The 120989-nt window shown below is 44.9% G+C and overlaps 4 protein-coding genes across 6 annotated transcripts; 1 reads left to right on the forward strand and 3 right to left on the reverse strand.

The window, feature by feature from the left end:
• Positions 1-6941: 6941 nt before the first annotated feature.
• SNIP1 (Smad nuclear interacting protein 1) lies at positions 6942-21531 on the reverse strand. Its single transcript, XM_064281741.1, has 4 exons — positions 21248-21531; positions 19374-19476; positions 11120-11718; positions 6942-10178 (listed from the first exon to the last, which is right to left on the reverse strand). The coding sequence occupies exons 1-4, from the start codon at positions 21466-21468 to the stop codon at positions 9914-9916; spliced, it is 1188 nt and encodes a 395-aa protein (XP_064137811.1). The 5' UTR covers positions 21469-21531; the 3' UTR covers positions 6942-9913.
• A 584-nt stretch (positions 21532-22115) lies between these two features.
• DNALI1 (dynein axonemal light intermediate chain 1) lies at positions 22116-37721 on the forward strand. Its single transcript, XM_010595221.3, has 6 exons — positions 22116-22720; positions 23434-23579; positions 30394-30563; positions 35007-35185; positions 35539-35703; positions 37610-37721. Exons 1-6 carry the CDS (start codon positions 22640-22642, stop codon positions 37643-37645), a joined length of 777 nt encoding a protein of 258 aa, XP_010593523.3. The 5' UTR covers positions 22116-22639; the 3' UTR covers positions 37646-37721.
• A 270-nt stretch (positions 37722-37991) lies between these two features.
• GNL2 (G protein nucleolar 2) lies at positions 37992-65464 on the reverse strand. The gene is made up of 16 exons (XM_003415502.4): positions 65267-65464; positions 63109-63193; positions 62036-62130; positions 60115-60254; positions 55863-56047; positions 53926-53992; positions 52852-53010; positions 52171-52284; positions 48481-48609; positions 47600-47704; positions 46655-46813; positions 46316-46429; positions 40129-40583; positions 39213-39277; positions 38810-38895; positions 37992-38147 (listed from the first exon to the last, which is right to left on the reverse strand). The coding sequence occupies exons 1-16, from the start codon at positions 65328-65330 to the stop codon at positions 37992-37994; spliced, it is 2178 nt and encodes a 725-aa protein (XP_003415550.1). The 5' UTR covers positions 65331-65464.
• A 13679-nt stretch (positions 65465-79143) lies between these two features.
• Positions 79144-109559, reverse strand: RSPO1 (R-spondin 1). 3 transcript variants are annotated; one of them, XM_064281742.1, is made up of 6 exons: positions 109263-109559; positions 104387-104765; positions 86481-86672; positions 84296-84445; positions 83623-83811; positions 79144-82829 (listed from the first exon to the last, which is right to left on the reverse strand). In XM_064281742.1, exons 2-6 carry the CDS (start codon positions 104478-104480, stop codon positions 82663-82665), a joined length of 792 nt encoding a protein of 263 aa, XP_064137812.1. In that variant the 5' UTR covers positions 104481-104765; positions 109263-109559; the 3' UTR covers positions 79144-82662. The 3 variants fall into 3 exon arrangements, with proteins under 3 accessions (XP_064137812.1, XP_003415551.1, XP_064137813.1); XM_064281743.1 differs by lacking the exon at positions 79144-82829 and adding an exon at positions 82836-83022; XM_003415503.3 differs by lacking the exon at positions 109263-109559 and having other exon boundaries at positions 104387-105035.
• Positions 109560-120989: the final 11430 nt, after the last annotated feature.

A 120989-nucleotide genomic window follows, 5' to 3' on the forward strand; every position in this document is an offset into this window, starting at 1 on the left:
TCAACTCTCTCCATTTTCCAATATCCTACAAGTTCACCACGATGAATATAAGTGGGATTACTTTTTTTTTTCCTTGTTTGGGATCTTTAGTTTTTTAGAATCTGTTGACTTGTACCCTTCATCAGTTCTGGGAAATTTTCAGTCATTTTTCTTCACACATGCCTTAGCCTGATTTTCTCTTTCTAGAATTCAAATTAAACATAAGAATTATTTTTTACTCTTAGCAAAATAGGAATAGAAGGAAAAGTCCTCAACATAATAATGGGCATTTATACAAAGCCAACAGGCCAAGATCATCCTAAATGGAGAGAGTCTGAAAGCATTCCCTTTGAAATCGGGAACCAGACAAGGATGCCCTTATCACCACTCTTATTCAACATTGTGCTGGAGGTCCTAGCCAGAGCAATTAGGCTAGATAAAGAAGTAAAGGGCATCCAGATTGGCAAGGAAGAAGTCAAAGTATCTCTATTTGCAGATGACATGATCTTATACACAGAAAACCCTAAAGAACCCTCAAGAAAACTACTGAAACTAATAAAAGAGTTCACCAGAGTATCAGGATACAAGATTAACATACAAAAATCAGTTGGATTCCTCTACACCAACAAAAAGAACATCGAAGAGGAAATCACTAAATCCATACCATTTACAGTAGCCCCCAAGAAGGTAAAATACTTAAGAATAAATCTTACCAGAGACTTAAAAGACCTAGACAAGGAAAACTACAAGACACTACTGCAAGAAACCAAAAGAGACCTACATAAATGGAAAAACATACCTTGCTTATGGATAGGAAGACTTAACATTGTAAAAATGTCTATTCTACCAGAAGCAATCTATATACACAATGCAATTCCGATCCAAACTCCAACGACATTTTTTTTAATGAGCTGGAGAAACAAATCCCCAACTTCATATGTAAGGGAAAGAGGCCCCGGATAAGTAAAGCATAACTGAAAAAGAAGAACAAAGCAGGAGGTCTCACTCTACCTGATTTTAGAACCTATTATACCGCCAGAGTAGTCAAAACAACGTGGTACTGGTACAACAACAGATACATAGACCAATGGAACAGAACTGAGAATCCAGACATAAGTCCATCCACATATGAACAGCTGATATTTGACAAAGGCCCCAAAACAGTTAAATGGGGAAAAGACAGTCTCTTTAACAAATGGTGCTGGCATAACTGGATATCCATTGGCAAAAAAATGAAACAAGACCCATACCTCACACCATGCACAAAAACTCACTCAAAATGGATCAAAGACCTAAATATAAAATCTGAAACGATAAAGATCATGGAAGAAAAAATAGGGACAATGCTAGGAGCCCTAATACATGGCATAAACAGTATAGAAAACATTACTAACAATGCAGAAACACCAGAAGAGAAATTAGACAAGTCGGAGCTCCTAAAAATCAAATACCTATGCTCATCCAAAGACTTCACCAAAAGAGTAAAAAGATTACCTACAGACTGGGAAAAAGTTTTTAGCTATGATATTTCTGATCAGCATCTGATCTCTAAAATCTACATGATACTGCAGAAATTCAACCACAAAAAGACAACCCAATTTAAAAAATGGGCAAAGGATATGAACAGGCACTTCATTGAAGAAGACATTCGGGTAGCTAACAGATACATGAGGAAATGCTCACGATCATTAGCCGTTAGAGAAATGCAAATCAAAACTACAATGAGATTGCATCTCACTCCAACGAGGCTGGCATTAATCCAAAAAACACAAAATCATAAATGTTGGAGAGGTTGTAGAGAGACTGGAATACTTATATACTGCTGGTGGGAATGTAAAATGGTACAACCACTTCGGAAATCGATTTGGCGCTTCCTTAAAAAACTAGAAATAGAACTACCATACTATCCAGCAATCTCACTCCTTGGAATATATCCTAGAGAAATAAGAGCCTTTACATGAACAGATATATGCACACCCATGTTCATTGCAGCACTGTTTACAATAGCAAAAAGATGGAACCAACCAAGGTGCCCATCAACGGATGCATGGATAAATAAATTATGGTATGTTCACATGATGGAATACTATGCCTCAATAAAGAACAATGATGAATCTGTGGAACATTTCATAACATGCAGGAATCTGGAAGGCATTATGCTGAGTGAAATTAGTCAGTTGCAAAAGGACAAACATTGTGTGAGACCACTATTACAAGAACTCAAGAAGTAGTTTAAACAGAGAAGAGTTATGAGAGTGGGGAGGTAGGGAGGGAGAGGGGTATTCACCAATTAGATAGTAGACAAGAAATATTTTAGGTGAAGGGAAAGACAACACACAACACAGGAGAGGTCAGCACAACTGGTCTAAACCAAAAGCACAGAAGTCTCCTGAATGAACTGAATGTTTTGAAGGCTTGCATAGCAGGGGCCGGGACTTCAGGGGACATCTAGGTTAATTGCCATAATCTATGAAGAAAATATTCTGCATCCCGCTTTGGAGAGTGGCACCTGGGGTCTTAAACGCTAGCAAGTGGCCATCTAAGATGCATCAGTTGGTCTCAACCCATCTGGACCAAAGGAGAACGAAGAACACCAAAGACACAAGGTAATTATGAGCCCAAGAGACAGAAAGGGCCACATAAACCAGAGACTACATCAGCCTGAGACCAGAAGAATTAGATGGTGTCTGGCTACAAATGATGACTGCCCTGGCAGGGAACATGACAGAGAACCCTTGAGGGAGCAGGAGAACAGTGGGATGCAGACCTCAAATCCTTGTAAAAAGACCAGACTTAATGGTCTGACTGAGACTAGAAGGACCCTGGAGGTCATGGTCCCCAGACCTTCTGTTAGCCCAAGAGAGGAACCATTCCCAAAGCCAACTCTTCATACAGGAATTGGACTGGACTATGGGATAGAAAATGATAGTGGTGAAGAGTGAGCTTCTTGGATCAAGTAGACACATCAATCTATGTAGGCATCTCCTGTCTGGAGGGGAGATGAGAGGGCAGAGAGGGTCAGAAGCTGGCTGAATGGACACAAAAATAGAGTGGAGAGGAGCGTGCTGTCTCACTTAGGGGGAGAGCAACTAGGAGTATATGGCAAGGTGTGTATAAATTTTTGTATGAGAGACTTGGTTTGTAAACTTTCACTTAAAGCACAATTAAAAAAAAAAAAAACCCAGTGCCATCGAGTCAATTCCGACTCATAGTGACCCTGTAAGACAGAGTAGAACTGCCCCATAGAGTTTCCAAGGAGCACCTGGCGGATTCAAACTGCTGACCCTTTGGTTAGCAGCCGTAGCACTTAAGCATTACGCCACCAGGGTTTCCAATAAAAAAAAGAGAAAAAAAAAATATTTTTTACTCACTGTATTTTTTTTCTCTCTCTCTCTGTGCTATATTCTGGATAATTTCCTTTGTTGATTTTGTGTCTTGCGACCTTTCTAAGCTCCCTTATTAAGTCTAGGGAGTATTTCATAATTCCTTTGGATTTTTTAATGTAATCATGTCATCTGTTAACAGGGACAGTTTTATTTATCCCTTTCTAATCCGTATGCTTTTTATTTCCTTTCCAGGTTTTTTTTTTTTTTTTTTTGCCTTATTGTGCTGGCTGAGACTTCTTTCTAGTACTATGTTGAATAAGAGTGGTAAAAGTAGACACCTGTTTTTGTTTTTGTTTTTGTTTTGTCCTTCTTCCCAATCTGAAGGGGAAAGCATTCAGGCTTTAACCATTATGATGTTATGTTCTTTGTAGACACGCTTTATCAAATTGAGGTTTCCCTATATTCTTAGTTTGCTGAGAGTTTTTATCATGAATGGGTGTTGTGAAGTGTAGGAGTAGTTGTCCCATCAGAACCGTCTAACTTCAGGGGTGAAAATGACCAGGGTCGAGATCAGCCTGATTCCCATGAGGTAGAGGTCAAACACACCTCCGCTCTCCAACCTTTTTACCAATTCTGACACCAGGCATCCCACCTGCACCACCCTCTATGTCTCTTCTGGGTTCAGTGACAGTCTACTGGTTAAGTGGTTTATTAAGGAAGTAACAGGGTACAACTCAGCACAAGGATCAATAGGCTAAATCTCAGAATCAGGGCCAGGAAGCAACATCTTCCTTCTTCAGGGCAGGACAGCTCTCTTTGCTCTTCTGGGCTATGCAAGCAAGCAGGCCCTTCTCTCTGCTCTTAGTCCTCTGGGCTGTGCAGCCCTCCTCTCAGCCCTCTGAGGACAGGCTCCTCTTGACCCTGCTGTCTGTCACCACTTACTCTGCTACAGAGCACTTCCCGGGCCTGTCACTCTTCAGTGTTATGGTCCTTGTTAGGAGGTTCCTTGCCTCTTCTCTCTTCCTTCTTCCTTCTGCTTCTGTCTGCCTCCTCTCTGAAAAGCCTGTGGGATTGGCTACATATATACACAAACTCCTCATCAATTTCAAGGCATGGCCCTCCCATCAGGGCCACGAACTGACCAATCCCCTCTCAGTAGACCGCAGACACTTCATTTGCATAGTAGGCTGTATTTTCATCTGCACGATCTATAGTCATTTCATTTGCATAGTATATTGGCCAATCCCCGCAAGGTGCATACCAATCGCAGGGCAGACAGCAGCCCACGACCAAACAAAAAGTATCAAATCACAGGTTGTTTAGGGCTTATCAGAAAACATAATAAACCCTCTAGGGTAGAAAACTAGGGCAAAGGTAACTCCTCAGGGCTTTGGGGAAAAAAATCTCTCAAGCTGTTTTTCCAAAGAAGCAAGGCAAAAGGCCACATAAAGGAACTCATTTCACCACAGTTGTTGAATTTTGTCAAATGTTTTTTCTGTATCAGTTGACATGATCATGTGATTTTTTTTAAGTCTATTGATTTTGATGGATTACATAGATTCATTTTCAAGTATTGAACCAGCTTTGCATACTTGGAATAAACCCATTCGGGCATGTTGTATAATTATTTTTACATATTATTGGATTTGATTTGCTAATAATTTGTTGAAGATTTTTGAATCTATATTCACAAACAATACTGGTCTGTAGTTTTTTTGTGTGTGTGCTGTCCTCGTCTGGTTTTGGTTATCAAAGTAATACTGGCCTCATAAAATGAATTGGGAAGTGTTCTCTGCTTTTTTATAGAATTTCTATAGAATCGGCGCTAATTCTTAAAATGTTTGGTATAATTCTCCAGTAAAACCATTTGGGCCTGAGAATTTCTTTTGGAAAGCTTTTTAATTACAAATGCCATTTCTTTTAATAGTATAGAGCTATTCAGATGATCTTTTTCATATCAGGTGATTTTTGAGGAATTGGTTCATTTTATCATGTTGTTAAATTTATGTGCGTGGATAGTTTCTTTTGATCTATCTTCCTGTTCACTAATTCTCCCTGAAGGTGTATCTAAAATGCTTTTAAACTTGTCCATTGATGGGTTTACAATTATTTTTCATTTCTAAAAGTTCTAGTTGACCTTTTAAATAATTTCCCATTTTACTTGTTCCATTTTTTGCTCCCTGTGGGTATTTTTAAGTTTGTCATTATTTCTTTGTAAATAGTAACCATGAACATTTCATAGTGTTTGTCTTATAATTCTAGTATCTAAAGTCTTTGAGAAGCAGTTTCTGTTATTTTTTATTGGTTCTGACCTATGGTACATTGTTTTGTGTGCTTTGACTACTAACCTAAAGGTGGGCGGTTTGAACCCACCCAGCAACACCACAGAAGAAAGGCCTAGTGGTCTGCTTCCATAAAGATTACAGCTAAGAAAATCCTATGGAACAGTTCTATTCTAATATTTGGGGCTGACACACATCATGAGAAAAGACTGAAGCTGTCGAGGATTTCATTTTACTTGTATCCACAATCAACACCCATGGAAGCAGCAGTCGAGGAATCAAAAGACACATTGCATTGGGCAAATCTTCTGCAAAGGACTTTATAAAGTATTGAATAGCAAAGATGTCACCTTGAAGACTAAGGTGCACCTGACACAAGCCATGTTATTTTCAATCACATCACATGCATGTGAAAGCTGGACAATGAATAAGGAAGACCAAATGAGAATTGACACCTTTGAATTGTGGTGTTGTCGAAGAATATTGAATATACCATGGACTGCCAAAAGAACGAACAAATCTGTCTTGGAAGAAGTACAGCCAGAATGCTCCTTAGAAACAAGGATGGCGAGAATGCGTCTTACATACTTTGGACATGTTGTCAGGAAGGATCAGTCTCTGGAGGACATCATGCTTGGTAAAGTACAGAGTCAGCAAAAAAGAGGAAGACCCTCAACGAGATGGATCGACACAGTGACTGCAATGATGGGCTCACGCGTAACAACGATTACAGGGATGGCACAGGACCAGGCGGTGTTTCATTCTATGGTATACAGGGTCACTATGAGTCGGAACCAACTGGATGGCACCTAACACCATAGCAAGTCAGAATCAACTCGCTGGCAACAGGTTTAGCATACTAAGCTGACGGAGTAGAACTGCTCCATGGGGTTTTCTTGGCTATAATCTTTCTCCTGCGGAGCCGCTCGGTGGGTTCAAACCACCAACCTTTAGATGAGTGGTCAAACGCGTAACCATTTGCACCACCAGGGCTCCTTTTATGAATGGTAGAGGTAGGATTTTTAAAAAAGTTTTATTGAAATATAACTCACATACCATACGATTCACTCATTTAAGTGCACTAAATTATTTTTAGTATATTCACAGGGTTGTGCAACCATCACCACCATCTAATTTTAGAACATTTTTATTCTCACTAAAAGGAACCCTGTACCCAACAGCAGTCAATCACCAAACACGAGCAAATATGCTCAAACACATGTTGTGCATCTTTTTAGAGGCAGGGTTTTGAACCAGGTAGTTCTGGCTTGTGTTCTTCAGAGTAAATGTGAATAATCAATATCTTAATTAAGAGTTTAATAGATACACTGGAAACTTTACCCAAGAGACTAAATGAAGTTTTAAATTCCAAAACTTTAATTGAAATTGAATAGCTTTTCCACTTGATATAAACTCACATACCCAGGAACACTGTGGACTCAGGACATTATTTCATAAGCAGGCATTTCTGGTATGTTGTTTGTCACATTTACGCTCTGATTAACATATCACTTCATTCTTCAGATCCAGAACTAATTTCCACAAAGGGTAGGATGTTAAAAAATATAACCATCTGTGCACCATATCAAACGATAATCAACTAGAAGTATAAATAAGTCCTAAGCTTTTTAAAGCCATGTTATATCCTATACTGGCATACATATTACAAATTAAAGAAAAAATCTTATCTGAACTATTTTCTGCTTTCACTTTAGTATCACCAGGATACGGTAAAAGTATGTGAAAGTTACATCCCTCATTGGACCTAATGAGCTGCCCTTTGTCAACGTCAGAAAGAGGAACTAGAAGATGACTACGAGGCTTACTCGGAAAATCTGAAGATTCTGTCCCGTATCTCAACAGACCCGCGGACTACCAAAGACTTGGCAGAGGGGAGCATAGGAAAGGGCTGTTTTGCAGTTCGCTTGGTTTTAACAGTGACGATTTGCAAATAAGCCAGCCAGGGTAGACAGAAGGTGTAGAAGGAAGAAGTCGCAAATAGCTAGATGAACAAGAGTTTCTAAACAGAATGAAGCCTTAGGATTGTGTCACCTTCAAATGGGAAATCTGCTGGTAATATCTCCCTTTGGAGATGGGTGGTGTCTTATCTTTGACCCTCTTCTTCTTCCAAAAAGGGAGGGGGGAGGGAGGGAAACACCTTTCTAGATGTTTGTCATGAAGAATCTTTTAATCCAGGACGATATTCCTCCACTAAAGCAAAAGCTGATTATGCAATTGGGAACTTTTATTGAAAAATGTAGAGTGGTCATATATCACAGTACCCACCAGGATGGTGGTTGACGCCAAGTCCCAGGCCACCAGGAAGCAGTTGTAATAGCACAAACTGAACAAGGATGCCCTGGAGGGAGATGTTAGATAGAAAGAGTTCATCAAAACTGTATCCACTTTTTGGATATGCACCTGTGTAATATGTGATCTATGGCACACACAGCAGTTATAGTGGTCAACACAGAGCAAAATGGGAGGGGAAAGGCTAATCATCCTTACGTTTTTGCACCTTCCCTTCATCTTACCTTACATCTAATTGACCTTATTAGTGTTTGCTCTTCAAAGGGGACCTTTTAAGTTCATCTATTAGTCTGCTGTCCCCTTCCACACTAATCAATATGTAGCCATGAGTACATGTGGGCATATGAGACCATAATGTAAAAACAATGAAGACAATCTATAGTATCATAAGTTTCAACCACTGAAGAATAATTAGTTGCAGCACTGACTGAGTTACATCATCTCTTCTTTCTCCTCCTCTCTCCCACCACCTGAGGGTGAAATGGAAGGGACAAGGATAAAGTGGTATGAGGCCAACCATGTACCTCTGCTCCAAGCTCTGACTCTTCCGGGAAGGAAAAAGGCTTCATTGCCAATTCAGAACGCACTGCTGCTTCAACATGACCAACACTCACTCACCTAGATAGAAAAATCTGGACTTCAGTGTAGGTGCCAGTTCTAGCTTCACTATTCCTGGTCTCTCCTCATGATATCCTATATCATCACCTATTTTTACCTCAAAAATATTGATACGAAGACTCCTTTAGCAGCAAAGAGATCTATTAACACAAGGTCCTGTATGCTAGGAAAGTATTACCCTTGAAATGGGGCTATATTTACAAATTTTATTATTTTTTCCCAAAAATACATATAAATGAAAACCTGCTCTTCAAACGCAGGGAGGCCTTGGCCTATAATGTAGTATTACATTTACATCACAAAACATTCTCATATGAAAAACAGTATGCAGCTCTTTCATACAAATTTATATGCAGACACACACAATACATATGTAAGTAGATAATACTTTTCTACTTACACATACTCCTCTGGTAGAAAAGTAGGAAACTGGGCAACTGCCCTGCTTTCCAGCCTCGGGAAGATAAATACAACCTCTCTGAACATTTTTTCCAAAGATGAAACATGTAAAATACACGACCTCTTTTGGACATATACACATGTTGTTAGAATTGAGCAAGGACCCTGTCAGATAAGTGACACTGTACTTCTCAAAGAAAAAAAGATTAACATTTGAATAAAAATGTAAAGTTGAAGAACAAATAAGATGATCAAACTGTTTATGTACATGCTCCACAGAGGATCAGGAGTCCTCGCCCAGGAACAGGTCCATGAACCATTTCAGCCTCTCGTGACATTAAATCAGCACCTGCTGGCAGTAGTCATGATCTTCCTGTCCAGTCATATGCTTAAGCTGGCTCCATAAAGCAACTTTTTATCAGTCTGTATGAGGTCGTGTGGTAAATTCCCATCTCCCCCCCAAAAATTAAGTGCAAAATCAACTTCTATGACTCAAGAGCTCAACCAGGTCAAAGCTTTGGTATATACTGGAGGCTGTCTGGGCAATAACCAAAGCTTCAGGAGTTTGCTCCCAAAACAAAGCAGAACAAAAACAAAACCTGGTCCACAAAGCTTAACCAACTATATAAATAAAGTAACTGTACAAAGAGAACAAGCCACAACTCCCCCTTTAACCAAGGGTTTAGTTTCCTAGGCTGCAGTTTTAAAAGCACCAACTAAAACCACAACGCTTCTACTAAAACACGATGTGTTGTAATTGGTGAGACTGTTCCGAAAAAAAATGCCCACAGGCATGGATGTGGCTGACACGCCACAGAAAAAAGCTGAACCAAACCTAAGTCGGTTTTCTTAAATTGGAACACAAGCTGGTCAGCAACAGAGGAAAGACTTAAGGCAATAAGAGGCATTACAGAGAGCACCAAGGTGCTCTCTGAATCAATCCCAAAGTCTTCCAAGAAGGAAAAGGTCTCTCAATAGTTTGAGTCATTTCTTAGTTTGCTAGCTGTCGGACACTTCCTCTTCCTCCTCGTCATCTTCGTCTTCTTTCCTGTCTACTTCAGAAGTGTCAGAGGACTCATGAAGCAAGACATACTCTCTGCTACTGAACCCAAATTTAAGCACATCCTTTTCTTTCAGTTCATAGTAACGCTGTGGCTCAATGCGCTTGTTGTTTAAGAAGGTTCCATTGCCTGAGCCAAGGTCAATGATGTAGGGCTTCACCCTTCGGCCAACTGTCCCATCAGCACGGGTATACTCCACCAGCCTAGCAGAGATAAAGGAAAGCATGTAAGCAAAATCCTGTCTCAGATCACCCAGCCTCTCTAAAGTTCTTTGCTAACACAGCCTAAATGGTATAATAAGCTGGCCTGAACACAATTCAAGTTAAAATTCTAGGAAATCAAGGCAAAAGAACACCCTTGGATCAGGAAGCCAGAAGGGAGTTTAGATATTCTTAGCAGAAAAAGTTAGACCTGGCCACTGAGGGAAAAAATCCATTGCAGATCAAAAGTTTGAAATGCAGAATTAAAACCAGACCCCGGAGTTCTGATCTGAAGCCAAGGCTTCTTGCCATGGTTAAGAAAATACACTTTTTATGTTGCTTAAAATCAATTTTCATCTATACCTCAATATATTTTAGGTCCTGTTCAAATAAGAGAATACAGTACACTTGGACTTTTGAGTCAAGGGAGCTGGACTTGAGCCACAGTTCTACTATGGTGATCAATTATTAGGCAAGTCACTTGTCTTTACTGAGTTTCAGTTTTCTCATCTATCAAATGGGTATATTAACACCTGTCCTATCCACTTCACGGGACTGCTGTGAGGACCAAATAACGGTTGTACTATGCAAACTATCAAGATTCAGATTCAGCTAACACATACGCCAGGTGTTTTCAGTTACATTCCCATTTAACCCCCATAACAACCCTGTGAGGTAGGTGGAAACTGAGGCCCAGAGAGGGGCCTGCCCAAGGTCAAATACCTGCTAAGTGGCAGTGGCAGGAGTTAAAATCTGAGCTTCTAAAAGCAAGTCTAATGCTCTTATACAAATGTAAGGGATTATTCAAAGAAAAGTCAATTAGGTTAGTAGTACTCGATGAATATCAGATAGGTGGGATCTGGGATTCTCAGCATGTAGATGTACACAAATCCTAGTAATCCTAACCGAGACATTTCAGCTTCTTTCTGCACATATATACTTACCGATACTGAAATACTGCATGCTGCTTAGAACAAGAGGGATGGTCAATAGGAATGTCTGCGATCCGGCGGTGCCGACCCAGGAGGTAGGCGCTCTGTCGATGGATGTACATGACTGGAAGCACCTCATCATTCTTAAAGGGGTAGAGACGCCACCGTTTCTTTGGGATACGGGCTTCTGGGGGTTCGCTATATTTAATGACTACACCCCGGAAGGTGTTGGTGTCCTCAAGAAGTGCCCCAGAGAGTTCAAAGCTTGGCTTTTCTTTAACGGGAGCCTCTTTTTCTTTATTGTTGCTGCTAGGTCGAGGAACCAACTCCTGAGACTCATTATCATTGCCACTAACTTCATTCTTCTGGCGATGTTCCCGCCGTCTAGCATTATAAAATTCCCTCTCTGCTTCCTGAGCCTGCAAATTCTGAATGTCTCGATCCCGTCCCTGAGCCTGGCCACTCCCAGGCCTTTCATTAGAGGTCCTCCTCTGGTGGGAATGGCCTCGGTGTCTCTCTCGGTCACTATTCCTAGCTCGCCTGTGTTCCTGTTCTGATGGTTCCCGATGCTGCCGATCCTCCCGTCCTTTCCGGGGGTGATCTTCTCGTTCCTAAAATTCCAAAGAACTCAGTCAGTCAGAGGCAGCCCACCGCCTATCCACACGTTACACCCAAAGCTTCATTTGTGATTTGGACTTTGGCACTGAAAACAAATTTCCTCACAGGAATAGGGTTATCTGTGGTGGTTATGTTCCTTTGCCAGGCCACAAAGACTGTGTAATCAACAATGCTATTTAACTGTAGCTCTAACAGTACAAGCCCATGTTCAGAGTGCTAAAACAAGGGATTATCTGCTACAGAAAAGAGAAAGAAAAAAATTAATCCTTTCCCTTTCAGAACAAAGGCAGCTTTAGGCACACTTAAGGGGAAGACTACACAGAAAACAGAACTAACAGAGGGAGCTAAGTAGTCATGTATATTATAAACACAGAAAGGGGGGAAATCTAGCTTTCCTGTATGCCAACAATGAAAACATAATAATTTTAAAAGATCCCACTTCAACAGCAACAAAAATTATTCAATACCTAGGAATAAGAAATACAAAAAACATTTAAGAAAACTGTAAAAATTTTACTAATAGACTTTTTTTAAAGACTTAAAGACATGGAGGAATGCTTACCCTCACTAACAACCAAAGCATCAATTTTAAAAGAAATATAAATTTTCTCTTCTCAAAGTAACAAAATTTAAAAAAGATCAATAATATACAGTAGCAAAAAAGGTACAGGAAGATGGATATTCTCAGCCACTGCTGGTACAGGTGTAAATTGGTACAGCCTATTTGGGGCAATTTGGCAATATTTAATAAAAATTTAATGAATCAGTAATCCCACTTATAGGAGTCTAGCCTACAAATATACTGGCAAAATTCAGAAAGACGTGTGTACAATATGATGTTTACTAGAATCCTGTTTGTAATAACAAAATTGCAAACAACCTAAGGTCTCTTAATAGTAGAATGGTTAAATAAGTTATTGTACATTTATACAAAGAGATACTTTGTTAAAAAGAATGCGATAACAACATAAAAAGTTACCCAAAATAAACTTTCACTTAAAACACAATAAAAATTAAAAAAAGAACTTATTAAAAACAAAAATAAAAAAAATAAAGTTATCCAAAATAAGTTGTTAAGTGGAGAGAGGAAAGTAGAGGGGGGCAAGTTTCACAATACATACAAAAATTTCTACCTTTACCATTAAGGCAAACCAGATACTCTGAGGGGTCCCCCTGCTATAATTCAACTAAATAAAACAAATCTCTAAGGGGAAAAAAAGATAAACTAAACATATGCTCATTAAAGCTCACTAGACACGTAAGAAAACAAGCCACTGTGAATCAGAGGCAGCAGACACAGCTCTTTTAGATTTAGACTCCCAAGGGCTTCTTCAGACATTGGGTCTTAGATACAGAATAAGGACATCTGTATATAAAAATGTTTAGATATAAAGGTTAAAAATTTGACAACATGCAACAGGCGATGACAAATAACCAGATGCTATATGACCGGGAGACAGACAACCTGACAAAGTACACATCATCATCTATGCTTATGCTTGGAGGGAACAAAAAACAAAAAAAAACCTGAATCTGACCAAGACTCTAGATCTATCAATTTATAGGAAATACAAGGGCCACAGGAATACGTTAAATGATTCCACAGGGATGCAAGTTATGAATATTATAAGGAAAAAGAAACGGGAATCTATCTACAGACAAAAAGATTTAAGAGAAGCATCAACCAATCACAATTTGTAAACCTTATTTTGATCCTGACTTGAAAAGATAAATTTATATAAAAATTATAAGCTGATCACAGAAATTAGGTATTTAATGATGTTAGGGAATCATTATTAAAAAATTTAGGTGGGATAATGGATTTGTGGCTATGTTTTAAAAAATAATCCTTAAGATCCCACTTCAACAGCAACAAAAATTAACCCCTCCCTCTTCTTCCTGCCATACACAGGGGTTAAGAGGGGGGCTGCTTACTCAGAGTAAGACCCAATTTCTCTGGACTTTCTTACCTCAAAGACTACAGTGTTATCAAGAGGGAATCTCAGACATCCAACCCTCCCTACCCCAAAACATTTTCAAGCTTGCCACCACTATCTGCCTTGAGTTCACCAGGACTAATCTCATTATGCCCTTTATTCCCGATTAAATGAGTCATCACAAGAAGCCAGACTCCAGGTCATCACCCCCACCTCTCTGTACTCTCATCCTCATAAGGCTCTGTACATCCACTATTCTGTCCCTATCCTTCTTCAACTGCTGAAAGCATTTTACCATGCTCTCTGAAGTGGAAAGTTCAAAATATACACTCTCAGCCTTTCCCCTGATCGTTTCCTCAACTTTTGTACCAACAAAACCCTCACTCTGCCCTGATGACACTGCTTCCTTGAAGCACTCTGAAATGGTGGCTGTTTTTCCCCACAGCTCCCCCACTCCCATCCTTGGTCCTGGACATGAGGCAGGTACCCTCCCTGGTTCTCATACCCAATTCTAAAATGCTCTCCAAGCCTTCCCTGTTCCCTAAAAAGCCCTACTTTTGAATTCATATAAGACCACCATCACCCACTACTCTCATTAATGCTGTTATCTAACAACCCTAAAATCATCTGCCCTCATTTCTTGCCAATTTTACTTCTAACTCAAGCTGCTCTCTCCACCATTACTCTTGGTAATTTCAGTAGCACCCAGGAAGTCCTTCCAACATGCTGGCCTCTCTATCTTTTTGAGTTCCTCTCTCCCAAACATCTTATCTGTACTCCTTTCACCTCATCTACCCACTCTCACGGTTTTGCATACGTAAACCTTTTCATGACCAATAACTGTAACTCCTCAATTTCAATCGACCCTCTTTCTGATCACCATTTATCTTCCAGTTCACATTTTACTTCAATTTCTACAATTCTTCTAACTCCAGTAAGACATTCAGTCCTTTGCACAGTCCCTCAGTCTCTTAATGGTCTCTCTTCCCTTCTCGTGTAACTCGAATTCCATGGTCAAGCAGTGTGATCATCCCTCTGCACACACATTCGAATCCCGTGCCCCTCCGTCATTCTGTTGTACTTGCTTGGCAAAACCACAACCTGCAATAAGCAGCTGAACGTAGCTGGAGAAAAGCACCAGACATTCTTACTGGTCCGACCTTAAGTGGATGCCCGTAAGTCTCCTTAATGGTGCCCAGCAATCACCCTGCATTCACTCGCCCACTCCCCCAGATAACTGTTTCAACATTCTCTCTCCTCAAACCTCCAACAAGTTCATCCCCCTCCTCCTTAACTCAGTCAGAGGGTCTTCCACATCTACCCACCTACGAACATCTGCACCAATATACTCTGCCTTTCCTTCCCGTGACCATAAAAGAACTATCTGTGCTTTTGCCTAAAGCTAGTTTTCACACCTGGGAACTTGATTCCATACCCTCACTGAGAATACTAATCTAGCCAATTCTCCCCTCTCCCCTGAACAATCTACCTCCCCCTCTCTACTGGGTCACTCCCATCAGCACAGGAACACACTCTTCTCTAGATTCCACTTCCCATGCCAGCTTCTATCACGTCTTTACTCTCCTTTGCAGTAAAACTCCTCAAAAAAGTTTTTGTTTTTTTTTTAAATCATTGTCTCCAATTCCTCTCCTCCCCCTCTTCTCCTTCCCTTCTCATCAGGTTTTCACCCCTATTGCTGTTATCTGCCATCAAGTTGATTCCAACCCTTGGAAACCCCATGTGTGCAGAGTAGAACTACTCCATAGGGTTTCCAAGGCCTTTCATAAGCAGATCGCCAGGCCTCTGAGTAGGTTTGAACTGCCAACCTTTTGGCTAGTAGGTAAACTTAAACATTTGAGAAGCCCAGAGAGACCCCTATACTCCATTAAAATTGCTGGTCAAGGTCACCAATGATCTCCACATTGCTAAATCCAATGACAAATTCTCAGTCTTCATTTTACTTGACCGGCAGGGGCATCTGACAGAGTCAATCATTCTGTCCTCAACACACTTCCTTCTCTTGGCTTTCAAGTCACCAGACTCTTGCTTTTCCCCAGTCTTTTTTATTGACTGCCCCTCTTCTCCCTGATTTCTTTACACTAGCTTGCCCCTGGGTTCAGTCCTAGTTCTGCTCACCTTTTATTTATACTCTTTTCCTTTGTAACTTACCTAATCCTTATGCTTTAAATATATCTAAATATAGAAAAGACCCAGATGTCTCTCCCGAATGCCACAGCCCCCTCAATATTTCCACTTGGATATCTAATAGACATCTCAAACGTAGCATGCCCGGAACAGCTTTAAAAAAAAATCAATTTTATGGGGGTATAAGTTATATACAATAAAGTGTACCCATTTCAGGTGTACATTTTGATGAGTTCTGACAAATTTATATACCCAGAGAACTACAACCACATCAAGATATAGAACATTTCCATCACCCAGAACTAAAACTGAGTTTTTAAACATCCCCTAGAACCTATTCTTCCCACATACTTTCCCATTTCAGTTAAAGGCAACTCCACCTGTCCAGATGCTCAGGCCCAAAACCTTGGAGACAACCCTTTCGTTTTATCCCTATATCCAAATTCTAAACTTACAAGTATTCACCCTGCAAAATTAATAAACTATAGGTAGAAAATTACATAACCAGATAACCCAAAATAATCAAAACTTCAATCCGTGCCCTGGGTTTTGTCTGAGTTAAGCAGTCCAGGGTATATAATACCATCCCTTTTTAAATTAAAAACTTCTGCATGGAACACACACACGCACACACACAAAATACCAAAACATCAAGAAAAAAAGTGAACGTTAAGTGTAAAAGAAGCTTGTAGTATAAACATCAAGTTATTGTAGTAGTTACCCTGGGGAAGGAGGTTTTTTTGGGGGGAAAGGAGGGGGTGTGCAATTTTGGGGATAATGAAAAGAACAACCATATACTTCATACACCATATTCTCATTTTTTTAAATTTTACATACTTCTATGTTATTACAATGGGCACTTGAGTCATTTCCAAGTTTCCAGCTGATTAACACACAGAAAGTAGCTTTTTAAGAGAACTTGTAGTAGAGAGGAAAGCTAAAATAAACAAGACATCCCAAAGTAATAACAACAGAAAAGTTCCATGCTGAAAGACCCAGGATTTATTATAAAATGCTGCTTCAGAAGCCAAAGGTAAAGAGTTGCAAGTTACCCGTTAGAAAAACTGAAGTGGTTTGAGAGGCTCAGTCTGGGCGCTGTGAATTCTGAGGAGGACAAAGTCCCTGACCAACCCATATGGCAGAATATCAAGACTGTCCTCCTGCTTTACATCTTCAGGATGCTAGAAAGCTGGCCTGTAGTCTCTCAAATTCAAAGGAAAATCCATTTTCTTAATGCCAGTATCTCTACTCAAACTCTGTAATATAGGGTTTCTTTAAAAAGAAGGCTGAATACTCTCTCCCCCTCAGATTAAGAACAAGGCAAGGTGTCTGCTCATGGCTCTTATTCAGCATTGTGCCAGAAGTTTTAGCCTGTGCAATAAGGCAAGAAAAGGGGGGAAAAGTGGCATACGGATAGAAACGATGAAATAAAACTGTCCCTATTTGCAGATGTCATGATTGTCTAAGTGGAAATCCCTTGTAACCTACAAAAAAACTCCTAGACATAAAAAACAATATTTCTATATACTAACAGTGAGCAGACACTAAAATTAAAAATACAATACCATTTATAATCACTCAAAAAAAAATCTTAGGTACAAATCTAACAAAAAACATGTATAGGACTTAAATGCTGAAAGCTATAAATGCTGATGAAAGATGAAAAAAGACCTAATAAATGGAAAGACACTATATTCACGGACAGGAAGGCTCAACATAGTAAAAATGTCAATATGCCCCAAATTGATACACAAGGTTTAACACAATTTCTATCAAAATCTCAGCAAGATTTTTTTAAATATATATAAACAAGATTGTTCTAAAATGTGGAAAGGCAAAGGAATCAGAATAGTTAAAACTCTTGAAAAAAAATAAAATGAAAGGAATCAGTTTAACCAATTTCAAGACTTATAATATCATTACAGTAATCAAGAGTGTGTAGAACTGGTGAAAAGACAGACACAAAGATCAATGAAATAGAGAGTGCAGAGATAAACTCACACAAATACGCCGAGTAGATATTTGACAAAGCAGCAAAAGCAATTCAACAGGGGAAAGACAGCCTTTTCAACAAATGCTGCTAGAGCAAGTGGATATCCATTGGAAAAACAAAAAAAAACCTTGCCTAGTTCCACACCTTATATAAAAATGAACTGAAAATGGATCATGGACTTGAATGTAAAATGTAAAGCTATAAAGATTATGGAAATGAACACAGGAGAAAAACATTTGGGACTTAGGGCTGGCAAAAATTTTAGACATGACACCAAAAGCACAACCCACAAAAGGAAAAATGGAATAAGCTGGGCTTCATCAAAATTAAAACCTTTCGCTCTGCGAAGGACTCTGTTAAGAGAATGAAAAAGCAAGATACAGACTGGGAGAAGAAATCTGCAAACTACATACCCAACAAAGGACTAGTATGCAGAATATACAAAGAACTCTCAAAATTCAATAGTCAAAAAAAAAAAAAAAAACAAAACATACACGACCCACTTAGAAAATGGACAAAAAACACGAAGAGATATCGTACCAAAAAGATATACAGACTGCAAATAAGCACATGAAAAGTTGTTCAACACGATTAGCCATTAGGGAAATGCAAATTAAAATCACAATGAGACATCACTACACACCTACCAGAACAGCTAAAATAAAACCCAGTGACAACACCAAATGCTGGCAAGGATGCAGTGAAACAGGATTACTCATACGCTGTTAAATGGTACAACCATTCTAGAAACATCTGGCGGCTTCTTAAAAAATTAAACATACAAGTACCATATGACCCAGCAATTACACTCCTGTATCCGAATGTGGGTACAGTAACTTTATTCATAATAATCAAACACTGGTTAAACTGTGATAAATCCAAAACAGAATACTGCTTAGCAATAAAAAGGAATGAACCACTGACAGACGTTAACACCTGGAATCTCCAAGGAATTTTGCTGAATTAAAAAAGCCAATGCCACAATATCATATACTGTATGATTCCATTTATATACCATTCTTGAAATGACAAAATTATAGAAATGAAGAACAAATTAGAGGTGGCAAAGTGGTTAAGAGGTACGTCTGCTAACCAAAAGGTCAGCAGTTCGAATCCACCAGGTGCTCCTTGGAAACCCTATGGGGCAGTTCTACTGTCCTACAGGGTTGCTATGAGTTGGAATCGACTGTCCAGCAATGGGTTTGGTTTTCTCAGGGGCAAGGAGGGAGGGGAAGTACATGTGGCTACAAAAGGTAACACAAGGATTTTTGTGGTGATAGAAATGTTCTCTATCTTGGCTTTATCAATATTTTGGCTATAATGTACTATACTTCTGCAGGATGTTACACTGCGAGGAAACAGGGTAAAGAGTACACCTCTCTGTATTATTTCTTACAAATACATGTGGATCTACGGTTATCTCAAAATAAAAAGATTAAAAAAAAAAGAAGATTCTCCTTTCCCCCAGTTTTTAGAAAAGCTCTTTGCAGCTGCAGGTGAACATACACTTTAACTATGATGAGAAAAGGCTAAAGATTTGGACCTAGTACCAAAACACCCCGATCCAACTTACCTGCTTCACTTTGACTGTTGAGTGGTGAGGACTTCGGTTTCTCTTACCCCGTGGAGACTTGCTTCTTCTCCCTGAGGACTTGCTTTTCTTTTTGGCTGGGGACCTTTTCAGAGCATGGTACACTCAGGATTTTATCTCAACATCCCTTCCCCCATATAAATTAGCTTCAAGTATCGGACTTGCCTACCAACAGAAACACCACACCTGTGACAGAAACTAGGCGTCAGAGGCTTTACTTTCCTAGGAATAACATCTCCCTTGAGTTCCAGACCAACATACGTAATGGCCTACCGAGCTTTATCAATTATGTAACAAAACTCTTTAACTCCCAACCCCCCAACCTTCCTCTCCCAGTCTTTGTCATCTTCGTAACTAGTAGTATCCAGCCTCTTCCACAAACCAAAAACCTAAAAGTCACCCTTCATTCTTTATTCCCTCACCACTAACACCTCCCCTCACCACCACTATACACACGCAATTACATTCAATCCATCAGCAAGTCCTGTGGCTCTATCTCCTCTCTCCCTCGCCACATTCCTACCCCTCTCTATTGATCACTACACTCCATCATCACTGGCCTTTTTTCCATGTCTAAAACAATCATTGCACGTATTGTTTCTTCTGCCTGGATCATTCTCATCATTCAGGTCTGGGCTCAAATGGCATCTCTTCAGAGAAGCCTTCTCCCACTTTTCCCCAAACTCTCACTATCATATTACTGTACTGTTTTAACCTATCCCTAATACTTATTACTAACTAAAACTATTTTATTTATTTGCTTGTTATTGTCTGTTCCTCAGTTAGAAGACATCAATTCCATCAGGATAAAGACCATTCTTCCTGTTCACCCTTGTGGTCCCAATAGCTAGAACAGTCTTTGGCACATGAACAACAACCTGTTGCTGGAGAGTCGATTCTGACTAGTGGCAACCCTACAGGACAGAGCACAACCGCCCCATAGAATTTTCAAGGCTGTAATCTTTACGGAAGCAGGCTGCCACATCTTTCTCCCACGGAGCAGCTGGTGAGTTCAAACTGCTGGCCTTTCTGTTAGCAGCCCACCTCTTAACCACCGTCCCACCAGGGCTCCTTCTTTGGCACAGGTTGTTGTTAGGTGTCACTGAGTTGGTTCTGACTCACAGCGACCCTATGTACAAAAGAACAAAACACTACCATCCTCACAATTATTTCTATGCTTGAGCCCCTCATCGAGGGTCTTCCTTTTTTTCTGCTGACCCTCTACTTTACCAAGCATAATGTCCTTCTCCAGGGACTGGTTCCTCCTGATAACATACCCGAAGTATGTGAGACAAATTTCTCGCCATCCTCGCTTCCAAGGAGCACTCTGGCAGTACTTTTTCCAAGACAGACAGCAGTCCAAGACAGTTTTGGTTTGAGGAAGAGGGCGGATAGTGCCAATTACGAAGATGACACACAGTTAAGTGCTAAACAAGGTTGAACGAATGAGTAAATGAGTCTACCAAAAGGCAATATTTTTTCAGTTTCTATCAGTTAGACTTCCTAGATCCTCCTTGGGGAAACCTTTTGGAAAGAGAACGCCCATACCTGGCTTGGCAACCAGACGGGAAAAATCTTTCATTTTAATTGAACAAACAACGCTATCTACTAGGCCATACTCTGCTAGGTGTTGGGAACAGAGATGAAAGGGCGGAGCTCTGTCCACTACGTGCTTAACGCTCAGCTATTATGCCATCGGAGGTGCAGGAGTAAACCTTTAACGCAGTCACTCCCATCGCTTCCAGGGTTAAGTTCAAGTTGCTGAGTCCAGCACCCAAGGTCTGTTTCTGACACTAGCCCGTATTTCTATCTCAATGAACAGACCTAAGGTCAACCTCAAGCTGCTCCCCACTTACCGGCTGCCTCCGCGGGCTCGGTTACCGCGGTGACTAGGGCGGCTGGGCTCGCCGGCCGGCGAGGACTGGCTGTGGCCAGAGTCAGGGCGGCGGTGGGCGGGAGGGACGGTTTCCGGGCTGAGGCGCTCCTGCTTCACCACCACCGTCGCCGCCGCCACCATGTCCCCGTCTCGGTGCCTTCGCCGGCTTCCCCGTTCCCGCTCGCTTTTCACCTCCTTCATCCCGCGATCCTGGCTGAGGAAAAGAACAAGTCCGTTGAGCTCCGCTCACTGAAGGAAATGACGTACTTGACCCGTTGACTTCCGTTTCCGGGTTACGTGCTCTCCCAGAAACCCTCGCGGCGGAGGCCCTGAGCACGTGACAGCTGCTCTCTAGGGGGCGGAACCGTAGCGACTGGCTCAGACGGCGGGAGTTTTAAGTTTCAAAAACAAATAGCTGGAAAAAGCTACACTCTTAAGGCTGTTGCCACGTTATTAGTAATTAAAAACACAGATACAACCTAAATGTCCAGCAGTATGGAATTGTTTAGCCAACTGATGGCATGTTACGTCGCCATTAGCAGTGTTATTTACAAACTGTATGGCAAATGGAGCCCTGGTGGTGCAGTGGTTAAGAACTCGGCTACTAACCAAAAGGGAGCCGTTGGAATCCACCAGCGGCAATTTGGAAACCCTATGGTGCAAAATTTTTTTTTTTTTTTTTATGGTGCAGTTCTAGTCTGTCCTATGAGTCTAGTCTAGTCGCCATGAGAGGAATGACTCCACGGCAACTTTTTTTTTTAATATGGCAACTGGGAAAAAAAAACAGTCTTGTTTAAACGAAAAAAAGCAGGATACAAAATTGTGCGTGAACTGATTACATTTACGTTTAGAAACGTGAAGAAAAAAAAGGAAATGTAGTCGTAGTTGACCGTGAGCAAATCACTATTTTTCCTTTATTTCCGGAGTTTTCTGCAATACTGTCATTTCTCAGTTTAATTTAAAAAAACTAGGTAAAAAACTAGGAATCTTCACAGGCTTTCCTTTGGGAATCATCCTCAACCCTTCAATGAGGAGTCAGGAATGACTTCCATTTTGCAGGTGACAAAACTGAGGCTCAGCGAAGGTGACATGCCCATTCAAATCGCGAGCAAGGAGCGGCGCAGGGACTCGAACCCACACTTTTCCTGCTTCCAAGAGACCCGGAGCGACCTGCTGAACAGAAGACCCAAAAAGCCAAGCGCTAAGAGAGCCTTTCTTGAACGCTGCGCGGGGTAGAAAACTGGCCCTCCGCTGGCCCCGCCCCCCGAAGCCCCGCCCAGAACATGCAGCTGGCCGAGGAGGTTTCCATGGTGACGGGAAACAAGGCCCAGACAAGAGGGCCAATTCTGGGCTACTACCCCCCGCGGCCGCCATGATTCCCCCCGCAGACTCGCTGCTCAAATACGACACCCCGGTGTTGGTGAGCCGGAACACAGAGAAACGGAGCCCCAAAGTAAGGACGGGTCTCGGGGCGGGGCAGGGGGGGGTGGGCGGGGAAGAGAAGGGAAGGGGAAGCTCCGATGGGGAAGGACAGGTCCCTGCTTTGAGGGTTGAGAAACCGGAGGGACAGGGGATTGGGATGGGGGGGGAGGAAGGGAGAGGGCACAAGAAGCCCAGATGTTAGGGGTGACCCTAAAGGGCAGATTTAGGGTGAGGAAGGAAGTCACAAGGACATGGATGGAGCTCACTCTTTCATGGTAGCTGGGTCCAAGCAGAGATGAAGTAGTGATTTCCCCATCACTGGAGGTATGAAGGAAATTCTGGTGGTGCAGTGGTTAAGTGCAATGGTTGCTAACCAAAAGGTCGGCAGTTTGAATCCACTAGGCGCTCCTTGGAAACTCTATGGGGCAATTCTCTGTCCTGTAAGGTCGCTATGAGTTGGAATCTACTCCACAGCAACAGGTTTGGTTTTGGTTTTAGAGGTATGAAAACAGGACTGAGCACCATTGCCAGAAACGTTGTTCAGGAGAACACAAGCATTTGGTTGGGGTGGGACCAGAAGCTTTTCATGGCCTCCTTCAGCTCTGAGACATGACTTCTGCTAAGACAAGGTGAAAGTGAGCTGGGAGTAGGGAAGCAATGAGCAGGAGACACAATCCAGGGGGCTGGTACATGTGGATCTGAGTGCCTAACTCACTGGCGCCCTAACCTGCTACTTCTTCTCAGGCTCGGCCACTAAAAGTCAGCCCCCAGCAGCCTGGACCTTCGGGTCCAGTCCCACAGCCACCAAAGACCAAGGTTCCTTCAACTTCCTGTGTCCCAGACCCTACAAAGCAGGCAGAAGAAATCTTGAATGCCATCCTGCCCCCAAGGTAAAAAAAAAGTGGGAGCAGGGGCTGGAGAAGACCTAGGTTTTTGGATCCCAGAACTTGGGAATGTGCAGAGATGCACCATACCTCTGTTCCTGGGTAGGGGTCCCCCCTACCACCCCACCAGCATTCCAGAGCTCCTCCAGCTTGCAGGTGACTGGGTCCTGGGAGGGTGAAGGGAGACCTCTTCTCTGTCTACCCTCACTCTGAGTGTTCTCACTCAGTCTTATGGTTTTAAATACCATCTATATGGTGATGAATGGTGGTGCAGTGGTTAAGCGCTCGGCCGCTAACCTAAAGATTGGCAGTTTGAACCCACCAGCCACTCTTTGGAAGATATGGCAATCTGCTTCTGTAAAGATTTACAGCCTCTGTCCTGTAGGGTCCCTGTGAGTCGACCTACTTGACGGCAGTGGGCTTTTGGTTTGGTTATATGCTGATGAGGAGTCCTTGGGTGGTCCAAGGGGTTAATGGCCTTGGCTGCTAACCAAAAGGTTGGAGGTTGAGTCTACCCAGAGGGACTGCAGAAGAAAGGCCTGATGATCTACTTCTGAAAGACCAGCTATTGAAAACCCTGTGGAGCACAGCTGTACTCTGATACATAGGGGGTCGCCTTGGGTCAGGTTAACTCAACAGCAACTGGTGGAGGCAGTGGATGTGCTGGTAAGGCCTTGGTGGTTCAGTGGTGGAATTCTCACCTCCCACGTGGGAGACCTGGGTTCGGTTCCCAGCCAGTGCACCTCGTGTGCAACCACCACCCATCTGTCAGTGGTGTCTTGTGTGTGGCTATGATGCTGAACAGGTTTCAGTGAAGCTTCCAGACCATGATGGACTAGGAAGAAAGATCTGATGATCTACTTCCGGAAAGCAGCCAGCGAAACCCCGTGGATCACAACGGTCCAGTCTGCAGCTGATCATGCGGATGGTATAGGACCAGGCAGCGTTTAGTTCTGCTGTGCACGGAGTTGCCATGAGTTGGGGGGTGACTCCACGGCAGCCTACGACAACAGCAATATGCCGAGGACTCCCACATGTGTATTTCCAGCCCTGTTTTCCCCTTAAACTTCAGACCCACATATTCTGCTACTTCCTCATTATCTTCACGAAGATGTCCAATAGACATCTCAAACTCAACACGTTTGAATTAAGTCGCAATTTCTCCCTCCCTCTACTTGCTCATCCCCAGTTTTCTCCTTCTCAGTGAACTGTAACTCCTTTACTACCCGCTCAGGCCACCTTTCATTCCTCTTCTTCTCTCACACTGCATGTCTGGTCCTTCATCAAATTCTTTGGCTCCACCTTCAAATTATATCCCAAATCCAACCACTTTCACTACCTCTGCCTCCACCATTTTGTTCCAAGTCACTGTTTCTCACCTGTGGTAGCACATTGGCCTCCTAACTGGAAACCTTGCTTCCACTCTCTGCCCTTACAGTCTGTTCTCCATCCTTAAATCATAAGTCAGATCAGGCCAGTCTTCTGTCAGAAGCCCCCTAATGTCACTTAGACTAAAATCCAAAGTCCTTACCATGGCCTTGCCACGGCTTGAAAGACCTGGCATGATCTGGCCCATGATACATCAACCTTATCTTATTGTTCACTGTGCTCAAGCCACATGGCCTCCACTTGCTGTTTCTTTGTGTCTTTTTTTGGTGGCAATATAACAATCAAACATATATCCATTCAGTTTCTACATGTATAGTTCAATGATATTGGTTACATATTTCACATTGTATCACAGTTCTCACTGTCTCTACCCATATTATTTTATCACCGTTAATTTAGACTCCCTGCCTCTTCCAAGTTCTCATCTGTACTTTACATCAACATATCAACTTGAACACTTGCAGATACTTCTTTATAAGAGGACAGTGCTCAAGGCAATCATTCTTTATTAACTGAGCTGAGCGGTTGTTTAGTTTAATGATGGCTTCATGGGATAGTTTTAGTTCAAGGTTTAAAGATTACTTCCAGGCAATAGATTTAGGGCAGTCTCAACGGATTCAGTAAATCTGGTTTCCATATGAATTAAAAGTTCTCTTCCATGCTTGTCTTCCTTTTGATTAGGATCCACTTATTGGATCCTTGATCAAAATGTTCAGTGATGGTAGCTGGGCACCACCCATTTTTTTCTGGTCTCATGGGAAAGAGGTAGTAGTAGTTCACGGAGGCAACTGGACCTGTAGTCCAATTACTTCACTGATTTCTGGATCTCCTTCTTCCCTTGCTGCTCCAGGCGAATAGAGACCAATTGTGTGGCCACTTGCACTCCACTTAATGTTTCTGAAACACCTCCATCACTCTCCCACCTCAGGGCCTTGCCTTACATTGCTATTCTCACTCCCATGGATGCTCTTCTTCTGATATCCCCACAATTCCCTCCATTTCTTTACTTGGGTCTTGCTCAAATGTCATTTCCTTAATGAGGCCTTCCTTGAGTAATTCTGTATAAAAGAGCACCCCCCGCCAACATGATCTCTTACCCTGCTTTATTCTTCTGCAGCCATATTTATCACCACCTGACATACAACCATTGGTTCATGGTCTGTCCCTCCTTCCCCCACTGCTAGAATATAAGCTCCATGAGAACAGAGATTTGGCTATATCCTTAGTGCATGCAAAGTCAGCATTCAGAAAATATTTGTTGAATGAAAGAATAAACTTGGGACCCTTAGCACACCAGAAGGCAAGCCATTTCAATCGTAGGTGTCATTTCCTTCAACGTATTTCCTGCAAAAACAATCACCTTTGGCTTGAGAAAGATGAACCTCAGCAAATCTCTTCTAGTGATAATTGCTAATAGATAAAGCATCTCTGAATTTTTTCAGAAGTTTCTGGAAAAGTTTGATTCCCCCTATAGAAGTTAGGTTTACAAGCCACTTGCTGGGTCAGGTGTTCACATCCACCCAGAGCTCTTCCATGATCACCAAGACATGAGATGAGGCAGAGAGATGAGTACCAGCAATTAAGTGCTTCCATCCACAAGTGACACACAACACTTCTGCTTCACCTTTTGTTGGCGAAATCAAATCACACGGCCATGTCAGACCTCAGGGGGGATGTATAGTCATCCTGTGTCCTGGAAGAAGAGAAGAACTAGACATCACCAAACACTAGTATTGTGTGCCATAGTTAAAGAGGCAGCACTGGACTCCAAGTCCAAATCTCTTTGAGTTCAAAATCCATGTCCTCATCCCATGAGGCAGATCTGGAAGCCTACATGTATCCTTTTTAGGCATACAGATTTTGGACCCCTGCAGTGGGCTTCTATCTTTGCAGGTGGAGTGCTCTAGTTTGGGAATAAATATCAACTTTTTTGTTTTATTATGCTGTGTCCTCTCTCAATTCAGTACATGAGCTATTCATTGCTTACCATAAGCCAGACATTACGCTACGTATGTGCTAAGGAATTAGTCAATATTCAACCATTTCAAGAGGTGGCATATGATCAGGAACTGATGGTACTGAAGGAAGAAGTCCAAGCTGCTCTGAAGGCACTGACGAAAAACAAGGCTCCAGGAATTAATGGAATATCAATTGAGATGTTTCAACAAACAGATGCAGCGCTGGAGGTCTCACTCGTCTATGCCAAGAAATATGGAAGACAGCTTCCTGGCTAACTGACTGGAAGAGATCCATATTTATGCCTATTCCAAAGAAAGGTGATCCAACTGAATGTGGAAATTATAGAAAAATATCATTAATATCACAGGCAAGCGAAATTTTGCTGAAGATCATTCAAAAACGGCTGCAGCAGTATATCGACAGGAACTGCCAGAAATTCGGGCTGGTTTCAGAAGAGGACATGGAACCAGGGATATCATTGCTGATGTCAGATGGATCCTGGCTGAAAGCAGAGAATACCAGAAGGATGTATACCTGTGTTTTATTGACTATGCAAAGGCATTCGCCTGTGTGGATCATAACAAATTATGGATAACATTGCGAAGAACGGGAATTCCAGAACACTTAATTGTGCTCATGAGGAACCTTTACATAGATCAAGAGGCAGAACAACAGGATACTGATTGGTTTAAAGTCAGGAAAGGTGTGCATCAGGGTTGTATTCTTTCACCATACCTATTTAATCTGTATGCTGAACAAATAATACGAGAAGCTGAACTATATGAAGAAGAACAGGGCATCAGGATTGGAGGAAGACTCATTAACAACCTGCGTTATGCAGATGACACAACCTTGCTTGCTGAAAGTGAAGAGGATTTGAAGCACTTACTAATGAAGATCAAAGACCACAGCCTTCAGTATGGATTACACCTCAACATAAAGAAAACAAAAGTCCTCACTACTGGGCCAATGAGTGACATCATGATAAACAGAGAAAAGATTGAAGTTGTCAAGGATTTCATTTTACTTGGATCCACAATCAACAGCCATGGAAGCAGCAGTCAAGAAATCAAATGACGCATTGCATTGGGCAAATCTGCTGCAAAGGACCTCTTCAAAGTGTTGAAGAGCAAAGATGTCACCCTGAAGACTAAGGTGCGCCTGACCCAAGCCATGGTATTTTCAATCACATCATATGCATGTGAAAGCTGGACAATGAATAAGGAAGACCGAAGAAGAGTTGACGCCTTTGAATTGTGGCGTTGGTGAAGAATATTAAATATACCATGGACTGCCAAAAGAACGAACAAATCTGGCTTGGAAGAAGTGCGGCCAGAATGCTCCTTACAGGCAAGGATGGCGAGACTGCGTCTTACGTACTTTGGACATGTTGTCAGGAGGGATCAGTCCCTGGAGAAGGACATCATGCTTGGCAGAGTGCAGGGTCAGCGGAAAAGAGAAAGACACTCAACGAGGTGGATTGACACAGTGGCTGCAACAATGAGCTCAAGTATAACAACAATTTTAAGGATGGCGCAGGACCGGGCAGTGTTTTGTTCTGTTGTGCATAGGGTCGCTGTGAGTCAGAACTGACTCGACGGCACCTAACAACAACAGCAATGTGCTAGGGATAAAAAAAAAAAAAAAAAACTAATTAAGACAAAACCTTATCCTCAAGTTGCTCAGAGTCTGACAGGACAGACAGACAAGTAATGGTCCTACAGGAGAGCTTGGCAGGAGTCTCCTGGAAGTCGCCTAGGGTAACGTGATGCACAGGGAAGAGCTGGTTGTGAAGCAGGGAAAGGCGTTTATCAGGCAGTGAGGGAGGGGAGAACATTCCAGGCACAGGGAACAGCATATGCAAGGCGAATAGGAAGGGCGAGAGGGTGTGATAAGAACTGAGACTGAAGAGACGAGCGGGGACTTCAACTGCAAAAGGCACCTGTGGGCCCATTTGTTCACTAAAATTGTGGTAGAGAACCAGTCCCAGCATTTACAAAAAAGGAATAGGACAGAATAGGACAGAACAATATAGAAAACGACAGGGTGGCCTTTGTTTCCTGAAGCCTGTTTCAGGGGTGTGTGTGCATGTGCGTGTGTGTGTGTGTGTGTGTGTGTGTGTGTGCACATGCATTTGTGTGTATACAGGATCATGAAGTAACCTTTAATTTTTACTGTAGATCACAGTCAAAAGGTCTGAAAGCTACGGCTGTGGCCACAGGGAACCCTTGAAGAGATTTCATCAAGAGAGGGTCCCCATCCAATCTGTACTCTGGAAAGGGCACTTTAGTACGGAGTGGCTGGAGGGAGGACTATCAGTCAGGTCCAGAGGGGATGAGGTTTTGAGCAGTACTGGAGCAAGGCCACCCAAATTTGGGGGACTCATTCAGCCCATGCTGATGAGGGCCCCTCTGGCTCACAGAGGTCAGCAAGGTGGCCAGGCCACTGCCACGCAGTCTGAGCTTTCCGATGAGACTGATACCCAGGCAGCCAAAGGCATGCCCAGAGTGAGGCCAGCATACATGTGAAGTGTGACTGGGGTGAGGCAGGCCGAGCCGTCTGAGCGCGACCTTCAAACACTGTGCCTTTTCAACTCTTTTTAAGGTAATATGTCGATGGCACAGTTTTTAAGGCCGTGATGAAAAGCTGCTGTTGGTGTTGTCAGTTGCTGTGGAGTTGATTCTGACTCATGGTGACCCCATGTGTGGTTAGTACACCTGCTCCATGGGGCTTTAAGGCTGTGACCTTTCAGAAGCAGATCATCAGGCCTGTCTTCCAAGGGGCCTCTGGGTGGGTTCACACCACCAACTTTTCAGCTAGGAGTCAAGTGCTAGCTGTCAAGTGACTGATGAAGAGGAGAAACAGTAAAAGAGAGCCTGTGATCTCCTCAGAGGCCAAAGGAGGGGGTGATTTTCCAGTTGATTTCCTTCCATCAGTGGCACGGAAGTCCTCTCCCCATGGTGGGTTCACTCGCAGGCTCTCCTGATTCCAGAGTCTGGCCATGCCTCTGGCACAAGGCTCATTGTGGGGGACCTCATGCAGGCACACACCTTCAAGCACCGCCCACCCCTGCTCCCCCAGTACTCACGTTTGCCCCTCCTGGTTTGCACAGTGTCTGTGGTGTCCTGAATCTCTCACCTCACAAGCCAGTGCGAATTCCCACTGAGCCTCCTGTTCACATCAAGCAACAGTGCCCATAAATGTGTCCTCAGCACGAGGAGGGTATGATCTGGAAGAGTGGCTGAGGATTTCATGGAGAGGCCTTGAGAAATGGAGATTGGCCACCCACCCAGCCAGTGTGGGGCAGCAGCATAATGGGTGTGGCTTTGGAGCTACACACCCTCCAAGGGAGATCCTGGTGGGTCCCCTCCCTCCTGTGCAGGCACACTGCTCAAAGGGCCTCTCTGCTCTTGTCCCGAGGGCCCCCTCAGGTCAGCGGGTTTCACTCAGCCAGGCTGTGTCTGTGCCGCAGGGAGTGGGTGGAAGACACTCAGCTATGGATCCAGCAAGTGTCCAGCACCCCCAGCACCAGGATGGATGTGGTGCATCTCCAGGAGCAGCTGGACCTGAAGCTGCAACAGCGGCAGGCCCGGGAGACAGGCATCTGCCCTGTCCGCAGGGAGCTCTACTCACAGTGCTTTGGTGAGTGGACTGGGCAGGGGGCGGGGCGGGTGCCCTCCACACCTTACTGCCTCCTTGCCTTCTGCTTCAGCACAGATCTAAACTGAGTATCCATGTGCTGAAGCCTTCCCCTCTTGGAATCATCTCTTCCTCCTGTGTCTGACCCACTCAGGAACTGCTAAATGTGCCCTCTTCCCCTTCCCAGCCCCACCTCTGCTATCAGTTCCCTGCCTGCCAGTTACTGTCTTCTGGAAACCTGGGTTCTTCACCCCTTAGCAGATTTTGGAGTAAGATCTTTTGGGTGGAAAAACATATACATACACTCCATTTTAAATCTTTGTTTTTTTCAAAGTTCTTATAATAAGCATGTGTTAATGTCTTAATCAGAAAAATAAAGGTTCTGTATTACATACATTTGGCCCTCAGTCCAGAAAAATATTGCAGGATAATTTGTTGTTAACAGACAAAGTGATTTAAGATCTACCTTCTCAAGGGCTGGCATCAGTGGCTGTCCCCCAGCCCAGTCTCACAGGCCTGTGGCCTCTGCCCTGCAATCTACCTCCCAAGCCACAGGCATTTAGTCAGTTGGCTTCCCTGAGTCTGACTATGGCTGGCCCTATAGGTCAGTATTTACGGACGAGAAGGGTGGGCAAGCTATGTTGTTGGTAGTGGTTGCCGTCAACTTGATTCTGATTCATGGCAACCCCACGTGTACAGAGTAGAACTGCACTCCATAGGATTTTCAAGGCTGTGACCTTTCAGAAGTAGATTGCCAGGTGTGTCTTCCAAGGTGCCTCTAGGTGGGTTTGAACCTTCAACCTTTTGGCTAGTAGTCAAGCACTTACCCATTTGCACTACTCAGGGACTCCTGAGGGCAAGCTCTTGTTGTTAGGTGCCATCGAACCAGTTCTGACTCATAGTGACCCTGTGTACAACAGAATGAAACATACAATGGTTGCTATGTTTGAGCTCATTGTTGCAGCCACTGTGTCAGTCCATCTCATTGAGGGTATTTCTTTTTCACTGATCCTCTGCTTTACCAAGCATGCTGTCCTTCTCCAGAGACTGGTCCCGCCTGATAACATGTCCAAAGTACGTGAGACGAAGTCTAGCCACCCTCACTTCTAAGGAGCATTCTGACTGTACTTCTTCCAAAACAAACTTGTTCATTCTTTGGGTAGTCCATAGTGTATACTCAGTATTCTTCGCCAACACTATAATTCAAATGCATCAGTTCTTCTTCAGTCTTCCTTACTCATTGTTCAGCTTTCACATACATATGAGGTGATTGAAAATACCATGGCTTGGGTCCGACCGTAGTCCTCAAAGTGCTTCTTTGCTTTTTAACACTTTAAAGAGGTTTTTTTGCAGCAGATTTGTCCAGTGCAGTACATCGTTTAATGTCTTGACTGCTGCTTCCATGGGCATTGATTGTGGATCCAAGTAAAATGAAATCCTTAACAGCTTCAATATTTTCTCTATTTACCATGAGGTAGCTTATTGGTTCAGTTGTGATGTTTTTTGTTTTATATTGAGGTGTAATCCACACTGAAAACTGTGATCTTTGATCTTCATCAGTAAGTGTTTTAAGTGCTCTTCACTTTCAGCAAGCAAAATTGTGTCATTTGCATATCACAGGTTGTTAATGAGTCTTCTTCCAGTCCTGATGCCTTGTTGTTCATATAGTCCAGCTTCTCACGTTATTTGCTCAGCACACAAACTGAGTAAGTCTGGTGAAAGGATACAACCCTGACACACACCTTTCCTGATTTTGAACCACACAGTATTCCACTGTTCTATTCCAACAACTACCTCTTAATCTATGTGCAGGTTCTGCATGTGCACAATTAAGTGTCTGGAATTTCCATTCTTTGCAATGTTATCCATAATTTGTTATGATCTACACAGTTGAATGCCTTTGCATATTCAATAAAACACAGGTAAACATCTTTCTGGTATTCTGTTTTCAGCCAGGATCCATCTGACATCAGCAATGATATCCCTTGTTCCACATCCTCTTCTGAATCTGGCTTGAATTTCTGGCAGTTCCCTGTCGATATACTGCTACAACCATCTTTGAATGCCCTTCAGCAAAATTTTACTTGCGTGTGGTATTAATGATATTGTTCGATAATTTCCACATTCTGTTGGATCACCTTTCTTTGGAATGGGCACAAATACAGATAGCTGTCCTCCAAATTTCTTGGCATAGACAAGTGAGCAGTTCCAGCATTGCATCTATTCATTGCAACATCTCAATTGGTATTCCATCAGTTCCTGGAGTCTTGTTTTTCACCCATGCCTTCACTATCATCAGGTCTTCATGCTACCTCCTGAAACGCTTGAATGTTGACCAGTTCATTCTGGTGCAGTGACTCTGTGTATTCCTTCCATCTTCTTTTGATGCTTCCTGCATCGTTCAGTATTTTGCCCATAAAAACAAAAACCCATTTTGCCCATAGAATCCTTCAATATTGCATCTTGAGGCTCAAATTTTTTCTTCTCTTCTTTCAGCTTGAGAAATGCTGTGTGTGTTCTTCCCTTTTGATTTTCTAACTCCAGATCTTTGCACGTTTCATTGTAACACTTTATCTTTTTGAGCCGCCCCCAAAATCTTCTGTTCGGCTCTTTTACTTCATTATTTCTTCCATTCGCTTTGGCTACTCTACATTCAAGAGCAGGTTTGAGAGTCTCTTCTGACATCCATTTTGGTCCTTTCTTTCTTTCCTGTCTTTTTAATTACCATTTTCTCTCTTCATGTATGATGTCCTTGGTGTTGTATCACATCTTGTCTGGTCTTTGGTCATTAGTGTTCAATGTGTCAAATCTATTCTTGAGATGGTCTCCAAATTCAGGTGGGATATACTCAAGGTCGTACTTTGGCTCTCATGGACTCGTTTTAATTTTCTTTGGCTTCGACTTGAACGTGCATATGAGCAATTGATGGTCGGTTCTGTAGTCAGTCCTTAGCCTTGTTCTGACTAATGATACTGAACTTCTCTGTCGTCTCTTTCTACAGATGTAGTCGATTTGATTCCAGTATATTTCATCCAGTGATGTCCTTGTGTATAGTCACCATTTACATTGTTGAAAAGGGTGTTTCCAATGAATATGTCATTGGTTTTGCAAAATTCTATCATGTGATCTCTGGCGTCTTTTCTGTCACCAAGACCACATACTCCAGCTACTCTGATCCTCCTTCATTTCTAACTTTTGCATGCCATTCACCAGTAATTATCAATGCATCTCGATTGCATGTTTGATCAATTTTAGACTGTAGGAGTTGATAAAAACTTCAATTTCTTCATCTTTGGCATTAGTGGTTGGTACGTAAATTTGAATAATAGTCATATTAACTGGTCTTTCTTGTAGGCATACAGATATTATCCTATCACTGACAGCATTGTACTTCAGGATAGATCTTGAAATGTTCTTTTTGACAATGAATGCAATGCCATTCCCTTTCAGTTTGTCATTCCCAGCATAATAGACCATATAATTGTGTGATTCAGAATGTCCAATACCAGTCCATTTAAGCTCACTAATGCCTGTGATATTGATCTTCAAGCGTTTCATTTCATTTTTGATGACTTTCAATTTTCCCGGATTCATACTTTGTGCATTCCATGTTCAGATTATTAATGGATGTTTGCAGTTGTTTCTTGTCATTTTAAATCCTGCCACATCAGCAAATGAAGGTCCCAAAAGCTTTACTCTATCCACGTCATTAAGGTCGACTCTACTTTGAGGAGGCAGCTCTTTCCCAGTCATATTTTGAGTGCCTTCCAACTTGAGGAGCTCATCTTCTGGCACTACATCTGACAATGTTTTGCTGCTATTCGGGTAAGGTTTTCACTGGCAGATGTTTTTCAACTTAGATCACCTTAGTCTGGAAGCTCCGATGAAACCTGTCCACCTGAGTGACCCTGCTCTTATTTGAAATACTAGTGGCCTAGCTTCCAGAATCTCAGCAACACTGAAGCCACCACAGTACAACAAACTGACAGACAAGTGGTGGGGGCAAATTCTCTAGACCTGCTTTGTCCAGCCCTAGACCAGTCTAGTCAGGGGCACCTAGGATTTCCCAGATGATTTGGAAGAGCCACCGTCTTCAAACCAAAAAAAGGCAAATTTCTCTGAATAGCACCCAGTTTCTGCCTGAGGGTGGAAGGGGAGGGGCCCACTGCTGCAAACAAACCTGGGGCTCCTGTCTCCCTCTGCCCTGGCCAAACTGGGCTGGCTCACAGCTGCTCCCAAGGGCCAAGTGCAGAGGAGTGGCTGCATGGCTCAGCTCCTTGGGCCACTGAAGGCACCCTCCCTGAGGACCTTTCCTGAAATGTTATCTTCAAGTGAAGAGGACACACCCTCCATAAAGTCCCTCCCAGTAGAAAGGTGGCCTGCAGTAGATGTGGTGTAGTTCCCTCTTGCCTAGCTGCTCTGATCTGGCTGTGTTTGCATTGGAAGATGAGCTGATCCGCGAGGTCACCATTAACTGTGCTGAGCGGGGACTGCTGCTGCTGCGAGTCAGGGACGAGATCCGCATGACCATTGCTGCCTACCAGACCTTGTACGAGAGCAGCGTGGCGTTCGGCATGAGGAAGGCGCTGCAGGCTGAGCAGGGGAAGTCAGACATGGAGAGGAAAGTGAGTGGGATTCACCAGGAGCCCTTGGCCCTCTGTGACATCAATTTCAGGGCCACATGGTAGTCATCCCAGTCCTAAATTCTGTCCTAGGGTGCTCTCTTGACATTCATGACCCTTGGACCTGCGTCAGCTCAGGGAGGGCCCCTTGGTGTAATATAATGGCCACCATAGTCATAGCAGCTGCATCTTCCATCGGCGTTCCATGCTGGTCACTGATGTCCCACTGGGTGGCAGTACAGACCCTGGCAACATCTTGGTTTGGACATCTGTGCCCCAAGTCCCCTCACCCGGTTACTCACGCCACCCTGTCCACTTGGCAGCATCCCAGGATGACTAGGGCCTTCTGTCCTCAGATTGCAGAATTAGAAACTGAAAAGAGAGATTTGGAGAGGCAAGTGAACGAGCAGAAGGCAAAATGTGAGGCCATCGAGAAGCGGGAGAATGAGAGGCGACAGGTGGAGGAGAAGAAGCACAATGAGGAGATTCAATTCCTAAAGCGGACGAATCAGCAGCTGAAGGTAATCAATGCTCAGGCCCAGGTGAAAAGTGCTCCTTTCCGCTTCCTCCCTAACCCCCTCCCCCGTGCAGGCCAAGCCGTGGATTCCTTCTCCCACTTACGGCTTTTAAACATTTGTCCACATGTGCTGCCGAGGAGTAAAGGAAGTTTTTTTGAGGCAAGGGAGGTTAGGATTCATTACCCAGCTTTTCCAATCATCTGGCTCTGGGTGGAGGCTCTAGTGTCACTCTGAATCCCCACGGTACCTCACTTTAGCTCTCCAGCATAGGACTTTTTCCTTGGGAAGAAAGTCGCCCATTCTCAAGACAAAAAAGTGGCTCTTCTTCCCCATCACGGCTGGTCTTTTGGAGTCTTCCTCGAGTGGGCTGGATCTCCCCAGCGGGCTTTCGTGGAAGTGCCTTCCTGCTGACGGTCCCTCAGAGGCAGTGTGTTTGAGGCATAAAAAAAAAAAAGCTGGGAGAAATAAAAAATTGTTGGGCAGGCAGGGAAGGCCCTTTGACAGGGAGGAACCCTTTCAAGTCAGAAACCCCCAGGTGTGTGTGTGGTCAGAGGAACCTTATTGCCAGCAGCGTAATTTGATTCAACTGAGGTGATGGGAGGGAGGGGGATTGGTGAAAAGGGCTGGGCAGGAAACCAGGCCATAGGCCCCTACAACTCCAGCCTGTCTGGTTCAAAGGCTCTCAAAAGATGAGTCCCAGACCAGCATCCTCCTCATCACTTGGCAACTTTTAGCAAAAACGTTCTTGAGCCCACACCAAGAATTCAGAAATGTTGGGTTTGGGGCCCAGCAATCTGTTTTAACAAGGCTTTAGGTGATTCCATGCTCACTAAAGCTCGAGGATCACTGTTCTAGATAGGAACTCCATGGACATTCAGTGGTTTCCCCATGGCCCCGGCCAGGAGCCCCTGGATGTCTCTCCTGCCCCTCACTGCCAAAGACCCAGGCCTATGGGAAGCTTACATTCTTGATATTGGCAGGCTTTTTGGTTCTAAAACCAAGAAGGCAGAGCATTTGAGATAAAGGGTTTGTATTAACTGCTAGATGACAGGTTTTTTGTTGCTGAGAAGTTAAAACTTTCACAGCCAGATGCAAATCTGTTTACTTAGCAGCCTCTGAAGCTGCTTCCCTTACCTGTCATAGTTCTTTATCATAAGCCCCAGAGTTCCTGCTCTAGTATTAGCGGCAACAGCAAAGCAGACTACCTTAGCATCTTTCTAACATTTACAAGTAGGCTTGTAATCCCCAGGATAAAGGATTCTTTAGAAGTGAGCTATTTTTATTGGATCAAAGCTGCACTGCAAATAAAGCAGTGTTTGCAGTCCCCAGGACAGACCTACTTAAAGATACATCTACTCACTAGGATAGTAAATTATTTTCCTGGCTGCCAGAGGAACAGTCAATAACTCCCAAGTGTCTTAAGCTTTACATACAAGATGGACAGTTCCCTACTCACTGGTAGCAATTTTCTCTAATTGGGTGTCAGGTTGTCTCACTGACTGAAAATCTGCTGTTTCTCAAACCTCTTGTCCCAGCAGAGCTCCCAGGATCCCAAACCAAACAGCAGACATATTCAGGCCTGAAATCTGAGCCATGAAAAACCACTATTTCAGCGACTTTTATTCAATTTCCTTTTCAGTGCTTTATATTATACACTGAGCTGTTATTGTATGGAAACCAGGGCAGCTCTGGTTTCTCCTAATGTAGCAAGACGGTACGCCAAGCCAGAAACCAGCTAATCTAGAAAATATGGAGTGGGGAATGAAGGGGGAGAAGAAAAAAAAAAAAAAAAACCCTTGGAGTGGCAGCATTTGGATTATCCTTCCCCAAGATTTTATCACCTCTCAGCTATTTGTGTTAGTTAGGCTGCAAGTTTCAAATATTAACGGAGTTTGTTTTCGTTTTTCAGGCCCAACTGGAAGGCATTATTGCTCCAAAGAAGTGATAATTTCCATATGGGTCTCACCATCATAAGCCTTTTGTAATAAAAAGCTGGTTTCATGAGTGAACAAGCCATACCCACCCCCGCTCACCACCCCGTTTCTGTCAGACACTTACATGATAGGGTTACATTTTTGAGGAACTGAGAGGGCTAATTCAAGTGTCTATGTGCCAATGGACTCCCGGGGGCGAGGCAGCTCTACCTTCCCTTTCACTAGCACTGGTGAATGGCTGCAGCTGTCAAACCTCAGAACAAATGCATTATGGTCTTAGAAATGCCAAGTGTTATAAAGGAACACAATTCTCTTCTTGCATATTTTTGTATAATTTAATAAACAACTTTTTGAATGTTACTGCTTGTTATGCTTGAATTTTCTGTGTTTATGTTTCTGTCCCTCTGAGTCACTGGTCTTCTTTTTGTTCCTGTTCCTATTTTTCACGTTGTGTGTTTCATAGTAGCGTACACCAACTTTTCTGGAGTGCTGCTGCCGTGCTGCTCGCCTCCGCTGTGAAAAAAATGGCAAAAAACAAAGCCGGTCAAACACTGCAGGTCGTGAACAGGCCCCTTATTTCTCTTCCCTGTGCTTCGCTTCTCATGCTGTGTCCACGGCTATTTGAAGCAGTGCAAACACCTCCCCGACCTAAGTTTACCTTTCAGTAAACTCCAAGTTACAGATGTCATTTGGTCCAACCCTCATCCAATGCTTGAATGCTTTCTACAACATTCCTGACAAGTGCTCCTCTGGGCTAAGGCTGAACACTTCCATTAACAAACCACTTCCTCTGAGGGCCCACCCCAGCTCTGAACTTGAGCTCCAGCTACCAAGCTGTTCTTCATAAATCAGTGATCTGTCTGCCTATATATTTCTTTCCATTTGGGTGTCATTTCCCTGGGCCCACACAAACCAGACTGACTCTTGTAGATGATGGGCCACATATTTGAAGACTGTGATCATGAGCTCTGAAAACGTAAGACATGAGCTCAAGGACCTTCCCTCGAAGCCAGCCACCTCTTGATCCTCGTTTAAAAGATGAGTTAAGTCACTTGGGACTCGGGCTTCTGGGATTCAGCTCTTTAGACCAGTAGCTTCAGAAAGAGTAGGTCTTGAGAACCGGGTTTCTCTCTGCTTTCTATACCTGGGTGGAGAGTAAGATGGAAAACACTTACTTCCTTAGACGTAAGCATCCGGCGAGTTTTATTTGAATGTTCCTCTTCTCTCTGTGCCTTTCTCTTCTTTCCCTTCTTGGTAGGTGCTAGAAACAAATACAAACAGAAAGGAAACAGGAGTTTTCAGTTCAAAATTTATCTGCAGATCCACCCTGGGGTTGTAAGGTTAATAATGGTATCTCTTTTAAGAGGAAATGTCCTTGAATTGACAATTTAATCCCAAGAAATATACAGGATGGGAAGTGGACAATCCAATTTGTATTATACATAGTATGTGGAATGAGGGTAATCTGCCAATATGATAAATATCCGCATGGATACCGATAGTAAAAAAGATAATACGAAGATTAAACTCAGATTTTCCAAAGTTCTAAAGACGCACAGTGATTTAAATGAATGCTACCTTTATCTTCCACATCTTGTTCTTCAGATTTTGCAAAGACCTTTTCACTTAGGCCCTTGGATATTCTGCAACAGAAAGGCAAAGTAACGGAGGTGTCCAACATTCCCCTCAACTGCCCAAAGCACAAGCTGCTGTGGAGATAGCAACAACCCGGCTGGTTAAAGAACCCCCACTCCTCTTTATCACGGTGATCCCCCACCGGCAGAAGTCAATGCCCCACAGCGTCTGCAGCTCCAAGGGCATTTATAAAAACTGAGCAGCTAAGCTTACCGTACTTCAGGAAGCTGCATGTCACAAACCTTACAGACTACAGGCAGTCCCTGGGTTATGAACGTCTGACTTAAACAACTCATACTTGCCTTTTAATGTTCTATAAATTGGTTCTCACTTTGAAATAACTGAACCAACCCCTACTCGCAACAAATTCATCACAGTCACCTTCACCTGCTGCACCTGCAGCTTTTAAAGCATTGAAAAGCTTCGAGCCTTGTCTTGCACTAATGTAAGGCTAAATAAGAATTGTATGCACCTGTTCCAACTTGCCTACAATTTTTTAAAGACACTTAGGAATGGGTCTCATTTGTAACCCAGGGACTGCCTATACTGTCTTTTCAGAAGGCAATAACCCCCCTGTAAATGCAGGAGCCCTGGTGGTGCAATGGTCAAGTGCTCAGCTGCTAACTAAAAGGTCTGCACTTCGAACCCACCAGTGGCTCTGCAGGAGAAAAGATCTGCTCCCGCAAAGCTTACAGCCTAGGAAAACCTACGGGGCAGTTCTGCTCTGTCCTATAGGGTCGTTAAGAGTCGGAATCGACTCGGCGGCACTCAGCAACAACAAATACTGCTCCAATACTCATGTCAGCTTTCTGGGAAAGGAAGGAACAAACTGCAATTCATGAAAAAATTAAAACACTACCTGACTGCTGAAAACTTTTTAGCTTTGGCTTTGTTTAAAAACTTCTGATACTTAGCAATCTTTTCATCCAGGGCTTTAATAACTGCTTTGGTGTCGTTTTCCACATGTTCTTCCTGGGACTCCTGGCAAGACTCTTCCTCCTGGTCCCCTTGCTGCTCCTGCTCCTCCCCCTCTTCTGCAGAAAAGCTCTCAGGTTCTTCATCAGTATCTGACATCTCCAAAGGAACCAGGTCGTCCCCAGAAAACTGGGGTGCAACGTTGATTTTGCCAAAGTTCTGCCGAACCCGTGCAAGGATCTGCTGCATTTCCAAGTTAGCGCCACAGGGATCGTTCTCTCCTTTTTCCTTCTCAGTGACAGATTCTGACTTTTCAACCTCAGAGCCCGTGTTTTCCTCTTCTGGGTTGTTCTGGGTTGTTTCTGTGGTAACTTCCAAAGATGAGGAGAAGGATGGAAGCTATTAAGGCCAAAAAGAAGGGAAGAGAAGGGAGAAAAGGAATCAGAAAATAAAGACTCAACTTCTAAACTCCTATCTTGCTCTCAAATGAAGCATTCCTCTTCTTAGGACTAAGGGAAAGTACAGAAAATACCCACCTTCGAGTTGTATCATCAAACTATTCTAAGTCAATGTGCATTAAATTCAGTATTAAGGATCGAGGAATATATCTACAGTTTCAAAGGATGAGCCAACTATAATAGTACTTGACTATTAAAAACCATTAAAAGCAATCAACTGTTTCATGTAGATAGTAAGATTCCCTGCACCTTCGTTTACTATTGTAAGGAATAGGGGGAGAGTATAATTCAGTTGTTAAAATAAGCACATGTAAAGTTAGCACTTGCAACTACATAGAAATGAAAGTCAAGTTGAATGGCAGGAATTAAAACAGCACTAGTATAGAAAATGAAAAGGACCAAGGTTAGTGTTCAAGGAGGCATCTTGTGGGAAGGGTATAATGTAAAAGGAGAGGGACTTCTTGAGAGAGGAGACAGAACGAGCACTCTGAAAAGACCAGCTATTTTAGATAATGGTGCGAAGACAAGCACGTGCCAAGCTTTACACTGGTGCTTCACAGGTATAAACAGCATTTCATCCTTGCAACGGACTCACAGACCTTAAGTCATTTTCCAAAATCAAGAGTGACAGGCAAAGTGCTAAATAAACCAAGCATCCATAAAATTCAGGGAATTGTCCAGAGAATTTATGAGTACATTTGAACATTTTCCTGGTGAGGCAATCTTTGGCTTTTAGAGTCTCAAAGGGGTATCTAACCCTCCCTCAAAAAAGATGAGAATCACAGAGAGGGGTACACAATAGTTCTCAAGAATCATCTGAATTAATTATCTAAACTTAATTACTAGATATGGAGGAAGGGTTAAAAATAACTCCACCGTTGCCATACAGGGTCATAAGAGAGCAGTGACAGGCTCCCAGATAAGATCTTTTCATATCATATTAGTACATCAGACCTAGATGCTTGGGAACTCAAAACCCTCCAATGGCTTCCCACTGCACCACGTTTCCCCTTGTCTGTCACATTCCAGCCCCGGTGGCTTCCTTCCGGTACTCTGAACACATCAAGCACAGTTCCGCCCCAGGTGCTCCGGGTGTGCTCTTCCTTCGCCTGGAATGCTCTCACCTGAGGACGTCCACATGGTCCTGCCTCACATCCTGAACGTTCTCCTCAAATGTCACTTCTCCAGGGGCCTTCCCTGACCAGCCCAAAAGTACTGCACTGTCTCCCTCAAACCCTTAACCTGATTTCCTCACAGCACTCAATACTTCCTGACATTCTATATTTATGTTTACTGTCCGTCTCCGCCACTGGAATGTAAGTCCACAAGGGTAGGGACTTGTCTGCTTTGCTCGCTGCAGTGCCTTCAGGACCTAGAAGAGTACCTGGCACGTAGGAGATGCTCATTACATTTTTACTGAATGAATGAAGCACTGAATGAGTGACTTAACACAGAAGGTGGGAGAGGAGATTTTTTGTTTGGTGGTTTGAGGTGGTTTGGGAGGCAATGGGAAAAAATTGATTGTCAATTTCAAGTATGCTGATTCTGAAATGCTGGACAAAATATTCATCTGGAAATATCTAGCTGACAACCAAAGCTCTAGGAACGAAAGCTCAGGAAGAGGAAGCCAGAGCCATATAAAACCAAAAGATATTAGCATAGAAGTGAAACCAGAAGCCATCTCTTCAAAAGAACAGAAAAGCAAAGTGCTAAAGATAAGTCCTTTTGGAAGTCCACTGCTAGGGTAAGTTGAACAGAACAAGAAGCTTCTCAACTCTGCCTAGAAACCCCAAATCTAAAACTCCTTTCCCTGAGTATCGACTGCATTGAATTACAAGGTTTTTTTTTTTTTTGCCTTTTCTTGTCTTTTCATGTAAGTGAAGTCATATAATACTTGTCTTTTTGTGATTGGCTTATTTGGCTCAGCACGATGTCTTTGAGCTCCACCCATATGTAGCATGTATCCAGACTTCATTTCTCCTACTGGCTGAGTAGTATTCCATTGTATGTATGTACCTCATTTTGTTTATCCATTCATCTGTTGATGGGCATTTAGGCCGTTTCCATTTTATAGCTACTGTGAACAGTGCTGCAACGAACACTGGTATAGGTCTCTTTTTTTTTAGAGTCTCTGCTTTCAAATCTTCTGGGTGAATACCTAAGAGTAGAATTCCTAGGTCACATGGTAGTTCTATTTTTAGTTTTTTGAGGAACTGTCACAGTTTTCCACAATGGCTGTACAATTTTGCAGTCCCACCAGCAATGGATAAGGGTTCCAATTTCCCCACATCGTCACCAACATTTGTCTTATTATTTTTTTAATCTTAACCATCCTAAACCAAGCCAAACTTGTTGTCGTTGAGTTGATTCCAACTCATAGTGACTCTACAGGATAAAGCAGAACTGCCCCATACTGTTTCCAAGGGCTGCCTGATGGATTCAAACTGCTGACCTTTTGGTTAGCAGCTGTAGCTCTTAACCACTATGCCATCAGGGTGTAGCTATCCTAGAGGGAGTGAAATGGTGTATCATTGTGGTTTTGATTTGCACTTCTCTGATGGCTAATGATGCTGAGCATCTTGTCATGTGTTTGGTGGCCATTTGAATGTCCTCTCTGATGAAATGTCTATTCTCAAGTCCTTTGCCCGTTTTATGACTAGGTTGTCTTTTTGTTGTTGTCGAAGTTTTATATATATTTTGATTAGGTTCTTGTTGGATACATGGTTTCTGAAGATATTTGTCCAACTGACAGCTTGTCTATTCACTTTTTTGGTAGTCTTTTGATGAACAAGTTTTTAATTTTCATGAGGTTCCATTTATTTATTTTGACTTTTGCTGTTTGTGATTTTGTTTTATATTAGACAATCCACTGTTGAAAGCTAAGCCTGACAGCGTTGCCCCTGCTTGTTCTTCTAAGAATTTTATGGTTTTAGTTTGCACATTGAGGTCCTTAATTCATTTTGAATGTTTTTGTGTATGGTGTGAGGCATGGATCCTGTTTCATTTTTCTACATGTGGAAATTCAATTTTCCCAGCACCATTTATTGAAGAGACTCTTCTTCCCCCACCAAATGGACTGAGCACCTCTGTCAAAAGTCAGTTGACCATAAGTGTATGGGTTTATTTCAGGACCCTCAATTCAGTTCCATTGTTCTAGGTCTATCGTTATACCAGTACCAGGCTGTTTGGATTACTGTAGCTATCTATGTTTTTAAATCAGGATGTGTGAGTCCTCCTACTTTGTTCTTCTCTTTCAATGTTGTTTTAGTTATTTGGGGCCTCTTGCCATTCTATATAAAGTTGAGGATTGGTTTTTCTGTTTCTGTAGAGAAGGCTGTTGGAATTTGATTGGGATTGCATTAAATTTACAGATCACTGTGGATAATATTGACATCTTAACAATAATAAGTCTTCCACTCTATGAACATGGAACACTTTCCATTTATTTAAGTCTTCTTTAATCTCTTTCTGGGGAGAAACATGTGGCAGGCTGCTTTCCTAGAGATTCATACCTTGGAAGCCGTATGGGATTGCTAGGAGTCTAAATCAGCTCTACGGCAGCAGGTTTTGGGTTTAATCTCTTTCAGCAGTGTTTCACAGTTTTCATCGCGTAAGTCCTTCACGTCCCTGGTTAGATTTATTCCTAGGTATTTTATTTTCTTAGATGCTATTGTAAATTGTCTCCCTAATTTCTCTTTCAGATTTCTCATTGCTAGTTCTTGTTTGTTGATCTTGTACCCTGCAACTTTGCTAAATTCTTCTATTAGCTCTAGTTTTCGCATGTACCCTGAGATTTCTACATATAGGATCTATTATCCACAAATAGAGATTCTTCTTTTCCAATCTGGATATCTTTTCTTTTTCTTGACTTATTGCTACGGCTAGGACCACTAATACTGAATAGAAGTGGTGAGAGCAGGCACCCTTGTCTTGTTCCTGATTTCAAGGGGAAAGCTATCAGTCTTTCTCCATTAAGTATAATGTTAGCTATTGGCTTTTCACATATGCCCTGAATCATACTTGGAATTTTCTTTCTATTCCAATCTTCTGCAGGGTTTTCATCAAGAAAAAGTATTGGATTTTATCCAATGCTTTTTCTGCATCCAGAGATGATCATGTGGACCTTTTCCTTTGTTCTACTGATGTAGTATATTATGTTGACTGATTTTTTAGTACAGAACCATCCCTACATTCCTGTAATAAATCCCACTTGGTGGTGACATATGAGTCTTATAACATGCTGTTGGATTTTGTACACTAGTATTTTGTTGAGGATTTCTCCATCTATATTCATAAGAGATATTGGCCTGGAGTTTTCTTGTGGTGTCTTTGTCAGTTTGGTATCAGGGTTATGTTTGCTTCATAAAACGAATTTGGGAGTATTCCTTCTTTAGCTATCTTTTGGAAGAGTTTAAACAGTACTGGTTTCAATTCTTCTCTAAGTTTTTGGTACAAGTCCCCATTGAGGCCACCTGGCCTAGGACTTTATTTTTTGGGAGGTTTTTGATCACAGATCTGACCTCTTAACTTGTTACAGGTCTTTTGAGACTTTCTATTTCCTCTTGAGTCAGTTTGGGTAGGCTGTGTGCTTCTAAGATTATTGCTGTAACTTTCCCTCTGAGTACTACTGTTTTCACTGCATCCCTGAGTTTTGGTATGTTGTGCTCTCATTTTCATTTGACTCTAAGAAATTTGTGATTTCTTCTTTGACCCATTGGTCGTTTAATAGTGTGTTGTTTCATTTCCATGTTTGTGTCTTTTCCAGGTTTTTTTCTTTTACTACTGATTTCTAGCTTCACTCTGTTGTGGTCAGAGAAAGTATTTTGAATGATTTCAATCTTTTTAAATTTATCAAGACTTGCTTTGTGACCTAAATTGTGGCCTATCCTAGAGAATGATCCGTGTGCACTGGAATAGAATGTATACTGTGGTGTTTTGAGGTGGAGTGTTCTATACATAGGGGAAGTCCTGGTGGTGCAGTGGTTAAAGTGCTCAGCTGCTAATCTAAAGATCTGCGGTTCAAGCCCACCAGCTGAAAGATGTGGTAGTCTGCTTCCGTAAAGATTTACATCCTTGGAAACCCTACGGGACAGTTCTACTCTGTCCTACAGGGTCGTTATGAGATGGAATTTACTTGATGGCAGTGGGTTTGGTTTTGGTTCTATATATGTTTACTGAGGCTAGTTGGTTCATAGAGTCATTCAGATCCTGTTTCCTTGTTGACCTTCTTTCTAGATATTCTGTTGAACACAAGCTTCTTGAAGGCAAGAGTTATGTTTTTCATTTCTCTCTTCCCTGTGCCTGGCACACAGTTGATTCTAATAATGTCTGTTAAACAAAAGAATCTTGGGAAGGCTTGCTTTTTAAGCATAAAACAAGTGACATAGGTAGCAGAAGAGCATTTACGTTTAATGAGCCTTCTTTTTCTAAGTCCCCAAAGACTGGTATTAATGCTTGGAGTTCTAGCATACATCTATTTATTAGTCTCCACCTCCCAAAAAGGTCATGGCAATGGCACCTGGAATGAGAGACACTACAGCTGAAATTCCTTCAATCATGGACGAAGGTGTTCCATAAAGGGAGGCAATCAAAGGACACTACCTCTAGGTCAGTAACCATGTTTCCCAAGAGATGGGTCCACTCTCTGCCAGTCATTGAGGATCATCTTCTTACCTGCGGGGCTGCCGAGGCCTCTGCATTGGGTGGCTTGACAAAGAAAGGAATCCGGCCCCTCTGCCAGTCATTGAGGACCATCTTACTCACAGTCTGCAAGTCTGGCTCGCCACCCTGCAATGCCATAGAAATGCTCCAAATTAAAGTCAAAGAACAAAATCATCTCCCGGTTTGAAAGCATTTCAGTTTTCCCAGCTATTCCTCATTGCCTGCTAGACAATTTCATACTGCATACAGAGTACATACAGAAAAGGTCCACACCACATACACACTGCCTGCAAGAAGCCACTCTTAACAGCATGTACGTGACAGTTTAAATTCTCACAGATCCTGGCGCACCTTTAATAGCTTCCCGGTCCGGAAAGCTAGCTTCTCAAGGAAGTCCTCGGCATTCTCCCAAGAATCAATCTTATATGTCTTGCTGATATATTCTGGCTTTGCTCGTTCAAGTACAGCACCAATGTGGTCTTCGGGAGTCTTAATTTTTTCAACTTGAACCTAGATATTAACAGGAAATTTCTTGCTTGCAAACTTTATTATGGAAGCAGTGACGTTCCCAGTGTTTTTTGTAACCACATTTGAAAATTGATTTCAACACCACAGGGCAAGTGGAGCCTGGCGGGAACCATCTCTGAGGTGGCTAGACGTGGTCAGTTGAAAGGAGCACCACCAAGAGTCAACTATAGCAGTGGGAGCCCAGAACTCAGCTTTAATCCCAGTTCACCACGAACTAACTGTGGCTTTCACAAACAGTTTAAGTTTGGAATGCTTCATGTTACTCACTTGCAGAAATGGTTAAAAGCCTGCCAATGCCAGGACACAAACAGAATCGAATAGTTTAAGAAAAAAGGGGAGGAATGTGCACAGGACGTATAGCCAGAAGCACTGGTTAAAGTTAAGTGGAACCATTTAAAGTTTTCGGTCGTATTCAGAAACAAGTGAGGAAATGACTGGGTTCCAAAATGACTCAACCCATAAACCCACGAAGATGAATTATCACTAAACATAAACAGGCCCTGCTTCCCTCTGGACCCTGTGTGTAAACTAAAAACTCTTTTGTGGGATGATATTGACCAGATATGCCCATGGTTTCACGAACTCCTCAAACAGGACTACGTGAAATGGAACGGCTGCCCTGTTCAGCATCATATTCCTAAAGTTTGGTCAGACAGGCTGACCCCAAGCTGCCTTCTGAATGAGTAAAAAGCAAAGGTAGCCAGGATTCCCCGCAGTACACTTCCCCCAAAAGGCAAACAAAGGACCTATCAGAATCGTAATACTCACAACTCCCTTCAGCACAATGTCTGTCTCTGAGTCCTCGGAGGGGTAAACCACACCTGGACAATCAATTAGGAATATCCGACGCATCAAGGTAATATACTGCCAGACCTGAAGACAGAAAAATGTCAAAGACTTCCCTTTGTCAAGTACTGAGAGTCTAAGTTCACAACCCCCGATGCTCCTGCATGTATCTAGAAAGGAGAGGAGGTGAGAGTCACAGAAAAGTAACCTGCTGAGTAACTGAGCTATTAACCCTCTCTTCTATTTGCACCAGCATGAGACACTTCCACTAAGTAAAAAATACAGTTTCCATTGGCTAAGAGTCTAAAAATAACGCAGAAGCACGATTCCAACTAGCATTGTGCAACAATGCCTAGTAAACCTTTCTCTGGTTTTTAAAAGTACTCTTGGAAGCTTAGTACTCAATTTGGCCTCTCTTCTTCCAAGCAGAACCATGCTGCTCCCCAAACACTCTGTGTTCCAGGGTATGACCCCCAATGGTCAGAATCTACTCTAAGGTTGAGTTTTCCTTCTAAACCCAGGCATCAAATATCCCTGTGTTAGTTTTGTTTGATAAACAAGTAAAAAGTAACAACAATTTGTGACAACAATTTAAAACGGACTTAAATACGAATTTTTTGTTTTTTTTAAATACGAACAGCCTTTACTAAGTCATACCAAATCCACACTGGCATACACAGTACTCTTAGTCTCATCAAAGTGGGCAGACACAGTTCTGGTACATTCCAAACTACTACGTGGAAACCTAAACTCTCAATGGTGGTCTTCGATCAAGAGAAGAAGGTGTAAATCTTCATGTGCTAAACAATCACCCTCCCTGAAAATAAAATATGCAGAATAAGGCCCCCTGAAGCCAGACATACCTTGGTTTCACCTGCAATGGGGGCTACGTTGCAAACTTTCTTGGAGCGCAACGTGTTTATCACAGAGCTCTTGCCAACATTTGGATAGCCAATGAACCCAACGCTGATTTGTTTTTTGTCCGTGTGCAACTGTTCAAAAAAAGAATACACAGCATACGTGCAGTCACGAACAGCCCCTCAGACAAACAGGTTGTGTTACTTTGTTAATAAAGAATACAGTGCAAAACTGAGACCACAATTTGATTTGAAGCCTAGACACATGCCACCTACATCGTCTGAGTAAGCTGGATACATATCATCATTAATAAAGCAGAGGTGAGTTATTTCCTTGGTCATCATGTGAAATTACCTTTGAATGTTTTAAGGTTGAAAGTATGTAAGTCGAGAAACAAAGAAACAGCTTGTTAGTCATCAATTCAGAAGAACACCATCCACTGATAAAACGTCTTCAGGGAAGAAAACCTTACAGATTCAACAACTGACAATCCCATGACCTACTCCAATGACTCCCTTTCTTTGCACAATACATTTTGTATTTTCATTGCCAAAAATAAACAACAAAGGAAAAAAAAAAACTCAGAAGTTAAGACTGCTGGGTGAAAGTCTCAAGGAGGCAGAGCTCAGTTTGTTATCAAGAGGAGAATCTATAAATAAATGAATGGGCCCTTCCGATTAAAGATGGTCTATTGAACATATATGCTTACCTCACCCCCTCCCCAAGCTCCACTAGAATGACAGCAGTGAGGGTTAACACATATAAACCCACAGGTCAAAGAACAAGTTGGAAATGAGACAGCAAGACTTAACCTGTGATGCTAACAAAATACTAGAAGCTAAAAAGTAGTATCTGGCTTGGCCCACGATAAAATATGAAAGCTAAGTGGCTGCAAAGGTAGAAATACTGAAAACTAAAATAAATAAATAAATAAATAAATAAAAATAACGCCAAACAATCACAAAAAGCCTCAGGACTTGGTGGTACCAGATACCTGTGAGGGCAGGGCTGAAAACCAGAGGGCTGGCTGCAAGTCCCGGTAAACAGCCACACGTCTACCCTCTCTCCTTTAGCATGGGCACACAACTTCCCTACCCAGAAGGAGAGCAGAGCCTTGGGTCCCCTCCCCTCCTCTTATATGGCTCACTCATTACTTTTGATGAAATGTATCTTCTCAAATCCTCCCAATAAATGGATCTGGGAGATAATGTTCTTTAAAACGCTGCATGTTTCAAAAGGAACCCAAGATTTAGAATAGTAGCTGCTGAACGCAGTTGTTCTCAGAGTGATTAAGTGGAAGTGTAAATAGTGAACTGTAAGGGCCCCAGCCCCTTACTCCCACTGAGTTCCCAGAGGTCTGGTAGCTGGGCTTAGGTGCCGCCAGAGGCTAGAGGCTGGAAGAGTCCTTTCTGGGGAGAATCACAGGCCCAAGAGAAAAGACAGACAGATGCTGTTATCTAGAGTGTTCGCCAACAAAATAGTTGGGTCCCTATCCAATCACCCTACAGTGAAGTCTATCAGTCAACAAGCCCATCCCCATGCATAAAACTTTTACCAGCTTTTCAGTGCCTCACCCTTAAATATGAATGGAGAGCCAAGAACAGCCAGACATTTGAGTGTGACTCGAAAAGAAAAATAGAAAAACAAACAAAGAAAGTTGGAGGAAACAAAGTCAATGTCAGGGGAGAGGAAAATTTCGAAATATCACTCTCAATAACATTCTCGGAGAGACAGAGAGAATACTGCATCCACGAAACAAGAACAGAATGTGAGGAGGGGTGGGACAACTCAGAGTAAAAGAAAGGGCTTCCAGAAATTAAAAGTGATAGGCAAAATAAATTGTGTGACAGAACAGCTGGAAGATCAAGTCAAGGAAATTGCCCAGAAAGTAGAGCAAAGTGTCGTATATATACTAAAAAGAAAACAAAGGAGGTAAAGTCCAATTCCTGAAAGACAACAGAGATAAAAGAAAAAAAAAAAAAAATCCATTGCCATCGAGTCAATTCAGACTCACAGCAACCCTACAGGACAGAGCAGAGCTGCCCCATACAGTTTCTAAGGAGCGCCTGGTGGATTTGACCTGCTGGCCTTTTGGTTAGCAGCTGTAGCTCTTAACCACTACACCACCAGGGAGATGATGGTAGGGAGGAGGAAATTTCAAAGAGATAATCTGAGACAGTATCACAATAAAAGTCCCATCGGAGGCCTAGTTCACTGAACAATAAAAGACCCACCTCAAGGTACATCACTGTGAAATTTCAAAACAGGGATTAAAACCAAAAAAAAAAAGGTCACAGCCAAAAAAGCTGAGGAATCAGGAAGGCCTCAGACTGCTCAACAGCAACGTCAGAAGCCAGAAGACGATGCAGTGGTGCCTTCAACATTCTGAGGAAAAATGATTTTCAACCCAAAGTTCTACATTTGGCCAAGCATCACCAAGTGTGAAGGCAGAATAAAGATGTTTTCAGAATGCAAGTTCTAGAAAAATGTTCCTTTCAAGCACCCCTTCTCAGGAAACTTCTGGAAAGTATGTCTCACGAAAAGGAAGGAGTAAACCAAGAAAGAGGAAGAAAAGAGACCCAATAAAGAAGGATCCAACACAGGAAAGCAGCCACGGGCATCCCAAGATGCTGGGGAACGGGAGTTCCTAAAAGGTGACTCTGCAGCAGGCCTTGAGAGCCGCCCATCCAGACGGGAAGTAGAGGACGACGGGCTCATCACTGAAGCGGACTGACCGCCTGATGTGTCTGAACATTCTGTGAGTTCCCACACTGCCAGAGAATTTGGGGATACATCAGTGATAGGTACAAATTAAACAAAACCAATTAATGCCTCAGAAAAGAGAAGATTTGATGAGAAAGGAATTATAATCCTAGCACACTGTGTGGACGGGATGTGAGTAGTATTTTACTCAGTCATAATATAAACACTGAATGAACAATAATTTAACTAAAGATTGTTATATGATGATACAAGGAGAACAGATGGAGTGGGAAGAACATGTGGAGGAAGAGTGGCTTGTAAGAAAGGTACCTCTTCATTTGCCATAGCAGGAACTTAACAAATACCCAAAACTGGGGGGAAAAAATCAGAAGATAAAATCGTAAGCATGCATTTAAACTACGGAGGAAATAACAGAAGTAACAGTGAAAAGCTGAAAGTGTTTGCTTCTGGGAAGTAGGGAAGGATGGGGCAAGGAACATGTGCCTTTTGTTAGAAGCCAGGTAGAATTTATCAAATAAGGACACAAATTCCAAATTACAGGTACAGGACGGGAAGCTCTGAGAACACTTAATAGGGTGATCTGGTCTCAGAGCTTCCCTGAGGAACTGACACCTGACCAGGGATCTGGAGCTTGAGTCTTGGCAGGGCACTCCCCAGGCAGAGGGGATGGGAACTGCACAGGCCCTGAGGGAGGAGGAACCACGGCAGGCCTTGGAAACACAAAGGACTGGGGGGGTGCGGCGAATACCGCAGAATGGGAAGCAATGGGTAAACGTGGAGCTATAAAACGTTTCAGAACCCTTTCTAATCCTGACACACTCTGAGTTTTTACATCTCTACAGCACATTTTTCAATACCAAGAAGATCTGGGGGGTGAAGTTGGTACCTTTCCGACACACAGTGGGAAGAGGAATTCTCACACAAAGCCACAGCCACACAACCCCCAGGAGGAACAGATCGAGTCTGAATACCTTTCCAAACTGCCGTAAGAGCTGAATAAATGCTCCTTTGCCAAAGGGGTTAGTAAGACTTGCATGGAAAGCAAGTGTCGGATAATCCTGGGAGAGGACAGCAACCCAACGTTTCTAAAGACAAAAAAGAAAAGATGCCGGTAAATGGCAACTTGTTTATTTACAATACAGAGAAGCATTGAAGCTTGAATTACAGAACTGCTTTGCAAATACACAGTTGTCTAAGGAAAATGTTAGCTATCATTCTCTGAGATGTTTTTCCAAGTATGACAGTTAATGCTTTGTCTTTGTTTTATAAATGCAAAACAATATTCCAAAAATGCCTTCATTGCTAGCTAAATGCAATTATCTTGACATAATGTAAAACAGACCAGTGGCTGTGGCAGCTGTCTCCTTCTGAAGGGGCACACCATCACTCATCCTCTGGGGGCACTGCAGCTGTCCCATTAGAAACCGTCAACAGATAAAAAGTGCCTCTCTCTCCCCAGCATCAACAAAGCACACTTTGATTTTGTTTTCAATGAGAACACTCCAATGACTCAAAACAATCTCAAGAGTGCAGCACTGTGACTAATGCCCCGAATCCTAGAAACCATGAAACTGATTTATGAACTAATAATTCAAAGTCAACACTAGCTGACTGGCCTCAGTTGTCTGTTTGGGATTAGGAGCTATACTTACTGTTGCCCAGGTTGGAACAAGGTCACATTTGTTAAGAACAAAAATAAGGTGTTTCCAGGGTTTTTCCTTTTTCAAGTAAGCCTCGATGTGAGGGGAACGGGTACCCACTGGATCTCTAGCATCAAGAACTTGAACTACAACATCTGAGGAATCTATCACCTGCAAATTCAAAGAGGCAAAAATGGTTTGCTCTAGAATAAAAACAAAATGAAAAGAGGGATGACATTTAAGGGAACCTGGGAAAAATATCTAGAGACGACTTCAAAAGTCTTCTGAGTAGAGTAGCTTGTGGCCAATCTCATGGCCCAGTGATCAGAATTCACGGGTTTTTCAACCTGTGGGTATTTAAAACATGCCACATTTCAAATAGGAAAACTAGCTTAGAGGAAACCCATCTTACTTCATGACTGCTATGCTTTATCGAACGGAATCATTTACTTCTTAAACTTCTAAGAGTTTCTACCGTTACAGGCTGTGTATTTTACAGAAAACTAATTTAGTTTGCCTTCATGATACTAGTTTCCTTTATTATGTTACTGTTTAATTATGTGACTTGCTTGAATGTCTTTGTTCCCAAGAATATTACTAGCCTGTGAACCTAAAATCTAGGTAGTTAAAGATCACTGGATGAGAACTCAGGATAACAAAGCCTCTTCCACTAACAAGCAAGGCGAGCTTGGGTAAGGTATTCAACCTTTCTAGACAGGCTTTCTCATCTTTAAAATTAGAGGGCTGGAGTCAGTAACTTAAACGTTTTCATGAGGTTTTAACTATGTATACATCTAAATAGGAATATCATTTTAGCAGGTAATCTAAAGAAACATTGACAGAAAATGTGAGTATATAGAAGGTTGTTGTTATTATACAAGGTATCTTTACAACGCAGTTACCTAGCACATTAGTAGTATGCACGCAGCTACATCAGCCCTGGTTTCTTTCGGGGGGCCGGGATGGGATGGGCAGGGGAGTCTGTACTCTACCTGACAGAGCTTCAATAAATCCCAATCAGTTTTCTCAGACAAGACCATGAAAGCCAAAGGCACCACTCAATGAGAGAGAATTTAAGAGTCTTACCTTGTAGAGCTCACCCCATATTCTTTTGGATTGTCCCTTTTTATATATCTCTTCTTGGGCTTCATTTCTAAATAAGAAAGCACCCAAATGAGTAAGTGAAGTACTATAAAAATTAAAACAATGCTTTAGGGAAAAGTCAACCATGTACCAAAAGGGGGAAAAAAAAAACCCATTGCCATCAAGTCGATTCTGACTCAGAGTGACCCTATAGGACAGCGTAGAACTACCCCATAGGGTTTCGAAGGAGCGCCTGGTGGATTCGAACCGCTGACCCTTTGGTTAGCAACTGTAGTTTTTATCCACCAAAAGAAAGGGGTATCAAAAACACAGAGGGACTGAAAACAAACTGAATTTAAAGAGTAAATGTGATTAGACAATACAACAGAGAAATGTGAAATGGAATTGGCAGGACCTGAACAATAACCTAGGTTCTTGGTGGCACAAAGTTTGTGCTCAACTACTAACCTAAAGGTTGGTCGTTTCAACCCACCCAGCAACGCTGCGCAAGAAAGGCCTGACAATATGCTTTCTCCCATTACTTACCACACCTTTTGGAGGAGTAAAAAATTCAAATCAGCAGAAGGTTGAAAAGGCAACTAGAAAGTCCAAATAATTCTAAGAATAAATGAACTGACTCCTTTTTTGCTTGGCCTCAGATGGCTTGACATTGTCTCTGAGGACCAAAGCTTGAGAGGGGCAGACAACCTCAAGGAAGTAATACAGCTGCAGTCAGTGGACGATGCCTCTTTACTGAGATGGCAAAACTCTGGTTCATTGAAAAGACCAGTGAGGGATAATGGGACTCTCTAGGACTGCTAGGGGGAAACGAAATTGGCTAAGCCCTACTGCAGACAACGTGCAGTTACATATCAAAGGGCATGTATATCCTTCAACACTGTAACTTCCCCTCAGGACGTTTCACCCTCACGCTGTTTATCTATACACAGCATAAATGGCCAATAATGGACTGGCTACAACAAAATATTAAACATTATATTGTTATTGGTTATTTACTGACATGGAAATATATTCTTAATAATTTAAGAAAATGTATTGAAGTAAAAGGCAAGTTAAAATTCTTAAGGTATTATATTTGTAGAACAAAATAAGCATAAGGAAGACTTAGAAGGATATATACCAGGGACTGATTCTTAACCTTCTTGTGGGTTTGGACCCCTATGAGAATATGTTAAGGTTATCCTTTCTCTACCCAGCCCCCTGGATGCAATTCAAAACAAAAATAAAAACAACGACCAATACCCACCACCTTTATGCATATACATAAACTTCTCAGATTCTCTTCAGGGGGTCACAGAAACCTCAAATCCAAGAGCCACCTACTGGTACAGAGACTTCCAGTTAAGGACACCATGATATTCCCAGGGTGTTAATGATGCCCTTAATTAACACGGGTAGTAGGATTATGAGTTTTTACTTTCTTTCTGTTGCATTTTCCAATTTCACTATATTTTCTAATTCATCTATAATATAATACAACTTGTTGCCATCGAGATGACTCTGACTCATAGGAACCCTATAGGACAGAGAAGAACTGCCCCACAGGATTTCCAAGGAGCAGCTGGTAGATTCAAATTGCCGACCTTTTGGTTAGCAGCTGTAGCTCTTAACCACTGCGCCACCAGGGCTCCATATAATGGAATGCTGTTACAATGAAGAAGAAACTGTTATTATTTTTTATTTGGGCTATGAAGAGACAGAGCTATAAAAGGCCTACTATAAAAACACATGGCAAACCAACCACCTGAAATCCTTTTCGGTCTGGGCCAATGTTATCAGCGCTTCTGGTCGGTCTAAGGAAGCAGGATCACTATCTATGAGTTCAATCACTGAGCTTCACGCAGGCAAAATAAGTTTAAAGAAAATATTTTGTTGTGGGACAGTAAACGAGGAGCTGTGCATAAACTTTAAAACCGCACCTCACACCAGTGTCCTCAGCCACCAAGTCACGATCCTTGCCCTGGTCATAGCTCTCCGTGGACGTTTCAGCATTTTCCATAAGAGACTGCATATCACTCGCAAATAAATTTGGTCGCTTCCTCTGTGACTTAGGGCCAAATGTCGTCTCAAAACTTTCAGTGTCAAGAATGTGCACTTTTGAATTCTAAAGAGAAAGTAGAATTACAGGTAATGTTAAGGGAGGCAGCGTTGGGAATAAAACAGGAAGTTAAAAAACTACTTTTAGTTTTCCAAAGTTCAACCCATACCAAAATCTATAAAAACAGGGACTTAGCCTAGTTTCAATTCAGAAACACTTACTGAAATGGCGTAAGCACTTGTTCCCCTATTCTGAAGTTCTGTTAGCGTCCTTGGGCGAACACAAAAGTAATGCAAATAATCAAAGCAAACATGAATAGCTGTGTACGACTTGCCAAAAACTCTATTTTATTTCAGTCATCATAAACTTTAGTCAAATGTAATTAAGGCTACAATGATGAAAATTAACTTATCTTTTCTGATCACTTTTTTGAGCTTTCAAACAAGTGCATAAAATTCGCCAAATTCACAGATTGTGTCAAGGACAGTCATACTCAAATTTATGTTTTGTTTTTTTTTTAACCAACTGTAAATGCCAACTTTTTCTTGGAAGTTAATTTCTTTCATGGCTAAAAGGACTTGCTTGTTTTGTAAGATGCGTTTTAGTTTCAGATAACATTTTCTCTAATTTAGGTAACGTTTTTATTAAATGCACATGGAAAGTCTTCAGATGAAAAACATCTAGCAAAAGTCCAAAGTAATAGTTGAGATGTGATAAAAGGAATCTGATACTAACTAGAACTTGATGTGCCTATAATGGAGTTACGGGCATAGGAATTTTTGAAGCAGGATTAAAGTCAAAGTCTGAGTTAGGATCTATCACGTAACAGAATGTTAACAGCCGGCAGAGACTATCCTCAAAAAAAAGCACTCTTGGCCCCTCAGAACAAGTTCCTTTGTAAGCACCAGCTACTAATACTAAACAGAATGATGGAGCGCCACTGTGGCTTCTGATCTTAACAGAGACCCCCCCTTCGCATATCTAAAGGTCCTGAAGTTAACACTGTCTCCTCAGGTTCTCTCGCTACCCATCGTCAAGGGACTGTCCCCAAACAGAGTTGCATTTTACATGGGAATTAGGTTCTAATGTCACTGGATAAAATCAAACATGATCAAAATTATCCTTGAAAACCCCTTAAATAAAGTACAGTATACATGGTTGTGTGTATATAATCCTATACACTGATACATATAAGGCAGTAATACCCAGTATATAACAAAGTACATATACAAAATGTTACAGGATTTTTACTCTATCGCCATAGAAGTATAGTAACTATAATATGCATTTAGCTGAATGTGCAAAAGTTAAAAGCATGTCTGATTTGATTCCACTGCACAGAGCAATCTCAGAATTCGAATTTATAACGACTGGGAGATATCACACTACAATAAAACAGGTTAAGGTTTTTATCAAGGCCAAAACAGAAAACTTGCCAATTACCCTGAATACCTTTCTGCATCACAATACAAGCTGACTGCTGCAACTGCAGATGCTGCATGTGACATCAGAGATTTAAGCACTGGATTTTATAAGCAATGAACAACTCCGAGGGGCAACAAAGCAATAAATCCGTAATAGAACCTCTCTGTTCTTCCCATAAACAGGATTCAATAGTTTGTTAAAAGATGGCTTTAGGGAGAACAGACAAAGAGAACAAGGGAAATAAGCAGCTTGTCTGTGGTTCATGAATTACACTCATGTGTTTCCCTGAAAGAAAACAGTCATTCCACTAATAGGTGCCATTCTTCCAGTCCATCATAAAACAAAGCATAATTGACAAAGCCTGAGGCAATAACCAGGCATTAGTTTTTATTCCGTTCTTCAAGTAAACACTTTTCTTTGAACTGTTTAGTACATGTATGCTTCTCAATGTTCTCTTGCCCTCCTTATGCTGGAACTAAAGCTCATGTCCTCACTACATTTCTGGGAATTATTATTCAATGCAAGTAAAATCATGCGCACAAACATTAGACCATTTTTTTGGTTCTGTGTGAACCTCACTCCACTCAAGTCAGATTCAGTTCTTACTATACTTCAAACTTCAACAATCTACAATCAGTCTGAATAGCACCCTTCCCTTCAGCTAAAAAGAAATTTCCAAGGCCTCACAAAAGCTGAAAAGTACACCCTCTCCTCACTTAACATGGTTAGGCTCTAAATAACAGGTTGTTACGTGAAATCGGCGTTACGTGAAAATGGATGATGGACGACCACGTCAGCTGACAAAATGGAGGATGACTACACCATTACACAACGGCCAAATTACATCATTACATAACTGCCAAACCACTGAGAACCATGGCTGAGCCAAGCTGACACATAACCTTAACCATCACAGTCAGCATTTCTCTCACCTCGCACCTCAGTGTTCATTACTGCCAGATGTATGCTGTTAACACACAAAACAGTCCGGTAGTAGATTTTTCACTATTGTCGTAAATGCAAAATGTTGAACAAAGCGATAGTTGGTAAGTGAGGAGAAGGTGTATGCAACACCAAAGGTCTCCTACCCACGCAATCCTAATTCTACGTTCTTCCAAAGTTTGATGAATTACCACTTAAGGAAACAAGTTCTCCTACCAAAAACTAAAAATGAAAAATATATTACCAATAACTTTATCTATTTAAGGAGCCCTGGTGGCACAGTGGTTACAAAGCGTTCAGCTGCTAATAAAAAGGTTGGCGGTTCAAAACTACCAACTGCTCTGCAGGAGAAAATGTGTCGGTAAGCTTCTGTAAAGATTTACAGCCCTAGAAATCCTATGGGGGCAGTTCTATTCTGTTCTATAGGGTCACTACGAGTTGGAATTGACTCAATGGCAGTGGGTTTGATTTTGGTTTGGTGGTGCAATGGTTAAGCGGTTGGCTGCTAACCAAAAGGCTGGCAGTCCGAACGCACCCAGCCTCTCTGAGGGAGGAAGACCTGGCAATCTGCTCCTATAAAGACTGTAGCCTAGAAAACCCTATAGGGTAGTCCTACTCTGTCACATGGGGTTGCTATGAGCTGAAAATCCACTCAACAGCATCTAATAACGACAACAGTATTACCTATTTGGCCCCTGGGTGTTGAGAAAAGTTTGTTTTTTTTTTTTTAATTTCATTGTGCTTTAGGTGAAAGTTTATAGCTCAAGTTAATCTCTCATTCAAAAATTTATACACATATTGCTTTGTGACATTAGTTGCAATCCCCAAAATGTAACAGCATGGCCCTCTTTCCCCCGCCCAGGTTCCTTGTGACCACTCATCCAATGTCTGCCCCTTCCTGCCTTCTCATCATTTTTGGACAGGATTTACCCGTTTGGTCTTGTATATTTCATTAAACTAAGAAGCTTGTTCCTCATGTGTGTTATTTTTTTTATTTATAGGCCTATCTAATCTTTGTCGAAAAAGTGGGCTTCAGGAATGATTTCAATTCTGGGTTAGCAGAGTGTCTGGGGGCCGTAGTCTCAGGGGTTGCTCCAGGCCAGTAAGTCTGGTCTTTCTTCGTGCATTTGCATTCTGTTCTACCTTTTTCTCCTGTTCTGTCTGGGACTCAGTAGTGGTGGCTGGGTACCATCTAGTTCTGGTTGTTGAGAACAGTTTGTGCTCGACTACTAACCGTAAGGTTGGCAATCAGGACTCACCCAGGGTACCACGAAGGAAACACTTGGCAATCTACTTTCATAAAGATTACAGCCAAGAAAACCCTCAGTTCTACTCTGTAACACACGGAGTCACATCAACTCGATGGCAATGGGTTTATTATCTATTTAGCTCTTACTATGTGGCATACTATGTGCTCACTTCATGCCAACCGCTTCACAGACATTTAATCCATGTCAAATCACCCCATGAGGTGCGTTACCTCCGCTTTACAGTTGGGGAAATTAAGGCTCACAGAGAAACCTAACAAGCTACAGGAAGGGATGGAGCAAAACTCCCGCTTTATCCACGATGCTACTGTACCTTCGACAAAATGAGATCCACGCTAAAGGTAAGACCCCTTAACAAAGGTTCAAAAGAGAAGTCTCAGAAAGTTATTCAACAACTGCACTAAAGCCACTATTCTCTAAGAAAAGACAAAAGAAAAATATGTTAGGGAGGGAAGTGTGACCAAGAAATTCCACCACCAGGGGCACCCTACATCTTACATGAGGCCGGATTCGATCATGGAGAAGAGACATTGGTAACTTGCTTTGCTTCATGACAACTTTGTAGGGATCCCTCATAACTGTATCCATTTCCTCTTGAAATTTTTGTAACGATGACTGCTTAATCACACGCGTGTTTCCTGTTTTACAAATAAAGGATGCTGTCATTTAGTAAGTAACTCATTTTTACTTGTCTATCCATGTTCACAATGACATGGTGAAAGGTAGATTTCAAATCACTCTCACTCCCCCAAACACCTGATCATTCATCCCTTATAGACATTTTCAAACTTAAAAGAGACAGAGGAGGGGGGGGAACTGCCTCTCCCACACTCGTACAGTATGGCCTAATCCAGCAACCCAGACACACAAAAGGTTTCAATAGTTTTCCAAGCCCAATTTCCTGACTGGATGAAACTGAAAAATAAACATCCTTGAATAGAACTGAGATTTGACAAATGTCCTACTTCCTGTTAGATCTGGCAGAGAAATATGCAGCCAATCACTGCTCATCAGTAGTATGGACAGAGAATCCTGAAGCGCAGTAACTCTGTTCAACAGTTACACTATTTTCAGGGTTAAGGGGGCTTGAAGGAACTATTCAATTAACCAAAAACCCAAGCAAAGGAGCAAAATAAAGCCCTTATAACACTACCCAGGGGATACCATTTAAGTTCGAGATCCTGAAGGATGCATTCAGTTAAATAGCACATTGTAGCGAACGTCAGGGGGAAGAAGAAGAGGAGGAGGAGGGGTGTGTGGTGGTGGTGATGATGGTGATGATGATAGCAGCTAATGCTTACAGTGCACTCACTATTTGCTAGGCACTATTCTAAGTACTTTACATATATTAACTCATTTAATTACTATAATAGTCCTGTGAGATAAGTACTATTTTCTTCCTCATTTTAGAAATGAGGAACCTGATGAACAGACAGACTTTTAATAACTTGCCTGTGACCGCACAAATGGCAGAACTAGGATTCAAATCCAGGCAGTCTGGATCTGGAGTCAGAGCTCCTAGCCACCATTATAAATGCTTCTCTAAAGAATTTTCTTTGGCACTTTTCTGTGATGCAGTATCCTAGGGAGTATCACACTCATGAAAAGATGCAAAAGATATTCAAAAGGAGTTGCCATTTGTCTCCAAGATCAAAGGTCAGCAGCAGGTAAACAACGGAGTCTGACCATCTGAAGAGCCCAAGCACCTAGCAGTGGCTAAGGGAAAGGTCAAAAGCCAAGACTGAAATAAAGGTTGAGTTTCTAAAGGAACAAGTGATGACCCCCTGTGATTCTGGAGACAGTCTATTCATTTGTGAGAAGGACCCACAATGAGGCCTTTAATTGTCACTCAGTTCAAACACAACCCAATTAAGAAAAAGGTTTGAGAAACTTCAGGCTAATGAATTTACTCTGCTAGGTAAGGGCACAAGCTCACCTGCAACGCCGCCTCTCAAACAGCAATCTCTCCAGGCAAGCAGAAATTAAGAGATTACAGTCCCATGGCCTGTTAATGCTAGTCACTAAGGATGCTCTCATCTTGTTAAGAGGGTTCACTTAAGATCAACCACCATGAGCTCGCTTCAAAAAAGAGATTACCTATGAAGTCCATCACTACTAGTTTTCTAAACACTTCGCACAGCTACTTTTCTCAAATAATCCTTGTGAGTTCTACTCACCAAAAACTGCCCTTAAAAAAAGCCAAAAAACTCCTGTCTCTCAGACACCTGAGCACTCTATCCTTTCCCATGGTGCGCACATTTTGTAAAGCAACAATAACAGGGCGCTAGTTGTTTAATGAGAAACTATTTGCTCTGTAAACCTTCATCTAAAGTACAAAACATATCTATATATACACATGCACACACACATATATATAAATAAAAAAGGAAAAAAATAAATAACAGGACACGATACTCACCAAACCACTTGATATTTGGCTCCACTCTGGCCACTGTGCCAGAAGCCACTGTTGATTGGTATTGCAGGGGCTTAATCACTTTACCACGACTGTTTCTAAATCGAGGAAATAACAGATTTTGGTTGACGACAGAAGACTGGCAACAGGAAAGTTTGGTTTACAGAGTACCCTTTCCATCAAAAGGACCTCTTCTTTTCTTTTTTGGTTTTAAATGATCGTGCAATAGATTTCAGTAAACAAAAAATACTTCTACATTTGAAACAGATTGCCCAAAAGCCATTTAACCTCTTGCAACAGAGCACATAATGGTTTCTGCTAGATGAATAGCAAGCAATGCTGATGTTTAAAAATCTGTTTACTGTTTGTTTGCTTTAAAAAAATAAAATCACGTCCTTGAGTTTTTTTTGGTAATGATTTGAAGGCTGGTTTAAATAAATTTTAAGTAGAGGGTAATTTATGCTGGAACTCAAAATTCTAAATCAAACTGCAAAGTAGGTGACAAAGGCAGATTCAGTTCATTGGCGCTTGTGTTTTAGACACATCTTTTAGAATGGATGAAGAATCTAATTGCCAGACAAATTAAGACCAGCTAATAAAACGCCACACTCAGCTAGTTCCTGTGGTAGAGGCTGCCTCAGCAGAACCCAGAGATGTGATGAATTTCTAAGTGCCAGAATGCTGTGATCTAAAGTTTGGCATTAAAAGAACAAATCTTCTGGCTGCCTTTGTACCTACAGTCCTATATATTCATTGTTAAAGAAAACCCAATTTCTATCCGAAGGCTATCTAACTCAGACTGTGGCACTGGTGGAGGCTGAGGCTGTGAGAATGAAACATCTAACTGTTGTGGAGTATTTCGACACAATCACTATTTCACCAGCCACTCCCATGGCCTTAATCTTAAATGAACAGTTTATGATAACAATACCTATAGAAAAATTTTATGGTAGATATTTGAAAACATCCTACTTCTATTTGGGAAAAGTGCGGGTGGGAATATCAAAGGGTTAATAGGTCTCAGTTACAAGTGAAGAGCATGAAGGAAAGAGAAGATGGCGGTGTCTGGTGCTCACCTGCGCTCCTTTTGCCTGTACATATTCAGGCGCCGGATTGTGGCCCGGTCCCTCATGTTTTGACCTCCTGCTCCCTGTACTCGATCTAGGAGGCAAAAGCAGACAACACACTATTTGACAACCACCAATTTTAAGTATGGTCACTGCTCAAAACACACAAACCAGCTCACTCAAACTAGGCAAGCTGCTACCTTACCACAAAAATCTCTATTTCCTCCTTATTCTGCTCCAACAAAATTATTATTATTTGAAGCTACATGGTCAAACAAAGCTATCTCCATCTTTGATGTTCGTTCAATGGGATTGTGTTTGATAATGATAACAGCTGATATTTTTTGAGCACTAATTATGGCACCATGTTGCCCACATTATAGACATTGTCTTATTTAATCTATACAATAATCTTATAAAGAGAGATACACTATCCCCATTCTTCAGACTCAAAAACCGAGGCACTGCAGTCGGGTAACTTGCCCAAGTTCGCACAGCTACTAAGTGACAGAGCCAGAATTTGAACCCCACCAGTCGGTCACCATCTGTGCTCTTAACCACTAAGTCACATACTTGTGTCTCAGTTTATCAAATACTGAGGGCCTAGTACATGCAATGCACCATGTAGACTACAACTTTGTGGTACATAAGTGTAGGCAACGTTTCATTTTGGTTTAATCAATTGTAAGATAGGTAGTAATTCTTGCTTTATATCTGAGAGAGAGAGACCAAACTAAACCCGTTGCCGTCGATTCCAACTCACAGCGACCCTACGTGACAGAGCAGAACTGCCCTGTAGGGTTTCCAAGGAGCAGCTGGTGGATATGAACTGCCGGACTTTGGTTAGCAGCCTGAGCTCTTAACCACTGTGTGACCAGGGCTCCCAGAAAGAGAGTGGAAGACTAACAAACAAGGTAATATTAACCTAGCTTCTTATTTTGGGAGCCCTTCAAATCCCATCTACCCCTGAAGTGGTATAGTTCAGCAGGCTGAAATGACAGGAAGACTAGTGGCTCTACGACTCACCAACTGTGTCAACTGCAACAAGACACTTCCCCTCTTTTGGCTCAGTCTCCTCAGCTATAAAATTATGATCTCTAAGAGCCTTTCAAAGGGACTCCCTGGGTGGTGTAAATGGTGAAGCACTCAACTACTAGCAGAAAGGGCAGTCTGAACCAGCCAGAGCCACTGCTGAGGACAGGCATGGCCATCTGCTTCTGAATGGTCACAGCCTTGAAAACCCTATGGACCAGTTCTACTCTGGAGGGCAACTAACAACAACAACAACGGCTTTTTAAGGTTTAACAGTCTAAGATTCCACTCTACGAAAATTGAATAATTTGTTAACAACCAGGGAAAACACTCAACATGCATTAAAGTCGTCAAAAACCTTTAAATCACATTTTAAATGAAAGTTTTATTGACTAAACCCAAATGGAAGGGACTCCCCACGAAGGCCATCTTGCTCATCCTCTAGGTGGAATCTCACCAAAGCGGATACACATTCCCAAACACATCTTTATTGAAATGACCGTATTTATTCTACGGTTTTCTGTGCATTTTACTAGATGGGATGATTCCAAGGGCCAAATCTGTAATTCCTTTCTCATTTAAATGATCAAAACTAAGGTGGCAGGTGACGTGGTGACCAGTGTAAAAGGCTCGCTGCGTCGGCCCACACCACTTTGAAGCTGACCTTATCTAATTTACGTAGCACATTCTTCAAGGGGAAAGCTGGAATAATATAAGACCGAAATCTGTTGTGGGCGGGGGGGGGGGGCCTTCAACACCTGACCTAACTAACACAGAAACACAGGAGGGCAAGTTTAACTGCGCCTTTGCCTTTCAACTCAGAACTTCCTAGTCTTTGGCTCTCTTAACTCGAGAGGCCCTAAGGCTGCCGGGCCTGGGTGTTCACTTTCCCCCTTCAGACCAGGTGCCTGGGCCTTGCCCTCCAGGCGAAAAAGATGTCAGCCTCCTCACTGCCGCCGGGTGAAGGAACTACCCCAAATGTCGCACTCCTTTCCCTTCTCATCGTCAACAGCCACTCAGTTCAAGATTCCTCCAAGCAACGCCAGCAGGTTCCCCTCCTCCCCCTCGGTCCCCTCAGAGTCCTCCCTCCAGGCTTCCTTCAAGCTCCACCCTCGGCGAGCCCCGCCGTCTGTACCGGGGTTTGTGCTGGCCTTGGAGGGGTTGATGGTGCTCCGTCCTTTGTACTTGGGCTTCACCATCTTGCCGGCGGAATCTGGGCCGGAGCCGGGTCTAAGCGCTACGTCTGCCTAACGTCGGGTAAAAGAGATCAGAACTTCCCAGGATGGGCCGAAGCGACCCGCGTGAACCACTCCAGACCACGTGTCCCCGGGCTACGTCACTTCCGCTCGCGCCATTCCCCTTCTTTGCGCGACAACCTGCAAACGCGCAACGCGCGCCGCCGCACTCCTGGCTCCGCCCCCGCCTCACGCGCACAGCGTAGAGCCGCGGCCCTTCTCCCTCCCTAGCAACCGCCAAGCTGCCCCTCCATAGCAACCGCGTAGTTACCCTGGACGCGCGGCCATGAGCTCCTAGTTAGGTCCACCCCGCAACAAAGAAGCTTCTTCCCAGGTCAATGGCGAAGCTTAAGCTTAATTATCTTCCAGAAGTGACGACTACACAGCAGCCAAATAACAATCAGATCGTGCCACCCTTCTTGAAACTCCAATAGTCTATCACCATTCAGAATTACGAAGGAAAGAGAGAGAGAGGAAGGGAGGGAGAAAGGAAGAAATGTAAACTCTTTGTCATCCCTACAAGATTCTGCATGATTCGGCCCTGCCGATTTATCTGACCTCATTTGTACCTCTCTGTCTCTGGCTATTCTGACATTTACACTTGATGTTGCCTCTGTCTCAATCACTGTTCGCCTGAATCTTTGCATAGCTGGTTGCTTCTGGTCATTCAGTTCTCAGCTTAAATGTCACCTACTGGTAGAGTTGCCAGATATAGCAAATAAAAATATAAAATGCCCAGTTAAATTTGAATTTCAGATAAACAACAATTTTTTTAGTATAAGTATGTCCTAAATATTGCAGGGGACATACTTATACTTAAAAAAAAAATTGTTGTTTATCTGAAATTCACATTTAATTGGGAATCCTGTATTTTATCTAGCAACCTACTCCTAAAAGTCTTTCCTGCCTAATCTGTTTAGTCAGCCACCCCTCCCCCATCCTCCTGCAGTTATTCTTTGACATTGTTCTGTTTTATTTACTTCGTGGCACTGATCACTAGCTGAGATGAGTTATTTTATTTACAAGTTTATAGGCTGCTTCTCCCAAGCTAGAATATACGTCCTTTGAGAGCAGGACCTTGTAAGCTTGTTCACCAGGCTGTGTCCCCAGGTCTTAGAACAGCACCTGAAACATAGTAAGAATTCAATAAATATTTATTGAATGAAGGAATGAATAAATGGAAATGCCCCTTGCCCTAAAGGCGAAGGGCGCAGTAAAACCAGTGGTTTCTACTTGCCAAAATAAAGTCTCTAGATGCCAGTGTTTCAACCAAGAATCCCTGCCTTCTTTTTTGGTACCACAGGTTGTCAGGAAATAGCCAACGCTGTGCCCTGAGGGTAGGCCAAAGAAGAGACGGTTAGGCAGGAGGAAGGGTGGATTCAGGCCTGTGGTGTAGCTCATTCCTTAAAAATAAACAACTCGTTATAAAGTGAGGGAGGAATGATTGAGTCTTTATTTCTCTGAGTTTGAAACAAACAAACCCAAAATCACTCTTTTTAGAGCAAAAACAGGCCACATCCTAGACATGAGCTGGAAATGCCTTCTTTGCCTTGAGCCTCACTTTTATTGCCCCAAGGGCAAGTATCACGGGATTAAGCACAATTTTGCTAGGAAGCCCCTGACCCTGACATGGTGTCCTAGGGAATCTTCATGAACGGGTTGGAAACAACTTCATGCTCTGTGAGGATCCCAAGATACCCCCTTCAGCCTCACACTGTCATGTTGGTCCCCCAAAACAAGGGTACAATAACCCACTCCCAGAGAGACGAATAGGTTAATGTATTTCTGATGCCTCGACTTGGTGCAAACCAGAATAAACACAAATGGTAAAAATCAGTCCATGAGCTCATTCAGGCTTTGATCAGAGACATAATTTCATTATGAAATTTTGAATCAGGCTGTTGTGAAGTCTTGCCAAGGAGTTTCATTTTCCCAGATGATATGGTGGGTTGTTTCTCTCCTGTTTTCATACTCTGCTTGCATCTATCATACAACCTTCCCATCTATTTTTATAATCTGAGCTATCAATTCTTTTATAGCAGCATTTGACGATCCCTGCAATGAACCTCAGTTCTACCAGCAGATAATAAGCCTGGTCAAGGTAGGTAAAGTTAAAGTTATTGGTTTGGTCTGCCTGTGCTGCTTACCTCAACTGTGATACGGTGACTATTTTCACTCTCCTTCCTGATGTCATGGTGACCAGAAGAGGCAAGACATCTCCCCCAGCCTAATTCCTCAGCTTTAAAACAGACACAATAATCTGACTACCCTGAAAGACTGCAGGAGTGGTCACATGAATTATGGTATATGAAAACATTGCAGACATGGTATGCACATGCAGATGGAAGTTATTCTTTCCCTTCAGACCCATGGTTAGTTCTCCAGAATCTTGCTTCTAGTAACCACAGGGGTATATGAATTCAAAGACAGGCTGGGAAGGCCACCTTTCTGAAACAGCCTTGAGCCATGTTCATATGGCAAAGAATTGACTGGTGCTTTCATGGGAAGGAGAGAATTTTTTTTTATATATAATTTTTATTGTGCTTTAAGTGAAAGTTTACAAATCAAGTCAGTCTCTCACACAAAAACTTATATACACCTTGCTACATACTCCCAATTACTCTCCCCGTAATGATACAGCCTACTCCCTCCCTCCATTCTTTTTGTATCCATTTTGCCAGCTTCTAACCCCCTCTACCCTCTCATCTCCCCTCTACGCAGGAGATACCAACATAGTCTCAAGTGTCCACCTGATCGAAGAAGCTCACTCCTCACCAGCATCGCTCTCCAGCCCATTGTCCAGTCCAATCCATGTCTGAAGAGTTGGCTTTGGGAATGGTTCCTGTCCTGGGCCAACAGAAGGTCTGGGGACCATGACCACTGGGGTCCCTCTAATCTCAGTCCGACCATTAAGTCTGGTCTTGTTATGAGAATTTGGGGTCTGCATCCCACTGCTCTCCTGCTCCCTCAGGGGTTCTCTGTTGTGTTCCCTGTCAGGACAGTCATCGGTTGTAGCCGGGCACCATCTAGTTCTTCTGGCCTCAGGATGATGTAGTCTCTGGTTCATGTGGCCCTTTCTGTCTCACGGGCTCGTAATTACATTGTGTCCTTGGTGTTCTTCATTCTCAGGAAGGAGAGAATTTTGACCTCGCTTCAATCTTCATTCTGTAAAACCTTTGTCACTGGAGTCTAATGGGCAAGCAGCAGCATTTTTCAAGGTGTGGTCTGAGGACCACCACCAGCATCAGAGTCACCTGGGGAGCTTGTTAACAATACAGACTCCTGGGCTGTACCCCTGAGCTACCAAAATCAGACCCTCTGGGAGTGATGCCCAGAGAAGCTACATTTTAACAAGTTCCTCCAAGTGATTCTTACATACACAAACGTTTGAGATTTTCGGAAAAACAAAGCCTTTTCCAAATGTCATCCTGAGGCTGGCTGATGAGCGGGCCAGAAAGGCAGCGCTAGAAGATCCAGCTGCTTTCCCACCTATTTTAAATCCTCTTGTTTTTCTCAGCAGACCCGGGGTGAGGGAGGCTGCGACAGTATCTACTGCACTTTGAAAATATATGTCTTGGCTCTGCCCCAAATGCCTTGATATTTATGCTGCAGCTGGAGGGTCATTATCGTTTGCCGAAGCTCCATTGTAAGACCATTAGCTCTTAATTAGTGCCAGCTTGTTGGTTTATACTTCCCAGTTGAACTGAGAGCGGAGACTCCTCTGTTCATTCTCCTTGAGTCTCTCAGGCCAGTCCATGATGAATTGACCCCTGCCTGCTGGGGCCAAGCTGGGCCCCTGGAGTGGCTGCCACTCAATGTGAAACCATTCCTAGTCCCCAAGCAGAAGGCTCTGAGACCCTGGAAGAACAGAGAAGGACTCAGAATAAGTTTTCAGGATTGTTGTTTTGTTTTGTTTGTAGAAGACAAAAAAGAAATTCTTTGGTTATAAAATCTTAACAGTTTACAAGAAAATATAAGAAAAATGCTATTGTTGCTGTTGTTAGTTGCTGTCAAGTTGGCTCCGACTCATGGTGACCCTATGTATAACAGAACGAAACGTTGCCCGATTCTGTGCCCTCTCCATGATCATTGGTATGTTTGAGCCCATTGTTGTGGCTGTTGGGTCAATTCATCACATTGAGGGTTTCCCCTGACCCTCTACTAACCATGCTGTCCTCTTCTAGACACTGAGCTCTCCTGATGACATGTACAAAGAAGGCGAGCCAAAGTCTCACCATCCTCACTTCTAAGGAGCATCCTGGTTGTACCTGTTCTAAGACTGATTTGTTTGTTCTTCGGCAAATCCATGGTGTATTCTGTATTCTTCACCAACACCACAATTTGAATGCATCAATTTTTCTTCTGTCTTCCTTTTTCACTGTCCAGCTTTTGCATGCATATGAGGCAATTGAAAAGACCAGGCTCAGGTCAGGTGACATCTTTGCTTTTTAAAACTTAAAAGAGGTCTTTTGCAGCAGATTTACCCAAATGCAATACATCATTTGACTTCTTGACTGCTGCTTCCACGAACATAAGAAAAATAAATAAGTTGTATTAAATGGGAGCTTCATGGGCCAAATTGCCCTCAATTTTGAGTCTAGGATACCAATGTTTTTCCAGGTCACTGGGAAGCTTTTGGCACAGCGGTTAAGAGTTCAGCTGCTAACCAAAAGGTCGGCAGTTCAAATCCACCAGCTGCTCCTTGGAAACCCTGTGAGGCAGTTCTATTCTGTCCTGTAAGGTCGATATGAGTTGGAATTGACTCGATGGCAATGGGTTTGGTTTTGGGTTTTAGGGAAGTGTTGGGCAAAGATATAGCAAACTGGTGAGCTGGCTGGCTATGAAAAGTGGCTAAGAAGTTCACCTCTGGGGACCCCAAGAAACTTCTTTTCACAGATGATGTATCTGGTCACCACTTCTAAATGGGGAAAAATATAGTCTATATTAGTCTTGGCATTCGTCTCATTGCTGAGTAAGAAGCTCTTCAAAAAGATTTCTAGATTAAGCTTTGGAAAAATAACTAGCAGTGTTTTGCTCCTTTGTATCACCAAATCCCTCAGCATATTCTTCTTAAGAAAACCTGACAAGCAATTTTATGAGATGCTATTAATGGCCTCTAATTTTCAGCCTGGTTTAGATAACTCAAGATTGCTGGCTACGTCCTGAGAAATGGATGCAGAACACACGCTGATGTGGGAAGTTAAAGTATAATTCCAAATTGTAGATAATTGTTTAAGCTCCAAGGAGTTGGAAGGCCCATATTAAGTGATCTCCCCAGAATCAGTGTGTTTCCTATTATATTTGATATCTATCTGTCCAATGATCCTTTTGATTTTTAAGCCGTTAAACTAAATCTTTTCATAATTCTTTACCCCTTCATCGCTACCCTCCTCTCCCCTTTTCCTTAAGAAAACACTTTTTTAAAATGTTAACCAGGTCCCTTGTATTGTTTCCAGAAGCAGAATGTCACTTTAAAGAATCCCAAAAGTCAGCTCATGAAACCAGTGAGTCAAGAGTGCTCTGACTGTCAGTGGGTCAGCCTTGCTCTAGGGGCAGCCTCTGCACAGCAAAACACTGAGGTTTTCTCTGACATCCTCCATCCCTTCTGCTCCCTTGGTAGTCTAGTCTAGACTAAGAACAAAATCTTATTTCCAAAGTAGAGATTCAGGCTGAGGTGTGGAAGAAAGGTGGGATGAATATCTTTTCAAGCAGAGGAGGAAGAACTGGTCAAAGTCTTGATTTATGGAAACTTTTAAAGCCCTGAGTAGAAAAAGACAAGTCTACCACACCCTCATTTCAGGAAAAAGCAGTCCTTCCAACTCACTGCGTAACCCAGAGTGGAAGAATCTTCTAGATGCTGTAAATGTCTGAGGGACTTTAGATTTTTCAGTTTTTTCTTCCAGCTAGAGCTAGGCAAATCCCCAGGATACCTGACCATTGTGCCTAGGTCCTGGAGATTTAACCCCAAAGAAAAGGCATCAACCACATAAATAGCTTATCTCCTAGAGTAAGGGCAGGCAAACTACAGCCCGAGGGCCACATCTGACCTGCTGCTTGTTTTTTGTATGGTCTACAAGCTAAGAATGGTGTTTGCATTTTTTAAATAGATGAAAAAAAATCAAGAGAATATTTTGTGATACACGAAAATTATATGAAATTCACATTTCAGTGTCCATATATATTTATTGGAACACAGGCACGTCATTTATCTACATATTGCTTATGGCTGCTTTTGCGCTACAAATGGAGTGATGAGTAGCTGTGACAGACACCTTGTACCCTGCAGAAGCCTGTTTTACTAGCTTTCCGACCCCTGTCCTAGGGCTCCTGCGTATGTTCTATGCATTGAATGGGTACGGAAGTGATTATTTGCTGACTATTTGCCATTGATTGCTTTCTGCAAGTGAACATTACCAATACAGAGACACTTCCATTTTTTCTGCCTTGAGGACTCAAATAAGGTGGTCCAGAGTGAACCCAGGCTACACATCCAAGTGTAAACCAATCATTGCAGAACTGATTCCACATCATGGCAACACCATATGTATCAGAGTACAACTGTGCTCCACAGGGTTTTTGATGGCTGATTTTTCCAGAAGTAGGTCACCAGACCTTTCTTCTGAGGCATCTCTGGGTGGACTCGAACCTCCGACCTTTCGGTTATCAGCTGAGTGCAGTAACTGTCCATACTGCCCAGGGACTCATCTGAGTGTAGCTGATGCTTTAGTGGGCCAGCAGGGGGCTCCCTGGAAAGGTTTAAATTTCAGGGAGGGGGCAGAGAGAACCTGTGGTGAAGGAGAAAAAGGGGTCTTGAGGGTAGCTGCATTGGTCTGTCAGGCCCCTAGCTAAGCCCTGGGATTTTTCTCTGAGGCCAAAGGAGAAAGGAGCTTCTGACAGAAGTCCAAAGAGCCCCTTTGTCCTTAGTCTTTGTGAAACCAGCTTTGGTGACTTTGTAATACATAATACAAAGTAGAGAAGAGAGAGTGTATGCTTTGCACAACGTGGTTCTGGTGCATTAGGGTCTTCAGGGGCTGCAGCTGGGGTGGGCAGCTTCAGAAGCATCCCGAGGCAGCCCCTGTGCTGTGTTGGCACACTCACTGAGGGCATTAGAAGCTGTGGTGGTAGTGGCCAGAGGACACCGATACGGGGGGCTAGAGTGCAGAGGTAGGGCCTGGTGGATGTCTGTGAGGACTCTGTTATTTGTGAACATATGTGATTTATCTCCTGGGAACCCCCACTTCCCGCCAGTAAATGAGTGAGACTCTGAATAGGCTAAATATCATGGTACAGAAGGTGGGGAAACAGATATGCAAAATGTGAGTTTTCACACAGCTAGTCAGTGGTGAAGACAAGCTACTTGAGTTCAAATCCTAGCTCTACCACTTATTAGCTGTGTGCCCTTGGTCTCATCCCTTAACCTCTTTATCGCCAGTGTCCTCGTCTGTAAAACAGACATAATAATGGTATCTACCACACAGGGAAGGAGCCCCAGTGCAGCAATGGTTAAGTGTTCAGCTGCTAACTGAAAGGTTGGCAGCTCAAACCCACCCAGGGCCCTGTGGGAGAAGAGACCTGGTGATATGCTCCCATAAAGTTTATAGCCTAGGGGACCCTACGGGGTAGTTCTATTCTACCATGTGAGGTTACTATGAGTCAAAAATCGACTCGATAGCACCTAAAAACAGCTACCACTACCGTACAGGGCTATGTTTGAGGATTAAATAAGGTAACGCAAATAAAGAGCTTAGGCAATGTAAGCACTGTGTAAATGTCTGCCATTATTATTATGTCTCCAACTGTACCCACAGGCTTGTGAGACTTAGGAAAGGACAGGCAATGCAATAATGAATTTGACAGTCCCTGCTCTCAAGAGCTCACCTTTGGCTGGAGGCACAGACAGAAGAGCTGATAAAAAATGTACGGACAGTCCATAGGAATGTAGATAAAGCACTGCGCCTCAGGCACAGCTACACCTGTACGTCAGTGGAGGCTTGCGTGTTGCTACGATGCTGAACAGGTTTCAGTGGAGCTTCCAGGCTAAGAGGAGGAAGGAAGGCCTGGCGAGCTACTTCCAAAAATCAGCTAATGAAAACCCGATGGGTCACAACAGTCTGATTAGCAACCTACTGTTCCATTGTGCATGGGGTCACCATGAGTCAGGGACCAACTTGACAGCAGCTGACAACAACAAGAAACATAGAGGAGGAAGAAACAATCAGTGAGAAGGTTCCTTCACGGAGGAAGAGTAATTGGATCTGGGTATGAAATACGAGTAGGAGATCTATAGGTGAGAAAGAGCATGGGGAAGCACATTTGAGAGAGAGGGAACAGCGTGGAGAGGCACTGAAATCTGAAAGTTCGTTCATGTCGGGTGCCAGTGAGTAATTCTAAGTAGAAGACTAGATGAGTTAGTAAATGCGAGTGGCAGGTGGCGACCCTGGAAAGTTGGGTGGTCACAACCAGTTGTGGTCAAATGACAAAAAGATCGAGGTCACTAATGCCCCAGTGAACTTTGGTGCTCATCTTATTTTTCCTCCCAGAAAGAGAAAGGAGTAAGAACTACCAGTAACTATGATCTCCAAGGACTATGTGAGAACAAACCCATTCAAGCAGGACCTTTTCGTTCATTCTTTTTTTTTTTTTTCATTCAACAAACATCTAGCCAGTGATAACCAAAGACAAAAGCAATTGGTCAAAGATAGAGGGGAACTATTACCAAGGCAATCTATGGCTATGAAGAGCCTGTGGCTACACACCAAAAGCAAAGCAGAAAGAGGAAGACCAAGGGTAGTGATGGGAGGGGCCAGTGAAGGCTCTGGGAAAGCAGAAGAGCCAAAGCCGGAGTATGTGGAAAGGAATCAGGAGGGACCAGACGAGTGAAGCAGGTTTGAAAAAAAAGAGAGGGAAACAGGAGAAGGGTAAGCCACGGGAATGCAATGAGAATGTGTTTGTGAGAAATTGAGGTGCAATGTCTGTGGACATTTTGGTTTGGTGGTAGGAAATCAATTGTAAATACATGTGGTAGGCAAATACCTCCTCCAATAAAATACCTTGTGAGAATGCGAGGGCATGTGAGAAATCAAGCACAGTCTATCAGCAATGGCCCTGCCCTTGGGAGACAGGCCAAGTATATATTCAAGGCAGTTGTAGCCAGACTCTCGGAGCCCCGGGGGCACATCCGAAGTCTGAGCCAGATGGCTTATGTGTATCTTGACCTGGCACGAGCAGCTGCTGAGTCGTTATCAGGCTTTTCTGTCCAAAGTGGGGAGGCACTCTTTCCTCCCTCCAGGCTGAGTCTAGCCCTTGAGGTGGCTGGGTAGGCTGTGATTCCACCCAGGTGCCACAGAGAGGTGGCTCCAGCTTCACGCCTATCCCAGGGTGCCGCTCACTTGGGGCTGTCTTTGCCCTTGGCTCTCGATCCCGTGGTGTATCAGATCAAGTGAGTCAAGAAAAGTCCAAAGCCCTTTAAGATGTGGCCTCCTGCCCCAGGCAGTGAAGAGACCAGAAATGAAACACTAGTTCACGTCAGGAGCCATTATCTCAATGCAAAGCCCTGTGAGAGAATTATAATGGTCCCACCAGTTGTTACCAGTTGTAGGCAAGTCAATTCCTATTCCTGGCCACCCCATGCGTGTCACAGCGGAATTGCGCTCCATAGGGTTTTCAGTGGCTGGTGTTTTGGAAGTAGATCACCAAGGCTTTCTTCCAAGGCACCTCTGGGCCAACTCGAACCTTTCAGTTAGTAGTTAAGCGTATTAACTGTTTGACTCTCAAATCAAGCTTGCTTTTCACTTGGCCTTGACACCAAATCCTCCCCCTTTGAATTCTCCAGAATGAGACAGTGGAGTTCAACTGCCCAAATGGTCACCCTCAGGCCTGGGACCAGCAGAGCCAGAGCTCCCTGGCCCACCAACCCTGCCACCCAGCCTCTTTCCATCTCAGTGTCTTGCTCCCAGCTTCCAAGCCTTGAGAGGACACTTCTCATGGTCCCCGGGATTGTGACACCCTCATCATCACCATCTTTGCCAAGTGAGCCTTGCAGAGCTGGCCTGGGAGAGCACTTCTGTTTGTTCCTTGAAATGCCAGCTAATTTGGCAGGCTTGGATCTGGTCTGGCTGTTCCAGCATCACCTAACCTCCTTCCCTGCCCCCAAATCCCTGTCCCTCCTCCTCCTGTTCTCCTGCCCTGGAGGCTGCCAACTTATTCCTTTTGGAGATGAACTCATTGTTGACTTTAACTCACTTCGATGTTTCCCAGGGAAGCATGCTGGCAGGAAGCCCACCCCAGCTCCTTGAAGAAGACAGCCCGGCCAGTGCCAAGACTGGGTGCCAGGGGCCTTGGAACTGCCAAAATGCCTCCCATTTTATGGACAGGCCTGGCTTGGCCTGAAGGCATTCCAAGTATTTAATCAGCAGCCCATGGTACGTATTGGGTTGCAGAGGTAGCCCCCAGAAGTCAGCCCTTTCAGGAGACAAAGCTCAGCCAGAGGAAGGAGCTAGCCTTCTCTGTGGGTCAGCCTGATGCACAGCCGATGGAAAAAGTGCACCCCAATAACAATAATCAATAATCAAAGGCTGGCAGTCGCTGTGGCCTGGCCTGGCCTGGCCTGGGGTGGGGGGTGGCTAAGGGCTTGCCTTTGCCCTCTTTCCCACAGCAAACTGAGTCCAGCCAGGAATCCATCTCGCCGCCTCCCTGCACCAAGCTCCAGGAGGGTGAACAGGCGAGGGAGGAACCATTTTTCACATACTTTCTCTTTCAAAATGTAGCTCTGTTTCGCAATTTCCTACTTAAGTTCTGGAAGGCTCTAGGGCAGAACCCAAGCCACCTTCTTCAGCCACTGGCCTCAGTCTCTTACCTTCCTCACCATCAACCTGCTAGGTTAGGGTGTCTGGGAAAGGTAGGGGTCCACATTTCCTAGCTCTCCCACTATCCCCATCAGTGCCTACTCATTCAAGGGTCTATTTGGTGCAGGACTCTGTTGATGCTGAAAGAGCCTCAACCAAGTCTTCAGCCAAGACCCGTTTGTTCTTCACAGAGTGTTGGCTCTTTCCCTTGGGAGAGCCAGGAGGTATGCTACACCTCAGCAGGTGCACCCAGCTCTGGTATGCTCACATCTCAGCAACCCCTGAGGCATCTACTCTTCAGATCTTCTCTACTCCCCTATTACTAGGCTTTTGTTTGGGCTCACTTCTGCTAGCCAGACAGACCTCCAGTCCCTTTACCAAGAATGGATTCAGTCCTTCAAAATGGAAACTGTTTTCACTGTTTTTCCTTCTACTTTACCACCTTTCACCAGGGTTTACACCTGTTTTCCATTTAAATCTGGTCTGGACTACGGCTGGAGGAGTCAGGGAGAAAAGCCAGCACCTGGGTTACTGGCCCTGTGTCAGGGACATGTGTCAGGGCCCAGGAAGCTGAGCCTTTCCTAAATTTCCTCTCAGGCCTCCTAAACCAAACCAAACAAACCAGAGGGAAAAAACCACTTAAAGAAACAAACCCAGAAAACAAAACCCCATCACCCAAAATATTGAAATGGAAAACAAATCCATTCTCTGGAGACTTGGTGTGAAACACACCAGAGCTGGAACTGGGTAAAGTGGCCAGAAATGTGTTAGTTAGTCTGGGCAAGTCTGTGACCCTGAGGAGGAAAAAACTAACATTTGCCAAATAACAACGTGGGCAGATAACAGCCGCATGCAAATCACGTGCTGTTGTTGCCTGAACCTGGGCAAAGGGGTTGGGCGCCTCCACATGGACTCCCTGCCTCTGGCACTTGCTCATTTTGACATGCACAAAGTGTGATTTCTGGATCAACTCTGGGCTGCCTTCCGCCCTCATGGTCTCTGGCTTCAGGTGGGATATGTCTAAAGCTGTGAGTAGTCTCCGTCCCCTCTTCCCACCTTGAAGTTCGCCTCCACTCAAAAAAAAAAAAACATTCTTAGGCTTGAAAGGACAGAGTGAGAGAGATGGAAGTAGGTGGTATTAGCCTCTGTTAAGTCAGCCCCCGACTCCTAGCGACCCCATGCACAATAGAACGACACTCTACGCCAGCCCCGTGATCGGTTGCAGATCTCACTGCTGTGCTCCATGGGGTTTTCATTAACTGATTTTTGGAAGTAGATCTCCAGGCCTTTCTTCCTAGCCTGTCTTAGTCTGGAAGTTCCACTGAAACCTGTTCCGTATCATAGCCATACACAAGCCTCCACTGACAGACGGGTGGTGACTGCCCATGAGGTGCATTGGCTGGGATCAAACCCAGGTGTCCAGGGTGGAAGGCAAGAATTCTACTGCTGAACGACCACTGTCCCCAAAGGTCAACGCATTGCTGTTGAGTAGATTCCAACTCATAGCGACCCTATAGGACAGAGTGGAATTGCCCCACAGGGTTTCCAAGGAGTGGCTAGTGGACTTGAACTGCTAACCTTTTGGTTAGCAGCCAAGCTTGTAACCACTGTGCCACCAGGGCTCCGAGGTGGGGCTAATTGTTCTCAGGGATGCACTGGGATCTCACCTGGAAGCCGCCAAAGTGTCAGCATCAGGGAAAACACCCTTCCACCAATAATTTTGCAGATAAAGAAGCTGAGGTATCAGGTGTGCCTCAGTGGACTCGGGACTCCTGAAGGTCATATTAGGTTCCTTCTCTTTACCTGCCTAGAGCCTCAGGGGCTTAGAAGGCTCAAGGAGGTGACACAGAGAATCTTGTTCTCTGAGCTTTTGAACCTCAGAGCATCACCTAGGTAATAAAGGAGATACAGGAGGAGCCACCCCCTTCTCTGACGTTGCTAATATTCTGGAATTTTGTTACTGATGTTGTTCTTTTAGAGGGTATCTTAATGGAGGTGCTTCTCAAACTTTTGTACGTGAATTCTATGTGTGAATGGGACTTTAATATGTACGGGAATTCAACATGTGAACGGGACTTTAATCTGTACGGGGATTCTTTTGGCCATCTTGTTACAAGGCAGATTCAAGTGCATTAGGTGGAGGTGGGGCCTGAGAGTCTGCATTTTTAGCACGTTTCCAGATGATGTGGCTACAACTTTTGAGAAGCGAGGGCTTAAGGATCTGGAAGATTGGGACAAATCAGAGCCAGAGATAGCCAAGACATATAAGGATTGAGGAGTGAAGCCCAGGAGAAGAGAGACAGAAACACAGAGAAACAATGGCACACATAAATGGAGTGAGACGCTGAGGTGGAAACAGAAAAGGACAAGGGGACAAAATGAGGGACAGAAAGTCAGAGAAACAGAGAGAGGCGAAGACAGAGAGGCCAAACATAAAGAGAGACTGAGTCCAGCCAGAACAAAGACAGAGCCAGAGGGACAAAGATGTACCCAGAGTCAGGGACAGGACGCAAAGTGAGGAGCTAGGGGGAGAGGAGAAGCAGAGCTGACCATGGGCAGCCAGTGACCATACCCTGGTTCCAACACAGGCTCCAAGTCCTGACCAGTAGTGAAGGCGATCACAGGTGTGGGTGGAACAGGACCTGCAGAGTGGCAGGCACACCAACCAGCCTCCCACACCTGCACCACCCTCTCCTTGCTCCTGGAGAGCTGCCCCTCCTCCTGGTTGAGGCCCACTTCTAACCTCGCCGTGGTAGCCATCCCTCTTGTGCTCCTGTCATCCTCTCAGGAACCTTCTACTACTGATTTCCCTTCTCTCTCCTATGTAGTCAACCTCCTTCCCTCAACTAGACCCTTCCCAGGAGGTTTTAAACATGCCCCAGTCTTCTATATCTTAAAAAAAAAAAAAAAAAAAGGAAATTTTCTCTTGACACTACATCTTTCTCTAGCCCCTGTCCTATTTATCTCCTCCTTTTCACAGCCAACCTTCCTGAAGGGATTGCCTATGCTGATTTCTACCGTCATTGTTTCCCAAAGCAGCTCTCACTAAGGTTATTACTGGCACACATGTTGCTAACTCCAATGGTCATTTTCCAGTCCTCACTTTACATCTCTTAGCAGCTTTTGAACCTCTTGATCTCTCCCTCCTTCTGGCTAGCTCCTGGGACATCATACTCCCCCTGGTTTCCCTCTTATCTCTCTGCCTGCTCCTCCTCTGACTCCTTCGCCAACTCATCTTCCATGATCTGATTTTTATGTTTGGAGGGCTTCAGAGCCCTCTTTGACTAGGACTCTCTTTTTAGTCCATCTTTCCCAAACCCACAGCCTCAGTTATTTTCTCTACACCAGTTTATATTCCAGCCCAGACTTCCCTATGTGCACTAGACCTGTACTTGTGTTTATGCAATGTCTGCTCACCATCTTCACCAGGATGCCTCCAACTCAACATGGTCAAAACCAAATTTATATTCTCCCCTCTTGCTTTTCATCTCAGTAAACTGCATCACCATCTGGTTGTTTGAGCCAGATATAGGGACATCGTTCTTGACACCTCCTTCTCCTTCGCGCCCCTCTTCCATATCCAGTTTATCACCCAATTCTGTCAACTTTATCCCCCAAGATACCTTTGACTTTGTCTAGTTCTCTCCATTCCCGCTACAGTGAAACCTGTGAGAGTCGGAATTCGACGGGACTGCCTTATCTTTATGTGTCTCACAAGTTTTCTGTCTTTGGCAGGGTGCAGTCTCACCTTTTCTAGCACTCATTTTAGTGGAAAATATATGAATTTTCCTTCTCTGACAGGTTTCCACCTTACACGGGTTCTTGCTTTCGCAGGTTTTATTGCACTGCTCTCTATTCCAAGCTTCCAACACCTCTCACCCAGATGCAGCAAAGTCCTTCTCACCAGCCTCCCTTTAATTTGTTCCCCACACTACAGCCACTGTGGTCTTTGCAAAATGCAAATCTGGTCGTGTTAGCCCCTGCTTTAAACACCTCAACAGCCTCCCTTGGCTCTGAGAATAAAGACCAAACTTCAGGGATCTTTCTGGCTCATCTTGCCACATTTGCCCCCTGGGCTTTTCAGCTATGCTGACCTTCTTACATTTCCTCAAACACCAAACTCCTTTCTGCCACAGGACATTTGCACATGCTATTCCCTCTGTACAGAACTATGTTGTCCAGCACAGTAGACATTAGTCACATGTGGCGATCCAGCACTTGAAATGTGGCTAGTGCAACTTCAGAACTGAATAAATGGTTAATGTTATTTAATTTTAATTAATTAACATTTAAATTTTTAAAAAACCCTGATATCCAATTCAGATATTGGAAAACTGTTAAATATACTTGGAACAAGTTGAGTACGTCAATCTCCTTTTGCAATTCTAATTTTTTTGAAACCTACATACGGATCAGGTGTTTCTGGTCAAAATTAATCTCTTAATTGATATGTGCTATGTGTGAACATGTGTAAACATACACAGTATGTTAAAGACATGGTTCAAAAAATAGAGTATGTGAAAGATCTCATTAATTTTTGTATTGATTATATGTTAAAAGATAATATTTTGCATATATTTGGTTAGAAAAAAATATAATTAAAATTAGCTAGAACATTTTAAATTATTTATGTAGCTCACTCACATTCTACATCCATGGGACAGCACTGGTCTAGAACACCATTCCTCCTTTGTCCTAGCTCCTCCTCATCCTTTAGAGCTTGGCTCAAACATCACCTCCTCTCCAAAGGCTCCCTGAGATAAAGTCTGATTTTCATTCACTTTCATAGCTATGTGTATGTGCTAGTGGTTGCCTGCTCTTGACTCTGCCCATTTATAATTATACATTTGTTTGTATGATTACCCCATTTCCACCTGTCTCCCCCACCAATCTCTATGCTCTGCGCAAGCAGGGCTCAGGTCAGTGCAGCTCCCACTGGGAACCAAACACCTAGTCCAGAGCCTGGCATACAAAGGCTGCCAGTGGACACCAGATTGCCACAAGAGGTCATTCCATCCCCTGCCCTGCCTTTGGTAGGACTGTCCCCAACCCATCTCAGAGAGCCAGAGGATCCCCATGCCCTAAGAGTGCCACCATATCCCTTCAGTGTATAGATTCTACCTCTTACAGACGGAAAGCCCTCCTTTATAGTGGCCCAGAATCCCTCAGATCACAAGGTGGCTGAGGCCCTCTTTTTCCATCCTTAGATGGAAGCTTGTTGTTGTTAGGAGCCATTGACAATTTTGGCTCATATTGACCTCGCGTGACAGAGTAGAGCTGCCCTATAGGGCTTCCTAGGCTTTAATCTTTATGGGAGCAGATCACCAGGTCTTTTCTTCCACAAAGTGGATGGGGGGTTCAAACCACTGACCTTTCGCTTAGTAGCCGGGTGCTTAACCTTTGTGCGCTACCAGGCCTCCTTTTGATGGAAGCTTCAAAACAAAACCCAAACCCATTGCTCTGGAGTTGGTTCCAACTCATAGCAACCCTGTAGGACAGAGTAGAACTGCCCCATACCATTTCCAGGGAACAGCTGGTGGATTCAAACTGCCAACCTTTTGGGTTAGCAGCTGAGCTCTCAACCATTGTGCCACCTAGAGGTAATTCGTTAGGGCAGTGCTTCTCAAACTTTGATGTGCACGACATCTTGTTAAAATGCAGACTCTGCTTCATTAGGTCTAGGATGGAACCTGAGGGTCTCATTTGTAACAAGCTCCCCGGTAAAAACGTCACTGCTAATCCACAGATTAGCATATGTGCCCCACCAATCCCTGCACCTGAAAAGGAATGTGGTACCTATGGCTACTGCTGTCTTTTTTTTTTTTTTTTTTTTAATTTGAAATAAACCTTTAAGCAGTTTTCAGAGTCAGGTCAGCCCTGGTATGTACCATGGATATGTAACATACACTCTCCAATGATAAAGTCACACAGTTAGAGATGCTGAGCAGGGTCGGGAGAAGGCTTCTCCTGGGTTCCCAGTAGTCCTCAAGCTTTGGCTCCTGTCTGCCACACCAGCTGATCCCATCAGCTCCTCCAGAAGGCACCCACTCTGCCACGCTTCGGCCTGGGCACTGGGAAATGTTCTCTCTCTTGTGTCTACCGGGAACATTTTAAACCAAGCAAGTGCTGCTGGGCCCTCTGCCCCTCCCCCCCCTCACTTTTTCACACGGTGATGTCCCAGGGATAGAAATTTCTTCCAGTGGTTTGGAGAGAGGGCATGTGTGTGTGCACATGTGTACATGTATGTATGGTTGTACATTTGGATGTATGTGCGTGTGTGTATATGTTGTTGTATATTTGGATATGGGGTTTGCACGCTTGTGTGTGTGCATGCATGTATGTGTGGAGTGTATGTGTATGCGTTGTCCCAGTTGCTCCAGTTCAGTAAAGCTTTCATCACACAGAGCAGTTCTGGACTCTTTCTGCATGGGCCTGGAGGCTGAACACCATCCCTAGGTGGGCCCCGCAGACGTGACCGGCCCCACTGTCCCTTGATGCTGCTGCTGTTGCTGCCCCTTGCGTTTCCTGGAGCCAGTGCCCACCTCCTTGCTCTCCTTCCTGTTCAGATTCCTGTTGGCATTCTCCCGCCGGCCCTGGCCTCCCTTCCTCCTCTTCTGCCCTGCAACCCCAACAGAAGGAAGAATCAACAAAGGGCGTCCTGCCGAAAGCAGCGAGGCCCTAGGCATGGCCAAGGGCCCCGGGAGGGGGGTGGTGAGGAAGCTGGGGGGAACAGGGAGGATGCCTGGAGATGCTCCTTTAGATAGTCAGGGTCACCTCAAGGCCTCCTCTGTCCAGCAGCACTTCCAAGGATCCTGCAACAGGAGTATGGAGAGGGGGTCCTAAGACCCTTTCACCGTACAACCGTCAAGTTCACACCAGACACCCTCCTCTTCCTCATGTCCTCCTCAGACCTTGATCCCAGTAGGCCAACAGCACTTCCCAGGAGTTTAGCACAGCTCTCAGGACAGGCAGGACAGCCTCTGCTCCTCCACCTCCCACCAGCCACCTCCATTTGGGGCCAGGCAAGAAGCCACAGCCACCTCATTGCCAACTGCAGGCTGTGTGGCCTTGGTCAAATCAGTATACCTCTCTGGGTCTCAGCACTCCCTCCTGTATCCCCATCTAACCTCCAAGGGCCCTTCTAGCCCCACCTCTGCTGACTCAGAGAAATAGGTAACTGGGGGGATATTGACCACAGAGTCTTTCAGAGTTTGGGGCACTGCTGTCTGCCAGGACAAGCACATGACTTGGCCAGAAAGGGGTCCTCGGTTGGGGACTCCCCATCCCGGGCCTCTCTTCCATCAATAGGAGCCCTGCTCTGAGGCCCTCTCCTGGGCAGGAGGCAGAGGTGGTCTGGTCCCTGTGCCTGGTGCCTGACCCCTGACCCCTAAGGGGTAGAGGCTGCAGCTCACCCTCAGGACACGGTGTCCTCTGCACTGTGCACCTGCGGGTCTCCTTGGTGTCGGAGCAGACGGCGTAGTCCCCCGTGGGGGCGTGGAGCACCCTCCGCGTCCGCTCCTCGGATCCCCTCCGGAAACCACAGAGCTTCTTCTTCTTGGAGCACGGCCCCCATGGGGACCACTCACTCATTTCACATTGTGCTGGCAGGATGGGAGGGAAGAGGAAGAAGGGGTCACATCTCCTCGCCTGGCCCAGAACACCCGAGGGGAGCCTTTTTCCCATTTGCTCTTGGCCTGGGCCTCAGGCTGGAGGCACCTTTGGCCCAAAAACCAGAAAACCAAACCAGTTGCCATTGAGTGAATTCTGACTCACGGAGACCCCATTTGTGTTAGATTAGAACTGTGCTCCACAGGGTTTTCAAGGCTGCGACCTTTTGGAAGCAGATCACCAGGCCTGTCTTCCAAGGCACCTCTGGGTGGGCTCTAACTGACAACCTTTCAGTTAGTAGTCAAGCACTTAACCTCAGCCTGGAGGCATGTTTAGCCCAAAAATCAAAAAACCAAACCATTTGCCGTTGAGTAGATTCTGACACATGATGACCCGGCCCACAGCCTCCCTGACCAGACCCCCTCCCGGTTCACCCCTTGGATCCTGGACCTCTGCCCACAGCGCCTCGTGCCTTACCAGGGCTGCTGCACTCCATGGTGCCGTTGGCAGCTGCAGAACCCTCAGGACAGGCCGGGTAGCAGCGGCCCTTGTGCAAGTACAAGCTCTCCTTACACTTGGTGCAAAAGTTGTGGCTGAAGCAAGCTTCGCAGTGCTCAATCTTGCACTCTGAGGAGAGGACCAGATTGGGGCCCGGGCTGAGCATGGGACAGGCGTTTCCCTCATCCCTATGCCCAACACCCACCCATGCTCCCTACATGGAGGGCAGGCCTGGAGTCTCCATCACAGTAGAGGAGCCTTGGGAGGGAAAGGGAAAGAAGAGCAGAGAAAGCAGGCTGAAGTGGCCACTCTTGGGGGCTAGCTGGGACCTCCTGCTGTGGTCAGCCAACAGTAATGCAAACACCACCCCGGGCTCTAGAACCCAAGGTGAGGCCCATGATCAGGTTTCGGAGGAGGAGGAGGAGGGCAGGGCCTCTGGGGACTGGTAGGGGAGGGAGGAGGAGTGTCACAGCATCTCACGGCATCCCAGAGGTGAACTGAGGCACACGACGACCCCCAACAGTGACAGTACATCTCCCCTTCCCCCACCGCTGGGCATCTACAGCATCTCAAACTCTGGTTCTCCTCCTGCTCAGAGGAGGGGAGCAATCCCAGGGCAAATTCCTCCACTTCTACAAGGCTGAGTTCCAGGAACCAGCTTGGTTGGACTCCTGGATCCCTCCCTGATCCCCTCCTGCCAGCTCTCCCTCCTCTTGGGAAATGGGGCAGGAGGGGGGGGCTGTGCAAGGGTTGGCTGGAAGCAGGCAGGACCTTTTACTGTCTCTCTCTCTTCCCAGATTGTGGGTGGGGTTGCCTTCCTCCCCATCTCTGGCACCTGAAGCCCAGGCTGCCAGTTTCCCAGAAGCTGGCACTGTCAGGAACTCCCTACCTCAAACACCCTGAGGACCAAGAGGACAGCTCAGGATCCCACCTCCATACTCACAAGCTCCTCATTCCCAATCCCACCCTCCTCTGTGCCTCCTAGCTTCTGTGGCTTTACTCTGTGCCACCTGCCTCCCTCCATCTCTCCCTGATGCTCTGATTCTTGGGTTTGGTTGCAGGTAAAATAAGAACAATAAGCAGCCACCATTTATTGAGTGTCAGACACAAAGAGCTCAGAACAATCCTAGGGGTCAACACTAATACTCCCATTTTAAACAAGAGGCTTTGAGAGATTGAGACATGCCAAAGGTCACACAATGAATAAGCAGCAGAGTTGAGATTACAACTCAAGTCTCCTGGTCTTGGGCAGTCATTTGGGGAAATGATGTTATCAGCCTTGGTGCTATCAGCTATAAGAAGGGTACCATAACTTTTATCCTGTCTCTCTCCAAAGGTTGTTGTGAGGCTCCAATGGTATAGAGCTGGGAATGTGTTCTGAAGTCCAAGGCACTGAGCACGTGGGAAGGGGGCTTGGCATGGTTCACCCAAGTGTGTTCACTGCATGTCGTTCACTGCTGCAGCTACTGAGACGGGAATGGAGAGATGACAGCTCGCGCTGTATGTGAGGAGCTGGCACAAGTAGAGGAGAGCAGAAGCCAAGTGAGGAGACTGGTGGGAGAAGAGGGTGGAAAAGCAGGCAGGGACCAGACTGAGCAGGACCAACTCAGTGTGGAGCCAGCAGTGGTTTGTAAGCTGAAGCATGATGAGACTGGCTATGTATCCCAGATATATCCTTCTGGCTGCGGTGTGGAGGGCGGGTCAAGGGGACAAGTGAACAGGCTATTGCTATGATCCAGGAGAGAGGTGATGGGAGCCTGGTAATACAGTGACAGTGAGGACGGAAAGGAGATGGAGCAGGCACAAACCAGGATCAGATGTGCGTGGGGGTGACAAAAGTGAGAGGCTGGCTCTCAAGTCTGTGGCTGTGGTGGCAGGTTGGGGTACAGAAAGGCTCCTGTGGGAATACAGGTAAGTGCAGATTTAGAGGGAAGAAATGGGGGTTCTGATATAGACACAATGAGTTGGAAGTGTGGGTGGATATCTGGGGAGATGTCTGGCTGGGAGCTGGATACCTAAATCAGGAGCTCAGGTTGCCCGGTGCAGGGAGCCTCATCTTCCTTCTCTGCATCCCTTCTACCCCTCCCACAGACACCAACAGCTCAAAGCACATGCCCCCGTGCCTGGAGCCTCTATACCCCTCCCCGGCCCTGCCCACACTCACTGATGCACTTGTTCATGTCAGGGTTGCGGGCATCGAAGTATCCAGGTGGACAGGACGGCAAGCAGACGCCCACCTGGCGGATGTCGTTCCTCTCCAGCAGGATAAACAGCTTGGGCGAGCACTTAAGGCAGCCGTTGACCTCAGAACAGAGCTCACAGCCCTTGGCACAGGCCTGGTTCCCCTCAGCACTGACTGCAGGGTAGAGCAAGGGTGAGGAGGAGGGCATAGGAGAGACCCCATCCTTTCCAGGCTCCCACAAAGGTGGGAAGGGAGTATACTAGAGCTTCATTTGATCACGCTGGCCTTCTCGGAAAGCACAGGCCAGGCCGGCAGCTCTCTGCAAGGCTGCTTTATACATCTGCCCAGTATCCTCTCTCTCAAGATGCCTGGAGCAAGAGCTTCCATCCATTCCACCTGCCACCCTAGCTCCAGGCACAACGAAAGCTCACCTCCAGGCTTGCCCCACCAGCCCCAGAGAAGCAGCTGAAGCTGAGTCCTTCCTGGAACTTCCCAGTCCCCTCCCCAGAGAAAGCAAAGTTCAGTTCAGGTAGGGAAAGAGAGTTTTTTCCTTGAGAAAATTTTAAGGACAAGAAGAAAATGTGTTAACCTGTCTGAGAAAAGGACCACCCGCCCAGAAAAAAAAAAGCAAAACCAAACCTGTTGCCGTCGAGTGGATTCTGACTCATAGCAACCCTATAGGACAGAGTAGAACTGTTCCACAGAGTTTCCAAGGAGCACCTGGTGGATTCAAACTGCTGACCTTTTGGTTAGCAGCCATAGCACTTAACCACTATGCCACCAGGGTTTCCCACCTGCCCAGGGACAGGAAAATACCTGGAATAATGTATGGTTACATCAGTGATTCCCAACTGGGGATGATTTTGGCCCCAGGGACATTTGGCAATGTCTAAAAAAAAAAAAAAAAATTTTTTTTTTTTTTTCTTTAGGGATTAGTGACATTGATTGTTAACAACTAGGGGGACGTACTACTGGCATCTAAGGGGTTGCTGCTAAATATCCTTTAATGCACAAAATAGCCCCTCACAACAAGAATTATCTGCTCCAAAATGTCAATGGTGCTGAGGTTGAGAAACCCTGGCTTAGAAGCAGCCCTTGGGCGCAGTGTCATCTCCAGCCCCAGCACCAAGTCTCAGCACCAAGCCTCAGGCCTTTGGATCTTGTTTTCTCGTTCACTCGTTCAACCAGTGCTCACCTAGCCCCTCTCATGGACCAAGTGTAGCACGAGCATTAGGGATAGAAGAAAAGAAGCCCAGCCTCTCTGTAGAGGAACTGATCTTCCTGTGGAGGAGGCAGACCTGCAAATAGGTAAATGCTGACAGCCACCAGGCCAAGCAATAGTGGACCCATAAGAAGAGAGGAAAAGGCTTAACAAAGAAGGTGCCATTTAAGCCAACTCTTAAACAATTAATAGAGTTTTGAGTTCTTAAGCAGAGATAAAGGCCTTCCAAGGAGCAGGACCATAGAGATGTAAAACAACCCAATTTTCCATGGCAGGCATTTGGACGTAGGATGGGGAGGGGAGTAAGGTATCTGATAAGGTATCTGATCTTGAAGAGCCATGTTTGTTACTCTCCTAAGGAGCTTAGGAGTCTCTGTGAGGTGCAAAGGGTTAAGTAGCTCAGCTGCTAACTCAAAGGTTGGAGGTTTGAAAGGCCTGGCAATCTGTTTCCAAAAAAATCAGCCATTGTTTAATGAGGAAAACTCAAGCCAGAAAGATGAAAGCAAAGAATAGAAAAAAAGAAGAGGAAAAGCTTAGTCAAGAGAACCGGAGAAAGATGCTGCATTTCATAATTAAAGCCCAAACTCCTTTCTTATCTTGATCATGCTAATAAATATAATTTATCAGTAAAAGCAAAAAACTCTATGGAGTACAGTTCTACTCCAACACACATGGTGTTGTGATGAGTTGGAGTCAACTTGAGGGAGCTCTGACTTCATCCTATCAGGCAGCATTTCCCAAAGAGTGTTCCTTGGAATACGGTTCTTCCAAACCTTAATAGGACGATCGGCATCCGGCAAAGCAGGAACCACTGGGTCACACAAACCTAAGCTGGATTCTTTGCTGCAGCGTTTCTCCCAGCTTTTATGAGGCTTCTGTACAAAATGAACTTCCAAGAGAAGGACCAAAAAACAAAAACAAAACCAAACCCTTTGTTGTCAAGTGGATTCCAACTCATAGTGACCCTATAGGACAGGGTAGAACTCTCCCCACAAGGTTTCCAAGGCTGTAATCCTTATGAACGAAGACTGCCACATCTTTCTCCCACAGAGTGGCTGGTGGGTTTAAGCCACGGACCTTTTGGTTAGCAGCCGAGTGCTTTAACCCTGTGCCACCAGGTCTCCCTAGAGCGAGACAGAGTGAGCTGCATTTCCCAAACATTTTGGTCACAGAACTCTTGTTCTGCAGAGTTTTTCTAAGGTCCTGTATCTCTCAAAGGTGTTTCGACAACAGGGAAACCTTGGAAGCTTTTAAGCAGGAGAGAGAACTGGTTGGATTTTCATACTGGAAAGATCCCTCTGGCTGCCAGCCTGGAGACCAGAGACCAAGGATACTTTGGGAGGAAGGTGAGGTGATCATCCAGGTACAAAAGGTGAGAAAGCCTTAAAGTTCTGCTCAGCGTAGACAGAGAAAAAGACAGATTTGAGAGATGTTTAAGGAATACAATCAATAGGCCATGTTGGCCAACAGGAGGAGGAGTGTGGGTGGGAAGGAGTCTGGGTGATTCCCAGGTTTCTGGCCTAGAGGATGGGTGATTGGTGGGACCAGTCACTAAAGGAAGCCCTTGGGAAGAGGAGAGAGTTGGAAGGAAAGGAGGGAAGGGGCGTGGTTACAAACCACTTAGAACTAGGTCGCTGCAGTGCTGGACACAGAGATCTGGGGGAGTCGGAATAGAGGGGGCAGAGGTGGTACAGCATAGTGGACTCAGACCTCAGGCCAGAGTCAGCTGGACCTGGGGCTGAACCCCAGCCCGTGAGCCCCTGCAAAACACTGGACCTTGTGTACCTCCGTTTCCTCAACTGAAAAGGGGAGATAAGAGAGCACTCTGAGGGACTGTTGTGGGGAGTAAATGCTCCAGGAATGATTTCTAATTTCAGAACAGGAGAACCAGTAAGAGTACAGGTGAGCAATAGAAGGAAGGAGGAGAAAAACAAATACAACAACAATAGTAGTAGTAGTTTATGACTAAATGTCAAACACTCACTAGGTGGCAGGCACTGTTCTCAGCGCTTTACAAGAATTAACTCCTTTAATCCTTACAACAAACACACGGTACCCTGGGCTACAACCCCAGGTACCAAAAACCAAACTCACTGCCATGAGGTTGATTCCAACTCATGGTAACCCCATGAGTTACTGCATAGAACTGGCTGTAATCTTTACAGAAGCAAATCACCAGGACTTTCTTTCTTACGAGCCAACCTTTAGGCTAATAGTCAAGCGCAAACTGTCCACACCACTCAGGTAGGTACCGTTATTATTATCCTCAATTTGACAGTTGAGCAAATAGAGGGGTTAAATTTCTTGACTGAGGTTTCACAACGAGTATGTCTTCTAGGTCAAGGGAACAAAGTGTATGAAGGCCAGGGAGAGGTTGATACTAGGTGGCAGGGGGCCTGAAAATATGGCTCAACTGATTATTTTTAAATACAGAATTTATCTGTAGAGAGTCAATGTTATGATTTAGTTCGTCAATAAAGAATTAATATCTTTCTTGCTGATTTAGTCATTGTAAGAACAAAAATACTCCAAACGTTGTTTTAAAGCTATAAAAGAGTTTTTTTTGTTCTTGTTTTTATCGTGCCTTAAGTGAAAGTTTACAAATCTAGTCAGTCTCTTATACAAAAATTTATATACACCTTGCTATATACTCCTAATTGCTCTCCCCTTAATGAGACAGCCGGCTCCTTCCCTCCATTCTCTTTTGATGTCCATTCCTCCAACTTCTCACTGCCTCTGCTCTCTCATCTCCCCTCCAGATAGGAGATGCCAACATAGTCTCAAGTGTCTACTTAATCCAAGAAGCTCATTCTTCACCAACATCTTTTTCTATCCCATTGTCCAGTCCAATCCCTGTCTGAAGACTTGGTTTTGGGAATGGTTCCTGTCTTGGGCTAACAGAAGGTCTGGGGACCATGACCACCAGGGTCCTTCTAGTCTCAGTCAGACCATTAAGTCTGGGCTTTTTACAAGAATTTGGGGTCTGCATCCCACTGCTCTCCTGCTCCCTCAGGGGTTCTCTGTTGCGTTCCCTGTTAGGGCAGTCATTGGTTGTAGCTGGGCACCATCTAGTTCTTCAGGTCTCAAGCTGATGTAGCCTCTGGTTTATGTGGCCCTTTCTGTCTCTTGGGCTCATAATTACCTTGTGTCCTTGGTGTTCTTCATTTCCCTTTGCTCCACGTGGGTTGAAACCAATTGATGCATCTTAGATGGCTGCTTGCTAGCGTTTAAGACCCCAGATGCCACTCTCCAAAGTGGGATGCAGAATGTTTTCTTAATAGATTTTATTATGCCAATTGACTTAGATATCCCCTGAAACCATGGTCCCCAAACCCCCCGCCCCTGCTACACTGCCCTTCGAAGCATTCAGTTTATTCAGGAAACTTCTGTGCTTTTGGTTTAGTCCAGTTGTGCTGACCTCTCCTGTATTGTGTGTTGTCTTTCCCTTCACCTGAAGTAGTTCTTATCTACTCTGTAGTGGATACTCCTCTCCCTCCTTCCCTCCCTCCCCTCTCATAACCATCAAAGAATATTCTCTTCTCTGTTTAAACTACTTCTCGAGTTCTTATAATAGTGGTCTTATATGATATTTGACCTTTTGCAACTGACTAATTTCACTCAGCATGATGCCTTCCAGATTCCTCCATGTTATGAAATGTTTCACAGATTCATCACTGTTCTTTATCGCTGCATAGTATTCCATTGTGTGAATATACCATAATGTATTTATTCATTCATCCACTGATGGGCACCTTGGTTGCTTCCATCTTTTTGCTATTGTAAACAGTGCTGCAATGAACATGGGTGTGCATATATCTGTTCGTGTAAAGGCTCTTATTTCTTTGGGATATATTCCAAGGAGTGGGATTGCTGGGTCGTATGGTAGTTCTATTTCTAGCTTTTTAAGGAAGTGCCAAATCGATTCCCAAAGTGGTTGTACCATTTTACATTCCCACCAGCAGTGTATAAGTGTTCCAGTCTCTCCACAACCTCTCCAACATTTATGATTTTGTGTTTTTTGGATTAATGCCAGCCTTGTTGGAGTGAGATGGAATCTCATTGTAGTTTTGATTTGCATTTCTCTAATGGCTAATGATCGTGAGCATTTCGTGATGTATCTGTTAGCTGCTTGAATGTCTTCTTCAGTGAAGTATCTGTTCATATCTTTTGCCCATTTTTTAATTTGATTATTTGTCTTTTTGTAATTGAGTTTTTGCAGTGTCATGTAGATTTTAGAGATCAGATGATGATTGGAAATATCATAGCTAACATTTTTCCAGTCTGTAGGTAGTCTTTTTACTCTTTTGATGAAGTCTTTGGATGAGCATAGGTGTTTGATTTTTAGGAGCTCCCAGTTATCTAGTTTTTCTTCTGCATTGTTAGTAATGTTTTGTATACTGTTTATGCCATGTATTAGGGCTCCTAACATTGTCCCTATTTTTTCTTCCATGATCTTTATCATTTTAGATTTTATATTTAGGTCTTTGATCCATTTTGAGTGAGTTTTTGTGCATGGTGTGAGGTATGGTTCTTTTTTCATTTTTCTGCAGATGGATATCCAGTTATGCCAGCGCCATTTGTTATAGAGACTGTCTTTTCCCCATTTAACTGATTTGGGGCCCTTGTCAAATATCAACTGCTCATATGTGGATGGATTTATGTCTGGATTCTCAATTCTGTTCCATTGGTCTATGTATCTGTTGTTGTACCAGTACCAGGCTGTTTTGACTACTGTGGCGGTATAATAGGTTCTAAAATCAGGTAGAGTGAGGCCTCCCACTTTGTTCTTCTTTTTCAGTAATTCTTTACTTATCTGGGGCCTCTTTCCCTTCCATATGAAGTTGGGGATTTGTTTCTCCATCTCGTTAAAGAATGTCATTGGAATTTGGATCAGAATCGCATTAAATCTATAGATGGCTTTTGGTAGAACAGACATTTTTACGATGTTAAGTCTTCCTGTCCATGAGCAAGTTATGTTTTTCCGCTTATGTAGGTCTCTTTTGGTTTCTTGCAGAAGTGTTTTGTAGTTTTCTTTGTATAAGTCTTTTACATCTCTGGTAAGATTTATTCCTAAGTATTTTATCTTCTTGGGGGCTACTGTAAATGGTATTGATTTAGTGATTTCCTCTTTGATGTTCTTTTTGTTGGTGTAGAGGAATCCAACTGATTTTTGTATGTTTATCTTGTATCCTGACACTCTGCTGAACTCTTCTATTAGCTTCAGTAGTTTTCTTGAGGGTTGTTTAGGGTTTTCTGTGTATAAGATCATGTCATCTGCAAATAGAGATACTTTTACTTCTTCCTTACCAATCTGGATGCCCTTTATTTCTTTATCTAGCCTAATTGCTCTGGCTAGGACCTCCAGCACAATGTTCAATAAGAGTAGTGATAAAGGGCATCCTTGCCTGGTTCCTGATCTCAAGGGGAGTGCTTTCGGACTCTCTCCATTTAGGATGATGTTGGCTATTGGCTTTGCATAAATGCCCATTATTATGTTGAGGAATTTTCCTTCTATTCCTATTTTGCTGAATGTTTTTATCGTGAATTGGTGTTGAACTTCGTCAAATGCCTTTTCTGCATCAATTGATAAAATCATGTGATTATTGCCTTTTGTTTTATTTATATGATGGCTTACATTAATTGTTTTTTGAGTATTGAACTATCCCTGCATACCTGGTATGAATCCCACTTGGTCATGGTGAATTATTTTTTTGATATGTTGTTGAATTCTATTGGCTAGAATTTTGTTGAGGATTTTTGCATCTAAGTTCATGAGGGATATAGGTCTGTAATTTTCTTTTTTTGTGGTGTCTTTACCTGGTTTTGGCATCAGGGATATGCAGGCTTCATAGAATGAGTTTGGGAGTATTCCGTCCTTTTCTATGCTCTGAAATACCTTTAGTAGTAGTGGTGTTAAATTGTCTCTGAAAGTTTGGTAGAACTCTGCAGTGAAGCCCTTGGGGCCAAGGGTTTTGTTTGTTGGGAGTTTTCTGATTACCTTTTCAATCTCTTCTTTTGTTGTGGGTCTATTTAGTTGTTCTACCTCTGTGTTAGTTTAGGTAGTTAGTGTGTTCCTAGGAATTCATCCATTTCTTCTAGGTTTTCAGATTTGTTAGAGTACAGTTTTTTATAGTAATCTGATATGATTCTTTTAATTTCAGCTGGGTCTGTTGTAATATCGCCCATCTCAGTTCTTATTTGGGTTATTTGCTTCCTCTCCTGTTTTTCTTTTGTCAGTTTGGTCAATGGTTTATTAATTTTGTTAATTTTTTCAGAGAACCAGCTTTTGGTCTGGTTAATTCTTTCTATTGCTTTTCTGTTTTCTATTTCATTTAATTCTGCTCTTGTTTTTATTATGTGCTTTTTTTCTGGTGCCTGAGGGTTTCTTTTGTTGCCCTCTTTCTATTTGTTCAAGTTATAGGGATAATTCTTTGATTTTGGCTCTTTCTTCTTTTTGTATGTGAGCATTTATTGATATAAATTAACCTCTGAGCACTGCTTCTGCTGTGTCCCTAAGGTTCTGATAGGAAGTATTTTCATTGTCATTGGATTCTATGAATTTCTTTGTTCCATCCTTAATGTCTTCTATGATCCAGTCTTTTTTGAGCAGCATATTGTTCAGTTTCCAAGTATTTGATTTCTTTTCCCTGCTTTTTCTGTTGTTGATTTCTACTTTTATGTCCTTATGCTCAGAGAAGATGCTTTGTAATATTTCAGTGTTTTGGATTCTGAATAAGGGAGTTCTTGAGATTATTCTTCTACTTGGGACCTTTATTCAACTGTATTACAATTAATAAGTCCTTGTAGATTTTAGGCACCACTTCCATTTCAGAGATATTAAATCCTCTATTATTCATACTGTTTTTACTTAATTCATTGTTGAAATGAATGCTCCCTCTAGGTTTGTGTCTTAGTTGCAGTAACTAAAGAGATCCAAGTGCCCCATTTGCTGGCCTCTACAGCTATGTTAAGGAGCCCAGAGCCCAGAGAACCCACCAGCAGTTCGACAGGGAGAAAAGACCCAGAGATCTGCTCCCATAAAGTCTAGGAAACCCTATGGGGCCATTCTACTCTGTCCTATAGGGTCTCTATGAGTTGGAATCGACTCGATGGCACACAACAATAGCTGTATTCCCACACTCATTTGTTCCTACATTTGCACCTTTGTTAACGTCAGATTTGCAAAAAGGTCTTCTCAGGATCCTACTGCCCACCTCCCACTCAACCAGCAACCCATCTCTGTATGCAGTTTTCTTCTGAGCTATCAATGACGTGGGCAGAGACTGCATGGTGCACTTGGGGCTGGGACATTAGTTCAGCATGGCTAGAGCATGGAAAGACTGGTCAGAGACGAATCTGGAGAGTGAAGCAGGGGCCAGACGAGGAAGGGTCTTGAACCCACATAAAGAGGTTCAGAGATTATCCTAAAGGCAACAAGGAACCATAAGCAGGGATGGGGCTAAAATGGAAGACAGCGTTGGAATTCCATTTTAGAAAGATCACTCTAGCATGAAGAATGGATGATGGCGAAGTAAAAGTGGAAGCCGGGAGACCCTTTAGGGGGTAGCTGAAGAACCCCAGGTTAGAAGTTGTTATAGATTGAATTATGTCACCATAGAGTTTCCACAGGCGTGGCTGGTGGATTCAAACTGCCGACCTCTTGGTTAGCAGCCATAGCTCTTAACCCCTATGCCACCAGGGTTTCCAAGGTTAGTAGTTGTTACAGACTGAATCATGTCTCCCAAAAGGACATGTTGAAGTCTTAACCCCTGTACCTATGAACATGACCTTGTTTGGAAATAGGGTCTTTGAAGATGTTGTTGTGTGCCACTGAGTTGATTCCAGCTCCTAGGATTCCTACAGGACAGAGTAGAACTGCCCCAGAGGGTTTACTAGGCTGTAATCTTTACAGGAGCAGATTGCTGAGTGTTTTCTCCCCTGAAGTGAGTGATGTGTTCAAACTACCAACCTTTTTCAGTTAGCAGTTGAGCACTTAACCATTGCACCACCAGGGCTCCTTCTGAAGATGTTAAGATCCTTTAACATGAGGTCATACCAGAGTAGGGTGGGTCCTAATCTCATGTGAATGGTGTCCTTAGAGAAGAGAAGAGAGGACAGCCATGTGACATGAGGATGAGCTAGGCATCAGCTGTCAGCCAAGGAACACCTGGGGTTATCAGCAGCTCCAGACAAGAAAGGATCTTGAGATTAGTCTTCAGAGATTATGGCCTTGCCATTGTCTTGATTTTGGACTCTTAGCCTCCAGAAGTATGAGACAATAAGTTCCTTTTCACATAAGTCATCCAATTTGTGGTACTTTGGTCTGGCAGCCTTAAGACATGAATATACCAATGATGGAGCTGAGCTAAGAAGTGGCCATGAGAATGGAAAGGAGTAGACCCACGTAGGACACTCAGGTGAAGAAGGACATGAGGGTGAGGGAGAGAGAAAGCACAGTCAAGGATGACTTTGAGCTGTTGGGTTTATATAACAGGGTGGCTGTGGGGCCTTCACTGAAAGAGGGACCACAGGAGGAAGAGCAGGTTTGGGTGGGGAAAATGACAAGTAGTTAAATTTTAGATATGTTGAGTTTTCTGTTTCTGTGGGACACCCAGAGTCCCTGAGTGGTGAAAAGGTTAACACACTCAGCTGCTAACATAAAGGTTGAAGGTTCAAGTCCACGCAGAGGCACCTTGGAAGAAAGACCTGGGGATCTACTTTTGAAAAACCAGCTATTGAAAACCCTATGGAACACAGTTCTACTCTGACACACATGGAGTGACACACACTCTGACCCCATGAGTTGGGGTCAACTTGATGGCAACTGATACTGGTTGCTGGGACATCTGAGGAAGGCATCTATTAGGCAGTTGAACACATGGGTCTGGAACTCAAGGGAAACATCTTGGGTAGAGATAGAGACACAGTCTTCAACATGAAAATAGTCATCAAAGCCATGGAGGCCCATGGGATGGCAAGGAGGCTGGGTATCAAAGAGTGACAGAATAGGAAGTAAACATTTAAGGGGAAGGACAGAAGACGATGGGCCAAGTAAGAGGTCAAGAAAGAGGGGCCAGCCAGGAAGGGGCTGCTCAAGAGCATATCACACCATGGTAGAAGCCAAGAGAAGAATACATTTAATGGAGAGATGGCTAACATGTCCAATGCTGCTGGATGCCATGTGAGAAATTAGCAACCAACAGCTTCACGGAGGTGGTGCGGTGGAGAGCAGATGGCAGTGGTCAAGGAGTAAAAGGGAGGTGAGGAAGCAGAGAGAGGATGTAAAGCCAACTCATTCGAGGAAACTCGGCATCAGTCAGTGGGAGCTATCCCAAGTAGTCAAATCCCTGGGAGGGGAAGTACATCCCTAGAAAGAAGGTGTGCTGGTAAGAAAACTAAGGGTCAACCCCTGAGCAACACCTGTGCTTAAAGGATGAGTGGAGGAAGAAAGGTGGAAGAGAAAGAGAGAGAGATCTGCAGGCTGGGGCAGGGAAGAGGCCAAGGTTAGCAAACCCTGAATCAAATCTTAGAGACTTGGCTATTAAGAGGTGATCAGGTGACCCTGAGAAAGGCAGTCTTGGTGGTGTGTCAAGGATTGAATTGTGTCCCCCCAAAATGTGTGTTAACTTGGCTAGGTCATGATTCCCAGTATTGTGTGATTGTCCACTATTTTGTGATCTGATGTGATTTTTCTATGTGTTGTAAATCTTACCTCTATGATGTTAACGAGGCAATCTTAGAAGCAGTTATGTTAATGAGACAGGATTCAATCTATAAGATTAGGTTGTATCTTGAGTCGATCTCTTTTAAGATATAAAAAAGAGAAGCAAGCTGAGGGACAGGAAGACTTCATGCCACCAAGGATAAAGAATCAGGAAGGGAGCACATCCTTCGGACCAGAGGTTCCTGCACTGAGAAGCTCCTAGATCAGGGGAAAACTGATGATAAGGACCTTCCCCCAGAGCTGACAGAGAGAGAAAGCCTTCCCCTGGGGCTGGCACCCTGAATTCAGACTTCTAGCCTCCCAGACTGTGGGAGAATAAATTTCTCTTGTTAAAGCCACCCACTTGTAGTGTTTGTGTTATAACAGCACTAGATTACTAAGACATGGAGTGATGAGGATGGGAGCCAAACTCAGCCGACTGGGTGAGTGAAAGGGAAGAAGGTGGGGATAAAACAAAGCGAGGACAGAGAGAGTCAGAGACCACAGAGATAGAAAGGAGAGAGCTGCTGGGGGCCAGGAACGTGATTACAAGACTGGAGGCAAGGTACATTGATGGAGTGAAGACCCCAAAGATAGAGGGTCAAGATATAGAGCCCAGATGGTGGGATTGGCCTTAGTTAGAGGGAGAGTTCAAAGCCTGCGGTCAGGGGCAAGGAGCTGAGAGAGCTGAGCTCTGAGAGGGGTTTGGGGCTTTGGAAGGGACAGAGGGGCTTAGTGATGGGCAAGGGTCAGGGAGGGACACCCAGTTCAGTGAGCAAAGGGAGAGAATCCAAAAAGTCTTGTCAGCTTAGCAAGGCAATGGGCGGGCAGTGAGAGGATGGAAAGCCAGAGGGAATGGGGGACTCTGTGCGTGGGGCTCAACAATGGGGACGCGGCCTTGAATAGAGGGTCCAAGGGAGAGATGGTGGGTGTTTGGTAGGTGCATAAAGACTCGAAGGGAAAAATAGAGGTTTGTTCATTCCATCGACATTTACTGCACACCTTGCATGTGCCCAGAACTGCTAGAAGTTGTGGATAAGAAGGTATAGCCACAAAGGCCATCTAGAGATGAGGAAGCAGCGCTGGTCAATGGAGTGATGGAGGGCACTCCCAGACCCAGCAGGAGGAACAGCCGGTGCAAAGGCTCTGAGGCACGAAGCATCCTGGAGAGTCTACATGTCATGGATTGAATTGTGTCCCCCAAAAGTATCTGTCAACTTAGCTGGGCCATGAGTCCCAGTATTGTGTGATTGTCCACCATTTTATGGGATTTCCCTGTGTGTTGTAAATCCTATCACTATGAGGAAATGAGATGGAATAGTGGCAGTTATATGAGATATATGAGATTAGATACTGTCTTAAGCCAATCTCTTTGAGATACAAAAGAGAGAAGCGAGCAGAGATAGACAGAAGGACCTCATGCCACCAAGAAAGCAGTACCGGGAACAGAGCACATCTTTTAGACCCAGGGTCCCTGCACAGAGAAGCTCCTAGCCCTGGGGAAAATTGATGAGAAGGCTGACAGAGAAAGCCTTCCCCTGGAGCCAATGTCCTGAATTTGGACTTTTGGCCTACTTTACTGTGAAGAAATAAATTTCTCTTTGTTAAAGCCATCCACTTGTGGTATTTCTGTTATAGTAGCACTGGATAACTAAGACACCACAGAATGGAAAGATAGGGCTTTGTCTACTGGTGAGAAAAGAGCCACCAAAGGGCTCTAAGCAGGGGAGTGACATGACCTGACTGACAGTTAAGAAAGCTCATTTGGGCCGCTGTGCTGAGGACGAGAGGCAGATGTGTGGGACAGGCAGCCTTGTAGGAGGGAGATGGGACCTCCTTCTCAACTTCTTCACAGAACTCCTCACCCTGCTCTGCCCTTCCCACCTCCCACTGCTCCCAAGCACTCTGCTTCCCTAACTCCAGCCCACTCCACTAAGCCAGGAAGACGGGCTGTGCTCTCAATTCCTCTATCCCACCTTCATCCTCAGGGGCCTCACTTCTCCTATATCCCCAACTTCCTAATCTCCAGGGATCTTTCCGAGTGTCATATCCTTGCCTAAAATCCATCAGTGGCTTCCTGTCACCTACAGAATTAAGACTCAGCTCCTCTGCCTGCCCTAAAAGGCTTCCATGAGCTGATCCTACCAGTATTAACCCCCACTGTCCCCAAGCAAGATCAAACTATTATTGTTTCTCTGGGAACTATTTCACACTTCTGTGCCTTTGGTTAAGCTGGTCCTTCTGCCTGAAAATTCTCCGCCTCCTTCTGAGCCTGGTTAACTCCTTTAAGCCTCTGAATAAAAGCTGCCTCCTCCATGAACCCTTCCCTGATCTCGCCTCCCTGCAAAGCCTGCACGGAGTGTTTTCAGGGTTTCAACACCTTCAGTGCTCGAATCCATCATGGTAGACATCACCTCATACCTGTAAATACGTCTTTTTCTCTCACTAGAAAGAGCTTCAGAGGGCAGAGCCCATCTTATTTTTGACTAGGAGACCAGTGAGGGGGTGAAGCTCCACAAGAGGGAGAGGGCTCTACCAGCATGTAGGGGAGAGGATGTGGTGAGACAGGTTCAGGGAGGTGGGGTGTGTGGACAGAGCTCACTGAGCTTTCATAAGGTGTGGGGAGTGGTACTGGATATGGAATGGAGGGGTTGGATTAGGCCAGGTCAGTGGGGAGGTGTCAAGAAATTTTCCATGACCCAAAGGAGTGATAACCTTGTTTTGGGTGGTAGTAACTAGCCTCAGAGAGACTAGATTTGGTCAGAGACCTGAGTTTAGTTGTCAGGACAGGCGACAGTGAAAAGGGGCCTTACTAAGGCTATGGACCCTCCCAGGAGATGTATCTCTTCTCCTGGCTTCCTGGTGACCCGGGTAGTCTCCTGTATGTTCAACAAGCCCTGGGCATGCCCCTGGGAAGATCCAGGGTTCTCTAACTCAACGATGAGATTGGTTTGTTGTTAGCTGCTGTCGAGTTGGCCCTTGACTCACAATGACCCTATAAACAACGGAACAAAATGGTCCGGTTGCAGAGCGAACGGTTATGATTTTTGGAAGTAGATTTCCAGACCTTTCTTCTAGTCTGTCTTAGTCTGGAAGCTCTGCTGAAACCTGTTCGTCAAGCAGCACACAAGCCTCCCCTGACAGATGGGTGGTGGTTGTACATGAGGTCCATTGGCTGGGAACTGAACCCGGGTCTCCCACATGGAAGGCAAGAACCACCACTGGTGCCCCCTGAGCTTAGTATAGACCTTCGGTTTTTCTCTCCTGGGCCATAATAGCCTTTTTACTGGTCTTTTTGCCTCCTGCCACCAACCCCTGTGACCAGGCCATGCCACTGGCCTGATTAAAACCTCTTAGTGGCTCCTGGATCCCACACATCAAGTCAGGTCAAGTCCAGATCCCTCAGCCTAGCAAGTATAGAGAGCTTGATGACCTCTACCATCTGCTTTAATTTCCCCAACGCCTTTTCCTCAGCCCCGGCAGCTTTCATTACTCTAGGCTCATGTCTCTTGTTTTAGCAGCAGAATGCTGCTTTTCAAAAGAAAAGATCACCAATATATAAAGCAGCTGCTCCATTTAAAGCCCAGGGCTCCCCAGAATTTGGTTAATCAATAATTTTTCCAGCAACTCCTAACTATAGTCCATTTGCTGAACGAACATTCCCACGGCTTTGGATGCACTATTCCCTCTGCCTGGAATACCCTCCTCCTTCTACCTTGCTAGGAGATCACTCACTCATCCTTCAAAACACAACTCAGAAGTCACCCCCTCTGGGCTTGCACAGGCCCTCAGGTTCCTCCTGCCGCCACGTTCATCACATTAGACTGAAATTGTCTCTTTCCCCCCTTGGCCACAGGCTCCCCAAGATTCATCTCTGGGATCCAGGGCCAGGCTCTGTAGGTTCTCAGTGACCCAAGGAATGAGTGAGGGCTCAGGGGTCAGAGAGAACTGTAAGGGTGGTCAGTGCCGGAGGGGATGGAGGCTCCAGATGGAGGGTGGGGGCAGTGAGGAGGGCAAGATAGGGGGCCTCGGCTTCTGGAGGAGTCAGAGCTTGGTGAAGGTGTGGGGAAAGGACTGAGTGGGGGAGCCCAGAGACCAGACAGGAGAAAGGTCTCTGTAAGGAGATGGAAGACTCAATGGCGGGATAGGGAGGGGGCAAGAACTCAGCAAGGGGTGGGAACTAGGTGGGCAAAGGTGTTCCTGAAGGCTTAGTGAGCAGGGTGGGGCATGGTGAATGAAGAGGGAGCTCAGATGGGGGCGATCCTCAATGAGCACAGGAGGACACCTTGCTGGGTTCGTAACTCATAGCTAAAGAGATGTTCTTCCAATTTGCTCTATAAACTTTCACCTAAAGCACAATAAGAATGCAATAAAGAGATGTTCTTTGCTCAACTTCTTCTCCCCCTCCATGCAGGGAGCCCATCACTCAGCTGTTTCTGAGCTGAGAACTAGTCCAGGGCTCAGGTCAGAACTCTGTTGGTGGCTTCTGGGACCCTACAGACATGTAGCTGTTGGATGTTGGGCAGAGCCTACAGGTTGAGGCCCACATACCCAGCAAGCCCACCTCTGCCCTGCCCAGTCCTTCGCATGGTTGGGGGTCGGGGGAGGCCAGAGCAGCCAGCACAGGTGGCTCCATCTTCTTTCTTCCCTTCACTGCTCCACAGAAAACCCTGGAGCAAAATGGTTCATACTCTCTTTATATAACAACAATACACATCCCTGGGTCTATACAGAGTTTGGTATTTTACAAAGGGTTTTAATAGACAGAAAGAGAGAGCAAGCGGTTGGGAGCAAGATTGGGCACGCACAAGCTCTAGTGGTGCAATGGTTAAGCACTCGGCTACAAACCCTAAGGTCGGTGGTTTGAACCCAGCAGCCACTCCACAGGAGAAAAGACCTGGCAATCTGCTCCTGCAAAGACTACAGCCTAGGAAAGCCTATGGGGCAGTTCTACTGTCATACAGGGTTGCTAGGAGCTGGAGTCAACTCAACAGCACACAACAACTTACATATATATGTCTCTTACCTGATGTAAGCCTTACTATATTCCTATACAGTTATACTTTCAGCTTTATGATTATGCTTCTTGTGATTATTATTTAATAAATATGGCCTACCAGCATTTTTTTTTTTTTTTTTTACCAGCATATACTTCATCCCTCCCTGAGCCTCGATCCCTTTTGGACCTTCACTGCACCCCTAACTCTTTGCTCACACCACACCCTCAAATCTCAAAGTGCATCTGCTGCTGACATGCTCGTAGTTTATGTGCTGCCCAGGCTGTTGGATGTGACCGTATCAAAAGTGGGCGCGTCCAAGGTGCTGTGTCAGGTTGGCTACTTCGGTGGCCTTGCTGGAACCAGGCCCTTTCTGATGGCTAGCCTCATACTTTGTTTTTTGCATAACAGACTTGAACCCAGGTCCTCTGACCCCTGGGTTAGGTGTATGTGTGGCTCTGCACATGTGAGTGTGAGTGAGTGTGACCACAAGTGTGTGTCACGTGAGTGCTGAGCGGATCCCCTCAGTATCTCTCCCATTCTCTCATCTCAGAAATAGAGAAGACTGATTAAAAACTGCTATAACCGCATCTGGCTCATGGAGTCCAAAATACTGGCCACAGCAGATGAGATGGGACGAAAATCAAGGCCTTGCTGCTAATTAAACCTAACCGTCTCTAATTGTTTGTTAAGCCAGGGATTTTCAGCTTCACCAATTCTCTGAGCTTCTCTCTGGCCTGAGTTCTGGCTTTGACCGCTCCAGTGGGGACTCAACCAAAACCTACTGCCTTTCAATGTTACCCGTAGGCCTTGGTCCAGAGGGAAAGGCCTAAAAAGTGAAGCAAGAGGTAGTTCAGCCAGACTTAAGGCAGAACTTCCTGCCCGCGGAAGTGATATCTCTTTACAGGGGATGCTGAGAGAGACAAAGCTTGGGGAACTAGAGCCTTGAGTTTGTAGCCCAGGCCCCCAGCCCACTCCCCAGCCAGCCACTCACTGCACTGGCCTAGTTTCACCTTACGACAGTGGGCTGGGAGACTCATCACTGGAGCCATCGAGCACAGGCCAGAGGGCCTTATGTCAGGAGTGCCTAGGTTGGGATTTTGTGAGGGACAGGGATTGGGGTGGGAACAGGTTAATCTTGAACTCTGTCAAGCTCTGTTTTCAAGGAAACTGGGCTCACAGGAATTAGGAGACCTGGGTTCTAATATTGGCTGTGTGTCCTGAGCCTTATTTCTTCCCTCTTTCTTTGCCCCAGTTTCCTCATCTGTACAATGACAGGATTTAATTTTTTTTTTTTAAGCTGTGAGAACCCTTTCTTCCATGTCATCACATGCAAGCTCATTACTGAAAGCAGGTAAAACAAAGCTGCTCTGGTTTAAGGCTGGAAGGCCAACCCCCGCCCCCACTGCAGCTCCCTGGATCTCACTGGACATCATTTCCATAGCACAGGATGGAGGGTCCTGAGGCCGCCCTGCTCCACTGTTCCTGCCGTATGATCTGAGCAGTGAAGTCTTGCTGCCCCCTGCCCAGCCATGCAGAGTTCCCAGCCCAGGGGTCCAGGGCTGTACTTGAGCCACCCCTAAAGGAAGCAGCCCTGGCCACCCTCCGCTGACAGTGAAGGGGAAACCGGGCATGCTGGGCACGGGGCACCGGGTTGCAAGCATTGCCATGGACACCACACAATACTGGTATTATGTCAAAGGGCACAGTCCACAACTGGATCCTCACAAGAGAGGGGTTAATCTAGAAAGCAGAGAGTCTACAAAGGGGATAACAGACAAAGTGAGTAATATCAGCAAGTCAATCCACAAACCAGTACATCCATTGAGTCATCTATAAAACTAAGAGACAAAGTAGAAATCTGAAGCTGGTCATCACGGAATAAGACTAAAAGGCACTCAGGTCCCCAGGCAGCCCCCTCCCACCCCCAAGGTCAGCAGCAGTCCAGCCCCACCCCGTTACTCACTCCGCCTCTGCCTCTTCCCCTTGATCCCCCGGCTCCCAGCGCTGAGATGCATCCAGCTCAGAACCAGGGCCACCACACACAGCCCAAGCCGCATAGTCACTTGCCAGCTCCGGGCCCCTGGGAGGAGGGGTGGTCTCTGGTGGGTGGACAGCGCAGGGCTCTCGCACTAACACCTCCGGGGCTGGGTCAGCAGCAGGAGGCCCAGGTCTGGGCCCGATCCCAAATCCACCATAATCTCAGCTGGGGACAGATGGGGTGTGGGGAGCCCAGTTCTCCATCAGCCCATAGGGAGGTCTGGAGAGCTTTCTTCAAAGACACCTCAGGGTGTCACATGGGAGAATGCCTTGTCACTTCAGCAGCCACCACTCCAAAAACTAACCTGTGGGGGGAATAGAGAGAAGGATCAATGCTGCAGTGCTATGGGGTCCCCCCAATCTATGCTTCCTGCCCTCCCCTTGTGGCCCCCCTCCCCCGAAAGTGTGTGAACTCAGTGTCTGGACATTACAAGTTACGCCCCTGGCACCCCTGCAGAAAGAAATGTGCTCCTTTTCCTCTTTTGCACAATTTTCTAAGCTGAGACTGGGAGCCAGCCACCTGACCAGATCCATGTGGTGAACACTCAAACCAAAACTTGTGGATCACTGGTGAATTCTCAATAATGGGAGCCTGCTGGGCCCACCCCCATATAACCTCGGCCAGTTCTGACTGGAAGTCCTTCTTTAAGTCTACTCTACAGGCCTCATGCTGCAGTAAAATTCTCTCTCTTCAAGAGGAGCTTTCTCTGGCCTTCTCTGAGTGATCACCCAGCCTTCTCTTCTCAGTACTGAGTCACCCCTGCGCCTTTCACCTGTCCTGGAGCTACAGCAGTGGTCCCTGGTAAGCTGGCAGACTCTGCGTGGCTCTCTGGACTTGGCAAGAGGAAAGGAAGTAAGGCTTCCCCTGACCACAGAAACTCTGACACAGCAGGCTTGGCGGGCCGGGCTTTTGTCAGAGGATAAAAGAGGCAGCGATGCCCGCCCTGGCCAGAGACACAGAGAATGAGGATAATCCCATAGCCCAGCGAGAGCCAGGTCTCTGGACCCGCTGGCCAGCCAGGATGATGGGCACAGCAGGAGCGGGTCCCTCCCCCAATGAGATGTGTCTGGGAAGTTGGACGCCTGAGCCTTGGAGCCCAACCTGGGAGTTGGGATGAAGACCCCGTTTTACACTCATCCAAACTCACCAGGCCACATACTCATGATCTGACGCCTCCAATGCGGTCCCAGCAGAGGCTTCCCACACATCAACCCACATGCTTTTACAACACACCCCCAAGCCCACACAGGACAGGAGACCTCCCCACGGGGAAACAGTTAGCCTCCAGGTCTGTAGCACGGGAACCTACACCTATAGGAAAGCATCCACGGGCTGTGTGATTTTGGACACGTCATTTAACCTCTCTGAGCCTCAGTGTCCTCACCTATAAAATGGGGATAAATATGCCAAATTCCACAGGATTGCTCTGAGTCATATACGCTCTGGCTTACAAAGAAGAAATCTAAAATGCTGGAATTGGGGTGTCTCAACCCACCCCCATCCCAATCCTTTTCCCTCTAGGCTCCCCAGGGCCCAGCCCACCCCACCCCACCCCCCCTCTCAGCCTGGCCCCAGTCAAGCCCACCTGCAGGGGAGATAAATCATTATCCCACAGGGGAGTTCAGCACCTCCTCCTTGGCCTCTCCCACTGGCTTTGAAGGCCAGACACACTCAAGTGGTTAAGCTGCCTGTGAGAAGTGTTTACACGAGGCTGATGGATCCCACCTGGTTCTGCAGCCGGAGCCAGTGGAGATGCCCCCAGCCACCCCAAATGCCCCGTCAGCTGCCAACCCCCTACACACCCCTCCAGTACACCCTGCATGACCTGCCAAAGCTTCCCATCCTCCCCAGCCCCCAATACACACTTCCATCACCCACAAATTGTGGACATCCAGCCAAGTTTCTCAAACTGGGATCTTTGGCCCCAAGGATGTAGCCTCAGAGGTCTGTCTCGCATGGTGGTTAAGGGCATAAACTTCAGAGACAGACTGCCTGGCTTTGAACACTGGCTCTGCTAGTTATTAGCTGTATTTTCTATGACCAAGGCTTCATTTTGTGTCTACATTCCAATGGTCATCTAAAAGCAACATAAACATTTTCTGCAATCGTCTGATTACCAACCTTAATACTGAGAACTGTTACGCAATTTCCATATTTGCATTTATCTTTATGGTTGATTGCCTTGCCATCCAAGTGATCACTCAAAATGATAGGGTTTGCCTTTAAGTGCAGCGTTTCTCAAACTGAGGTTTGAGGAGCCCCTGGAAGGCACATTCTCAGGGTTCTGTTGAGTCCTTACATTTGACCAACACTGGAGAAGAAAACCCATCAAGCACATCTGGTGTCAAGTCCTGGGACTGTGAGATTTTGGTCTCACTGTGTGACCAGCCTCCCTGGGGCCCTTGGGGCAGAAAAGGTTTCCTATTCATTTTGCTCCCCTCGTGCCCATTGGGCATGGCGCCTGGCACATCAGGGTTAGTGCTCAGCAAATGTTAGCTTCCTTCCTTTCCCTCCCTCCCTCCCTCCCCCTCTAACCCCCTTCCCTCTCATCCTCCCCCCTGCTATTCTCCCGTTCTTAGCTTTCAGCACTGCCTACAGTCACCCAGTCCTTGCCAGCAAAGAGCTGACCCACTCCCACTTGAATCTCCATGGAACCACAAGCTCAGCTGGAAAAGGGGAAGGAGGATCCAGGTCTGAATGTCACTGGAGCCAATGGCACTGGCCTCCCTTACCCCTGGGATGAGAAGAGTTTCAAAGGCTTTTTAAAAAATACATAAGAGAACCAATCCTGAAAAGGAGCTAACGGTTTCTCTCTACTGGGGGGTACAAGCAACAAACCTGAGTGAAGCTGGATTCTGAAGTGGCAAACTGGAGGGCAAATGCCCCATCTAAAGGGCCTGATTGCTGACAGGCAGGAAAAAAATGGCTCATTACTGCCAGATCTTCTGATTTTTTAGGAAACAAAAGTTGAAAAATCAGAATTTTATGGTAAAGCTGATTTTAAATGCTGGACAGGTCTCTGACTAGGAATCCTAAGGTACCAAGCCCCAGAAGCCACAGGACCCTGCCTCAGAGGCTCCACCTCCCCCAGTTCCCCCCTACCCCCCACACACCCACATAAGGGCTAGGGCTGAGGGAGGGGATAGGAGCTGGTGCCTTCTTTTAAACAGTCTGCCTCATTCCTCTTGCTCCCTGTCTGATTTCCTTTGGGCCTTGGGCTCTATGGCACCAGGGCTCATTTTTGGAGGCCCAGGACTCTGCACAGAGTGGGGACTGGGAGGCACTGGCAGTGATCAAGGCCTCAGGCGTTGGTGGGGATGAGGAAGGGGTGAGAGATTCACATTCCTGTGGTGCCTCACACCACCTGCCAGGTGCTAAGCCCTCCTCTATTCCTCCAACTCTAGAAGGAAAGTAGAATCATCCTGCCTTACAGAGGGAGTAACCTGGCTGTGAGAGGGCCAAGATCTTGGGGTTACAGACCTAGTCAGTGGCCAGTGGGTTTGGTCCCCAGGACTGGGTGTCTGAAGGGTAGGGCAAGAAGCAGGGAGCTGGGGGATGTGGGGCCTGACTGGCCTTAGGGAAGGGACCCGTGGAGGTGGGGAAGGAGTTAGCAAAGAGACAGAGCTGGGAAGGGAGACCGAGGAGGAGGCCCCACGTGCTAGGTGGTCGGGGGAGGGGAAAACACACGGTGGGCGAGGGACACAGCTGGGGGTGAAGCTGAGGGCGGGGCCTCAGTCCCAGCAGCAGGCTGGAGTAGCTTTCACCTTCTGGCCCGCAACACTACCGGGATAAATTGGTATTCTGTCGAGGGCTGGGTAGGACCCAAAAATGTAAACCATCCCGATACATTCTCATTAGCCCTTCCCGGGACCGGCTACAGGCTGGAGTGTTTGGCCGCCGGGTTGGCGGGCGGGTAGGGGAAGAATTGCTGGGCGGGGGGCGGGATCAAGTATGCGCCCGCCTGACCTGTCGGGATTAGCTTGTCGGCCAGAGCCAAACCAGGTGCTCGGGCGCCCCCAACACCAAGGGCACTCCCCTTCGTCACCGCCCCGGAGCGCGCAAATTCTTCCCTCCCCACTATCCTGGAGGCCCAACAGGTGTCGGGGGAGGGGAGGCGGACCTGAATCCCCCTCCGGCTACCCTCCAAGATCCAACAGAGTCGCCCAGGTCACGAGAGGACCCCTAGCCCCAAGCACCCACAGCCAGAATCCGTCCTTGCCCTCTAAGATTAGTCTGGGAGCCCCGGGCGAGCACAGGGCCCACCTCTCCGCAACCAAGCCATACCATCCGTTCCGGAGCGCCCCAACCCGCGGGTCAGGGAGCCGCGCCACCTCGCAGCGCACCCTGGGCCGCAGCGCACGCCTCCTGCCACGTCGGACCCGGGCCCAGGCTGCGGGACTGGGGTGGGGGAACCAGGGGCCGTGGGTCTGCGGGGAATCCGAGGCTGTAGGACCAGTGATCAAGGGCTCCTGGAATGGGAGGAGGATGAATAGGGCTGGTGGGCTTGGGGAATTCAGAGCTGGGAGTGGGGACGATCGCCGGGGACTGCGAGGTTGGGGGACTCATGGCAGCAAAGGGGAGGGAGCTTGAGAGATGACGGGGGCAGCAGGACCTACAAGAGGGGGGCTCAGGAGGTGCCCTCTCCTGCCTTCGCTGACCGGAGAGCAGTCGGACTACCCTTCCTCTCTCTGTGTCCCCCTGCACCCAGCTCGGCCAAGCCTCGACGGGAGGGCCCAAGGCAGCCTAGGTCCCAGGAAAGGGGCGCTAGGAAGGAGAACAGGGCAGCTAAGAGGGGACTCACCTCTGTGCTGCCAGCCGCGGTGGGGGCAGGCCCGAGAGGGGCGAGGGCGCGGCCCGCTCACCCGCTTGCCGCACGACTGTTCTGGGCGCCCGGCTTGCCTGCGCTCCTCCCGCCGGTTCCCAAGTTGCTCAATCTGCGGGCGGCTCACGCCCTCCGGGGCCTGAGCCCCACCCGGCGTATGGGTCCTCTGGGGAGGCCGGGTCTGGCCCTCGCTCTCCGCAGCACGCGAGTCGCAGTGTCCGATTCTGGCGCTCCGGGCTGGGCTCTGCGCCCCGCTCTCCGTGCTCTCCGTCGCGCCTCCGCTGGGCCGGAGCTCGCGGCTGGGAGAGGGGCCAGTCCACTGCTCGCACGAGGGAGGGAATCCCCCCCTTTCCAGTCCCACCCCCGAGCCGGCCCCCCTTCCCGGGATCCGCAGCAAAAAACGGACTGGAGCACCGGGCCTGGGAGTCCGCAGCCCCCTCCCGCACTCCTGTGTCCGCAGCCCCGGCGTTGCGCTCTGAGCGCTGGGCCCGCCGAAGGTCAAGCCTTCTGGACGCTGGCGCAGGCCCTCTGCCCTACTCCCTGCACTCTGGGGGTTCGCTCCGCACATCTTGGGTCAGAACAGGGCTGGGGGCTCTCGCGAAGTCTCAGTTTCCCCGTCAGGAACCTGGAAAATGCCAAGGAACAGGCTCAGCAGGACCTTGTGGTCCTGGCCACGCCCTCCTCCCCTTCTGGGTCAAGTCTTCCTCGCATCTTCCCAGCTCTGAGGCTCTTAAGATTCTGAGCGCTCAGGTGAGGACAACGCCAGAGGCAGCTGGTGTAGGACAGTGACGAAGATTTTGGAATGAAACCTGGATTCAAATCCGTGCTCCATCACTTACCAGCTGTGTCGCCGTGCCTGAATTACTTAATCTCTCTGAACTTAAGGTTTCTCATCTGTTTTGAGGGTTCTGTGAGATGAAGGATGTAAGCACTTAATAAATGATAGGGGCTTCATTAATGTTTGTGGAATGAGTCTTGAAGGGTGCAGACACCTGCAGTGACCCTGAAGGAGGGAGGGAGTGAGAAAAAGGGGAAGGGAAAAAGACTCACTTCTTAGGGTGGCAAACAGCTGCTCTCCATCTTCACTTCAGCGTGGGTAAAGGAAAATGGGCTAAAACTGTCCTTAGCCGGAGTTAAGTTAAAGCAAAAAAGATGTATTGATGGGGGGGAGGTAATCAAGACAGGCTGTGGAGGCTCCTCAGGAGAGAAGGGGAGAGCCCTGACCATTGGAACAAGGGCTGAGGTCTTTTACTGTGACAGGGGAATGGATGGAATGATCCCTGACATGTTCTGATGACCAGGGGGTAGGGATGGTGGCTGGCCAGAGAAAGTGGAATAGTTGGGCCCTAAACGCCCAGTGTCTGGGCTCATTCAGCCAGAGGGTTTCTAAGTTCAGAGAAGGCAAACAGCTATTTCCGAGTGGGTCCTGGGCCCCCTCCAGCCCCCTCTCCAGCCCCTTCCATCTTCCGTCTGCCCTAGTCTTCCCTGTGTTTCACCAGCCCCTGGCTCTGCTCCGTGCCTAATCAAACAGCCCAAAATGCCGAAAACTCAATGTTTATTTTATTTTATTTTTTTACACACTTGCATAACTCCCTGACAAGCCACGCCAGGCGTTGGGCTTTTTGTTTGGTTTTATTTTGTTGCATTTAGAAAAAAAGAGGGAGAGAGAGAGAGAGAGAAGAAGGAATAACACAAACCACCCAGCCCCAGAAGCTGTCTTAGGTCAGGCAGTGGGCTCGGGTTTCCTGCCTGAGGAAAAGTCTGTGGGAATTGGGGGCCTAGGAATGAGTGTGAAAGGGAAGAAAGGCACCTGGGTCAGAGCAGATAATGAATTAGAACCATGTGACAATAATGAGTAAATAATAAAGAGCATTACTTGTGCACCTAATATATGCCCAGCCCTGTGTGAGGTGCTTTGCATACATTGTTACTTAATTTCATAACCATTTTGTTAGTTTTTCTTTCTTTTCCTCTTTGTCTTTCCTTTACAAATGTAAATTCTGAGCCTCAGAGAGGTCAAGTGAATTGCTTAGAGACACACTACCTGTGAGTGGCTAGCCCAGCTCCAGTTACGCCAAACGACTGGTGCTTTCCCCAAAAGAGCTGTGTTGCCCTGAGTTTGCTATGCTGTTCATTCGGCAGTTATTGTTGTTGTTAGCTGTCATCAAGTAGGCCCTGGCTCATGGCAACCCTATGTGTTGCAGAGTGCAACTGCTCCATTGAGTTGTCTTGGTTGTCTTTTTTACAGAAGCAGTTTGCCAGGCCTTTCTTCTGTGGAGCTGCTGTGCGGTTTCAAACAGCCAACCTTTAGGTTAGCAGCCCATCACAAACCACTTGCACCACCTAGGATCCTCGCATTCTGCATAGAAATGCCCTTTTCTCTGACCCTTCTCTAATCGTCCTTCAAATCGCCCACACAAAGCTTTTCCCGGCTGCCTCACAGGTCGGTCTCCAGACCTCTGTAAACCTGTCCATCGTTCATCCCTGACCTGGGATCGTCTCCCCCACTGCACGCGAGCTTCCCAAGGGTAGAAACTGTGTCTGATTCATCCTTATGGCCCAGCACCCAGCATGGCCCCCACCATCAAGAAGGTGCTTAATCAATGTTTGGTGAACTGAACACCCCGGGGGCAAGGGCTGTTCCTTTTTTAGGTCCTGCAAACTTATTTAAATGATGTCTCAGGTCATTGTCACCGCTTACGCAGACCAAGATCATCATTCTCATTGGAAGACCCAAGGTCAGTGAGCCCAGGCCAGGGTAGCATCTCTTAGAAATTTGCAAAGTTCCTTCATGCTGCTCTTTACCAGGCAAGAGCTGTTTTACGACATACATTGTCACTGTAGCAGGATACTTTTGGCTACAAGTTATAGAAAAAAAAGTTATAGAAGGCTAACTCAAAATGGCTTGGACAATAAGGTGATTTATTATCTCATGTATCAAGGAGGGCTGAGGTAGGCGTGATCTAGCAGCGCGACAATCTCAAGGGCCAAGTTCTTTCCTATCTTCTCATTCTACCATCTTGAGTGTCTTGGCTACTGCCCTCAGGATCCCAAGATGGCTACACCAACCCCAGGCACACATCCTTACCCACGAAGTCTAGACCAAGTGCAGCTGTCTCTTGTTAAGAATTAATTAGGTCATGTGTCCATAAAGAACCAGTCACAGAAAAGGTGCCACAAAGATTGGTTTAGAAGTCAGGATTTACCTGAATTACTTGGGGGAGGGTTCACGGACAAAAGTAGAACTCTGTCAGCACTTGTTAGATGCCATCAAGACAATTCTTACTTACAGTGACCCCATGTGACAGAGTAGAACTACCCCATACAGCTTCCTAGGCTGTAATCGTTACGAAAGTGGATATGCCAGGTCTTTCTCCTACGGAGCCGCCGGGTAGGTTTGAGCAGCGATCCTTTTGATAAGCACCCAAGTGCTTAACCATTGCACCAGCCCTGAAGGAGGAAAAATGGGCTGTTGGGTAGGCAGCTAACAGTGACTGTGATTATCACTGTTACTTCAGGAAAAGCTGACCTTTTTATTGTCAATTTACCACAGACTTCCCTGAAAACCCTAGTCTCGGTGACCCTGTTGTCCTTTGAGATCTTGTCATTCTTTCTTTCATGGAGATAATATAGAGTAGTGGCTAAGTGCATGGATTCTAGAATTATCCCTGTCTGAGTTCAAAGCCCATCTCTACCACTGACCAGCTTAATGTTCTTGGACAAGTCACTTCACTTTTCCAAGCCTCAGTTTCTTCATCTATAAAATGGTTATAGTAATATACCTACCCCTCACCAAGGTTCTTAACCCGTAAACCAAACCCATTTCTGTCAAGTCGATTCTGACTCATAGGGACCCTATAGGACAGGGTAGAACTGCCCCATAGGGTTTCCAAGGGGCAGCTGGTGGATTCAAACTGTCAACCTTTTGGTTAGCAGCCATAGCTCTTAACCACTACACCACCAGGGCTTCACCAAGGTTCTTAGGGGAATAATATAAAATAATGCATTTAAAGAGCTTAACACAGTGCTAGGAATTATAGTAAGCACCTAGTACATGCTGGTCTTCATTATTATTAGCTAAAAATTTGTCTTTTCATTCATTAAATATTAACTGAGTGCTCTGCATCGCAGGCACCAGGCTGGCAGTGGAGGATGGGCAATGAATGGCACACTGTCTTCCTAGGGAGTTCCTGGTCTAGTGAGGGAGGCAGACTCCTCAGATGAGGTGGGGGAGGTAGAGTGAGAGCACAAAGGAAGGCATGATTAAGACTCCTGGATGAAGTTAAAGAAGGCTTCCCTGAGGAGGAGATGGAAGCTGAAAAAGGCATTTCAGGCAGAGGGAATAGCATGTGCAAAGACCCAGAGGCCTGATGCATAGTAGTGCCCATAAGTAGTTCTGCTTTGTGGTGATTTCGGATGAGATAGGTGGTATCATGGAGTGAATTATATCCCCCCAAAAAATGTGTGTATCAATTTGGCTGGGCCATGATTCCCAGTATTGTGTGGTTGTCCTCTATTTTGTGATGGTAATTTAATGTTAAAGAGGATTAGGGTGGGATTGTAACTAAGGTCACATCCCTGACCCAACAATGTAAAGAGAGTTTCCCTGGGGTGTGGCCTGCACCATCTTTTATCTTAGGAGAGATAAAAGGAAAGGGAAGCAGGCAGAGTTGGGAACCTCATACAACCGAGAAAGCAGTGGCAGGAGCAGCGCGTGTCCTTTGGACCTGAGGTTCCTGCACTGAGATGCTCCCAGACCAGGGGAAGACTGATGACAAGGACCTTCCTCCAGGGGCGACAGAGAGAGAACGCCTTCCCTTGGAGCTGGCACCCTGAATTCAAACTTCTAGCCTACTGGACTGTGAAAGAATAAACTTCTCTTTGTTGAAGCCATCCACTTGTGGTTTTCTGTTATAGCAGCACTAGATGACTAAGACAGCTGGGGAGGAGGGCAGCAGACAACGTGGAAGACCCTTCCGAACGTGCCTTGTCTGCCAGATTAAATAGCAGGAACTTTACCTTGAAGGCAATGGCAGCCCCTGAAAGGTTTATAAGGTTGGTGAGAGATAGGATTAGGTTGTGCTTTAGAAGGAGCACCTGGCAGCTTTTGTAAAGGCTGGATTAAAGGGGAGAGACTGGAGGGGGTGAGGAGCCCCAATGAGAGATGATGAGGTAGGTCATTCCCAAGGATGCTATTCTGGTCTTCCCCTTCTTCCTTCTCTCTCAACCTCCCTTCCAGATGCCCTCAGGAAGCCCAGTGGCACCATAAACACACACTGTCAGATCCCCCACCTTGTAACTGAGCTGACTCCCCCATCACATCCACACTGCATCCCTCGCCCAGCGGGCTCTGGCAAAAACCATTCAACCTCCCACGGGACCATGCGACATCAGCCTTGTTCTTGCCCCTGCCCCCTTCTTCCTGACCATTCCTTCACCATCTGTAGATGCTCCTGCTGCTTGGCCATTCTTGCTGTTCTACCTCCCTCCTCTCCTTACCTGGATTATCTCCCAGGTGTCCTGTTGGGCCTTCTTTGCCCACACAGTACTTTGACATCTATAACAAGGTCCTTTTCTCCAGCTCAGGTTCAAGTAGCATCTTAGGAGACCTCCTTCTCCATGTCAGTGCCACACCCAACACCTCCTTGACCTCCTGGACAGTGTCAATGTTCATGTCCACCCCACTTTAGCCTTCTAGTCGCATGGCCACTCCCTCTGGACCTCACCCAGACTGCTCCACCCCTGAAATCATAGGCTGTAAGACCCCGAGGCCCCCACACCCCACCAGAACCTCTTCTTGCTCTGGCTCTCTTCCTTCCTCCTAATTCAGGTTTTTGACATTTTGATTATCAGTAATGATTTCTATGCTGGCCTTGTCTCAACATCTCAACTGCCCGCACAAACTCTCCGTCTTCTCCTGCTCACTTCTCCTGGAGAGTCGCAGCTTCATGGGATGGTGTCTCTGCAAATCCATAGCCAGCCTCAAGTGGGCCCTCGGCCACTGGTGCTGATGGCCCTGCAGGCTCCCACTCTCCAACCTCTCAAGTCACCCAGACCCCACTTTCCTCACTCCCAGCCTTAGCCAAGACTGCCCTTCTTCAGCTTCCTGTTCCAAAAAGTAAACTCTTGATCCCCACCCCCCAAGAACCTCTTTCTCCCCAGATTCTCCCCTTCTTGGTAAACAACAATGAATTCAAGAAAGCAGGAAACTGGGAGTCATTTTTCATTCCTGCCTCTCTCACCTCCCAGCTCCCCTGCGTTGGCAAACTCTGTTTAGTCTGTCTCTGGAACATTTCTCAAGTCTATCTACCACTCACCTCACTGCTACTGAGTTAAGCCATCTTCACCGCTTACCTGGACTATTCTAAGAGTGGCTTTACAGGTTCTCCTGCTTCTGTTCTATCCTTCCACCAAAACATGCTTCAAACAGTAGCAAGAATAAATTTTAAAATTAAAAAAAATTTAGAGCAGATCCCATCACTCACTTCCCTGCTTAGACTTTCCAGTGATTTTCCATCGTACTTAGAATCAAATCCAAACACCATCCCTTATAAGGTCACAAACCTCCAGCTTCTTATATCGCCTCTCTCTCTCAGCTCCAGCCTTACTGGGCTTCTTTCAGTTCTTTGAAATTCTTTCAATTCTCTTTCTCCTCTCAGGTCCTTTGTACAGGCCCTCTGCTGGCTTGTCCTTCCCACGGCTCTTCACATGGGCAGCTTCTTTTCTTCCTTTCGATCTTGACTTAAACGTTAGAAGGGCCTTTTCTGACCTCAACATCCAAGTTGTTGTTAGTTGCCATTGAGTCAGCTCCGACCCATGCATAATAGAATGAAATGTTGCCTGGTCCTGTACCATCTTCACTTCTTGGTATGCTCAAGTCCATTTTTGGAGCTACTATGTATTTTGAGTGTCTTCCAACCTAGGGAGCTCATCTTCCAGTACTATATTGGACGGTGTTCTGTTGTGATCCATAGGCTTTTCAGTGGCTAATTTTCGGAAGAAGAAGGTTACCAGGTTTTTCTTCCTAGTCTGTCTTAGTCTGGAAGCTTCACTGAAACCTGTCCACCATGGATGACCTGGCATTTGAAATACTAGTGGTACAGCTTTCAGGAAAAGGAAGAAACGATAAAGTAAAAGAGCTGAACAGAAAATTTCAAAGGGTGGCTTGAGAAGACAAAGTAAAGTATTATAATGAAATGTGCAAAGACCTGGAGTTAGAAAACCAAAAGGGAAGAACACACTTGGCATTTCTCAAACTGAAACACCTTAAGAAAAACTTCAAGCCTCGAGTTGCAATATTGAAGGATTCTACAGGCAAAAAAATTGAACACCGCAGGAAGCGTCAAAAGAAGATGGAAGGAATACACAATCACTGTACCAAAAAGAATTGGTCGATGTTCATCCATTTCAGGAGGTAGCTTATGATCAAGAATCAATGGTACTGAAGGAAGAAGTCCAAGCTGCACTGAAGGCATTAACAAAAAACAAGGCTCCAGGAATTGACAGAATACCAATTGAGATGTTTCCACAAACAGATGCAATGCTGGAAGCACTCACTTGTCTATGCCAAGCAATTTGGAATACAGTTACCTAGTCAACTGACCAGAAGAGATCCACACTTGTGCCCATTCTAAGCAAAGGTGATCCAACAGAAAGCAGAAATTATCGAACTAAATCATTAATACTACATGCAAGTGCAAATTTACTAAAGATAATCCAAAAAACGGTTGCAGCAGCACATCAACAGGGAACTGCCAGAAATTCAAGCCATGTTCAGAAGAGGACATGGAACAAAAAGTATCATTGCTCATGTCAGATGGACCTTTGCTGAAACCAGAGAATACCAGAAAGATGTTTACCTGTGTTTTATCGACTATGCAAAGGCATTTGACTGTGTGGATCTTAACAAATCAAGGATAACATTGTAAAGAATGCAAATTCCAGAACACTCAATTGTGCTCATGAGGACCCTGTCCATAGACCAAGAGGCAATCATTGGAACAGAACGAGGGGTTACTGTGTGGTTTAAAATCCGGAAAAGTGTGCATCAGGGCTGTGTCCTTTCATTATACTTATTCAATCTGCATGCCGAGCAAATAACCCCAGAACCTGGCCTATATGAAGAAGAACGCAGCACTAGGACCGGTGGTAGACTCATTAACAACCTGCGTTATGCAGATGACACAACCTTACTTGCTGAAAGTGAAGAGGACTTGAAGCACTTACTGATGAAGATCAAAGACCACAGCCTTCAGTACAGATTACACCTCAACATAAAGAAAACAAAAGTCCTCACAACTGGACCAATGAGCAACGTCATGATAAACGGAGAAAAGATTGAAGTTGTCAAGGATTTCATTTTATTTGGATCCACAATCAGCATCCATGGAAGCAGCAGTCAAGAAATGAAACGACATATTACATTGGCAAATCTGCTGCAAAAGATCTCTTTAAAGTGCTGAAAAAGTAGTCACTTTGAGGACTAAGGTGCACCTGACCCAAGCCGTAGTATTTTCATTGCCTCATATGCATGGGAAAACTAGACAATGAATAAGGGAGACTGAAGAAGAATTGATGCCTTTGAATTATGGTATTGGCAAAGAATGTTGAACATACCATGGACTGCCAGAAGAACAGAGCCCTGGTGGTGGAGTGGTTAAGCAATTGGCTGCTAACCAAAAAAGGTCTGTGGTTCGAATTCACCAGCCACTCCTTGGAAACCCTATGAGGGAAGTTCTACTCCGTTATATAGGGTCACTATGAGTCAGAATGGACTCAATGGCAACAGGTTGGCTAGAAGAACAAACATATCTGTCTTGGAAGAGGTACAGCCAGAATGATCCTTAGAAGCCAGGATGACGAGACTTCGTTTCACGTACTTTGGAATGTTATCAGAGGAACCAATCCCTGGAGAAGGACATCATGCTTGGTAAAGTAGAGGGTCAGCAAAAAAGAGGAAGACCCTCATTGAGGTGGGTTGACACAGTGGCTGCAACAATGGGCTCAGACAGCAATGATTGAGAGGATAGTGCAGGAATGGGCAATGTTTCATTCTGTTGTACATAGGGTTGCTATGAGTTGGAAGTGACTCAACAGCACCTGACAACAACAACGTAGCTTCCAGTACCATAGCAACATGCACACCACCACGGTATGACAAACCAATAGATGGCTGTGGCTCCATCTAAGTAGTTTCGCCTATTATTCTTAATCATAGCTTCTGTTTCAGTCATCTAGTGCTGCTATAACAGAAATACCACAAGTGGATGGCTTTAACAAAATTAAATCTATTCTCTCACAGTCTAGTAGGCTGAATTCAGGGCTCCAGCTCCAGAGGAAGGCTTTCTCTCTCTCAGCTCTGGAGGAAGGTCCTTGTCATCAAACTCCCCAGGGTTGAGGTGCTTCTCAGCACAGGGACCCCAGGTCCAAAGGATGCACTATGCTCCTGGTGCTTTTTTCTTGGTGGTATGAGGTCCCCATGTCTCTCTGCCCGCTTCTCCCTTTTATATTTCGAAAGAGATTGGTTCAAGAAACAATCCAATCTTGTAGATTGAGTCCTGCCTTATTAACATAACTGCCTCTAATCCCACCTCATCAGCATCATAGAGATAGGATTTATAACACATTGGAAAATCACATCAGTTGACAAAATGGTGGACAATCACACAATACTAGAAATCATTGTCTAGCCAAATGGATATGCACAAATTTGGGGGACACAATTCAGCCCATAACATCTTCCTTTCTATTTTATTATACATTGTATTTTGTAGACATCTGTTTGCTTGCTGCCTTGTTTATTTCTGTCTCTCCAACTAAACTCAACGTCCTAGTATTTGCATGTAGAAGGGCCTTTTCTTTCCACAGTCCTCATTCTCCCTACATGATCCATTGCTAAGGTTACAACCCCTTGATCACCAAATTCTGTAGCTCCTTCACCTTTCTCCTTCTCTATCTGTCCGCAGCTCTTGACATGCCCTCCCTTTGGGGATGCTTCTCTCCACTGTTCTGTTCCTGTTCCTTGTCCCTCTGCCTACCTCTCCTTCCAGCCCTTAACTGTGGACAATCCTAAGGCTATTCCCAGCCCTCTCCCCATCTCTTCAACCATGGGCTAATATAAGTAAGAAGCACAGTGCCAGGCAGGTAGTGTTAACTATATGTTAACTACAAACTCTCCAACTCTTTCCCCTAGTGAGATCATTCCCACAGATCTAAACATGTTGGGCCTGAGAGTCAGGAAACCCAGGTTCTAGTCCTGGGACTGCTGCTTGCTGGCTAGATGACCTTACCCAAGTTCTTTGACATCTCTAAGTTGGAAGTCTTTCGCATCTTAAGAAACAGCACCTCCAGTCCTCAGTTGCTCAAGCTAAAACCCCAACAGTCATCCTTAGTTGCCATCTTTCCTTTACTCCCCACATCTGATCAGTCCATCAAAGAGTTGTTTTCACTTCTGCGTCCATGCATTGGGCTCCATATCCTCTACTGTCATCCTGGTCCAAGGGTGACCATCGCCTGCCGGGTGAGGCCTCAGACTCTTTGCTGGTCTCCCACCTTCTCCCTTTGCCCCTGCAATCTGTTGCAGCCAGACTGATTTTTTTTTTTTTTAATGTAAAGCAGATTCTTGGCTCAAGTAGACCCATGAGACTATGTGGGCAACTCCGTCTGGAGGCGAGATGAGAAGGCAGAGGGGGACAGAAGCTAGTTGAATGGATATGGGGAATATAGGGAGGAGAGGAGGAATGTGCAGTCTCATTAGGGCGAGAGCAGCTAGGACAATCCCAAGGCTAATCCCAGCCCTCTTCCCCTCTCTTCAACCATGGGCTGATATAAATAAAAAGCACAATGCCAGGCAGATAGTGTTAACTAAACGTTAACTACAAAATTCTCAAACTCTTTTCCCTAGTGAGATCATTCTCACAAGGTGTGTATAACTTTTTGTACAAGAGACTAACTTGATTTGTAAACTTTCACTCAAAGTACAATAAATAAATATTTAAAAAATGTAAAGCCGATCATGGCACTTGTATAAGTTTCCTATTGCTGCCATAACAAATTACAACACGTTTAGTGGTTTCAAACAATGTGAATTTATTATCTTACATTTCTAGAGGTCAAAAGTCTAAAATAAGTCATCAGGGCTGCATTCCTTTTGGAGGATCTTCAGGGAGAATCCATTTCCTTGAGTTTTCCAGCTTCTAGAGGCTGCTCACACTCCTTGGCTCATGGCCCCTTCCTTGTATCTCTTTGACCTCTGCTTCTTTGACCTCTCCTCACCTCTCCTCCTCTGACTCTCATCCTCCTAAAACCAAAACCAAACCCAATAGCATCGAGTCGATTCCAACTCATAGTCACCCTATAGGGCAGAGTAGAACTGCCCCATAGAGTTTCCAAGGAGAACCTTGTAGATTCGAACTGCCAACCCTTGGGTTAGCAGCTATAGCACTTAACCACTATGCCACCAGGGTTCCCCTGATCCTCCTGCCTTCCTCTTATAAGGACCTTTGTGATTATATTGGGCCTGCTTAGATAATCCAGGATAATCTCTCCATCTCAAGGTCCTTATCTTAATCACTTCTGCAAAGTTCCTTTTGCCATGTAAGGTAACTGGTTAGTTTCCTAGGTCTGCTGTAACAAATTACCACAAACTGGATGATTTAAAACATAGAAATGTATTCCCTCACAGTTTTATGGGCTAGAAGTCCAAAA

Source organism: Loxodonta africana, chromosome 3 (assembly GCF_030014295.1).
Source record: "Loxodonta africana isolate mLoxAfr1 chromosome 3, mLoxAfr1.hap2, whole genome shotgun sequence".
Taxonomy (NCBI): domain Eukaryota; kingdom Metazoa; phylum Chordata; class Mammalia; order Proboscidea; family Elephantidae; genus Loxodonta; species Loxodonta africana.

Coding starts and splice junctions, on each gene's coding strand:
- DNALI1 (XM_010595221.3), top strand. CDS start 22,640: ATGATTCCCCCCGCAGACTCGCTGCTCAAATACGACACCCCGGTGTTG. Junction 35,186..35,538: donor AGTCAGACATGGAGAGGAAA/GTGAGTGGGATT, acceptor TTCTGTCCTCAG/ATTGCAGAATTAGAAACTGA. Junction 35,704..37,609: donor GGACGAATCAGCAGCTGAAG/GTAATCAATGCT, acceptor TTCGTTTTTCAG/GCCCAACTGGAAGGCATTAT.
- GNL2 (XM_003415502.4), bottom strand. CDS start 65,330: ATGGTGAAGCCCAAGTACAAAGGACGGAGCACCATCAACCCCTCCAAG. Junction 62,131..63,108: donor TACAGGCAAAAGGAGCGCAG/GTGAGCACCAGA, acceptor TCCTCGATTTAG/AAACAGTCGTGGTAAAGTGA. Junction 53,993..55,862: donor GCTGAGGACACTGGTGTGAG/GTGCGGTTTTAA, acceptor TTTCTTATTTAG/AAATGAAGCCCAAGAAGAGA.
- RSPO1 (XM_064281742.1), bottom strand. CDS start 104,480: ATGCGGCTTGGGCTGTGTGTGGTGGCCCTGGTTCTGAGCTGGATGCAT. Junction 86,673..104,386: donor GGGGAAGAGGCAGAGGCGGA/GTGAGTAACGGG, acceptor TCTACCCTGCAG/TCAGTGCTGAGGGGAACCAG. Junction 83,812..84,295: donor CATGGAGTGCAGCAGCCCTG/GTAAGGCACGAG, acceptor CCATCCTGCCAG/CACAATGTGAAATGAGTGAG.
- SNIP1 (XM_064281741.1), bottom strand. CDS start 21,468: ATGAAGGAGGTGAAAAGCGAGCGGGAACGGGGAAGCCGGCGAAGGCAC. Junction 19,477..21,247: donor CGAGCCCGCGGAGGCAGCCG/GTAAGTGGGGAG, acceptor TGCTCTGAAAAG/GTCCCCAGCCAAAAAGAAAA. Junction 11,719..19,373: donor CAACAGTCAAAGTGAAGCAG/GTAAGTTGGATC, acceptor TTGGAATTTTAG/GAACGAGAAGATCACCCCCG.